Source organism: Camarhynchus parvulus, chromosome 1A (genome assembly GCF_901933205.1).
Source record: "Camarhynchus parvulus chromosome 1A, STF_HiC, whole genome shotgun sequence".
In the NCBI taxonomy this organism is placed as follows: Eukaryota; Metazoa; Chordata; class Aves; order Passeriformes; family Thraupidae; genus Camarhynchus; species Camarhynchus parvulus.
This window is the reverse complement of record NC_044586.1, coordinates 37,232,881-37,377,059: the sequence shown is the minus strand read 5'-3', so window position 1 is coordinate 37,377,059 and position 144,179 is coordinate 37,232,881. Positions and strand designations below refer to the sequence as shown.

General features: G+C 40.8%; 1 protein-coding gene across 3 annotated transcripts; it reads left to right on the top strand.

Annotated features, from left to right (window-relative positions):
- Positions 1-31,607: 31,607 nt before the first annotated feature.
- Positions 31,608-143,953, top strand: HMGA2 (high mobility group AT-hook 2). Of its 3 annotated transcripts, none has more exons than XM_030960531.1 (6): positions 31,608-31,682; positions 32,948-33,102; positions 35,817-35,903; positions 43,828-43,878; positions 120,936-120,968; positions 140,813-143,953. In XM_030960531.1, exons 2-6 carry the CDS (start codon positions 32,992-32,994, stop codon positions 140,858-140,860), a joined length of 330 nt encoding a protein of 109 aa, XP_030816391.1. In that variant the 5' UTR covers positions 31,608-31,682; positions 32,948-32,991; the 3' UTR covers positions 140,861-143,953. The 3 variants fall into 3 exon arrangements, with proteins under 3 accessions (XP_030816391.1, XP_030816389.1, XP_030816390.1); XM_030960529.1 differs by lacking the exon at positions 31,608-31,682 and adding an exon at positions 32,197-32,214 and having other exon boundaries at positions 32,872-33,102; XM_030960530.1 differs by lacking the exon at positions 31,608-31,682 and adding an exon at positions 32,241-32,539.
- Positions 143,954-144,179: the final 226 nt, after the last annotated feature.

Sequence of the window (144,179 nt, the reverse complement as noted above, 5' to 3'; positions counted from 1 at the left end):
TAAATGCGCCTCCCCCACACAGAACTCCCAATATTCAACACCGACTTTTTCCCCGTTTCCTTTCAAAGACCGAGACTGTGCTACTCGCCCTTTAGTTACTTTGTTCTTAAACAACGTGATTCAATTTTGTAATCTGCCCCCCAGCTTTCCTAAGCGAAGCGGGGCGGGGGCTGCATGTTTTCTGAATGGTGGCAAGGAGGAGCATAAGGGACAGCGGTGATCTCTCGCTGCTGTCGAGCTGGCTGCCCCGATCGTGGGAAAGTGGCTGCACGTAAAGCAGCAGATTCTTTGTCCCTGTTGTTCTTCTGTAATCGATCTCACTTCAAGTCGAGGGGTGGAAAACTTCAAAGGCAGATCAGGCTGTTGGAGGTCGGGGCAAGAGCACAATCAGCTCGTAATGCGCCCACTTTGCCTCCGCCCCCTCTTACTCCTCCTCCTGCAGGAGCCGGGGGGTTGGATGGGGTGCGGGTGAGGGGAAGAGCCCTCCGATCTGTAAAGTACGTCCAATCAAGACATAAAGTGCAGACTCTGAATGGAATGAGAGGGAGCGAGGGAAGGAAAAGATTTGTGAGCGTTAGTACACCCAAGTCAAACTTACAGGATCCTGACTGCACTTTTTCTGCCTATCCTGTCTATAGATGGAATAGCGTCTCGCTTTTTTGTTTGTTTATTTGTTTGTTTGTGCCTGTCTAGGTCAATTTTAGGACTGTACGGTTTGGTGCGTAAGTTACTATAGAAGAACAAAAATCTCTTCGCTGCAGCTGAGGGTTGTAGTACAACGCAATCTACTACCGCACGCAGTTTTAGCAGCGGAGGGAGGGGGGAGCACGGCTGGTGCCAATACAAAACACAACCGCGCTGCGGACATCTGCCATTCAGAGCCAGCTGCGGCTGCGACTCCGGTCACATCTGCCAACACGTGTAAAGGACATCTAGGAAGGGATATCCGAAGTCACGGAAATACGCCCTTGCACTGAAGCACGTTACATTAGAATACCCTTTTGATAGACTAGAGAGAGTAAAAAACTTGCCTAGAGTGGTGTATGAAATTTCTTTAAAAAAAAGATATTTGGAATAGGATGTTAGAAAAATGCGCACAATTAAATCTAGATCCACCCCCACACACCTCCCTATCACAATACCTTTAACTTTCGAGTACTGTGAGAAAGTTGAATTTAACCTTTTGAGATCAATGATTTTGTTACTTTGTACTGCTTTCTGATATGCCTTGTGTAAGCATTTAAATACACTTTGATTCAAACATATTATTTTTCTCTCCTAGCTAACTGCTAAATTGGAAATTACAGAATTTGATGGGTAACTTTTTAGTAGAGTTTAGATTCTTCCTCTAGCTCCAATTTGTGCCCATGTCCAGTAGAAAAATACATAAATAACTGCTAACCAGGACTCTCTCGGAGCCTATTTTGGGATTCCCTTGCCATAAAAAAACCCCTTGGTAACACATCACAGTAGCTGAAGCAAGCTATTTTAAATGCTGGGTTGTGGCAGCAACAGGAATTTCAGGTAATCCTGGGGCTGCTGTAGCTTGTGACAGAAACTTGATTAGCCTCAGACAGAGAAGTGAAAACTGCAACTCAGTTTGGCACCTTCAGTATGTTAGGTTTCAGTTCATATATGCTAAGGACAGGGGTTTGGTCATTCTCTGAGTTTTTGAGTAATAGTTTGGGGGTTTTTAATAAGTAATACTATTTTAGCATCCTCCACAGTCATAATAACCCTTCAAATATCTTTCCAGTCACAGTCAGCTTCAAGTATTGCAGTAGTAACACAGCAACATATTATGTGCGGCCACACAGTACAGGTGAAGCTTATGGCAACACCCTGTGCTTGTACGGGGACATTATAACGGTCATTCACACGCAGTTGATTCCAGCCTTTCCGTTATTCACCCTTTATATCAAAATTTTTGGGTTTCTTTCCCAGAATTAATTTTTCGGGGACTATTTCAGAAAAAAAATACCGAGCTCTGTTTAAATACAAAGAAAATTTGAAAACTGGGAAAGCACTTGCTTTACATTGTAACCATATTCTCCACAGGGTTGGCTTTTCAGTGTTGTAGGGTGGAGAGTTAAAAGTAGGAAGGAATCTCATTCAATTAGAAACAAGTATTTTTAGTGAAATAGTTGTGCTTGGTGTGATCATTGAGGCTGGATTTTTATCAAATGAATGGGTTATTTAAAAAAAAATTCCTTACATCCAATTAACCCAGCCCATGTGGGCTAAGAGAACTATCGTTGCATTGTACATTTGCACATGGAATAGGAACCATATTATAGGAATAGGGCTACCATACATCTGACTTTTTTTCCCTTTGGATGACAGCTCTCCTTCCCCTCACCCGCCCTCTGGGTCCCATCTGGATAACCTTTTCATAATTGCACTCTGTGTTTTAAAACCTCTGCCAGAGTGGGAACTGGGGCTTTTTGTTTTGTTTTCTTTTTCCCTCTTTTTTTCTTCTTTCTGCTTTGTTTTGCTACAGGGAGGACGAGGCGAGGGCTTGGCCCTGTGTAGTATCTAATGAGAGTGGTAACAGAGGGGAGAGGCAAGCAAAGCAATAGCAGCAACATGGAGGCACTAAGTGGAACAACTTGATGCTATTCCAAACCTCAGAAAGGAGTTTGGAGTTCGTACTTAGGAGAAAGGTTGCTCTAGGTTCAGAGAAAAAAGAGAATAATGCTAGTGCTTGAAGGAGTTTTGGGTGCCAAGGAAGTCTGGAGTAGTGTTCCACTGGTCAGGGAGGTGTATGGGGAAAGATACAAGAGGTTGGGGTTTGACAACCCTCTCAAACTTACAGTTTGACAATCTTTGAGTCAGGAAAATTTAGGATTATCTCCCTGGGCACTTCTAACAAGGACTTCAGCTTGTGGTAGAGAACACGTTCAGGGCTATTGAACATTTCCCACCATACAGACAGTAGTGGTGGGTGTATCATACAGAACTTCTACAAACACACTGCAGAAACAGGGACAACCTGCCAGTGCTGTGATACTACTAAACCTGCCAGACATAGTCAGTAAGATTTGAAGGGCTGTACAGGGGAATTATGCTCTGCTTCTAGCTCTCTTTCTCCCTCCTTCCATTCCTTCTTTTGTAGACTCTTGCTTACCAGTCAGTCTTTCTGGAAGAGAAGGATTTATTCCTTGGAGACTCCTATGACAAAGGCTGAGGGACCAGGTATGCTGAAGGTGCTCAGAATGGATATTTACACACCTTATACCTCTGTCGACATGCCCAGCTTTCCTGCTCTGGCACTTTGCATAGTGTGGCATAATTTGAGTATAATGGATATTGCAAGATTCCAATAAGATCATGTACATATTTCACCTAATAATTTTAAAGTTCTATCAGCATGTTTGGATACATGCTGAATCATAATTCTGGAAACACCTGTCCTTTGTCTATTTCTCAAGATACACTTAAATCTGAGGCTGAAGTTCCATCAGCATAGGGATTTCCCTCCCCTTTTACATGTTGCTGTTGAATTTGGACATATTCTGTGCTTCTTACCACACTGCTGTCACAGAGGAATTGGTATTTACATTTTGGGAATTGGTATTTCCATTTTGCAGATGTGATACCAAGGTGAAGAGAAGCTCTGAGTAAAGCTTGATGAACGTGCACATTTTGAAATGAAATCTCAGGGTCCCCCAGCTCTAAAATCCCTTCCTGCCTCCCTCTCCTGTCTACATTGAATGCAGATTTACCATGGGATCTGAGCTCTCCATTACCATGGTGTGATACAGCATGATCTCTTCTATCACGTGATAGAGGAGAAGCTGCAGTACAGAACATCATTCCTGAGTTCCCATGCACTCAGCCTTGCACCAAAGTTGTTCAATGCGTGTCTTGTGGATCTTTTCAAGACAGGAATGTCTTTTTTTTTCAGACATGTCCCTACTGTAGGTAATTAGGGCTATAAGGCACTTCTTACCTCAGGTTCTGTGACAGCGGTTGCAGGCAAAGCTGTTTAGTTCTCAGGGAATAAGCTAAACATATTTAGTATAGCTGGTCAAAGAAGTTCAGTGATCCCCTTGAAAGTGACCTTAAAAGACTATTGTTGTCATTTAAAAGTCTCTGGTGTAGCTGGGAAGTGAATCCAGACTTCCTCAGTTTTCCTTCAGTTTGCTAAACATTAGCTCTGCTTCACACTTAGCAATACCACCCATTCTGTTTCCCTCCTCTTTTTTTAATTTAATCTCTCCCTTTAGCACTTTTCTACTCCTTTTACTCTTCATATTCCATTTTCTTTCACTTTTCAACTTCAACTTAAAATGCTCTGTTTAAAAATGTAGGGGCCAGATCCTCAGAGCCAGCCAAACCACACATGGTGCAGGCCCAGGGTATAAGGAGGGGGAAAGTGGCTCTAAGCCATTTTTCATCTCCCTGGATTCTAGGTTGAATTGATGCCAAAGTGGCCCCTGGCATAACTGAGAGCAGGAATGCTCTAAATTACACTAGTTAGAACAGTTCCCAAGGGCCTATCCTATGCCACTTGCTCCTTTCCGCCTTGGCCACCTATGAAGGCCTCCTACACTGCCTTATTTTGTGCAGGGATTTCCTACATCAGGGAATGCCCAGCTGCCCTGTTATGGTACAAAGGTGATAGAGAATCATTCCCTAAGAATTTCCAGAATAAATCAAGCAATTCTGTTAAAGAAAATTACAGAAATAACATAGCATTAGAATTTGTCATCTTAATGACTTTGCTTGAACATCACATTTTTCCTTCAATGTGCGTTTGACAGGGAAAGGCCTTGTTTTGAATTAGTCTGTAAAATCTTTAAGGAGGGCGCTTTTTAGATTGAGTAAAGAATGGTCTGGAGAACAATACCGAAAATGTTTTATACCATTAGAAAAATCGGCACCTTTTTTTTTAATGTAAGAATATTGTATGTTGTTCTAGTCATGCAATTTCCAAAAGGAAATGTCTGTTATGGAGACGTGATAATGGGAAGACTGAAGTGAGACTGGAATGATTGGAACATATCCATCAGAAGGCAAATAAGAGGGGTTATAATAAGAAAAACCCCAAACAATTGTAAATATAATCTCATCTTAGTCTAGGAGCCCTCTTTTGCAAGACCAAATTTCCAGTGAAAGATGGCAAACTGAAAATCAGCTCAAGAAAATATTTTCTTACTCAAGGAGGATAAGACTGTGACACTTGAGACTTCTCCAAAATCTTGAAGTGAAGAATAAAGCAAAATATTCCAAGTGAGATAAACAATCACCTGTTCTAGTTAATGGCTTACAAGATGGATAAATTGAGTAAAGAGTAAAACCCGCTCCTCCATACTTCATTATGATTTATAGTTTAAGACAGATTTTTTAGGGATTAGCATGCAATTTCATGAGGGCAGACTATCCCACAGCTACCTAGAAGGGATTTGTAGCAGCTAAGTGACAGAACCAGTTGACACAACTTCTTGGGCTAGGCAGGTCTCAAGTATAGTTCTGTACTGCTATGGATAAGCAAAAAGAGGGAGGCGTGGAGGGATCCAAATCCTTCTTTGGGCTTACTGAGTGCCTGCACATTATAAACAACTGTAAAGTTGACCACAACAAATATAGTCAGAAATCAATACTGGGACACAGTGGAATGTCAGTTGAAAAATAGGAAGACAGTGTTAGACCTGAACATATCTTCAAAATGTGTGGGAGAGTTTCAGTTTTTGAAGTGGCTGAAGGCTTGAAGTAACCTCTGAATTTTAATTACCAATGAACAATATCTTGCCTTTCTCTTGAAAGTATTGTTCTTCATACCCACATCTTCAATTTTTATGATTGTAAGTTTTCAAAAGGACCGTGGTGTGGTCTGAAGTTGGCAGTTTGAACACAAAGCTTTATTAATGTGCTCTTGTACAAAGCAACTAGAATTTGAGCTAAAAGGTTTGAATTGGCTTTGGAAGGATTAATGTATATTTTGAGCTGCCTCAGCAGGTTCTGACAGCCAGCAGGATGCTGTTACTTGTGCTGTTAATGTATCTTCCACCAGTGTTTTGAGCACTGGGTACCAAAGCTGGGGTTCTGGTGCATACCCTGTGAATGTTTCACTCCCTGGTGAATCAGGAAGGCATACAGCCTCCTCACATGGAAAGAGCACTTGGAAAGTTGATGAATAGAGGTAGTGAAATTTTCCTCCATGTTTTCATGGGATTCCTTTTGTTAAGAAATGGATTTATGGATGGAGATGTGACTTTTGAATTCCCTTTGCTTTCTTACCTCATCTAAGCATTGTGAAGATTTACAGGGTAGGAAATTCCTCTTGGATGTAAGAACTGCTAGTAGGAAAGATTGTCTTTCTGCCTTTCTGTGCACTGCTGCTTTAATTAAAGAGTGTTTCCTGGAAGTCCTAGGAACAGACACAGTAATAGCACATGTGAAGGAATATCTGTGCAGTTAAAAATTACCATGCCAGATGTCTCCTTCTGAGCAAGGAAAGACTTGTCTGACTGAAGGGATCCTCTCCTATACTTCTTTACTCAGAACAAATTACTCAAATCACTTGAGAAATAAAAGATTTCCTTTTTTCTTGTCAAATACAGGAGATCTCACTCTTTGAGTTCTCGAGCTTCCAGTACTGTTGTTTGTTAACAAGTGCAGAATTGCAATTTTTTGGCCAGACTCCTAAAGGGTGTGCTTTGGCAGACAGACCAGATGTCCTTTGAAGAAATTAGAGGTAGATCCCACACATAGGACAACTTTTTCCTTGGTTTCAATTCACAGGAGTGGTCTTGTGACCTCAGGCTTTGTTGCGTTGCATTTTGCTTCACATTGTCAACTTTGAGAAATCAGAAAGATGTTTCCTTGCCTAGTGGATTGATTTTCTAGCTATCAAGCTACAGACAGCACCAGATGGCCAGTGTACCAGCTTCTTGTGGGTTATTGAGTACTCAGTTTTAATTCAGGAAGATTTTATGGACCTGACAAGCTACTTAGAACATGCACATGCTGGAAGTTTAGCAAAATCACACCTACTAAATTTGCCTTCTTTCACAGGGCAGTTTGTGAAGCACTGGAAACACACAGGTAGCATGTTACAGTGTCAAGACACGCGTCTGAACTTACTGCTGCCACTGAACCATAAGAACACTGAGACTTGAATAGCTGCTTTTTTTTTTTTTTTTTTTCAGATAGCTAGATAGCTTAAATGATCATGTGATGGGACTTTCAAATACCAAAGTAATTTTGTCATGCTTTGGGGCAATCTTAAGAAAATTGATAATGTTTGATGACATCTGTACCAAGCTATCTGCACACAGTATGCTAAATCTGCAGTAAGACATGGTCTTACTGGAGACGTCATCCCCCTACACACAATTGAGTCTACAATATATTTGACAAATAGACACAATTCTGATTTTATAAGGGCAGAAATTGAGTCTGTACAATTAGAGCAAAGTCTTGTGGGGTGTCCCTAGCACAATCCAGGAAGAATTTAGATGTAACTTTAACTACAGATTCAGAAAAATGGTGTAAGGTGAGTCTAACTTTCTTGAGAAAAACTGATTTAGAAGGGAAGGCATGAAGTGGTCCAAACTAGAGTTCATTAAATTGAGGCTGATGATATCTCTGAACTGGATTCTTCTTTGGATGTCTAGTTCAGCCGTAGGTATGCAGACAAGGACTATAAAAACGAGTAGGTCTTACAACCAGTACATCACCCAGGTTTATTGCATGTCTCAGAGGGAAATGGAATAGCATTGAGTGAGTTGTCTTCATCTTACAAATTCAAATTCACAAAATGAAATAAAACACTTTGCATTCTAAAATCAAAGTTAGTTATATAGATTGGAGAAGGAAACATTCATTCAGCAGGAGACTCCAATACAATATTTTGATGTGTGTTTACAGCCAGAGCAAGAATGAGATATTAAAGCTTTTACTGAGCAGAATTTTCCCTGAAAGCTGTTATTGACAGTATCAGAATACTCAAATTTTTTATAGACTCCAGACAGGATCACATGATTCATAAGTCTAAAAGTAATGCGATTTTTGGATTGTGTCCTACTGGAAGAAATAACTTTATTCTTTTGACTCTTATGACTTTGAGCAGTCCAACTGGACTGAAAGATGGCAGTGGGAATACTCATGGGACGAGAAAGAGTTGTGATCAGAACCACACAGAGGTGCCACCATTTGCAAGGACTTTGCCCACATCTCACGTTGAAGTATTGCAGATAAGAACTTGAATGCAGTGATAGGTGTACGTGAAAGCTCAAGCAGTATCTTCATGCACTCTTTGACTCGTGCTGGTGTGGTTTGTCCTTTGCCTTTATATGCACCAAATTCAGCCACAACTTTTTTTAGATATAAAGTATTACATGTATTTAGTAGTCAATTTGAAAATATTAGACTTCTCAATTATTATTACATAAAAGGTTTTTGAAGAGGCTAATCACCATTATGGACTGATTTTATAAAACACAAACCAGCTAATTTTCAGCTACAAAACAGCTCCCAAACTACAACTGGCTTCCAACTTTTAAAATGGCCTAACAAATGTTCTTGAAATGTGCTGAGAGCAATTTGTACTTACTAGGGAGTCTGGTGTAAAAATCATATATGTCTGACAGGCAGTTAAACCTCTGTGGGATGGGAGAAAATCCTGTTTTAATGGAATTGCTCGGAAGTATCCTATAGCCCTGCTCTATTCAGTTTTCATACAGCTTTGCTTTGCTTCCTTTTTCCTCGTTCTTCTGAACCCCTAGTGCAAAGACTGCTTCCAGACATTTATCCTCACACTCACTTAGTCTCAAGGGAAATTATGCTTGTGGTTGGTCCACATATATTTCTCATCTAATACCAATTTTCTAACCCTGCACTATCTTCGTCTTCATTGCATCATCCTCAGAAAATTACTGTCCCCCATTTTCTCAATCCATTTATCAGCCTTGATATTCTTCACTAGTCTGTGGGAACCACAATTCCTCCCATAGTGGTGTTGCTTCAGATACACAAGCAGTCTGTATTCCACCCTCATTCAGATTCTGTCCAGATGCATCCACCCTAATCTTTTGCTTATCTAATGCAGGTCCTTTGGGCAAAGTCTGAAATGAGGCTAAGAACTCAATGACTGGAAAGGTGCCAGCATGCCTGCCATTCTGTAGTAATTTATCACAGATTTTACAAATTAAATTTTCCAGCATATAATTATAGAGATGGACAGTATCCATTTATTAGAAGTCCCATGCTCTGGTCTATCAGTTACAGGTGTTGCTGGCTAATGCTATTAAAACATGCACCTGTTGTTGCCATTTTTCATGCTATGCCTTTTCACTAGTAATTCCAGGCCCCTTCTCAGGCCCTTGTGAAATGATACGCAAACAAAGCCACAAGTGGTGCAGTTTAACTTTGCTCCACAGCCTGTGTACAGCTGAATGCTCATGTAGGTTTATTTTCTCTTCTCATTACAGCAACTCTCCTTTTAGCAGCTTTAGAGGGTTGCCTGTTCTTGCTCACTGCTAATCAAATGAAGATTGTGCTTTCAAAAGAAATGAGCAGAATATAAGAGTCAGCATATTCAGGTTTCTCCCAATTTTCTGATGGCTTTGAGGGAATGGCCGTGAAAAACTGAAAGGCCAGAGCTGGAAGGTGGAAGATGCAGAAAGGGTAAAAAAAAGATATTTGGAAAAACTGTTGATTGTGACTTTTCCCATGATTACATGTGTAGACACTGAAAAGAGTGTAATTCCTGACAATGTGGTTATTTTCAAAAAAATTCACAAACTGACCAATTTAGCAATTTTCAAGTAAACATAAAGAAATCTGGAAAAAGGAGACTGACATAATATGTTCTATAAGAAGAAAGCACTATACAAAGTAACTTTTTTCTTTATAATCCTTGGCTGTGAACTGCAGGCTGTTCAGTGCCACGGCACATCTGTACATATGTAGACACTTTGGTATAATCCATGACAAAAATCTTGCAAATGTGCTTGTTGTTTAAGGTTCTATCCTTCCACTAAGATATGTTAAGCAGTTAAAGTGAAGCCACTGATTGTTTATAAGTTTATTGTTGGTGGCTTTTGTGGAACACATTAAGTATATAGATTTCAGAGCTTGATTTTTTTTTCTTTAATTGTATGAAGGTGTCAAGTGGAAGAGTGTGGCTTAAATTAATATGATCTCACTTATTGCCTTTCAAAAGTTTGTCTTGTCGAGGCAGTCTGTTGTCACTGTGGCAAAGTAGGATACACTACAGGTATACAGAGAATATAAACAGAGATTAAGATTCAGTAAATCTAACACACATAGAAAAATATTGCTCTCTGCCTGCTGTAAATTTTACAAAATAGAAAGGGGAGAGATTCTGGGTCTGTAATTTTGGTAAATCCACTATTTTTAGAAGTCTACCACCTGTGGCATCCACTTGAGACAGCTAAAACCACAATCAAGAAAAGAAGCAGCAAAATCAGTAAATATTTTAAATGTGAATGGGTGGCTTCTTTACCTTGACAAGAAGCATTTTTGCTCCTCTAAATCTTCCCAATTGCTTCACATTTTGCTAAATGTTTTTAAGATCTTCATAGGTCCTCATGAAAGTTTTTTAGGGAACTGCATCCGACTTATTTTTTGTCTTAAGAACTGAACCTTAAGGTGCTTATCATCCTCAAAGTCTGCTGAGACCAGGGACTGGTTACTCTTAAGTTCTTGAAAGACTGGGCCCTATAAGCAAACTTCTTTGATTGGTTAAACTGGTGCTCTAGAAGTTGCTGAATTGTCTCCCATTTTGCTTTCTGTCAATGGCCAATTTCAGTACAGGAACACTCTTTACAAATTTGTAGGACCACATTCAGAGCCTTGAAAGAAATGATCTGGTTGCCATGACTGGTAGATTTAATTTTAAAATAATATATCTAGCCAAATAGCTGACAGACTTTCAAAAACATTTGTCCTTTTCCAGCAATGGCTTCTGGTTCAAAAATCTCAGTCATCTGCTTTCGTTTTTATGTATATTGATGTTATTTTTTATTCAGTCAATATTTTTGAGACCATTATTTTAAGAGGAAGTCTGGGTAATTAAAACTATCATGGCTTCATGATCATTAGTGGTGAAACACATCTGTTGACATGAATTTGTTTCTTTTTTCACTATTTCAGCTGCTTCAGAAATGCTGATGCTTTTCTTCTGTGACACCAGTGTAGTAGTCTATTACTGTAGTCTGTTAATAAGGGCTGGCTGAAAAAGTGTCAGATACTAACAATTAAAGTGGGCAAGCCCAACCGAAACCACTAACTGCTGCCTGCTTTTTCTGCTTCTTGGCTTTTTTTCTGGAATATAGAAATTCTCAACTATTTCATCTTCCAAAATATTTTAGTTACAGCACAGGAGCAACTGTAATATGCTGTGCTGTAATTAGAAGTTATATTTCAATATTAATGCAGCACACAGCTTTGAAAAGCAATCTTTTTCATATTAACCTGGCTAGCAATAGTCACCTTGGACTGCTGGGTTTGAAACAGTACTCACTTTCACACTGACTGGTAACAAGTGGTCACTACCTTTTTCTCTGTAGTGGCTGCTATGTAAAAAGAGAGTGTTTTCAACCATTCAGGAATGGGAATGCCTGATTATATGGCCATGTCTACTGCACGGTCTTGTGCCTAAATATTCTGGATAATTTATGCTTCTTTTGGGGAAACATTTCTGGACTAGACCTTTTCTTTAAAACTATGTGAATTAAACTAGTTCAGTTTTGCAAAGTTCATATTGGTTAAGTGATGGGCTTGTCCACATTTCTGTGGTTTTGCTGGCAGGGCTATTACTTAAAAGCAGATCAGAAGAGAAATTATTTTTTTCCTCTGTTATTGAACCTATTAGAGCTTTGGAGACTTGATTTTTATGTTTTATATTCTATAATCAACATATTCCTGGCAGGGAATTATTCTGATGAGATTCTTGGGACACATCTGTGATCTGTCCAAAGAACAAGATGAGCTGGCTGTCAAACTGACTCACCAACCACGCTCATTCTGGACCCTCAAGTCTGCCTGTAAAGGTGACTTCATCAGAAGTACCTCTGCCCCCTGGAGTCTTCAAGCACTCATATTGTCTAGTTTTTCTGCTCTTATGTTCCAGTTTCTGTGTGTGGGGCTGAACATGCTGTAGATAGACTCTATGAATGTTTTGAGCTGCAGGATAGAGAGACAACATCTGGCAGTGTGGGATGATGCTGTGGGTGGATGATGGAACTCTCAATACTTGGTTTGGGGCCTCCTTTTTGCCTTACATCATAAGCATAAGGTGGGTATTTTCACCTTGCTCGGCAGCTAGCAGAGTTACCTGGTTGTACGATAAACCAGACAGGAGGGGTAGCAATTTGGCAGTGCTGACAAGAGAAAGGGCAGAAGGAATGAATTTTGGCTGTGGCCATCCCTTTCACACAAAGCTGGTAAATGTTAACAAACCATTCAGTGTCAGGGAAAAGCAGAAACATGCTGTAACATAGGTCATCTGACAGCTGGCCATATGCTGTGAGCAGTGATTTCACATGGCAAGTATGAATAGACCTGTTTCTGGGAACTATTTGGGAATTCATTGAATTAGAATTGATTAGTAGATTTTATCCTTCTTAAACAGAATGTCCTTTCTTAGCCCTTGCATGTTAATGCTTGAGCTGGTCACTAACTGAGATGGAAGTTCCCCACTGGCTTCAGAAGAAGGGGGGTGGAAAAAATAATGCAGCTTGATGAAACTCCATTTTATGCACTTAAAACTTAGAGTTTTAAGTTCAAGGCTTGTCTGTGTTTGTTTTCCACAGAACCTAGTGACAGTGATTGCCAGGTGCCTTTCTCTAGGGTTTTGAAAGCACATGCATTTTCTCTCCTTTTGTTCCTCAATAGAGAGTGTCTTCTGTGGATGTAGTGGATTTAATTATTTAAGTCTTGTTCACATACTGGTACTTCATAGATGGCTGTTCTTTAAATCTCTGACAGTAACATGATATGTGTTGGGATTCTCAACAGAAGGAATATGCAGACAATATGGTCACTACTGTAACACCCCTTTATTTAAGCTACAATTGCAATTCATAAAATCGTTGCAAAATAATAAAAAAATATGGTTGTAAGATAAATACCATAGATACAGTCCCTAGAAACCACATCTCACTAATTGAGAGCAGATGCAATATTGCAGAAGCCTAGGGAATCTTGCAGTTTATATTCTCCCTCCCTGGCTCCTGCTAGGGGAGCACAATACATTTTGACCAACATATATCCTGGAAAGTTTACATGCAAATTTTTTTCTTAAATATAAACCAAAATGAATTTAAAACATCTTTGAACTCAGAAATGGTGATTAATAGATGCTATTTCCCTATTTCCTTTGTTCACGAAACATTCCCCATACTTTGGGTTGTGCCTTTAAGATTCCCAATTGAATAGGGCATCTGGGAACTCAAGGGAGCACTTGCTTTGCCAAAAATTCACAAGCACAAATAGCAGTGAATTGGGAAATGTATGTCTTTTATCTGGTTCATCTTCTAGTTCAAAGATTTTGTTTGGGCTAGTCTTTCATGTTACTTCTTTATCATTACTTCTGGAAAAAAAAGAAAAAGCATGAAGTCATGCAGTGCTCCCAGAACTCATATCTCTATTGAAACAGGCATTAGAGAAAAGAAATAGTAAGAACCTGGTATTTTTCAGTCCCACTTGTTTAACTGATGAGAGACTATAATATATCCTTAGCCCGAAAATACTCCTGTGTGCATTTTTGTAGACAGAAACCAGGTACTAAGGAACAGAGGAACAAACAGCTTAATAGTCCAGGTGCATAACTTGCACTTTTAAGTCATTCTCTCACCCACGCCCATATAAGCCATTTTATTCTCCTGAAAGCCAAGTCAAATGCACAACCCAATATAACCATTTTAACAGCATCAAAACTGCCTTTGTGTAGCTCTCCTCTTGCTAGCTTTAAGGATTGCCTGAAGCGAATGCAGTTCTCTGGGGGAACTGTCAAGGTTTAGAAACCTTCAAAACAGTTGCCAACCAAACACATTCAATTCCTGCTCAGTCAGCTGATTTGAGATAGATTTTATAGTGTAACTATTTTGAAGAAAAGTGCCGACAACAAGATAGCATCTCCAAGCAGGATACTGCACATCATACAGAATAATGTTAAGGATATGCTTACAGGCTAATCCTTGTTCTGTGTATTGAATTAGCAATTTGGAGTGTGGGCCACACTTTATTTATTTAAAAAATACATTGCTCCTTCTTACAAGATTTTTATAAATCCTGGTAAATTATCTCTCTGGATGGTTCTGGGAGGCACATCACTGCCATTAATTAATTTTTATTTTCTGTGGAGAAACTGAGGCACAGCAGCTGTACCTCTCACCCAAGATCTTCTAGATAATCTGAAAAAGCAAAAGCAAATGAGTCCAGATCCCACTTACTTGAAGCCTCTCTGCTTTCCCTGTTAATATTCGGTCTTGCTCTTTAATATTTCAGATTAGTGTATAGTGTGTAGGAAAAGAGTTCATAATGAGATAGTCTTCCATGGAATTTTTCCAGGGTTCCACCTAGACATGGCATTTTTATTTATATTTTTACAGAAGGACTCTCCCTTCCCTAGACCTCACAAAAGTTTCTCTGATGAAGAGATGGGACAACTTGGGAGGTCTGTGTGAAGAACTACATTTTGCTGGATACACTCCTGCTGTTAGCAAATTGCTCCAATGGGAGAACTAGCCAACTAACTCAGTCAACCTACTAAAATGGATTCCCTATTTTATAGAGATAGATCCTCTCAGAGATCGTCTCAGTTAACTCATCTGTAGGGTTGTAAAAAATGAGAGACAGAGCATCTACTACATAGGGGGAGTAAACAAAAGCTAATGAGAAAGGTTTTGTTTGGTACCAACAAATGTTGGTAATTGCCTGTTTGCTGTTTGCTCTACCTCAGTTTTCATGCTTTCCCCATCTCTGCTCACTGATTCTGATTTTGATTCGGTAAACAGAAACCAGTTCAAAAAGTTCCACAGGGAGCAAAGAAAGAACTCCTTGCAGATTACTGCCAGTATTGTCAATGAGAAAAAAAAGCACATGCAAACCCCACAAAGCATTCTCAGGAGACCCTCATCAGTGTTTGCATTGTACCTGAGTTCTGTGAAATATGAATCCACTGCTCTTCACTGCTACCTGTACAAGTCAGAAACTGCCCAAGCAACTGGAAAACTTGGTCCTAAGTTACAGGCTTTGACTGGATGTTTCCTTCTGTCAGCTTTGGCAGACTGAAAGTATACTGGCTTTTGGAACAGCAAGTTCATCACGGGAGAACCACACTACAGAATTGTATTACTTCTGCTGCTCTCTTCAAAGACAGGTCTCCAGATCTCTCGAAGTTCATTAATATTCTCAGCTGGCTAATTTTGCTCCTGCTAGTTTTCTGGCAGCAGTACTGTTAAGTCAGTGGGTTTCTCACAGTGCTGGATAGCTTTTGAAAGCTGGTCACATTTTTAGAAAGAGCAATGTGTAATTAGAGCTGTGTGGCTTTTTTCCCCTTTATTGTAGCTTGTCAAAGCGACTGATAGGTTGATCGAATCTGAACTCTGAGCTATAAAGGCAAGAAAGCAGGGCACAGATGGGTAATTCATTGGAAGGTCTGTCATATGGGAGATCCAGCTAAGGCATATGACAAGACAGGAACTGTTTATTGTGTCTTTTTACAGGCTGTATGCAGTAGTGAACAATGCTGGGAAGACAAATATGATGCTTACTCTCTCAGTGTAACTGAAGGTTACTAAAATGTGAATGGATTTTGCAATATGACTTAATGTGGTAAACAGCTAGGTAAAGGAACTGATTGCTGCAAGTTTCAGACCATTAACTTAGCAAGCACAAAGAAAGCAACTGTATGGTTACAACCATATATATTCAGTGTAAAACAGTAAACAAAGACTGAGAGCTGTAGAAATACAAACCCTCAACTTGTGAAGCTGAACTTATTCTATTGGAAGTTATCAGTGGTTGATCTAAACAATTAAGCACAGGGAGCATTGTATGCCAGTAAATTGACATGAAGCTTCCTTCTGTTTGGGTTTGTGATCCTTCATCAGGCAATGACCTTCTGGGAGATGGGATTGTACTCTACATCAATATGCATGTTGCTTAGTTACTTTCTGATAATTTTAAAGCCATATTTCCAGCAACATCACTGACATCACTGAAAAATGGCAGCCTACATGCTAGTATATTATTGTTAGCTCTGTAATGAGTACAACTATCCAAGACTGGAGTGGGATAGAAGAAACTAGTCAGTGTTTCATCTCAACAACAAAATAAGAAAGAAAGAAAAAACCACGGTAATTTACTGACTCTTTGCCACAGCTCTGTGGGAAACCCGTATCCTTACATCTAGAATTCATGGAGACACTTTTATTGTGTAGGTTTTTGTTGTCATACTATATTAACTGATCATTGTTTTAATTGTATAAACTCTGCTAGATTGCAAATAAGCTGTAAAATCATACCATGATATATAAGTATATGACAAACAGATATTACATAGTATCATGTCAATTAGTCTTGATTGTTTTGTGAGTCACTCTCTGAAGCCAGTAAGTCCCAGTCTTTTAAATCTATAAGAAAAGACATCAACATCTGTTCTTACACAATTTCTGTGTGCCTAGCAGTGTCCTCTCCCAGTTTCTCACGTGAAAGACTCACTCTGTTGTGTAGGAAAACATCATCTTGTTTTTCATGCACTGATACTTATTACCAGATGAAAACATTCTGCTGTTCTAGAGGTGAATTACTATTATTGTATTTTATTGAGGAGAAAGACTGATGCAGATTGAGAGTTGCATAATAGAATATTATTTTTAAATATACAATAAAATGAGCTTTGGATCAAAATATTGATACTAACTTGCATCATATCAGCTAAGCCTTTTTAGCTCCTATTTGGATAAAAGAATAGGATTTATATAGGTATGTCACTGGCTTGTAACTCAGAAGAAAAGTCTCCATTACAAACCTGTGTAATTTCAGACCTTGCACAGAAAATCCCAAACCAAATAAAATTAAATATCTGCCTATTTGTATCTCAGGTTCCTTGGGTAGACAAAGGAATGCAGCCAGACTCCTGGGATACCCACAACTTGTAGACATGGACAGCTAAGCCAGCACGACTTTGTAAATGCAAGCTGAATGACCTAGTCCTTTCAGGTATGCAGTCACCATTCTGCAAGACCTGAAGAATTTAGGCTAGTGGTTCAGTTTTCAAAATGGTTCACAGATGTAGAAGGTCAGATCCAGTGAGGATTTAGGTGCCTAAAAGTTAATTCTTGCAACACCAGCCTTCTGACATCTGCTCCTTGGCACTTGCTCTGAGCTAGATGCGTAGGCTCCCTCTGCAGTAGGGGAAGAGCTGGCTTTCAAAACAGCTGACAAGTTAAGCTGCTCTAGAAGCTTGGAATTGGCCAGTTGAGAAATTTTAAGGACACAGGTAATACTGGACACCTGCTTCCCAGTGGATCTCATAAAGCCTGTTCCTCTACGAACTGTTTCCATTCACTCTGCATCTGCAGCCTGGCACTTCTTGAAGCAAGTTATCAGCATCCTTTTTTCAGGACCCAGCACAGCTCATTTATCTTCTTAAACAAGGCTCCAGTTCTGCTAGCCTTGCCATGTTGCCTTTGGTATAATGGTTTGAGCACACACCTCAGACACAAAAGACCTGGGTCAATCCCCAGCTCTGCTGGTGGGGTTTCACACCCAAGAGAACTGCCTCCCAGCAGGGCAGTCCAACTGCCAGATTAAAGACTACTGGAATGAGGGAGAAGATGGGCTTTCTGTATTCTTTTTCTAAGGGTTCTGCAATGTGAAAATGTAAATAAGAATCTAAGGTCAAGCATGACTTCATTCTAGTGGTTAAGGAAGTTCCACTCTTAGTTTTTCAGTATAGGTGCTGTGGTCTAGGTAAGGACTACTTGACATTAACTTAGAAATATGAATGGTCTTGACAGACAGGATGACCACTCAGTATTTCTCTCTTCATGCTTTTTTAAAATGATTTACTTAATTTCTAGCCCTGTTAAAGGACAACCCTGTTCATCTGAAAAAGCAAAGTTTATGGCTTTCCCATGGCACAGAAAGAGGTGTCTTGTTTTTTTCAGTTAGATGCAGCTGAGCAGAGCTTTCCAGGGCCACACATCTGTAAGGACAATTAGTTTGTATTTGTAGTGGGTCCATGTCCTTTCCTAAGCTAGGCTAATATGGAACACTGGAATGAGTGAGGCTCCCCAGCACACCAAGTTCATGGTTCTGTGACAGGCTGCAGGATACCTATGGTACTGAAAAGTGCCTAGATCTGAAAGCAGATCAAATGTCAATCTGATCCATATGTGCAAGTTTGAACTGGTGTGTGTATATCCACAGGTACCAAAAAACAATCAGCAAAATTAGACAAAGTTCAAGGATAGATAATTGAACAATAGACTTGTCATCCATCTTTCCATCTGCTGTGATATTCCGGCATGTTAGTGAATTATCTTTTCAGTTCATATTTCTGTCTCTAATTCTATTAGTATAACTCCAAATGGTCTAGAAAGAAATAGAGTGCAAGGAGCCTATAGTTGTCACCATAAACTCACTTTATGTCCCATCAGAATGCACACCTAGTTTCTCTTGGAAACAAAGTTAAAACAACCATGTCCTCTGAGACCAGGCACAAATATCTTCATAAGGGACTTCTACAAGAATATTCTATTTGGTATTCCATGCAAATTTGTAGAAACACTTATCTCAGAGGTCAGATTTCTCAGACTTTTACTCTGTTTTGGTTTCACAGTGCTTGTCAGATAATAATGATAGACATTATAATAAGAAGAACAGCACTGCTCTTCCATTGGGCATAAATCTGAGGCAAATCCATTGGTGTCAGAAGTTTTAGCCTAGATTTAGTTTAGTGTACAGGAGAACAGAATCTGTATCATAAGTCTTATTTTTCTTTTGATATAATCCAGTGTATGCGGAAATAAGAAAGCCATATCAAGCCCCAAATCAAGTTTTTAAAGATATCAGCTTTCTTTTACAATCTGGGTGGCCCTCACCATGTCTGGGAAAACATGAACCCAATGGCCCTAGTAACGCATCACCTGCTTTTTTCCAGACTGCTGTAATCAATTTGTCTTTATCCACCACATTACCAAAAGACACTATTAAAATTCATATCTGTGTGTTCTCCCCAGAGGGTAAACCATCAGAGATCCCCAGGGTTTTGGAGGTTTTGTGGAGATGCAGAAGGCTTTAATTGTGTTTAAAATAAGATCAAGTTTCTTCCCTACAGTAATTTCAGATACTTCTACCAGATTCCTGTAGGGCTATTTTGCACTCTGAAAACTTGATCAATTATCAACCTCACAAATTACATCTTTTGTTTACATTTTTGTAGAACATCAAAGAGTGTTACTTTAAAACAGTGTTCCCAGGCTTAAATAATGATGTTTCAGTTTTTTGCTTAAAGACTTATGATGATCTCTCCTGTAGACCCTGAAATGGTTTCGGCCTGAAGGATCTTACTTGCACTTAGGATTATTTTTAAGATACTCTGTATTCTCTAAGAATTGAATCCTGAGGTTTTGCCTCAGGCAAAACTGTTAAAACAAATGGAGTTCTACCAAAGGAGTAGAAGAGTAAGAATCAAGTTGAAACTTTAAATTTTGGCCCCAAGATATTAACATCTTCTAAACTGTCAGGAGAGGAAGTATTTTTTAATGTAAGGAATTTATTCCACTGTTTTGCTAAAACCTTTGGCAATACAAGTGAAGGAAGGAGACTCATTTTTTCTTGCAGATGCCTCTCTCTGCAAAAGAGATAAGACAGACATGCAAAAGAACATGTCTTTGGGCTACCATTCCTCTGATTGAATTTGAGGCATCTTCTTTCAAAATAATATCTCAGGAACATGAGCAGCATTCCAGAAATAAAAGTGTAAAACTCATTGGAACGGGGAAACACATGTTAATACTGAACCCACAACAAGACCTGTAATGAGGGATCTGCTTTCAGAGCAGAGCTGCCAGTAACTCTGCACCTGTGTCTGTCTACCTGTTTACTACGTTGTACTTGTCCATCATGTCTCAGAGTATTGTTCTGTGGAAATCCATGAGAATACGTGATTGCTGTTTCCAAAAGGCAATTCTTAGTTTTCAAACACTGTAAAATTTTGTAGAGGAAATTAGCACATAAATGTGGTTTGGCTTCTCTTAATATTCCATTTTAATAACTTCCTACATCTCCTTTTTATTACTTTTTGCAACATCATATTTCTTTTATCTAATAAGTGTTTCTTCAGTGTGTATTGTTCTATTGTTTTCAATGTGAAAAAAAAGTACTTTCTATAACTGGAGTTCCTACCCATGAACACTGACCACTTGAATCCCATTTTGCTTCATTCATACTGTTTCCCACACTCTCCTACTCTGTTTACTACAGGGTTCTGTATCTCTCCACCTGCCCTCTAAAGTCTTAAGTGACAGCTAAATTGGGAGCATCCATACACACTGCTCTATGAGTATCTAATTAAGCTTGAACATAGGCCCTGTGGGTGTTGGTTATCCTCTGGTCTTCCTCCTCCTCTTTGCTGGGAACAGTCCCACATTTGACTTTCTCTACCAGACAAACAGAGGAGTTTTGCAGCAAGTTTGGAAGGTGTTCTGAATGACCAGCCAATCATCTGTAATGATTAGATGAAGGGCTACTCTCAAATTTAACCTATTACACCTGAATTAGGTCCAACTTTCTTTCTTTTGGAATATTCATGTAGATCTCCCTTAGCCATTTGTAGGAGCCTAATTATTTTCTAGATTTTGTTCTTTCAAGTATGGTTGAAATTAGTGGATTTTTTCCTTAGAAGGACAGGCTTAATATCATTGCTAGTGGAGTGCCATCCATGTTTTAGGATGTTGTGGAGTTTCTTTGAAAAGCATACAATTCTGAGAAGGTTGTTCTTCCCACAGAACAAAATCAGTTATCAAATCATGACATCAGAATCAAATTATCTTTCCGAAATATCCCTGTATTCTTCTGTCTTCCCCACACTATCCCTCTGTATTGAGATTACAGAGTCCCTGCAAACTTAGTAGAGCCATGCAGCTTGCCCTAAATGTTAATGTAATGCAATACAAATAGCACTTGCCTTCAAAACTAAGATGGTTTCAGTTGATTTCTCTGATGACTGCAGCAGTGGCAGAATGTTGCAAAAACAGTCTGGTGGTCACTTTAGGATCAAAACTCAGATGAATTTCAACTCCTTATTCCATGTTTCATTATTTTCCCTCTTGATTCTACTTTTCAAATCTATACAGATCGATACTGCAAAACAAAATTCAAAGTGTCAATGTATGCAGACTGTTGATGAGACTCTGAAAAGAACTGGAGTATTCTGCATTCTGTCCATCAAAGTACATCATCTCCTTCTTAATTTTAGGCATGTGAGTAACTCCACTGAAAAGAACAGAATTACCTATTCAGCTGGGTCCTGGCCAAAGCACTGAGCCTATGAAGTATTGAATTCTCAGTGAAAATCAGCTGTCTTGGTTGGAGTGAGAGAGATTTTGGAAATAGGAGAGTATTATATTTCATGCAGCTCTGTTATTCCATTATTTAGTTATGCCAATTAATGCATGAATGTTCCATCAATTTTTAATTATTTTTTTTACTTCACACAAAGTTCATGTATTTAGGAAAGTGTTCAAACTGTCAAACAGTATAATTCCAGATAATTATATTCTGTTTTAAAGGACATACACTCTTGCAATAAACCAACATTCAAACATCTGGCATCTAGATTTTTGGGATTTCTTTACATTTTACACTCCAAGAATCCCACTCAATTCAATGGAAGCATCTGTACTGATGTTACTGCACAAATATTACCTTATACATTGTCAGAAATCAAAATACAGTACTACTTCTCTAATTCTAATAAGGATGTATTCTAACCTGTAGTAAATATAAGATACTCTGTTATAAAATAATTGTATAAGAAATTGTGACATTTATGCTTCTATTTATTCTTTCATTACTAGACTGACAGCAGTTTAAACCTTTTGCTTTGAGGATGAAGAAAAAACTCTAATTTTCTGGTTTTAAAATTCAGAGTTCATATTTTTGTGGAGATATTTATCTTTACAGACTATACATTTAGATACTAAAGATTGTGTATGTCGAGTATATTTTACCAGTTCTTGTTTGGAGTGGGTTGCTTTTGCCTATTTTGTAAAATATAAAAAAGTGGACCAAAATCAAGTAAATATATCCTGCAAACACCTTCCCACATTAAAACATTTATCTTTTTCCATAAGTATGGAATATTGTTATTCAGTGGTAGGATAAACAATATTCTGCCTCAGTCTATGTAAAATTTCTGGTGTCCATTTTAACCTATCAGGTAATGTAGAATTTTATTCTACAGATGAGCTGAGAATCAATAAGGCATTACTTGTTATACATATTCAGTCACACAGAAATATACCCAGGAACTGCCACTGGACTTGTGTGTATTAAATTGCTATATGGAAAAGCTATTTTGGATAATGTGAAGAGGATTATATTAAGTCAATATGTGGTTTTTTCCTTCCATCAGTAAATAAAATAGTTAGGTAGAAGGATCCATGGTATTAAGTACTACTTCAAAAGTGCAAGAAAAAGTGTTTGAAAAATATTGTCAGTAAATTCCAAGTTGTCTCATAAGTGGGATAAATGACAGAGTTTTCTGCATTATGGACAAGATCATTTTCTGTGAAAGATTTCTTCAAAGCTAGGCCTGGAGCTAGTCCAGGAGGGCAGTCTGTTCAGGAAAACAAACCTGAAGAAGAGAGAATTATGAAGCATATAACTGATGCACCATCTCTTGCCCTTTCTGCCCATACACTGGAGTCAGTTCCATATCAAAGGAAAAAAAAATCCTAAGGAAAGAAAGTAACTGCTTTTGCTTTGGGAAGTTCTGGAGATTTTAATGCCATTTGCTATTGAAAGCAGAGGAAGGAATGATGCTCCAAGGACAGACTACAAAGTTTGGCCTAATAAATGTGAATGGATATACAGGGCTTGATTGTTCTTTCACACCAATGAAACTCCATGGACTGAAATGAGGCACACTAATTACACAATATACTTCTGTAAATGATTTGTAACTCTGAAGTGAACGATCTGCAATATAACCTAAGGCACAATGTGCATGGGCAGCCTGGCCCCTCAGGCCTGGTGTTAATAGTAACACAGCTTGTCATCATGTGTTTTTAAATTTTTAAATCTAAATAAAATATAACACTGCATGTAATAAGTACTTTAAATGGCAGATGTGTAATAAACATCTCTATTTATGACAGACTTAAGCAGCAAAACATAATGAGGTGTGGGTCTGGTACAAATTTTGCTTCAGGTTCACTTTGTACTTTTAACCACCTTCATTAATTACACAGCTAAGATTGTGCCCTGGAGAACTTTAATTTTCTTGTGATTATATAATGGTCTCTTACTGATATCATTATTCAAAAAAATAAATAAGAGATTAGGAATGTTTTCAGACAGAGCTTTTAAGTATAAAGATTTGTTAAACGTATTTTTACCAAATCTGAGCGACAACTGAAAATATCTAAAGATGTTTCTTTGCCTTAGGTAACCACACAACTTTTCCTCTGTGTTTGCACTACCCTTTCTCATATATATGATTTTTGAATTACTGCCATTACGCTTTTTCTGTATACCAGAAATGTCTTCATCTTCATAATGGCCCTGGAAGATAGGGAATACTCACATCTGTGTTTTCCTGATAGGGCACAGATTTTCATTCTTGCTTGGCGAAGTGGGAGGTAGGTATCCAAATACTTACAAGTTGTGTGTATGTGGTTTGCCCTAGGTCAGGCAAGAATGAACAGGAATTGTCTGCATTTCCTGAGTTCCCAACTGATGCTATAAGCCCTGGACCTTCCTTTGCACTCCATATATGCACGTAGGGGAAATGGACAAAAAGCACCCCAGTTATCAAAGAAGCACAACAGGTTTGAAACATGATGACCGTACACTGTAGGAAACAGGTAATCATCCTCTGGAGCTCCAGCTTTTGTGGCAGGTGAGACAATTTATCAGGCCCACAGCCTATTCCCATAGCCTTCTTCCCTGGGTACAGCTCTGGAGCATGTAAGGAACAGGCTGTGTGTCAGATGAATTGTTCTGGCAGCAGCCACAGCTCCCACCCGGCCCCAGCCTTTGCTGATGGCTGCTTGGCTGCTCTCCCATCGCACGAGGGTTACACGTCTGGGATGTGACAGGAAAATGACCCCTGGGCTGGGAGCAGCTGCCATTGCTGGAAGCACTGGGGTGCAGCCGGCCCTGTCCTGGTTCCTGAGCCATGCAGGGAGCAAAGGGAGTGAGGCACAGGCCGAAGGACTCTCTCTGCTGCTGGGGCTGCAGCTTGCTCCCCGCAGCCCCGTTCGCTGGGGCAGCTCAGAACTGGGTGCAACTTGACTGCGCCGGTGTGCAGGGAAGCCGGAGCAGCTGGAGCCTGGGCATGGAGCTCCTATGCATGGAGCTCCTGCGCATGGAGCTCCTGCATTGTCCTGCTCCCGCTGCAGCCAGTGATACAGCGCACCTGGCTGGAACCACAGGCACCTATGTGTTGTGCAAGGTTTTGGTTAGAAAGACTGCATGTAGTGACCAGCATACGCTGCACCTCTAGATGGGGATGGGTGTCACACAGATGGCAACCCCAAATCTTCAGCTGCTTCTCTGTTGCCACTCCACCGGCCAGTCTGTGTCTTTCTGTTCCATACTAGTTTCCTTCCTCCAGACTTCATTTTGTTGACAAATTTGTTTTGTTCTAGCCATATTATAGTGGTTTTAAGGCTTCAGAGGGCAACATAAGATCTTAAGGGTCTTATTTTTAACACACATTCACAAAATATCCATTAAGTGAGAATGCTGAATTTACCACCTTTTGGAATACGTACTAAGAATTTACTGTAGTGTAAATAATTTACTCCATACTTTGTGAAAGTAAGTATAGTGGAAAATTATATTTAGCCTCTAATTTCTAAACTAAAACAGCAATATTCTTCTCTGGTGTAATATATTTTCCAGTCATGTGATGAAGAGAAGCATTTTTTTCAGCTGAGCTCACTTAAAGTTCAAAGGATAAATATATCACAATGACAAATTGCAAAATGCTATTCATACATTTAGGTAAAAATGGTTCCCTCATTTGTTTGTATTTCACATAAACTGTATTACTGTTATTTCCAAAGAAAATAGAGTACAAAATAATTCTGATTAAAAATACAAGTATTGTTAATGGACCAAAGCAGAAATTTATCTTAGCTTGGGGGGGGGGAATGTAGAAACTAAGTATACTGTCTTTGGGTGAAATTAATTCCAGCAGAAAATGATATCCTAATCTCCAGCCCAGGGCCCTACAAGGGTGGGACAAGAGTGGAGTAGCTAGTGTAGGGTTTTCTGCATCTGTTCTGTTCTGTTCTGGGAGGTTGAGAACCTCTCCACATGGGAAAGAGGTCTGAATTTACAGCACTGACAGGCTGTTTTAAGACTTGTCCACAATGAGAAGCTGAAAGAAATTTGAGAGCAAATTTGCCTCACTCTTGTGACTCCATAGTGCATCTGGGAGGACGCCCAGCCTGCCGTGAGTGTGAACTGGTTTATCTGGTGGGCTGTGATGTAGGGCACGCTTGCTGGGCACAAAATCAGTCCATGCCTGTCTGTTTGCCACTTAAATGCATCGTCTACATGTGGAGTAACAGGCAAGAGTCAGACACCCACTGCAGCAGAGCTACTGATTTCAATTTTGTCCTGGAAGAGGCATTTCTCAGTTACCACCTCCTAACTCTAGCTGTACATTAGGACACTGTGACTTTTTGGAGTGTTTTGGTTAAGGCTTATGGTTTGGCAAATGATGCTTTTCCTGCTTTTCCTTAGATCACTTATTTATCCATATAACCTGCTGATGACCATACAGAGAATGTGCAGGTCTTCAGCGAGCAATGAGCTTTTGTATAATAAGGCAGGACTTTCAGATGCTGCCTTAGTTTTGTCTCCGTGCAGCTTACCATTGACTGACATGTGTGACTCAGGTCAAAGGATCTACACTTAGAATACAAGTAAAAACGAGTAAATGTGACAACAATAAACCTGATCTGTAAATTATATAGCAACAAAAGTTGAATGAGTGATATATTGGTAGAGTATCTATAATAGAGTAACATGTTGGGATCAGAAATACTACTTACCACACATAGAAGGTAATGAACTGGAGGTCTATAATGTCAGTGCTCAATTATTTTTATCACTTTTATGTTATCAGTTCAGAAATCCCTTATGGAATTGGTATACCCTGATTTCTCTTTCCAAGCAATTCTAAACACCCTGTCTTGCTTCCAACACATATGCATGTTCTCTCTTTCTCACACACACACAAAGGATTCTATAACAACAGGACCATTATAGAGAATGATCTAAAACTTGTGGACTGCAGCCAATATTTAGATATGGTATAGTAAATTCTGGAAGGTATAAAAAGGAAATAACTCAACTCATTGCAGAGAAAAATGAGCCAATCTTAAGTAGTTTTAATCACTGAGTTTCATATAAAGCCATAAGCAATATTGCAGGGAAAAGGAAGAGGGGTAAGGGAGAAGAGAAATCCAATTTCACTGGGATTTGGGGTGGGAGTTGTTTAGCATTTTTGTAAGAACCCTTCAGGAGATTAACAAAAACCATTTGAGCAAACATATAAACATGTTTACCAAGATGTATGACAACTGTGATCTGACAGCCTTACCATGCATCCCCACAGCTCTACCAGAAAAGGGTAGTCAGTATGGAGCTGCTCCTTCCTTCCACAGACAGCTGTCACACCTGCTTTGCAGGGAGTTCTGTTACTGTGCCCACTCCCTTTGTCCAAAGGGATCTCTGGGAGCGAGAAACAGCCATCACAGCAGTTATCAGGAATGAAGGAAGAGTGAGCCACTTCCTTTCCCCTTTCTCAAAATACTCAGCTGTATCCAAGTTTCTGCCAAATCAGTTTTGTTCAACATCCCAACACCCTGAGCTAAGCTCTAGTGCTCACCACTACAGCTGGGAGGCTGTGGATTGCATCTCCTCTGGGGCTGCCCCTTTGCCATTTCCCTGGGCGGGTATGTCGAGCCTCTGTAGATATTCACAGGCACATGCAGTTGCCCAGAATTCTGCAAATAGCTGTGCTCTGTATTTGCATAAGATGTCATGCATGAATTGAAACCTGCTTGTCATTAATCAGAGCTAGAGTTTTTCACTGAGCCTAGGTTTCAACATTTTCACACTTGCAAACTGCACTTAAGAAAACCTGACTGCCAACATCTGTCTGATAAATATTGGTTCAAAAGTGTAACAAATGCCAAACAACACTTCCATTTTAGTTAGTGTTAGACATGTATGTAGAAGAAGGATAGAGAGGGGCTTTTTAGAAGTATTAGTCTTACTCAGCAAAGGGCGAAACACCCAATTCACCAGCCTGTTTCATAACGGCTTCCTAAAGTACATGGAAATAAGTGGGACTGATTCTGCCAACTCTGCTTATTCAAAATAGAACTTTACTCACTCAGAAATCAGTTTGAGTCTTCATGGTGCTGCTCTGCACAAAAAAGGCTTTACTTGCTAAGTGGGAAAAAAGCAAAATTCCTAGTGAACTGTAATTCCAGCCATAAATTAAAGAACTGGATCTGCATAAATAAATTAAATCCAAAAACAAATAACAAAGTTTCCACACATGAAAGCACAAATTTTGAATTACTGAGTGTATGAATCAATGAAAAGACACTAACAGAAAACTGACTCTTCCAAAACACTTCTTCAAGTCCAGAGATAGTAAGAGCTAATGAGCAGAGGCATTTCTAAGGGGTGATAGGAACACTAGTTTGCTGAGATGAAGTACTGAGTACTTAATACAGAAATGCAAAAAGTACCTTCTGGTCTGAAAGAAATCCCATTATGAATGGCAACAGCATGGGTGCATAGCTGTTGAGGTGCAGTGGAAGCGTATTTTGGCCCATTAGGTGGCTGTGTTGCATTTTGAAGCAGTTTCTAGGTTGGAGAATTGTTACCAAATAATCCCACGTGGACTGATTCCACTGCAGCTGCACCAGAGTTAGCAACAATGGGAACCTTAGTATAGACAGCTTTCAGTTCCAGCAGCCGTTTTCAGCACTGTATCAGTTAACCCTGCTCTGAGGAGGGTTAATTGACACAGTACTGCAAATGGCTGACTAGATGAAAACTCATATATTATGCCTCCCAACATCTCTAACAATTGTGCAGCTGCATTCGTATTGGCAATGGTGAGAATTTGGAGGAGGGAAGAAATTCCCCAGTGCAGACAAAGCCTGAGAGTGAGCCTTAATATTCATTTCCAGGTCTTTTTTGTCAGTCACAGTCATGCTTCCCTAAAACATTCTCAGAGCCATCTCCAGGTTGCTGATTATGAAGCAACAGCCACTGTTGGTCCCACCAGCTGGATGAAAAGAGTCGAAGAATGGTGATATACCCTGGCCCATCTCATAGATGCACTGAAGGTTCATGTGCCTGCTCCTCTCCTCTCTCTTCTATGCCCACAAGCAGCACATTCTAACAGAACCAGGGAAAATCACAAATTAACTTTTCCCACAAATGTAGACAGTGTTTGCAAGATGTACTTCTCCTGCACTGACTGATTCTCTAGCAGCAGAGTATCAGGATTCCCAGGTCCCTGAGTACCCACTGTAGCCTTTAACTACATAAATATCTTTGGCCTCTCTGGTCGGCCACAGAAGTGGAATACCTATTCAAAATACAACTGTTCAGAGATGGCAGCCTGTAGTCCTGGTAGGCCAAGGCTGTTCCTCAAAGGAGTTTTCTGAGGCAGTGCAGAGCTGTAAGCTTCTTGAAATACAGAGGAAACAGTAAAAAAAAATCTTCTGAATTTTACCGTCTGCTCTCCCATTCCTGGCAAGAGATCTCTTTCAAAGTTAAAAAATTGCTGCTTCCCCTGAGCTAAGGCCTTAAACTTACTAACACTGCCCCTTTTGAGTAGTTTGCACTCCAAGAGAACTAGGGTAGGACCTGCTAGAGTAGAACAGAGGGGTGTCCTGACTCTGCCCTCCTCTGTACACAGTGAGCAGGCATTATAAAGTTGGGGACACACTTCCTAGCACACATTTGGCATCCCAGACCTTCAATAGCAACTTGTAAAAAATAAAGAAGTTCTCTCCTTGTGTAAAAGCACTACTGGCTGAGGCCATCTGAGCTCACAGACTGGTGGAGTTAGTAGTACTTATGTATGGGTCATGTTAGGTTGCTATCTGTAGGTGACATCTCCCTGTGACCATACAGCATGGTTTCTTTTGCATCCCTCGGCTTATGAGAAAGGAAATAGATGAAGAAGTGAGCAAGGGAAGCTATTTATTGCTGCTATTTATAATCTCCAAGGCCTATTTAACGTGTAATTTTCTGTCTTTCTAAAAGATACTTTCCTGCAACCTTGGTTCTGATACAAAATTTTACTGCTGCTATTAGAATGCACAATTTAAAAAATCTCCTCTGGGAAGAGCGGCCAGTTAAACCTCTACCAGCCATCACATTGATTACAGAATAACAAATAGCCTCTTTATAAGTGTTCTGAGTTTGGTAGCAAAATCTGCACATTATTTTTCATTGTCTTCTTAATTTCCTAGGCAATTCCTCTAATTTCTTTGGAAATGCCCTGAGTTTAAGACTCATGGAGACTAGAAATCAGGCCAGATTTTATGTCTATAAATTTCCTATACTATTATGAATGGTTCCAGAAAACAAGAAAATAAAACCACTGATAATTAATACTTCTGTTAATAGACCAAAGCTTAAATCCCAGACCAAAGCTGGTGGAAAGTAGGTCATGTCTACTCCAGTGACTTTGCAGTAGTCCCTTTGATTAATTATAAAGTTGTATTCACTGGTGTTTGCGCTGAATATTGTGCAAATACAGCTATACTGTCAGAGAATGGATTGGAACAGTGGAAAGAACAGCTATCACATCTGTTTTGGGAAAGAACCTGGAAAAAAAATGAAGAGCTGTTTCTGGCTCCTCAGCTTCCATCATTCACTTGAGGAAGTCAGGCTTTCTGGGTTCTGGATGTCATGTTGCTTACCTGGGCTAAGGTACTCTGTATGTAAATGACATAAGAACAAGTACTCAAGTACTTAAGTATCAAGGAACTGATTTATTGTCTAAGCACTCTTGGTTAAGGAGGGAATCAGGAGAGTTTCAAATAAATGAAAGACCCATAGTTGTTTAGATCTTGGATACTGATTCTTATGATGGTGAATCTGTAGTCAGACTGTAGAAAGACCCAAACTCTGTTGTGCTGGGCACAGTGCAAGCATCAAGGCTTTTCTTGTACAGAACAGCTTTCAAACAGTGAGCTTAGGAATACTGATCTCATGTGAAAATTATTTGCTTATGGCTGTATGTAAAAAACTCTTTGAACTATAGCATTTTACTAGAACTGCTCAAGGGAAGACTAGTGGTACAATTAATAGCCCATATAGGATGATTCTGTAGAGACGGATGTTTTGGAGCAACAGGCTTTTAACAGTTGCATGTAACACTTTCTTCCAGATAAATGGACACATGAATATGTTTTAAAGAGACTAATGGATGTTATAAAAGTTATGTGCTGCTGCACTTTAAACCAAAGACTCCATAACCTCCACCTGGAATTCTGATTGCATACAGCAGCTTACTCTTTTGATGTATAGAATAGATGTAGGGCTCTATGGACGTCTTCATGGTGTGATGGGAACCGAATATTTTACAAAGTGCGGTGGCACTACAAGGCTTTTCTGATAGCTGTTAGATTGAACAGGTGGACTGTGTCTATCTCCATAGCTGGTTGCTTTTGGGGATGGGAGTGAAGCAGGCTTTGGGATTCTTGTGATTGGATTAAGAACACTTTGGCAATATTTTCAGCCTTAAGAAGTGTTCTAGGGTTACTCTTTCTTTAGCCCATCTGTCTGCAGTGTACTTTTTCTGTTTCTTAGAAAATAACTCAGCTGTCTCCTCAGCACAGTCCTCGCTGGTCAATGACTGCATGTGTTTGATTGTAGTAACTTTCTGCCTGTTTCCTTATTATTTATCAGTAGACATCAGAATTTATAAGGTGTCAAGAAAATTTGCTGTATTTTGATAGCTTGCACAAGGAGTGTTGCAGCAGTATCTCTGCCCTCTTCAGTATTATATACGATAATGCAACTTTTTCTTCTGAGCGCTCTCCTGCGCTTGTCCAGCCCCGAGTTGGAGAGAAAGGATGTCACCAGACAGTTACTACAGGGGTGGCTGTCAGCCAAAGTGCAAGACCTTGTGGGAGAAGTGGGGCTTGAGGAAATGCCCAAGTTGCACATGAAGCCCAGGTGTGAACATGTTTTTGGGGGACGCACAGGCGGGGGCGGGGGGGAGTCATCACTGGCCAACTCCTTGTGGCCACAGTGGAGGGGCGCCTAGCCATGGCTCGCACGAGAGGGACCGAACACCGGCGGAGAGAGCGGGCTGTGCTGGACATCCTGCCTACGGGCTCTGGGAAGACGCGCAGCCTGCGGCCCCGCCATGCTCGTACGAAGAACAATGTCGGGGCCGGGCTCTCCGCAAGGTCATTCCCCGTGCCGTCACCCTCCCGGCAGGACAGCTCCGACCCGCTGTCGGGTTATACCGCCCACATCTTACCGCGGCGGCGGCCGTCTCGCGAGGCGCCCAGCCCGCGCCGCGATGGCAGCGCCCGCCCGGCGGCCGCACCACCGGCGAGGCAGCGGCGCTGCCGGCGGCCGGAGCGCGGCGGGCGCGTCCCGGGGCGGCCCCGGCCCGGCCGCCTTTGTTCGGCGGGGCGCGCACGTGCAGCGGCCGCGCAGCCCCGCGCGGTGGCGGCGGGCTGGTGCGGGGCGGCGAGCGGCGGGCCCGGCCTGGCCCTTTAAAGCCGCGGCCGGGCCGGTGCGGGACACGTGAGGCGGCGGCGCGCTCTGCCGCCGCTGCCCGGGCTGCCGTGCTGCCGTGCTGCTCGTGTTTTATCTGGCCGACCGCCAGACCCCCCATCGCCGGGTTTTCGCTCTGCCTCCTCCTCTCTCTCTCTCTTTTTTTTTTTTTTTTTTTTTTTCCCTACAGCCCCCTCCTGGTTTTTCCACCCACGGGTAAAGGTGGCTTTTCTTTTCTTTTCCTTCGTTTTTGTTGTTGGTTTTGGGTTTTTTCCCTCCCTTAACCCTCATCCTAGTTTAGTCCGTGGGCAGGACTCGCATAATAATATTTCCAGTCCCAGGAGCTCGCATCACAGACACAAACCCAGGACCGCCCCCCCCTTTTTTTTTTTTTTCCCCTCTCAATCTCCCAAATCGTTTTATTATTATTATTTTTAAATGATCGCTCCTTTTGCGCGCTGCTCCCGCTGCTGCCGAAATCCCCGTCTTCCCAGGGTGCATGCTTCTGGCAAGATTGTGCAGTGTTCTCAGTCCATTTTCAGTGTGTCTTATCTTAATTTGTCCTGATCCGATCTAAGCGCGATAGCCTCCACTTGCTTTCAATTTGTAGGACTTTTTTTCCTCTTCTTGGTTTGCTCCCGACTACCCTCGGACTATTTCCCTCTCTCCTTGCATTTCCAGGGCTGCAATTTACTCTCCCTTTCCTCTTCTTTTTTTTTTTTTTAACCTCTCCTCTTTTGAATTGCTTCATGTTACTAACCATTCCTAAATTGTAAGAGAGATTCATTCCCCCTCCTCTTCCACCACCACCAACACCACTACCACCATCACCTCCTCCTCCTCCTCCTCCCCTTCTCTTCTCCTTTTTGGCAGCACCAGGACGTCCGGTGTGGTGGTGGCAGCGAGCAGCAAAAGCAGCAAGAGCTCGTTTTGATTTCCCCCCTTCAAGGTGCTTTGGAGAGACTGGTTTCAGGCTGAGCAGCAGAAGTCACGATGAGTGCACAAGGTGAGGGACCCGGTCAGCCTTCCACTGCTGCCCAGGAGCAACCTGCAACCGCAGAGCCTCAGAAGAGAGGACGAGGCAGACCCAGGAAACAACCACAAGTCAGTATCGCATAGATACGTAGAGCCGCAGATCTATAGTGTTATAGGCATGTACATGTACGTATTGTGCTGCAAGGAGTCCTGGCGACGGGGCGGGGGGGCTTTGTTGTGCGCTCCTTCCCGGCGAGGTGGTGCAGAGGCGTAGCGAGGGGCTCCGGCGGGCGCCCCGGCGGGGGGACCCCGGAGCCCGGAGCGACGGGGCGCTGCCTGCCCCTGGCTGAACCGCGGAGCCTCCTCGGGACTTTCACTATTGTGCAGGGAGCGAGCTGGGGCTTTTCAATGTAAATGGAGAACATGGAGCAGCGCGGCTCCGACCAACCAGCGCTCGCTGGGTCATTTCGAGCTGATTTTGAAATTGCGAAAGCGAGGAGCACGGATCGGGGCTCTCCTGTCTCCCTCCTCTCCGAGCCCTCGCTATATCTCAATCTGTGTGCGCGCGTGTGTGTGCATGTGTCGGGTCCAACCGGGCGCTGCTGCCGCCTCCGATCTTGACCAGCCCAGCCCCTGAACTGCCCCTAGATGCTGGGGCTGAGGGAGAGGAGAGTGACTAGAAAGTCGCATAGGGTTTTTTTTTCGCCTTTTTCCTCCCCCCCGATTCCCCCCTTCCCCACCTCCCCCCCTCGCCCCCCTCATCGTATGGAGAGAGGTGCCCCCGTTGCCGATGGAGGTGGGGGAGGTAGCCGGAGGGGGCTTGCCCTGTATTTGCAACACCTTTTGCCTTTGCTCCGGCGCTTTCCCAAGGCAGGTCGAGGCGATTGGAATGCTGCCGTGTCTGGACGCGGGGAGCGTAGCCCTGTGCTCCTTTCCACTCACACCCACAGCCTCCACCTGGGCCCCGAAACGGGCGCGCTGGGCTCCCCTTTTTGACTTGCAAGATACGAATTCGCGCTAAGGTCGCTAGATCCGTGTGTTATTCCCACCCCCTTCCCTTCCTTTCCCGAAGTGCCATTGTCGCATCGCCTGGCGCTGCCCAGCCGCGCTCAGCCCCTACCGCCGGGCGAGGGGCCCGGGGGGAGCCCCCGCGCTCTGCAGCCCCTCCGCCGGCGCCGCCGAAGGAGGATTTTGCCTGCGGATGCAACCAATTAATCCCGCAGCTCGGCGGGGGCAGCGCGGAGCCGCCCGCAGCCTTTTCCCTGCCTCCCTCGGAAGTCACGATTGGGAAGCGGGGCTGTCCGTGGAGCTCATTTTAAAGCGAGCGTCCGCGGGCTTTAAACGTGTTTACTTCCCATTCATTTGGCATCAGCCCCACTGCCGCGAGAGCCTTCGAGGGGCTCGAAACACGGAGAGAACTGAGCAGTAGAGCCCCGAGCCGGGGGAAACGCGGCTGCTTTGCTTCCTTCCCCTCCCCCGCCCCGATATGGTCCCGTAAATTTCACAGAAAGTACTTTTTTTGGGAAGCCATAAAAGCAGAGCCCCCCGTTACCTCGCTCTGCCCCTGGTGACACTCACTCCCATCGGTCCAGTGACTGCGGACTCTGTACCCCTTCTGCTTCACCCCCTGATTGCCCTCGACCAGCCCCGGCAGCCAGCACCCACCGACCCTGCCGGCTTGTGCCCGGGCTTTTTCTTTTTTCTTTTTCTTTTTTCTTTTTTTTCTTTTTTCTTTTTTCTTTTTTTTTTTTTTCTTCTTTTTTGTTGTTCTATATTGTGTTTTCTTTTTTTTCCCCTATTTTTTTTCCTCCTGTAGCATTTAAATGTGTGGAAGTGAAAGAAAAATGCGTCTCCTTCAACGTGCTCAGCCCAGATGTGCAGTGCCTGCGGGGCTCGCCACTGAGCTGCAGCACTTGGGGAGTCCCCTTGCCAGCCTCCCTTTAACCTACCTGGGAATTATGAAAGCTGAAGGGCTTTAAACTGGTTTAAGTTAACAAACTGCACTTGATTAGTTCTATTGCATCCTGTAATATGAATGAAATGTATAATATTCAAGACTAGAAGAGTTTTATAATGTTTATGATTCACTGAATAAATATTTGGAATCTGAATTCTTAGTAATTCATGCCCAGTTTTAAGGACTGGTTATTTACTGGCAGGCAAAGAACTAGTTAAGAAAATAGCTAAAATAGTCAGTGTCGACTCACTTTTGAGTTGGGGTTTTGTTTCAAATTTTTCTTTGTCGAGATTTTTGTCTTTTAAGTGTCCTATCAGAACAAACATTTAAATTTGCATGTTAATATGAATCAATTTTCTTTAGAATAGGTGTGAATATAATGCCGACTGCAGAACAACCAAAAAAATTGCCCCCTTGAGAGAGAAGTAGTCTCATCTTACTTTACAATATTCTGGTAGTTAACTTTTTTCCCCCAAAAAAGCTTGTGCTAGAAACTACATGTGATAATTGTATCTTACTATAATGCAATGCAATTGAAATTAAATGTGTAACTGAGTTATTTTTTAAATAACTGCTCTTATATGAGGGAAATCATAATCATCTTTAAAAAATGTGTTTCCTGCTATAACTTATGTGTTAGAATATTCGCACTTTTCCAAGTTTTTCTGTGCAATTGCAAGAGAAGTTAAACTCATTTATTGTGCAAAATATATTTTTTCCTTTACCTGGAGTTGCTAATTTTTTTATGTTGTATTATTAATATTATGTTATTTAATGGCACTGTTAATTCATATGTTTTAAGCAACTTCTCAGTTTAGTTTATCCTTTAGAACATCTGGGTTAGTTGCAGCCTCTTTGCCACAATAGCATGTTTTCCTGTATTTAGGAACCAACTGGTGAACCATCTCCTAAAAGACCAAGAGGAAGACCCAAAGGAAGCAAAAACAAGAGTCCCTCTAAAGCAGCTCAGAAGGTGAGATTATTAAAGAGAAAAAATTAATAATGCTGGTTTTTTTATCAACTGGCAGCAAAAAATCCAGTAATTTAGGTTGTGAAGTGTGGGATTGGAACTCTTTTGATAATGGAAGCTACATAAAGCATGAATTTCACATTTTTAAAATTAGAATTAACATCAAGACCCTAAGTACAGAGCTTATAAGGGCATCTTTTTTAGTAGTCTACAGATTAGTGAAATAACAATTTCATGAGGATCCATGAGATGTCCCGTATCTAGTAAGAAAGTCAATGTTAAGGATATTATTTTCTTCATTAAGATTTTTGTAAGAGGAAGATTAATTTCTTGCCCACTTACAGTTGTTACTACTACAGACCAAATCTGTATATTAAAGCTAAGTGCTTTGTCAAACATAAGTTAATTAGGAGTAAATCCAATTATGTGTTGATGGAAATAAGTGCATATATTGAAATTTACAGCTTTAAAATGTGATGGTAAAGTAAACTTCCAGTTACAGTAAAAGCCTGTTATATCTTGTTTAGTAATCAGTTTCAAAGAGACTTTTACTGGAAGTGCTTTTAGTCTTCTGAACCACTGTTTCTGCATGGTGATGGACCAAACTTTATTCTGGTGGTTCTGATTGCCTTCAGCTACAGGAGAAGCTCCCTGAAGTCACTGCATTTAGTGCATGGATTTTACATCACAAATACAACATGAAAATTTGATTAAATTCTATTTGAATTGGGGAAAGCACCCCATTAAAAAGCTGTGTTATCAAGGCAAATCATGCATACCCTTCTGTAGGAAATATCTTAGTGAAGGCAAATTGTTGTGTATGAGCTTGAAAACAAATATGGGAGATTTGTGTATGTTGTTGGTTCTACAGCAGTTAGCACTAGTTTACAGGTACTGAATCACTAAAGCTTACAAAATCTGGGAGTGAACTGTAGTGCTAAAGTGTATCAGTATCTTTTAAGGAGGTGCGTGACAAAATGTGTGGAAGATATTTGTGTCCTCATGTAATTATGGTTCATTTTTCAGTATGCCTATGGTACTGACCATATTAAGTTTGATAGTTTTCAGTGTTATAAATTACTATAGCAACTACTGATAAATATTAAATCATTAAAAGGTGACTATGGTTTCATGTCTGTTTTGTTTAAAGTGTTTTCAACATTTGTTTGAGGTACTTTTCCAACTGTCTTTAAATTCAAAATTAGTTGGTTTTATTTTTTTTTTTTGCTTTATGGGCTGGAAAAAAAGCAGCATGTTCTGTCAAGAAATCCACGAATTAGTAAAAAATGCTTTACAGGTTTAGTATTAAAAATCTTTCAAAGCCATTTTGCAAGGTAATGTGCTTAAAATGTTGATTTTTTTTTCTTTATACAGTAAAAGCATTCCTCAGATTCATGTTAAAATAGTTTATATGTCACTCTTCAAAAGAGAGGGAGAAGTTTTTTATTAGTCTAGCAAATCCAAATGTGAGCTTTAGTATTTTAAATATTACTCCTAGGAGTGTTGGCTTTCCTAGGAAAACATTTGTAGTAAGATAAAATTTTAAGTAATTTGTAGAAATGTTTTTAAAAGATGCCTCTGAAAGGAGTATTGCCATTATTTCATTTACATAAGTGATTTGGAAATGAGTATAAATAGAAAATAATTTAAAAACATTCATATATGTGTAGGTTTATCAAATCATGAGTTTTCCAGATGATTGTAACATTTTGATTTTCAGAATGAATCAAGTTACTGCTCTAATTAAAGCTTTTGGGTGTTGCTAATGTAAAAAATTGACCAAAGACCACATGTTTCTTTTTGTAATAGAAAAAAACCCTTTGAGGGGTATGTAATTACAAGTCTTACTGGTTTCTAGGTTTATAGATAAAGTAATTTATCTGTTTGATAAATCCTCTAAAACATAAAACACTTATAAAGCCTCACTAGAACGAGACTGGTATCACATATCAAATAAATATTTTAGCCCTTTTTCCAAATTGATAATTAGCCTCTCTAAAATAGATCAGCTTTTCACCACGTATCTCAAAGTATCTTTTAATGTGATATTATTTCCAGTATTTTTTCTAACTGTAATATGGATGGGAATGTTTTGGCACTGTAAGAAAGCTTCATTTGGTGGTGAGGGTATCGCCTCTAAAAGGAGTGAACTATATGTTCAGTTTTGTGGTACACATATTTACACATACATATGCATACATGCGTTCATTAAGACTTGCTCCAGCCTGTCTCAACTCCCAGAAAGAGCACTGGGTATCTTAGCTTAAGCCCCTCTACATGTGAACCTGGGCACTATGCACCCAGCTGGAATGGGCTGGAATTTCTGAAGAATAGTGCGTGCCCTGTGTGTTTCAAAGGGAGCTCATTGAAATGCTTCAGAGTGTTCACAACATGTTAGATAAACGGTGACCAGGAGAACCCACCGAGCAGCCATGAGAAGGCACTCATGATTAATTGATTGGGTGTTCTCTTGCAAAGCATTACACATCACAATTAAAAATGTATTGCACAAACTGGCAGTGAGTTAAAAATACTGCAGAACTGGGGCTTTGTTTCGTTATACGTCAAAAAGGAAATACCCTTAAATCACTTGATGGACAGTTTTCCCTGGAATTGTGGTTGTGTTGTATATTTAAAATTTCTTGGTTCACAGGGTTTTCAAAAAATTTTTGGTTTGGTTTTGTTTGTTTTTTTTTTTTTTTAGCTTTAAGAGCTTGTGTTTGGTCTTAGTAAACTGGCCTTGGGGCATCTGAAAACAAACTGCTTGTTAGGAAATTAGCAATGTGAAACTTGACAATGCATACAAAATGTTGCAAAACTAACTGAACAGCTAATAATGTGGCAATTACTCTAATTTTGGGTAATATACTTCCTTTTTTCCTTAAAGCCTTGCATATCACACATGCCTAAATTTTTATAAACTAGACACAAGAAATAAACTGTGTTTTATAGAAGACCAAACCATTTCTCCATTGTTTAATTTTCGCAAACAGGAGGAACACAATGCGTTACCAAATAGATAAGAAGAGGTAGAGACAAAAAATTGATCACCTTGCACTTGAGTCCCCACAATTAGGTTGTTATTATGCAGTCTGCATCTTTAAGCAAGTTATTCTGTCATTAATTTAAAATATTTTTTTTAAAAATAACAATATGTGAATTTGGTTTTGGGTTTGTTTCTCCCTAAAGCACAGCTATTTTTTTTCAGGAAGATCATAGTGGGGGAATCTTCCTTTTTAATTTCCTGGGTGTTTTGTGGTTGAATTTTATTTGTTTGGTGAGCTCTGTTAGCTCTGTTCCCAGCCCATCACATTTCCCTTTTTAGGGCTTTTTTTTTTTTTTTTTTTTTTTTTTTTTTTTTTTTTAGTTCCTATAGTTTGGCTTGACAAAAATACTGCGTAGGCATAAATATTTTCCTGTTTGGCAGCAGGAAACACATTTATGACATTAGAAAAAAGAGCAGTAGCTACTATATGATTGTCGTTAAAGGAATTGTCAAGGGATGTCCCAGGAATATACAATGGTAAAAATTCTTTAGTAAAATTTACCTTCTGCTAAAATATTTTGAGTTTTGTTGTAGTTATTAGTATAGTGAGATTCACTGAAAATGCCTACAGGGCTTGATGCATCATCCTCTGAAAACTAAAGCTTGTGGTCCTGTGTGTGTGACTACACTTGCTATTGTCTCTACCTTACATGGCCAGGCTGGTATGTAGAAAGGCATGCCCCTGGGTTAAGCAGTCCAAAGGTAAAAGAAAAAAAACCAACAAACCAGAGAAGTGCATGTGATGAGGACTCTGCCCTGAATTGGGTCACAAAAATCTAGTTGGCTTCTCCATGCTCCATTCATTTTCATCAACACCAGTCATTACAAGCTTAAAGGGAAAACAAGATCAAATTTATCAAGTGATTGTTATTGCACTGAAAAAGAGACCTCAAAATCAAGTGTTTTGACCAAGATAGGAAAAGCAGAAGACTGATTTTTGTTTAGCATTAAAAGGGATAAAGCAGGACATGGAAAGTGTGATGTTTTTGTACTTAGTCAATGCCTAAAGTTTTTTTAGGAGTATTTTTTGACTAAATAACTTGTGTGTTTTTTTTGAGAGGGACACATTCCTGGGCTAGGTCTTTTGACTCTGTTTGGCAACAGTGATCTTCCTCCTGAGAGCAATCACTTATTTTACCTGACTTACAGCTCTGACACACTTTATCTGAGATCTCCAGCAGATCATTTTGCAAAGTAGTTAGAGTTCTTCAAATTTGGATTCTGTTGCATTTGAGGTCTTCCTTGACAATACATGGATGCCCAAAGAGCACTTTATAGCCATTCAATTATTTATATTTGTCTTGTCTTGTTCATTGCTTTCGGTAGTACAGCCTTGGTTTCTGGCTGGGTACAGCACATTTTTGCAATAAGGAGGCAGAGATCATGAGCAGTCAAGTCCTGGAGTTGCTGAGAGAAGCTGTTTGGAAGCAGGGTTAGATGGCCCTGTGGTACAGGGCTTAAGTGGATTGCGTGTGTTCCTGGGGACTGTTAGCTCACGTCCAGATAGCAGTGACTGCATTATGATCTTTCTCACCTGTGATAAATAAAAACCACTTCCCAAATAGATCATGCTTTTAAATGTGAGAAAGTGTAGTTCTGTTCCTCAGATGTGACATTGCAAAAATGGTGTGTTCATATTATTGTTTATAAGAAATTTTCTATTTTTAATGAAATACACTTTGTGTTTGATAACATTGCTGACCCTTGTTTAAGCTTTGGTGATTTCATGTTTTAGCTGTAAAAAGCAAGGTCATGCCTCATAGCATAGTAGCACCAAATGTTAAAAACCCCCTGACCAAATACCATCCTGGAGCTCTGTCAGGATTTGCCCCTAGCTTCAGAGGCAATACTTCAATTAAAGCCAAGAGCCAGCAGACTGGAGTGTTTCTGATGGTGCAAAAATCTGTTCAAGAGGAAAGGCAATGTATTAGTGCTTTCATGGAGAAGCAATGGATTACCTTATGCACAGTAAAGCATTTCTTCAAGGCTTCAGTTAAAGGAAAGTCTAATGCTATTGGAGAAAATACAGCACTTGGCTAAAATACAGTATTTTAGCAAAATGCAGGCTGAAAAGAGGGAAGGAGGTGGAGTATTTTTCTGAACTTCATGTATTTATCATTGCCACTGTGCTGCTACTGCTCCTTTTGTTTGTTCTCGAAGTGTTTTGTCTTTCTCTTCTCTTGAAAAGGAGATTAAAACTTCCACTTTGGAGGTTCTTGTCATTCATTTTCTGCAGTTTAATCTGTGAAAACCTTGCTATTTACTTACAGAATCTCTCTATACCAAAACATCACCTTTGGCGTGCTTGGCTGTTTGCTCAGCTCACCTCTGGGAAAGATTCGGTTTTGATAAGAGCTATGGAAATGTTTTTCTTCTGACATGAGGTGGAAGTCATACACTGCAGGAATATAGTGCCTTTCAATCTGCACGGTCCCCAAGCACTTGACAAACCGTTACCCAAACTAGCCAGCAGGAACACTGGCCGCTTCTGACATGGACCTTTGGTGGTGGCAGAGCTCAGCGCTGCTGAGCTGCATGGGAAGCGGCCACCCTGTGTGACAGTTTATGACAGGAAGCAAAGATTAGTTATTCAAAGAAATCTCTCATGTTCATTATAATTTGAAGCTAAAATTTGTGTCAGGTTTGTATGGACTTTAATTATTAGACCAAAGTCTTTTTGTATTCACAAAGTTAATTATTTTTTTGATAGAGTTTTGGAAAAGGATCTTTCCTTCAGATGCAGTAATACACACAAGAAAATAAATAGCCTTAGTGCTCTGATAACATGTCAAGTGTTGATTTGTTAAGACCAGTTATAACTGATTTTTCTTTATAAGATTTATGCCCTGTGTTTCATGAAGTAAACGTAGAAGCAGGGAGCAACAGCTTATCAACACTAAACCATATCTGGTTTTTTGCATCCTTCAGGTTACAAGGTATAAAGAAATTGACTGCTTAAAGAGAACAAAACTCTGAAATAGACAGCTACAGGATATAGTAAACGCACTTTAACAAGTATTCTCTTAAGAGGGTTTCACCTTACATGTAACACCGGTATAAACTATTAAAGCTCAAGTTTACTCTTTTAACAAGTCTGAGTGATAATTTTGCCCTTCAGGAGTGTGAATTTTATTTTTCACAGCTTTCTTATTGTGAGGTATTTATTTCAAAGTAATTGCATTTAACTCACAGGGCAGGTTTTTTGTAGAGATTCCTCCACTAGTTCCTCAGCTCAAGTTCTCTTTTAGAGAGATCCGATTTGCACAGCATTGGGTTACAGTATATGTTACAGTGATTGACCAGCAAGTGATTTATTTAATGGCACAGTTAATTTCTAAGGGCAAATCAAATATACATGCAGTTAACTGGGGGGAAAAACCAAAGGAACACAATTCATGTGTACTAAAAGTCTTCTTTCTTGGGGACCTTGTATCTGGCAAGTCCTGCCCTGACTACAGGTGGTGACAAAATCTTGAGTGGAACAGGATAATTTACCTGGTGAAGTGTATGGATGAACATAGCCTAGCTAGAGAGAGTAACCTGGGATTTTCATTTTAAACTCTGTAAATTTTTTAGTGTACTACATAAGTACTGTTATTAGTGGTAGTATTCACAATGTCAAGCAGTGGAATTAGTGGAAGAACCTATAAAAGGACCCATATTTCCTTTAAGCTGAGCTCCAGGAGCAACTACTGGGCTTACATAAATAAAGCGGTCACTTCTAGGGCCCCTTCCACATTGTTTCCTTAAACCTGGACAGGGAAGGTGTGTTTTGGGCCATGAAAGGTTTACTTATAGTCTAAAGGTGTGCTTTTACGTGGAAAACTTCATGTGAAACGTAGAGAAATTGTTTCCCAGTAAGAACATAGACATGTTCATGGTGATATTTTGTCCTAATTACTTTCATGCATGAACATAATGAGGCTAAAAAATTAATTGTAGCTGCTGTAAACTGCTTTGATCAAACTTGAAACAGGCTGTATTTTTAATTTAGTATCTTCAAGTACTCTTTGATGGCATATGAAACACTAGATTTGATGTTCTTGGAGGTTCCCAGGTTTCCCAATTGCCCTGTGTCCCCACCATCAGCCTGCATGTTGGGTGGCTGGCCAGGGCACCCCAGCTCTGCAGAGGGCCGTGAGCAGCTGGGGCTGTGTGGGCGCACTCCTCCATGGCCTGACACAGCGTGGCTCTGCAGAGGGTTCTGAGCAGCTGGGGCTGTGTGGGCACACTCCTCCATGGCCCTGACACAGCATGGCTCTGCAGAGGGCCATGAGCAGCTGGGGCTGTGTGGGCACACTCCTGCATGGCCTGACACAGCCCCGGCTCTGCAGAGGGTTCTCAGCAGCTGGGGCTGTGTGGGCACACTCCTCCATGGCCTGACACAGGGTGGCTCTGCAGAGGGCCCTGAGCAGCTGGGGCTGTGTGGGCACACTCCTCCATGGCCCTGACACAGCATGGCTCTGCAGAGGGCTCTGAGCAGCTGGGGCTGTGTGGGCACACTCCTCCATGGCCTGACACAGGGTGGCTCTGCAGAGGGCCCTGAGCGGCTGGGGCTGTGTGGGCACACTCCTCATGCCCCTGACACAGCATGGCTCTGCAGAGGGCCCTGAGCGGGGCTGTGTGGGCACACTCCTCCATGGCCCGGACACAGCGTGGATCAGGGCCGGGGACACCCTTGGGTGCAGGTGAGGCGCTGCCTAGGAAATGTCAGAAAAAGCAGCACAGTCACACCGTCTGCCAGAAAACACACAGCTTAGCTGGGGAGCCTGGTGCCACCCAAGAGGTATGATTGTAGCTAATGTTACAGGAAAGGAGTTCCTAGTTACTGAGGCTGTTAAGTAATGCTGAGGTATAAAATATGTTGTGTTTCTTTTACAGAAAGCAGAAGCCACTGGTGAAAAGCGACCTAGAGGCCGGCCCAGAAAATGGGTAGGTAATTCACTTCCAGATTTCTTTGCTGTGTTATAAAATAAAGTCCATTCCTTTAGAGAACAGTAATTTCATTTGTAAGAAAAGCATCTATCTTCTTTGTCTCTTTGTTCTGGTGGATTGACTAAAGGGTTAAGAGAGCAAAGTTGATCACCGCTTCCTACCTTTAGACTCTGGTAGTTTGCTCAAGACACTTTACAATTGAATGTTTGCTTCGAGTGAATATTTATGCCTATCTTATCAGCATGAAAAGAGGCTCAACTCTTCCTTCAAAAGAGAGTAACAATGAGATAACTTGTTCAGTAATTGAGTAACAAAGGTTATAAAGGGGCACTATGGGACCTCAGAGGGGTGATAAGACTCAGAGGTAGGGTGCAGGAGATAAAGTTTAAAAACCAAAATGCTTTTGTTCTACATTGCCTGGAAACATGCATATTTTCCTTAAATCCAGTGAGAAAGAGTGCAGATGAACAGCAGGATACTTGCGCTTAGAACTTAAGTTTTTCCACTCACAGTCATTTTCATGCCTCTTATATTTGTAGTGACTGGTAATATATTTCATTGAAAGTTTCCACGTTTCCTGACCCCATTTAGTCTTTACAAGTGTCTATCAGAAGTGTGTTTTTATTCTTTGGCAATGGAAGTATTTCATTCTTAGGTACTTGAAATTTTGTATCCTCACTGATGTTTACAGCTAATGAGCCTGGTGCACCTCTCATCTGCATGTTTTCCACTTGTGTATGGGCTTTCACATGGGGTGTCGCTGGGAAAATGGGATTGAATATTAGATGATAAAAAGGTGTGGCTGTGTGCTTCATCATAAGTTAACATTTCTGATTTCCTTTTTCCAGTTCCCTTTCCCTGCTCAGCATTTTTCTTTAAACTTCTGTTTCAAATCCACCCCCCCCTCTCAATTTCAAACCCTTATTTCACTCTGTATTCTCTTTCCTCTTGTCAGTCCCGTCATTTCCCCCTCCATTTTGTTCAGTTCTTTTGCATAGCTGTTAAAAGAGTTGTAAAATATGCTTGCAAAAGCTCAAACAGCCCAAGAAGGTACTGAAAACTACAGCTAAGGTTCCCCAGAGTATTAGCCACTAAACACAGGAAAGCTGGCTTTAGCAGTCTCTTTAAGAACTAGTTCTATTGCATTTTCCAGTGAATGTTCCACAGGATATTTCTTTGGAGAAAACAGACCACTGCATACTAGATGAGTGGTTTATACCTGTAGTTTTTAAGTCAGGCACTTTTCAGGTATACGAGGAAGCCTACTGGCATTGAAAAAGTGGCTTTTGGAAAGTATCTATGTTGGTGATCTTCTCATAAGCAACTTGGGGAAGGCAAATGCCAGATGCAGTAAAACGTGGGTCAGTTTTTGTCTGCTTCCTCCCATCTGGCTTGAACCTTGCATATCTGGATGCTGAGTGTTGCTTGCTTGATCCTCACCTTGGGTGCAATCCCTGGGAAACAGCAAAAAATACTTGGTTTATGAGATTAATTAATTTATAACAGTCAAGCCATCCCCTCTGAGTTAGGAATGTGTGACAGGTGAATAGGGGTGGTTGAAGAGTTTGGGGAAAAGGGAAAAGGCATCAACCTGACATACTAAAAAGGTTTTCTCTTCCAAGTACTCATTGTCAGAAACTAAGGTGAGTTTTCAGTGAAAAGGGCTAATACAGCACTTTTGACAGCCTGTAGAATGTTTCCCTTCTGTGTTTGTGTTTTTATGGGGAAGAAAGAATAGGCAGTATCAGTGGAGCTTTCAGTATGGAATGGGCTATTTGTCAAGTCAAGAATCTGATTTTCAGAAATGGGAATTACTGAAATGGGTTGTATGCATTACTTTATTATGAGACCAATACTTTCAAGACTTTCACTCTTTTAAAAAAAAAATTAATGCACATTTTGAAACGCAGTATTACTTTGCTGTTGCACCTGTTGAAAGTGTAGTCTTTTTACTTTGTAATTCTGATAATACAATTGCTTCTCATAATTTTTAGAGTTAATTCTTCAGATCTGCAGCTTGCATTGAGATAATGGCGTATTTGATTCTCATGGTCTGAAGAGTTTGTCCCCCTTCTCTTTTTTCTCTCCAGTTTAAATTGAGTTCATGGGCTCCTTCTAGCTTGTAGTTGAACTCAGGGGAGGAGTCTGCCTGAAAGCAGATGGTACAGCATCATCCTTTTTGTTTAGACCTCCAACATGTAGTCAGAAAATGTCCCATTTTATCATCCATATTTCAGTTTAATCCTTAATGATTATATATTTCCTTAATCCAGTTTATTTATATGTCAGGCCTTACTGATGATGGTTTAGTATCTGTGCAAGTAAGGAGCGTGTAGGGTTTTTTTCTTGGAGAGGGCAGAATTCTACATTTTCATAAGTTTATAACCCTTTTTTTGGGAGTCTAGAGGTTCTGTGTCATATGTTGTTCATCAAATTGTAAAATATTATTTCTGCTGTTTCCTTCAATATGCACATGCAGAGACATACAAGCTAACAGACCACTGTAGAATTCCGGTAGCTGGTCTTTCTGCTGGTTCAAATTAAGTATTTAATGTTTGTGATTCACAGTGTATTTATATATATATTATTTTTTAGAAGAGAAGTAAATCTTTTTTGACTAGTATAAAACTGAGAGGGGGAGGGAGAGCCCAAGTGAAGAGGGCAAGAAGCCCAGTTTATCACAAACATATGAGACATCAGATGATCTTTTTAATGCAATAATGTGTACTTTACAAAGCTGTCAAGGGAAAGAAGACCCTATAGAATAGAAAGTAAAGATTAAACAAAATCTTCTAAAAATAAAATATTCAGCTACATAGAAAAGCTTTTTAAATGTGGAGGGCTAATTGAATGAAAGTCCTGAAGATAACAAGGTCAAGCAGGTGGGAAATGAGCATAGTTGAAATCAGAAACACAGTGCTTGCTGCTGTAAAACTCACCTTCACTGTAGGTTGCTGCACCCGTGTGAACACATTGAAGGCTGTGAGTCTATTACCTATTAACCCTCTTCATGGGGGCCTCAGTACTCCTTAATTTTAGAGGTTTTATTTCACAGACATATTCTAAGCTCCTTGGATGCATCTGCATTAGTGTGTTAGGTCAGATCAAGAGTATGCTTCTGAAATGCAGCTCCTAATTTTCCCCACTTACTGTATGCATTGTGTAGCAGTTCCAGACATCGTTGGTTGGACTCCTTTCAAATGGAACCAAATTGGAAGATACGCTGTAGAAGTGCAGTCTGTTAGACATTCAAGCCACAGGACTAGGCTAAAGTGAAACAAAAACCTCTTGAAAGGTGTGTGGTTTGGACCTTAGGTCCTCAGCACCATCCTGTGGTCCATATTGTAGACATAGCCTTTGATGCTTAAAAAAAGCCTATGAAGCAACCTGGTTTTTATTAGCAGAATTATTTTATGTAGCACAGGCATAAAGTCAAATTCACATTCACAGTAGTCAGTGAAAGGTTTGTCATTAACTTCATCAGGGCCACGTGTTTGCCATTGAAGCCTGGTGCTGTTGCTCATGGTCTCAGAGACTGTTTTGCTCATGGCTTCATGTAGTCCTTTGTAAAGATCAAAGGTTTTTTATATTATTAATTTCATTTGTGTATGCCTTTAATTTGACTGAAAGGAAGGGACTGAAGGTTTATGAGTAGAGCAGAGGACTAAGTAATCAATTGTTTTGCTGTTTGTTCCAAAGAGCTGCATTGGAAAGCCCTGGAAATTCCATAGTCTTCTAGTGCTCTCAGGCATCAGTTTAATGGAGGAATCTGAAATCCAGTTTTGAAGTTGAGGCAGAAAAGGGTATTTGTTTTTAATTTCCATTGTTTCTGTTGAGTCTTTAGGTAGAATTTTTTTTGCATTTCCAAATTGTTTGACTTGAACCATAGACTCCGCATAGAATGGCAGAATTGTTCCAGAGGAACAGTCCAGAGCTTTTTACAGCCTTGAGCAGGACTTTGGTGAGGAGAAGAGATGGCTGATTCCATGCCATGTCACTGTTTTAAAAGATGGATAGATGCAATTCTAGAATTTGCATGATTGTAACAGCAGAAGATGGTTGGTGACCTTCTGAGCAGGGACATGTGGGATGCATGTGAAGCATCTGCTTGCGCATCTCATCACTGAAGCCTAAGTAAGAACTGTGACTTGTTCAGAAAGCTTCCAACAATTTTGTTTGCTTCTAGACAGTATAGAGAGCATATTTCAGTTTGGTAGGAGATAAGAGATTATAAGAAATTAATTTCCTTAAGCAGATTTTTAATCTGATCCTGATTTTTAATCTGATTTTTAGTCATGATCATCTAGACAAGCTGAGAGAGAAGGGGCTGTTCAGCCTGGGGAAGGCTTCAGACAGGCCATAGAGCAGCCTCCCAGTAAGCAGAGAGAGCCACAAGAAAAATGGAGATGGAGTTCTTACAAGGACCTGTAGTGACGGGGCAAGGGGAAATGTCTTTAAACTGGAATAGAGTGGTTTAGGTTGGCTATTAGGAGGAAATTGCTTACTGTGAGGGTGGTGAGACACTGGAACAATTGTTCAGAGAAATGGTGAATGTCCCACCCCTGGGAGTGCTCAAGGCCAAGGTAGATGAGACTTTGAGCAACCTGGTCTAGTGAAAGGTGTCTTAGCCCATGGCAGGGTGTTGGAACTAGGTGATCTTCCAGGTCCCTTCCAACCCAAACAATTTGATGATTATATGATTGATGATTATAGTACTTTTTTAATAAGGGTAGAGTTTCATTTTATACAGGATGCCAATTTAAGCAGTGCCAAACCACATTTTAAAAAAATTACAAAAATGCTTTTTTAGAGTAAATTTTTTCTTCAGATTATTTCCAGTCAATTCTGACATAGCTGAGATACAAAACCTTGAACATGGAATTGGTGAGATTTTTCTATGCCAGCAGTTCCTGTCTCAGGGCAAGATTCCTTGTGCTCATTAAGATTTTGAAAATGAGGTTCTTAATTTTGAAGAAATACATACCAACAAAATCCCGTTGCCTCAGAGGACCTATCAATGTTTTGAGGCTATTTCTTGCCCCTATTAGCTCATTTGGTCAGAGCGTGATGTTAGTAACACCAAGATTGTGGCTTCAATGCCCATACAGACATTCACTTGAACTTGGACCTGATGACCCTTGTGGATCCCTTTCAACTCAAAATATCCTGTGAATATCTGAACACTGAGCCTTCCCACACCTAAGTCAAGTTTCTAAGTCGAGTTTGTGCCTGATAGTGACATACTCTGTGATGTGAAGTCCTTTGACTAGTTTTTCTTCTTATGCAGGCAGTCTTTTTTGTCTCATATGAAGTTATGGTCTAGGAGATGCTTAAATTCATGCAATCTTATTCACTGGGTGATAGAGAGAGAAGAATGTTCTGACATCATAGTCCATCCTGCTCCAAAGAAGGCTTTGTTATAGCAGTGGTGAATTCTCAGCTGGAGATACTAATCTTTTGATGCTATCGAAGACAACTTAGACAATAAAATAAGACATATAATTGGCTGTTAGATAGCAAATGGTTAGTGTGAGACTTCCCCCTCTCTGATGTGGTGCTTACTAGTGTATCCCTAAGCTAGGCTAGAGATTCTGCTGTTAAGAGAAGTTGTTTTTGTTAAAAAAATTAAGTACCACTGGGTCCATTTGGAGCAAGTAATGGCTGAGATAAAATTTATATTTTGTATATTGGATGATGAATGAAAAGGTTACTATTTATGTAATTACAGAAGATAACACAGATAAAAATTCTGTTTCTTGTTCTTGGAAGAATAACATAATTTCAGTTATTTTGATTCTTTACAACTTTTGACTGCTGTATCTGTGGTGTTACCACTTCATGTGAGGCACATAGTGAAAATTTATATAAGCTGCGGTTGCTTTAATCTTCCAAACAACCCTAGCTTCCTTCTGGAGATCATAGGTACTATTTTATAACTCGGTAATATAAAATACCTTCTTTCTTGAACATGTTCTACATCTGTGTGGGCAAGAACGTTACCTGAGAGTGTTCATTGTTGCAGTGATCTAAAGAGCCTGAAGGGCCTTTTATAATTATGAAAAAAGGACTATTGACCTCTCCTTTAAAATTGCTAAACTTAGGAAGTGGATTGAGGACATGAATGAAAAGCCTTAAAATCTTTATACCTATACACTTACTTTCCAGTTCAGATGACCTGTAAAAAGAAATCATCTCTCAAATCATGAACATTTTGAAAAAAAGTGGTGATTGTTAAACTTTTCTCCTCTGACTAACAGATGCTCTTTTTTTTTCTTTTGCCAATTTTTGGTTGTTTGCTTTTTTACTTTTTAATTCAACATTTCAGGAAAGGAATAAAATCATCTTACATGCTTGTACCAAATGCATTAAAAAAATCACTAAAAATACATTCTGTCTCCCTAGTGTTCAGAGAGATATGTGTCTTCATTTCTTTAGACATTTGTCTAAGCAAATGATGTCCTTCCTTGGAATTTCAGAGTTCTGTTCTTTGTTGGTATAAATGGATATGGCAATATTTATTTGAAAGAAACCACAACAGAAAATTTAGCCATGATATTTGTTTGCTAAAATGCATTTATATTAGCAAACTCATTTTCATGACATTTCACTCACTCTCTAATTCACTTCCACTTCTTTTAAGGTATATTAAAAGATATCATCTCAGCTAAAAAAGAATTTAAATTTCATCTTACATTTCAGACTACTTAAAAGAAAATCTTTTGTTCTATTTGCAATCCAAAGAGGAACTTTATCAGGTAAAAAAATGTACCAGGTAAAATTAGAGCATCTCTAGGGAAAGGCAAACTGAAATTCTTTGCAATTCCCTTTTTATGATCTCAGATAACAGGTGTTCAAGAACGTTAAAAATCAGTTTTCCGTTTGGCTGTGTACTTTGGCTTTAGAAGCCCTGCTGCCCATTTTACATACAAGGAAACTGAGTACTGAGGTTGTTTGTGGCAAGATCAGGAGGCATTTTTGTGCCTGCAGTGTTTGAATTCTTAGGGTTTTTTACTAGCACACTTATCAGCAACCATGCATCCAAATATCTGACAGAAAATCAGGTAAAGAAAAGTACAGCCGCTCATTCTTGCTCCTGCATTTCCATTTTCACCATTGAAAATGTTATGAATGCAGAAAGAGAAGCTGGGCCTCACCTCCATTGAAAGTGCACTCCACAAGGTTAATTGCCTTGCCCAAGGAAATCTGTAGGAGAGCCAGGAATAGAACTCGGATTTCCTGGCAGCCTGCCCTGTGCCTTCAGCTCAAGGCCATCCTCCTCCAGTAAAGCTTGCTTGAGCATACATTGGATGAGGCAGGAAAGGAAACATTTCACTTTTCAATCCTGTATTTTAAACCAATAGATGTTTTTACCTGTTTCTATAAATTCAGGTGTGACAATTTCAGTATCTCCAGTATATGTCTACCTGGTGGGTAGTGAGGAGTAGGAGTAAGGTATTTGAAAAGTATATATATCATCCCTCCAGATATTTGAAAGGCATGTAGGTGTGGACCTTAGGGACGTGGCCTAGTGGTGGGCTTGGCAGTGCTGGGTTAATGGTTGAACTTGATGATCTTAGAATTCTTTTCCAACTGAAATGATTCTATGATTCTGTGATTGCATATACAGGACAGAATGAAGAGATTCTGGACTGAAGGGTTTTGAACCAATCCCACATACAAGCCTGAAGGATATTTGATGCATAATGATGATATTTTTTCATCTTTGTACCTTGCTTGATTACTTAGAAGTCCAATACTGATTGATTAAATGACAGACATAGTCACAAAAATGAGGTGTCTGCTTCCTTGAATATCTGGAATATGGTTACTCTCCTTTTGAGCATTAGCCAATCTGAGTCATAGCTGTGGGACAGGGCCATTCCAAGTCACTTCATCTAGAAATAGATGAGTCACCTCATCTATTTCCATTCCCTGTCCTCTTGAAAGATAGTGCTGCAGAAGGAATGAAAACCCATGTTTTAATGTGTGATCCAGAAGAGAAAATTCAGAGTCAAGACTCTTAGGTTCTCTTAAAATTTTTGACTAATTGTGCCTCTCCTTTAACACAATTTAATTTAATTTAATTCTACTTTATACTGCAAGCCCCCATAGTGCAATAGCCCTACAGGAAGATATCAAATTTTTTCTCTGCAAAAAAAGGCCATCTTATAAATGGCACTCAGTCCCTGTGTGGGTGAGTTTACTCCTGTCAATTAAGAGTTACCATAATAATTAAAGGTAGGTAATACTTTCAGCTTTGTCTGCATTCTGTACAGATCCAAGCAGGCAATTTGGATGCCAAAGGAATGCAGGGTTGATCCTCTTCTGGAAAAGTTTGGGGGAGACTGATACTGTGATAATTAATATTTAGAGATTATTTTCAGGTGTTTGAATGAAAGTCATTATATGCTTTTAAGTGCAAGTATTGTTATTTCCTCTTCCTTAATCCTGACTCTAAGCCTCACTTCAAATTACAGTTCAGTGTTACATTTTAGGTATGAGGCTAGATTTTCAACAAGAAGGTGGGCTTCCTCCATTAAATAGCTGCAAAATATCCTCACCAGGAATTGTCTTCTAATTCTGTAGTACACAACACTTAGTGAAGAAAAATATTTTCTTTTTTTCTTTTCTGTTTTGAATTTCTTTTGTGGTAGTTCCCATTTAAAATATAAATGGAGCATAGTTTACAATAGCATTTACAAGTCCCTAAGCGAGATATTCATCGGACTGCAAAGGAAAACCAAAATAAAAGTAGAGGGACAAGACCCTGACATTTGAAAATTGTGGCTTCACAAGCTGAATTGCTTGAATAATCAGATTGGGATATGTAGTTCGATGAATCAAAGGTGCAGTAGTGACACTGCTGCTAGAAGAGGAAGAAATCTTTTCAGGTCCAAGAGAATCCAGATATTTTCAGTCTTGGGGGGAAAATGGGAAACATGGGGGCCTGGGAAGATGACAGTCTGCATGGAAAAGCCATATGTTGAGATGCATGTAATGGTGGAGTGGAGGCTTATAATGCTGACAACACTTTGTTTTGCATTTCTGTGTTGCTCTCTGTTCAGAATGGTTCTGGTTGCACAGAAGATGCTAATTAGCCTTGCTGTTACTCTAGACTGTTTCATAGGATATGATTTCCTTCTTTGCAATACAGTGAGACAAGGAGGCTGCTTCTTGGTTGTTTTGATGTTGCAGTGATTTCATTTCAGGAAGGAAGTCTTGCTTCTGCTCAAGGGCAGCTACCAGCCACCCTGTGCTGATGGGAGGGGAATGTGGATTTATCTCTCAAATGCAGGCATCTCTGGGTTTCATAATTTTTGTTTCATGGCATAACATTGCAGGGAGTCCATTACACCCAAGCTACAGCCTGCGTCACTAGCGTTTTAAGTTCTATCATCCGTTCCCTTCCAGGACAGGCTCCTAGAATATTTAAGAAGTCTATGTATTATCTCCAGAGATATTTAAAAAACATACAGATGTGGTCCTTAGGGACACAGTTTAGGGGTGGACTTGGCAGTACAGGATTAATGGTTGGACTCAAGGATAGAAGTCTTTCCCATCCTAAGTGTTGAAAACTGCCTTAATTAGCACTCAGAAATTGTGTAGCATTTTCTCTGCATGGCATTTCAGCTTCAAGAGAAGGGTTGGAGAGGACTTCTCATCTAGGAGAACACAGGAGCTTGTGGTTGGCACAATTACATGGGAGGTGTGGATGTAAATCTTCATCACATTTCCTAATAGGTAGACCCCCTGTGAATGGTCTTGCTCCCAGATGCTGATGCCCAGGCTGGACCTGAGCACTGTGAACGGCGCTATGCTCTGTCCTGGTAATTCATAGCTCTGAAGGCTTCCAGGGATGGAGCTAGATTTTGGATGGCTGTTGGCTGAAACTTGAAATGGAGTGGAGTTTTAGTGGGGAGGTAAGGCTAACTGCCTTAGATTATCAGTTTTGCACATGTTCACCTAATTAAACATAGAGGGCTTGAAGGTTAGTAAGAAAATACTAGGCAACTGAGGAGCTTCCAGAGATAGCTACAGAGAATAGATGGATCAAACCCCACTCTAGTGAAATCTCCACATGCATATGATGTTATTTGTGTGTTTTATAGCACAGATGCTAGAATTTAGCTGACAACAGCTTGCTGCAGTCTATTTGCATGTGATATTAATTCCTTCTCTTGCCAGTTTAAATGGTATTCCCTGCTATCATTGTAGGTATTGTAGAGTTTCAGGGGTTTTTTTGGCAGCTCAATTATATATTTTTACGAGTGCTATTTCCATAGCAGTTTTAGGAGACTAGTAATGAATAATGTATGTCTTTATTCTGCTTTTTCTTTCCACTTCTTTAAAATAAACTCTGTTTTCAGTTTGTTTTATTCTACTCTGTCAGTCCTGACAGCTGTTGAACTGTGGAACTGCAGAGTCAGGCTTCGGTGCTACTCAGATGATTTAAATAATAGTACTGATAAGTTAAATTTGATTGTGTGTCTGTGTTGGTGTCAGTGGGAATGGCACTTGGTCCGCAGAGGTTGGTTTGCTTTGGTTAAAAGTCACTTGCTAATGGTGGCAGTCTCCATTTTGGAGAATCAAAGATAATGAGTGAATTGGCACAATTTAGGGTTTTTACATCCTGTCTGTTCTGAATAACTGCTGAGAACTTAAAACCAGTCAGACTGGTAGTTTCTGTATGGAGCAGAATTCATGACTTTACCTCCATTTTAACTGTTATCAATTATCCTAATAACAACTGGAGCATTTTACAAGATGCAATAGGAACACATATGTGAGTTTCACTGTTATGATCTTATCAAAATTACATTGTGTTAACATATTGTTGGGGTTTCCTTAGTATTCACAGAGAACCCATTCAGGCTCTGGCTGCTTCTCCTGCTCTGTTTCCTGTTAATGATGCTAAATGCCTGAGAAATCTGCTTGGGGACCCTCCTTCCATGTTCAACTGTTTATTTGGGTTTTGAAAATAACATCTCACACAATTGACAAAGTGTATACAGTACTTGGATCAAAGCATTGAATATGTAGAGGAGACAAGGTGTCTTCTGTCATGGCATGCACTGTTGCATTCATTAATGTTCATTAGCATTCATAAACTATTTGGAGGTGTCCGAGGTGTATGAAGTTTTGAAGGTACTTCTACAAGCTTCCCATTCAAGTCAAGAATGACTATTCAAGCAATTGTTTCATCAAGCTTTACACGTAATTCTCAGTGAGGTACGTAGACTGACAAATGGTCTACCAGTGAGACATGATGCTCCTGGTCTAGTAGATTGAATATGTAGCAAGGAGATGTGTGATAAAATATTAGGTTTGTTGAAGTCAATGGCCAAACTCCTAATGAAATCACTTGCCTGGATTTCAGCCCTTCTCCCTCCCTTCTCCCATCTGCCACTAATGTGGTGCATGACTGTGTCTGCTGCTTGGTTACAAGCTCTATAAATTTTGTGAGTAGCCCTGTTTACATGAAACTCAGGTAATTTGAGGAAGACCATTTGTACATGTTCAATAGAAACTTTATGGTAACTTACATAACAAGCAGTATTTGAGTAAATCTGTGAATACAATAAATTTATTATTAATGTCAGCTAAGTTTTGAGCAGTCACTGCATGAGTAACAGGTGGACTGGACTTGTACAGAGATACATACAGAAGATTTTAATTTTTGCTTTTTTAATTACAAATGAACAGTAATACTTTTTAGAAAGATAACATCTTTCTTCTTTAATAATTTCTGTGAACTATTTGAAAAGTGAAATATGGACAGACCTGTACTGTAACCTTCATCAAATTTTTTAAAGATATATGAAGATGTGATTTTGAAAATGCCTGAATTATCTTGCTTTTTCTGCATGCATAACTTTCATTGAGCTGTGGTCATAGGTAGATACATACTGAGGGCATATTAGTCACTGAAACAAATTCCTTTTAAGGTGAGTCTGTGTAAAGTAGTGTCTCCACTGAAGTGAATCCAATAGCAAGCCTCCAATTTACTTGGTTGAAGTCAGGATTTCTCCCTCCAAAGGCTTGTAAATGGTGATATATAAATTGGAAACCCTTTCTTAGTTATGATAACAAAAAAAACACCTATTGTGGTTTTGAGTAAGGGAAAGAATTTGCCCTTTGATCTGCAGCATATCTTGAGGGAGAAGGTTTTGCACATTGTACTTTGTTCAAACTAGAACAAATCCTTTAGATAAAGGCAATATCCATTGTGCAGAGAACAACAAAGAGAAATTATGCTATGGCTGAAGTTCACACATGAGCACAGAAATGTTTCAAAATTATATTCTTAATAATAATTTTGCTCCAAGCAGAAAGGTGCTTTGTCTTTCACTGCTCATTTCAGGAAGTAGGTCTCAGAACCTTTGCAGGCAAACCAGATGCAACTGCTTTCCAAGGAAGAGGTTGTTAATTCCATTGTGCCAAATCACAAAAAAGGCTATTTACAGGAAAAGTTAGAGTCATCATGATCTTTTTTGCATAATTATAAATCACTGTGGTTTTCTTTGCATGGTTAAAATTTCAAATAATAAAGTATTGTCCCAGAACAAGTTTTGTGCATTGCAAAGCTCTGTATGCCTTTCTTCATGTCCCTGAAACCATTATCTTGAGTGTATAATAAATGAGAAGCAAACTCTTGTGATTTATTTAGCTTTTCCATTTTTTTATGTGCTAGTTTTCCAAAAAGCTTTTAGTGACCTTAAAACCAGAAGATAAAAGTGGAGGTATTCTGTCCTTTTTTCTCACTTCTGTGAGCATTCCAGACTCCTTGGTTTGAGTATAGAAGCATGGGTGAACATAGCTGTATCCATTCTGTGTTTGTCTTCTCTGGGTAAACATTTGAATCCATAGCTTGCCTTTCCTCTACATTCAGGGCTACAAAAATGTCATGGATGGAAGCTTTGAAAAAGTTCTTATTTTGAGTAATTCAAACTTGATCAGGCTGCTGAAAAATTGGAAAAGGCGTTTATTTAATTTAAAAAAAAGTCTGATGGTTAATTTGGAAGATATCTAACAAAATAAGTGTCTAATCCAAGACTAACTATGAGAATATGAGAAATATGAGAAATTGCAGGTAACCTTTAAGAAAATCAAACAGTAAGGAGTAGCAGACAGGCAAAAAGAAGGAACAAAGAGCCCAAGTCTCTATAAGACCTAGAGTAGTGGGGAATTGTCACTTTTGGATTCTTAGATTGAATTTGATCTCACCAGCTGTCTGCTCAGTTGTGTCTGATGTGCTGGTCTCAGAGTTTTCAGTCCAGGATAAGTGAGTTTCTAAGTTACCCATTTCTTATTTGCATGCCTGTCATAGCCCCTCTGCCTCTTGCAGTCTAGGAAACTGAAAGGAAAAATAATTTTTTTCTTTCAGAAGCAAAGGCAGTGTGTAAAGCTCTTTTGTTCACAGCAGTTATGCTCTGTATATCAAGGCTTAGGGTAACTCTCTTAGTACCTGGGTTAGATACAGTTTAGGAGGTTAACAATCCTCTTTTTGGATTCTGTTGCTCAGCCAGATACTTAGGGATCTCCCAGTAACTAGTTCATTATGGTTATCTTGCTTTATTGTAGACAGAAAAGCCAGACCCCAGGGACAAAAGCCTTGTCAGCTTGAGGAGGAGGGCAGAATCATGGGAAGTTTGAAGGCAGTTCAAAATCACTTCATTCCCTTCATATCCTGTCTTAAGCTGTATGTCTGATTTTGCACTTCCAGAGAGTGCAAAGAGTTGGACCCACAGCTTGTGATTTAAACTGCTGCTGACATCAAGATTGAATTTGGGTGGCAACACATCAGCACCATGAATGACTTATGAATAAAACAGAAATTTTAAGGGACATTTTCATACTTGGCTTGAGTGAAAAGTAGAGAATATTATTTGTGCAGATGGAAATGTCCATGCCCACTGAGGTGCAGTGTTGTCTTTGCTAATCTCAGATATATTTGTGTTTGAGTGTGGATTTTCTCCTTTGCACAGTGGTTCTCCTTTAGCCAGTCTGTCAGTGAAGTCATAACCCCACAGCTGACCTCATAGTCTGTAATCATGGAAAGTATTGCAATCTCACAAATACAGTCTCTGAACGATGGGAAAATGAGCTGTAAGACAGGAAGTTGCTGTTTAAAGTTGAACCAATGGCAATTTTCAGAAACAGAGAAAGTAATAAGACAGTTCTGTGGGGCCAAACCGATTTTTGGAGTAGTAGTGCTGAAGGCATTTGAGTTACCCGAGAGAAGAACTTACCCCCTGTGTCTGGAATAACTTGATGGCGAGCATAGAGGAAGTCAATTTATGCTCCAGTTTAATACATTGGAAAGTTTTCCCTTGTCTGAAAGTCTTTCTTTATCTCTGAATTTCCTGGCTTTTGTGGATTTATATTAGATCTTTAATGTTATTTCAGTGTATTTTTTCTGGTGTTTGATATCTTTTGAGTTGTTTTTACAGATATGTATTTAATGAAAGAAAAAGCTGTCTTCCATTAAGGAGGTTGCAAAGCTTTCATGAACACTGAATAGCTACCAAATGCAAGGTGTCTCCTTTTTTCAGATTTGTGGTTGTTACTTGTGTGGCTGAAACATCTATTTCAATAAGAAGATGCAAGTATCTCTTAAAGAACACTTTAGCACCTCTTTTCCAAGGCTAAATATTACTGCAATTTTTACTTTTTTACCAAAGTATTGCCTCACCAACTCTATATGCAGAGTTTTTGTAACCTCTTAAAATTAGTGATCTGCAGTATAAATAGAACATCAATACATTGTGCTTGCCAAACCTTGACAAATAATTATTTGTAAGACACGTGGAAAATGGAATAAGTTACGTATTGTACCTGTATGCAAGTTTCTCACCCTTATTCAGAAGATATCAGAATTCCCTGTCAGTCAGGCTGTGGGGAGTGGAGACTTTTGAGGATGCAAGTGAATGAAGGGTGTTATTTGTGCACAAGCCAAATTCCCAACAGAAACAGAACTTGGTTTTCCCTTGCTTGCATGGTCTCCTGAGTCCACGGCATTTCCCCAATTGTGCCATGGGGTAAGAATAAAAGAGTCAAGGGCTACAAGTTTTGGCAAGGGGAATTCCCATGTAGTGAGGAAAGGAAATCCACCAGAGAAGGGGGTAAGCAGGGGACTTACTCTGTAGAGAGGCTGAGGAATCTCCCTCCTTGAAGAAAGCTTGGGCCAACCTGATCTAACTTCTGATTTAGAAGTCAGCCTAACTTTGAGTAGAAGATTGGATGAGATAAGCACCAGGCACCCTTCAAAACAAAATTTAGATGCTTTTGTGCTATACCTGTCAATGCATTTGAGCCTGTTGTATCTCAAATATTTTAATGACTGAAAATGCCATCAAGGTGTACTTCTTTCTTCACCAGTAGTGAAATGGCAGGTATTTGAGCTTTGACTACTTACAGGTTTTCTTTTGTGGCAGATCAATCCTGGAATTAATTGTAGAATTGCTCCAGCTTTGTTTGCTTTAGCTGCCCATCTCACTCAGTGCTAAGTGAAGGGAGGAGGACTATGAACCTTAATTCTGGAAAGTCCTGGTGAGAGCCAGATGGCAGCCCAATACTGTGTATGCTCTTTGCTTCTGAGAGGAAGAGATTTCTCCTCATTATTAAATGGATTTTTACCCTTGTGCTGAGAATCCGCTGCTCTTTGTTTTAAACAAAGGTGAAAGGCAATTTCATCTGTGTTTCTGATGTGTTACATAGAAGAGCAGAACCAGGGGACATAAATCTATCCAAGCACCCTGTGCTTGTTTTGTGAGCGGTGAGGCAGTGCACATGGCAGAGAGCTGTGCTCCTAGCAGTCTTACAGGAGGCCTGTGAGGGGAAGAACTGGGGGACAGCCCATGGATGGACTGTGAAAATAGGAAAACAGCATGGATCTGTGCCTGCACAGCCTGTACTGATCATGCATATAGCCACAGCCTCCCTCCTCTGCTCTGACCTCATCTGCTACAGCTGACTGAGGGATCTGCCACTCCACTGCTGCAAATGGCTACTGCCAGACTGGGACAGGCAGGTTGCAGTGGTCAGTGATCTGATGGGAAAGGTCCTTCCTCAGGCCCTATCAGGGAAAAGTTTCATCTGAAAGCTTATGTCTGTATTGCCAAGTTGACCCTGCAGCTGGCCACCTGGGCCGTACCCTGTGACTTACTGCACCCGTGTGACTTGCCAAAGAGTGTTCACCAGTCTGAGCACTGGGGTGTTTCATGGCAGAGATGTGTGGGCACCAGTTGCTCTGATGAAAGTTGGAGCAGGTAGACACCACAAGGAGCTGGTTTTAATTTGGTCTGAAGTCCATCAAGGAGCTTATTTTTACTACACGGCGAAATGCATTGTTTTCCAGGGAAAAACATTATGTATCCATAGATTAGCCACAGAATAGTTGTTTTGTTCACTTTTTAGAAAGAGAGGGAAGCATAAGTTTCAGAGTAGTTTGAAATTAAGGTCCTGTGTTGTGTATCTTACCAAAATGTAGCAAATATATTCCTAACCAGATGATTTTCCGAATGTTGCCCCTGAACCAAAAGTCATGAAGAAAAATTCTTCTGTCCCTGGTCTATGTCAGCACTGTGTGAACATATGTCATAGATCAGGTCTGGAGGAAAGTTTTTGTTTCCCTTTTTTTTTATTTCTGTGCATACTTGCAGTAAAACTTTTTTAACAGTTCATCTGTTCAATTTGTTTATTCCCTTCTTGCAGTTTTACTAATCCTTATTTTTTGTGACATCATAATGATTTCCACAGCAACCAGTTGTGAGATTGCAAACAAAGGGTTATGACTTCAGGTGCAGAATGAACAGACAAACTCTTAAGAAACAGGTTTTCAGAGAAATGACCCTATTAATAAAGAATAAGAGGGTTGGGTAAAAATCCCCAGACAGATGAGGTGCAGTACCGACAGAGGTGATTCAAGCTGAACCATTGTTAGGATTTCCTGTGAGACTATAGTATTGTTCAAAGGCCATAAAAACACATGAATCTGCAAGAAATTATTTTTTCATCTCTTTATAAATGCATAGTCAAGTTGCTATTTAAAGCTGCTGTGTTTCTCAGAACAAAGTTACCTCTTGACTTGTGTGTTGTTACAAAAAAACACAAGCCCCCGAGTGATAACTGTTATTGAAAAAGACACCATTGATTCCTCAAGAACTTGGTTGTGAGTGTGATCCATGTTTGGTGAGTTTCTTGCAAAAGCTTCCTCAGATTATCAACAGCAAACATTTCTGTTGAACTTCATTGCATTCACAGTTGGAATGAAGGGACATGGTGAAGGAACTCTACCAGCAGTAATTTTATGCTTGATGATGTCTCCTACATCCAACTTCACTTTTGGATTTACAGCTCTTCTTCCAGTTCTGCTGCTTAGTGGGCCTCATAAACCCCACTTAAAAGAGCAAAGAGTGCTTCTTAGTGTTGAGGACTGTCCCTGTTATGTTCCTACCAAGCAGACAGATTTTAATTCCTCCCCAGTACACTGGAGCTGTTAGTTTAAACAAGACAGGAGATGCCGGAGTGAGCCCATAACAACCAAGTAGTTTCTGGGGCTGTGCTTTTATGTTCATATCTCTGTAGTCCTTGTTCTTCTTCCTGGCTCTGACAGAGATGGAAACCTGTCTGTGTCCATGCTTTGGCCTTGGTTCAGGACTCTCTGCAGAATTCATGGCCTCGGCTCTCTTCAGACAGCTACTTGTCATCCTTCAACCACTTCATCTCCCTGTGGGAGCAATCTTCTCCCTCCAGCCTGTCTCTGGGCATTTTTATCAAAATGTACCTGAAAAGGAATAGCAAGTTTGTGAAGATTGCATTAAATGGGCAGCACATCCTGTGTGGAGCTTTCCTCTCTCCATGCTTTTTCTTCAGCTTCTTCACATATCAGGCCTCAGGACAGGATTCATATTCATTGGTGTGTCAATTAATAAAGTTTCAGTAGGTCTTGCTTTATTTAAATGTGTTTGTGTTCTTCAGGCATCTTTGTCTTACCCTTGTTTCCCTCTTCTGATAACAACAGGAGGGATTTCTGTGTGGGCCACTTGTTCTAACTCTAAATACTTTCCAAATTTCCTTTCCCTTATAGTTTCCCACAGGCACTATTTCTTAGTTTCTCTAAAATACTTCCCCTAGGATTTGTATCTTTTTTCCCCCTAGCATTTCAAAGTTTGGACAGGGATTCTCTGCTTCCTGTAGTTTTAATAATTACATCCTCTGTGCCCAGCCATGGCCTGTTAATGGAGTCATGCGCACTGGGTTTCTTACAGGAATTTTCTGTTTGCTGCTCCCAAGAGCACAGAAAGTCTTCTCACAACTGGTATTGGAGTAAGAATAACAAATGATTTGGGCTTTTCCTGAGTAGTAGAAGTGGCTGGGAGGGGCTGCTAAATTTTGATTTCTCCATCCTGAGGAAACATCCAGTGTAGGTTTATTCTTCATTTTGATGAGACGAGATGAGAACAGTCATTCTGGCGAGTGGGATGTATTGTGCATAACATTAAAATCATATTTCTTGTGTAAACCTTACAGGTTTTTGTCAAGATGATACCTTTTCTCTTTTGAACAGTAAGACATTTTTGGTAGCTTTGTCCCCAGTACAGTTTCTTCATGTGCTTGACAATTAAGTTTATTTAAAGGTGAATGTACTGATTGTTCCCGACATACTGACAGCTTTCGGGGATGTGGAGTATTTTCAGTTTGTTAGGGTGATATTCAATTAACTAGGATAGATTTTCGGAGATTAATTTCTTTCCTCAATGAGTAGTGAGTCAAGATGAGAGGTGATCAGCCATCCCGTGAACTATCTCTGTCGTCTGAATATAAAGCCATACCATGAAGAAATGAGATTAGTTGTTCTATTCTTCTTCCCCCTGTTGCCTGTCATGTTTTCCTTTTTGTCTTCTGGGCCAGGTGTTCCAGCCTGATGCAGGTTGCTGTAGGCCTCTCTTTGCAGTTCTCTTTCAGTTAAGTAAATCTGATGTATGGGAATGGTGCTCCTAGAAATATTTACCCTAGTAAATACCCTGCTTTCCCTGGGCCTTGTAGACAAAAGAGGAAATCCTTCCACTTTGGGAGGAAAGGCACAAACATCAACAGTTGGTGTTTGCTGAGGTTTTTGTATGCTAGAAAGAACAAAGTGGATAAAAAAACCCCTATGCATTTATCAGATACCTGGAAAATCCACAGTTGTTGGTGGATAAATGCAAATACACACTCTTCGCATTCCTGGTCCAGAAGCACTCTGAAATCCTGCGGCAGTTCTTGTGAAGTCACCCACCTTCATGCACACTGAGCCATATTTCAGTCGTGCTGTGGGTGGTTATTTTAGTCTCAGTTTCACAGTAACTGTACCTGGAATGATTACACCATCAACAATGTGAAACATCTTAATGCAAACGGCAGCAATGGGGGCAGTAGGCTGGAATCTTCCATACCTCCACCTGCACTGCAGCCCTGGCTGCACATCGGGGCTTCCCACAGCTGGGAGTACTTAACTCACAGCCTCCAAGTAAGTAGCTTCTATTTGATTTTGAGCACCAGAATATCTCTGCTAAAATAGAAACTGAATTTCCTGAAGCTTGTGGAGCTAGGATTGGAGACAAACACATTCGCTAGGAGGTCTAAGTGTTAAAAAAATTGAGATGAGTCTCATGTTCTGGGTTTGATTTTTTTTTTTTTTTCTCGCCTTATCTGATTTTCTTTCTTCAATGGGTATTTTATTCCATTAGCCTTGGGGAGGAAGACCTGCAGAGACTGATGGGAATGTGTTTTAGTTTTCATTTTTCATTCAGTTAAATATTCTTCAAATGTTACATATGTAAAACAGCCATGGCTGAGAGTGCCCTATAGTATATTTATGTAACTTGCAAAAATACTTAAGGGCCCTCAGTCTTTTTGTGACACCTGAATAATGCCTTTGTTTGAAGAAGTCTGGAGGTTATGAGTGGCTGTGGTGAGGAGTTGGGTAAGAGTCAGTCAGATCTGATTTGGTCAGAATGAAGTGGCGAATGAGCAGTCAGAAAGAGATACCCTTTGTGTGAATTGGATGCCATCTGAGAAAGAACAGATTGACCAGTGTGTAGCTTGAGAGGTTTTTTGAAGTGCATGTATTTGAGCAACTTTTATACATACAGGAACACTCAGACATTCAAACCAAAGAAGTTCCGAGGCAAACACTTTTTAATATTGACAATAGAAAATATTAATATAACAGAAATAGAAAATATTAAATTATGCATAAAATTAAATTTTATTGTATACAAATAGAAAATACTAAATAATATAGAAAATAATATTGCAGTTAAAACATTCCAGTTTAATGTTTTTAAGAACAAAAAACTGAAAATTCAGCTTATATTTGGAAAAAGATCCCCAATAAAAAACTTAAAATGTGACCATACATTATTTGCCAAAGCTGAAAAAATATGTGAACATTTACAACAGTCAAGGTCAGTTGGTTTTGTCTCCTCCTGATGTCCCTTTCCTCACAATCAGAACTTTTGTGACCTTTCTTGTAGAGACTTTGGAGTAGTGACCCCTAATACTAAAACCATTTTTTTCCGTAAGTTACTTTTCATTACAGCTCTGACAGACATCAGTAGGGAGAAAATGTTAACCTCTCCAATTAAATCACTTGGTTCTTTTTCTCTTTTTAATGGTGATATTTTGCTTTCTGTCATTTGAATTGTGATTTTTACTTCATCCTCAAATAGCTTAGCTTTGAATCTGAGGTGTGTACAGGGATATCATTTAAAAAGAGCTGGCCAAGCTTCTGACTCTGTTTCATCTGATGGATCATGTTTTGTCTGTTGGTGCCCAGCTGTGTGGGAAGCGTGCTCAGGTCTGGAGAATGAGTTTTCTGTGGGTTAAGTTCAACCTACTGGTTGTGAGAAAGGCATCGTTGTTTTGTACCTAGTGATAGCAAAGATACTTGATTTCATATTTATTACCAAAAAAGGAGTCCATCTTGCTCCGGAAATCTTACACAACCAAAAAGCATTGATCAATGATTATTTCTGGGTCTGTAGTCACCAAAATGTTGTTTTTCTGAATAGAAAATGATGTGAAATAAATCCTTAAATTATGAAATAAATAAAACAGAATGTTATGTACAAAGTACATTAAATGCATTGAATGCTCTAAGAGCAATATTTAATGATTTTGCAGACAATTCCACTCTCCCTGCGTGCCAGCTCGGGCTGCATTTAATGTGGCATGTCCTACATGTGGTATTCAGCTCCCTGTGACTTTTCCATTTAGCTCACTGATATATGCACTGGTTTTCTTGAAGTTCTTAGGAAAAGGAAGCTTTTCAGCAACTAATCTCTTTCAGGAAAATAATGATAGTGTAGCACTTTACAAAACAAATATGAAAAGTAAATGTTTGGCAGGGTTAGTGAGAAGAGTTAAGGTTAGGTAGATAATAAAAATTGAACAATACCGTCTTTTACTTGTTTCCATACTTATAGTACTAATTGCTGCCTCACTTTTATTTTAAAAGTTGGAAGTTGATACTCTGCTTTAAAAGGCATGAAATTATCTTACCAAGTGAATGAGCAATGATACACTTTCCAGAATACTTGTTAAAGAGTCATTTCCTAGTACCACAAACTGAGGAAGTAATTTGAAATGAGTAACTAGTCGATTTAATAAGTCAGCTAATGTAGTCTTGAAAGGAATGGAAATAATTTAATATCAGACTAAAATATTTGATAAAGAACCTATTGTACCTTCATCTGTCAGGCTTGAATCAAGTATTTAAAATCTGTGGAAGTGTTTTCTATGACTTTAGTGTGGTTAATCAGATTTTTGCAAATATATCAAACAATTAGATTGGTTGATCCTTTACAGTGTGGTTCTTACAGGAGATTATGTAGATAGATAGTAATTTTGACCTTTATTAACACTGACATCTGTGGTGGTCAGTGGAGATTTGTGAATAGTCATGAGGCGCTGATGTAAAATTGTCAGTTTGCTATTACTACGGAATGTCTCCTTCGTACTAGAATGCAGTTAGCAGAGCTGAACAGTAAAAGCTGTTTGTTCAGCCAAAGTCCCAAACTTTGATTTTAATATGTTTGACAAGGTCTTTCACAAGAAAACCATTTCCCTTCAGGCAGACTTCCAAGCGGTTTTTTTGTCTGTTTTTAAACAGCATTTGTAGGTCAGACAGAAGTACTGCCAAGCTATCTTAGCCTGTTGCAATTATAATCACCTCCTTCACACAGTAGTAACAGAATTGTATGTCTTTAAAATATTTTTTAGCTATTAAAAATGAGTATAACAACAGAAATAGATGGACTTGTAGTAGTGAGTCATAAAATTAATGCAGAAACCCCCCAATGGACATGTAGTTGCTTTTCAGTACTTCCTTTTCAGTGATTTTTTTGCAGTTCTTTCCCAGACAGGACTTTTGCACATGCTAAATAAGCAGGCCTGAAAATTGACTTTCATTGGAAAATCATTAATGATGGATTATAGCAGAAATTGGTACAGCTATACAGTTTAATTTGCTTCTTTGGTATTTTTTTTCTACAAGAACTACAAAAAATAGAAAAATACATTCTTTTAAAGTATAATGTATATTACAGTAGCAAAGATACAATGGTTTATTTGTTTCACTAGCTTTGCAGGTTTCTTCCTTTTGCTGCTATCGGTATTTTTTTTAACATCAATGGAATTCATGGTGCAAAGATTTTTGTAATTAAAGTTGGCGTTTTTTTCATCAGGGGCTTGAGAGTCAATATGCAGAACAGTATCTGGAAAGCTTTTTTGCCTTTTGCTACCTGTCAGTTGCTCCCCTAGAAGCGTGCCGGGTTGCTGTGTTGATGCTGCCACAGGTGCAGTCCCACAGGTCCTCAGTCGAGGAAGGCATCTACAGCACTGTCTTGGCTCTGCCTGAGGCTCTCCTGGTGCTGCCGCTGGGGCTTTTCACAGATGTGAAGCCAGATGGCTCCTGCAACCACAGATCCTCCTTACTCTTACTCTTTCTCAGGTTTGTGATGTCCCAGAGGGTCAATCCGGCTGGCTGTGTGACATTCTTATCAGGTGCTTTATGAAAGAAAATGGACATATAAGAGTTTGTAAACATAAAGATGCCATAGCTTATGGAGGCCTAAGTAAAATAATGAATGTCTACCGTATTTCCCTGCTTCAGTTTCTCCTTAGATTTATGGGGAAAGAGAATGTAAGAAGTCTGTTGTGTCCTTTCTGGTGCTTCTGTTCTCTTCTGATCATAGTTACTTTCTTTTTGTTAGTGAATTTCTAACTGCCTCAGCCAGTTCAGCAGTGAGACTTCCCCCTGCTAGGAAAGCATGCTTCTCTTTCCTGCTAAAGCCTCCTGTTTGTGTGAGACCTGTCCCTGATTCCCTTACCTTCTTATTTTTAAGAGCTTTTCCCAACACTTAGTTTCTTTGTTACGTTTCTTCTTCAGATCTGTGTTTCTTCTCAGAAACTGGGAAAAAATCTGACTGAGGAGAAGTAAAGTAAGAAAGAACATCTGACAGTGATTATGGACTGGTCTGAAAAGTCCATGGACAGTAGAACTAAGCATGCACAAAAAGAAAAGAGGTGAACAGCAATGTGCTTTCAGAGAAAGAGGCTGAAAGGATAGACAAAGAAAGAGTTGTCCTCTTAGTTCAAAACCAGAGGAAAGTGTGTAGAAGTAATCAGTGTAATACTTGGGGTTCCAGAGGCTGTTTCCTCTGTCTCTTTGATTAGGAGACTGAGCCCCTGGGTATGAAGATGGGATGGTAAAATAGGATTGAGTGGGAAAGATTTAGTGTGAGAAGGATGAGAAGACAAAATGCAGCGGTAGCATAGAAAAGGCATCACAGAAAGAAAAAGAGGAAAAAAAGGTGGATGAAAAGGAAAGAGGAAACAGACACTAAGGAAAAATGGAAAGAAAGATAGACTGTAATCTACTGTACAACATCAAAGAAAGGAAAAGTGGAGCAAAGCCAGAAGGGATAAGAAAAGGCAAGAGATTACATTGCATTATACAAAAATGTATTAGAAAATCATTGGGCTTTCCTACAATCAGGGTACTAGATGAGGTGAGGAGTCTTCCATAGTGCAAATTCTTGTTTTGTGACACTCAAGGAAGCAGAATGAGGAAGGGAAGCTCAAAGAGGGATGGATTAAATTGCAATTTGAGAGGCATTAAAAGGCAAAATTCTAGAAGAAGCCTTACAGTTTATGAGTAAAACTCACACAATTCTTGTGTTTGTACTTGTACATTTGAATGGAGATTCAGTGAAGCTATCCACTGTTTAAGATTATTTGTGTGGGAAGCTGTACTGAGCAATCCTGAAGACAATGCTCACAGCCTGACCAGGAGCTCAGTGTGGTCAGCAGAGCTGTCCCACTGTATGTTGGCTTGTTTCCAGAGCCTCTGACCACTCAGCCCAAAAGGCAAATGCAGAATTTTGCCATTTCAATTTGGCAAGTGTTTCTGAAGCAAAGGAAGTAGTCATGAGCATGTTTTGCCCACTGACCCGCCCTCTGACTAAATTGTTGGTGTAGGAGGAGAGCTCTATATAAGAGCAATGAGGCAGAATATTTCTGCTATTAGTGTCCCTGGTTAAGGGGCAAAGGAAATAACTCAGAACTTGTTCAAGCATCGTCACCCAGCAAGCCACACATGAGTATCACTCAGGGAGTGTTCAGATGGCATTCCTATCTTACGTACTCAAGAGTGCAACATACTTCTGTCCCTTAATAATGCCAGCTAGAAAGGCTGACTAAGAGTCTAGATATTATTTTCCAGTTTTAATTTGTTTCCTTCCCTTTCAATAGAGATGGGTTGATTCTTAATAATGTGTTTGACCCTAATGGATACCAGATAAGCAACAATTGTAAGCAAGTTTAGGTCTTTATAACTAATCAACAGTTGCTAAAATGCTGGCATTCCTTGACCATATCTGGTATGCTATGAGTTTCTACCATCATTTGATCAGTAAGTTACTCTTCGTGGTCTTTTCTGAAAGAAGACTGTATCTGTGTTTTCGCATACAAGCCCTCCACCCACTTGTGCCATATGTTCCATTTAAAGTTCCAGGACAGGAAGTATAGTAGAGATACCCCTCACTTTCACATCTAATTACGATTAAGTGCTTTACATTGAGTCAGACTTTCAGTTTTGCAGTTCCAGTATTTCACAGATGAGACTTTGTGTTAACGAAATTAAAGAGATCTTTGCCTCTGTATTCAAGTGTTGATTCTGTAATTTCCTTTCATTACTATCCAAGGCAAAACCAGGCAAAATGCCTTTTGTTTTTTGTGGATTTTTATTCCTATGGAAATATTTGTAGACATGGTTTAATGTTTTAAAATAATCTAGATGTCAGTGTTACTCTGACCTTCTGTGGGCAAAGGTGTTAAGTTATGAGCAGAAGCCAGGTTGTAAGTGAGTAGAGGTAGAGAAGGATTTGCATAAGATTTCTTAGCTGCAGCAAGCTGCAATACCTCTGATAAGGTGTTAAATTTTATACTAATTGAGGATTCCAGCATGGTGCACTCATTATTTAAAAACAGGGTTGGTTTTCATGTTTTGGGATTTTTTAAAAGTTGGAATAAATAATCAGAAAACCGAAGAGCAGCAATGCTGAGGACTACCAGAATTGTAGTAGGTGCTACTGGCAGGGTCATTAGTCAGTTCCCATAACCAAACCTCATTTTTTTTAGGAGTCCCGATGTCAGTGCAAGGCATTATGTCATGTGCAGCCCAAATATCCTATAGAAGGAAGACTGTAACAGAGTGTCTATATATCTGACATATATGACTATATTTGTCTATCTTGCATGCTCTTTGCTTTTTGGTTTTTAATCTACAGAATATAAAGACCTGACAGTGATAGGCCAGACCTTATGATGCTGTTGAAATTGCCAGGAGTTTAAAGGGAGTAACTCAGAGTAGCATTTGTCCCAGACTCTTTGTCTTCAAACCTCATGGACTTAGAAGTGGAGGCTACCCATTTATTCACAGTTTTACATGCAAGAGACACCATGCAGTGAAGAACAAATAGGCAAACAGATCTGAGGTGCATTTGCCTGGCTTTGTTTTTTTAGTCCATAGTTTTGAAAAGGCCAAACCTAAAGTAATATTTATCATCACATAACATTTACAGCTTCATTAAACATAGCCAGTAGCTAACAATTATGAACCTACTAGCCTTTGCCACTTTGGATATGATACCTCCAGTTTTATTTTAGTACTGCTGAGGATGCTTTTATCTAGAATTAAAAACACATTTCTTGTATATTTTTAAAAATGGCCTTCCTTTTTATTTTCCTCCAAATTCACTTCAGGAAATAATTGTGTTTGCCATTTATGGCACTTAGAACATGAAGTACCTGATCACATCTACAAATTAGACAATTAAACATATAAGAACTGGAAAATGAACCCCTGAAATAATCCTCACAGGTATTCCTGAAAGCAGGATTCCAACCAAAGAATTTACTAGGTCATAGTCTTTCAGTTACAGCAAAAAGCCCAAAGACACTAAATTAATTTTCTTGCAAAACAGTTATTGCCAAAGTTTTTGCTAGGTGAATGATGATACAAATATTTGACTATTATAGAAAAGCAGTGACCTAAAATAGTGGTTAATAGTATTGACAAAAACTACAGTTGTTTAGAAAATAGATATCTTAATGTAACTAATGGTATTAATTAAAGATGATGGATAAATGGCTTCTGAAATAGTATTTTGCAGGGAAATAAAAATTTGATCATGGCTAGAAAAATTGCAGATTGTTCCACACTGCTTCACTTGTTGAAGGGTAGATTTAATTACAGGCTCTAGAGACTTTTCTCTGAAATCCTCAAAAATGTGTACTTGCATAAAGAAATAGTGTCCTCAAGGAGCTGAATTTGATGCCATGGATTCATTTAATGGGAGGCAGTCAACCAGTGTTTAAAGCCCAGCAATACTCAGTCACTCTTCATTTGGTCTGTATGTGAATGCACAATTCCAGAGCAAGGAGCATTTTATTTGTCCTTTGGAAAAGGAACCTCAAATTCTCTTATGTAAAAAGACCATATATAAAATTCATACAGTCATAGTTATACTGGGCAAAGATGTCCTACCAAATCATCCCTTTCTTCTACTTCACTGTGATTTCTCCATTGTCATATCTGAGTTCCTAAGTAGGTACAACATAACACTGAGGTTAAAAGGAAGGGTCAGTAGGGTGAAGTGACTTTCACTCAGCAAGAAGACTGCTTACAGACATCTTAAGTGTTCCAAGTATGTATATACCAGCCATCAGAATTACTTTAGAAGCATTATGAAGAGGTTACCATTTTTAAGGAGAAGCAGTAAGCTTTTCTTGGAAAGGAATTGTGTGTCACAAACCTGTTGGAATTCTCTGAAATAAAACTAGTAACTATGTGGCTCAGGATGGTTCAATCAATGTGATGTGTCTTGTTTTCCAAAGTAGTTAATGTCAGTGCTATTCATGGAGTGCCTTAAAGGAATTAAGTGGTCAGGGAATGAGAGAGAAGGTCCTGTCCTGGGGTATTTTGCCAGTGGAGGAGAGATACCTTTATATTTCTAACAGGACTTGTGATGGGATCTATGCTGCTCAAAATTATTGATATTGAAACAAATTCTGGAAAGTTAGGCATTGGTGATGCTAAAAAAATTAGTTAATACTTAAGTAGGTGGTGAGCAGATGAAGAAGGAGCTCCTGGTACTGAAAGGCCTGGCAGTGCAATGGCAGGCAGTGCTTTGTGTTGTGTTCAAGGGGATGAGAAGCAGCTCTGGCTTTGCAAAGGGGAGCCCTGAGGCAGCTATTGCCAAACAGGAAAGAGAACTTCGAGTCATGATGAGTAGTTCTTACAAAATGTCAGTTTTGTGATGGCACTGGTCAGAAGAAGGAATAAAATATTAATCATGGTTACAAAAGGGAAAGAGGACAAAATGTCATCTATACTTATGGCATGGATAACTCAGTGGCCCACTTAGATTTTAATGGATTTGAATACTCCATATAATAATGAGTCTGAAGAAGTGCAGATGAACGTTAGATTGTTCAAAGGTACAGACTGATTTCCCCACAAGGGGAGACAAGCAGACTGGGTCTTCTCAACTGAAAATAGGAGAGAAACTAAGAAGAAATAGGACCTAGACCTGTACATCTAATTAATTCTGTACAGAACATGAATGAAAAATAATTATTTTTCATTTTCTGAAATATAACAGCTAGAAGACCAACATAAATTATTTAGGTAAAACAAGCAAAAAGAAGATTTTTTTCAAACACCTTTAAATTGTTGAGCTCATTATCATAGAGTTCCTCATGTCAAGTGTGTAAAGCGGCTTACAAATCTGTTAGACAAATTAAAAGAAAAAATAAGATACAGAAGAAGGATTTTTACAGACCTTGTACAGAAAGTGTTTTTAAACTCAGTGGACTTAATGCCATCTCCCACTTTAAAAATGCAGGAAATATCATTCCATATTTGCCACGTGTTTTTTCCTCAGCAGCCATTATTAGCTGCAGTCTGAGTCGGCACCACTCTAGAAATAGATTTCTATTGTGACTCACTGCTCTTAAGGTCTTAATTTTTAGTTCAGTATGCTTCTATATTATAGTTAATATTTAAATAATAAGAAATTTCAGGTGAAATAGTATTTCTAACATATCCTACAGTAAAGAATATGTGTTTTGATGGCTATAAAGTATCTGGGACTCCCATATTGGAGTTTTATCTCCCAACTTTGATATCTTTTTACATGACACAAATCAAGATTATAATTTCTGTTATATGCAGAGAAACTTTAGTTGTTTCTGTGTGCTTTCTGTCTGTTCTTTATCTGCTTTAGATGTGCCAGTATATAGTAGTGTGCTGCTGGAGAAGTTTTCTGAGCACTGAATGGAAATGTTAGTATTTTTAATGAACATGAGTACTGGATGGTTTATCCTTTAACAGCACATCTTCAATTCCATAGCAATGTATCTATAGGATTATCCTACATAATTATGCACCCATGTATCTGTGAGAGAGAACAACCCTTACTTAGCACACTGCAAATAAGTTCTGCAGGTGAAAAGCTTTTTGTATTAATACTCAAACATTTCCAAATGTTGAGTGTTAGATAAAAATAATAAAGTGTACTTACTACATTGAAAGACTTGTGGACATGCTGAATTTCAGGTAGTGTTTCAGTAGAAATTACACTAGGATTCACTGAGTTTCATCCCAATAGCATGAGATGTGGTGTAATAAATACAGGCATAGCAAGAAAATACCTACTGCACTGCTGTCTTTTATGGTTGGACTCAATGATCTTAAAGTTTTTTTCCAACCTAAATGATTCTGTGACTTCATTCTTCCTCTCACAAAAGCAAACAAACAAAAAATCAAAAACCCACCCCAAAACCAATGTGTGGGTACCCAGGCAGATGGGGTGGAGAGATGTCTCTGGGATATCTTTCCTCCAGGGTTTACAGGGAAGGCAGCAGCAACTTCCCTTGCAGAGGCTAAATCCTGCTGGCATCAGGGATGGCAGGAAAGGGTTGCTTAGAGCATGTTCTGCAGTAGGGCACAGTTACTGTCCCTGCCTGATAGGAAGGTTGGGGTTTTTTTTTCTTTTTTCTCTGGTTTTTGTCAGTGGAAAGTTGCATGAATTAGAGATGTTTTCTAACATAGTCTACCAGGCCCTTTATGCCATATAGCATTTGAAAACATAGTCTTTACCTACTGCAGTAAAGTCTGAGCACTTCTATAAGGGCTTGTGACCTAAACTGGAATAGATACAAGGTGGTAATATCTCTTTCTATAGTAAGCAAAAAATATGTTCACTGTTTTGCTCAGAGGAGTATAGAAAGTCTTAAGTACAACAAGGAACAGCATTGAAATCCATCAGTCCTGCTACCTACAGGGTCCTTCTTCCTGCATCAACTTCTGCATCATAATCATGATATCTTTTGAAGAGTGGTTTGTGAAACTGAGCACATGCAAAGGTAGATTTATGTAGTATTTTACGGAGGTTCCAGATAATGTTGGGGGAGCAGTTGCACATTTTTCAAAATATGTTTATAATCAGGTTAACTCAAGACATAAAAACATTGCCAAACACTGCAGTGCCTACCTATATCATGTTCATGTAGCTCAATGGTGGTTTAATTTCCCCATTTTTTTCCTCTTTGAAGAATGGCTGATGTTTAGTGGACTTAAAAATCTATCAAGTGCCCAAATCTGCCCCAAGTTCTTTGCAGAGACAATGTGATGACAGTGATTTCATTTTCACCACAAAATTCTACTCCAATTCCAGTTTAGGTCCAGTTACTGCAGCTGTTAGAAGGGAAACCAGATCCTTCATGCTTCTGTCTCCTTGGCTGAAGGGGACAGCTTAACAGCAGGAAGACTGTGTTACATTTGACAGATCTTGCATTTCCCAAAAGAACTGGAATGTTGTGATGAGCAATTTAGACAAGCTCAGGGCAAAGGTGTGTTGCTGCAAAACTAATTTAGCTTTGCTTAAAAAGCAAAGTAACCATAAACAAAAATTAATTGTCAGATTATGTACTCTTCATGCTTAAAACTTGAAAACTCTGGTAACTCGGTGAAACAGTCACAGGGTGTATATTTTTTTCTGGTTAATCCCTGTAGACCTATAAAGAGATCAAGACAAAACCTGCATACCTGTCCACCTTTTTACCTTATCTGCCCTGCCTTCTGCAGATTGAACTTTTGGGGAAGCAAGGGGTCCCAAGGAAAGGTTGCAGTTGAGCAGATATTTTACAGAGATGGACAGAGAGACTTGGTGTGTGGCGATTCCAGTGCAGCTGTTTCCAAAATGTGCTGTGCTCTGTACAGTCACAAGAAAGGGTTGTGATCAACAAGCCAGAGGAGAAAGACACAAAAGGAATCAGTCAGCCCCAGGTTTCAAGCCATTGCTATATAGTTTATGCCATGTTTGGGCAAAGTTATGTGACTGACACAAGGAAGTTGAGACAGCAACAGGCTTCTTCCTTCAGCGGTGTGCTGAAAGGGCATCCTGGATTTTTAGGATGCCCGAGTTCACACTATCATTGGAAAAGCATCACAGCTCCATTGAGTTGTAAAGGGCAAAGTCAAGGTGACTTTGCATGTGTTGCATGACCTCAGACAAACAGGAATTATTACTAACCCAAACTTCTGGAGGTGGAGAGTGAATTTCAGGTGATGAATCTAACAGAACAGTGCTCTTTGGCTAGGAGGGAAGATGATTGTGGGTAGGATGCATTTAGGGAATCTGACAAATCAGTAGTGGCACAGAGAAAGGGAAATGTTTATTCATTCTTGTGGTAGCAGAACTATGAGTCATTCAATGAAAGTAGTACCTAATAGGGCTGAAAGAAACAAAAAAAGATGGTGTATCATATAAGGCATATTGAAACACATTATGTTGCAGAAACGAAAAGTTTTTATGGAAATTCAAAGATTAGTTGGATAGGTTCAAAGAATGTGATTTTTGTCTTGGGCTATTCAATACCACAGCTTAGGTTCAGGAAGTCCCAGAGCCATAAATATTTGAAAACTGAGGTACTATTATGGGAAATACCACTATGTGCTCGTCTTACTCATATGCTCTTCCCTACCTTGCCTCCATTTCAGAAGGGATACTGGCCTTGATAGTGTAACAGAAATGCCCATTCTCATCTTTTTAAGAAAGAGGTAGTGGAGAAAAAATAGTATTTGAGATCCAAACTATGATGCGGACATTTTACTAGTGACAGGATACTAGTAACCAACTAAACAAGGCATTACTGTAACTGGGAGGATCAAGTATACCATATTACCCGCCACTCATTTTCATTATGAGAGACCTTTGCAGCCCTGCTCCAACTGTTTGGAAGCTCTGTGAGGTCCCTGAGCTCCAGGCGCTTGGTACAGTCAGTTGTCAGTGAAGGAGGTCCATCTGAGAGCAGAGTGATTTCAAACTGGCAGCAAGCAGGATTCCATTATTCATCCCCCTTCCTCTCAGATGAAAGTGCTTATTTGGGTCACATGGAAAATTAGTTTCTCCCTTAACAAATGCCACAAAATGAGCACATGATAAACTGCATACCAAATTTTGTTAAATGTTACTTTGGAGTTGTAATTTTGCTAGGTGGTCAGTTGACCTTTTTTGACACCATTTCAGAAGGGGAAAGTGGCAATTACCCATACTGCATCTTTTGTTTATAATAAAAGTGTGCATTCATTTGCTATGCAAATATTTATTTAAGTGAGATGCTGCAGCAGAATATGCCCATGTTAGGTGCAGGAGGTAATGTTTGTGATAGGAGGTTACTTATTACAATTCAACCCCAGCCTATGACATCTGCTTTTTTGTCATTTGGAGCCTTTCTTGAGCTGGGAGGTTTGTGCCAAGCTGAGAGTAGAGGATGTCAAAGAGATCTCTGCTTGTAATATGTGTTAAGACGTTGTGCAGTTGACGTGAAATGGATTAACATACTGTCTGTTAGCTAAAATGCCCTCCGTGTTCTTCAAGCTAGATATAGAAAAAGAAGGGATTTAATGGAAAGCTGGAGCTAACTTCAGGGGAGTTTAGACTCTTTTTGTCTTTATGTGGTGTAGATTAACAATTAAGTTAGGTCTGAATTACAGCTAAAAGACAAAAGGGAATTGAGTACCATACAATTATATATTTTACTTGAGAGGGCTCTATGTTTTTGTAATTTCCATTTAGCTGGGCTAGCAGGCTGTAGAGCAAATAGACAAACTGAAGGAATATAAAATATAAATGTATAGGGATAATGTACAAACTATGTTCCTTGGTTATTCTCTTCTTTGCCCTTTAGTTGTAATTTCTCTTAAAACATCAAAAGCTCTCCTGTATAAACCCTATAAATGTCATTTTGAAAGGTACCTTGGTGCCTTTTGTATGTAATTTCTGTACAGAAGTTCTTCTCAAAAAGAGCATATTCGCCAGTCTTCATGAGAATGGGTGAAAATCATAGGAGACCTAAAAGGGGAGCTGTGTTTATATTTACCTTCAGGATTTTAAACTTTGCCTTTAGAAATAATTTAATGGTGATGTATTTTAACATTTTCATATATGCATTTGGCTCCAGCATCTGTGGGTTTAAGAAACTCACCAGGTACCAGGTACTGACCAAGTGCAGGACCCATTACGGAATTTAGTGCACCAGTCATTCAAGGTGGCAGCTCTCAACTGTTCCTCTATCAGCCTTCATTGCCACCTTCCCTCCTCTTCAGCACCCTGTACACTCCCAGCCAGAACTGTTGCCTTCATAACCTACCTTGCTGGCACAGTAGCACAACCTTTCCTCTCTTCCTCCATTCTCTGCCTCTTACCAAGTCCCACCAAGGTAGCACAGAGCTCAGCCTGATCACAAAAGGAAATGAGCTTGAGCTCTGTGCCATGTCTCACCCCTGTTGTTGCTGCACCTCATCCATCAGAAATGCTACGTTTCTGGAATGACGATGTTGATTGGCATCATCCAGCAGCATTCTTATTCATGAGTATTTCCAGGCTTAGATCTGTGCCTACAAGTACTACTCCAGTCAGTGCAAATGGCAAGGTGAATGTCAGAAGGGAACACTTCCCATTCTACTGGAATCATTTTTACATGGGAATCTCTGAAGAGGACATTTTCCTGACCCATACAATATGGTATGCAGCAGACTGCAGTAGATCCAAATAAGCCATATCAACCCAGCATATAAATTACTTGCTTGAATGCTTTGGTATGTTGTACAAAATATGAATTTACAGCAGGGATCTTTTTTTAGGGGGTGAGGGGAACATATGTGTGCATAGTTAAAAAAACCTACTTCTTCAGATATGTGCAAGTCCGTCTGTTGAAGGTGGAAGACAAAGTCCTGCTTCAACCAAAGGCATTTTAAGAAGTGAGCAGTAGGCAGGAGCCATACACAGTGCCACTCTCCCCATTTGTTAGGAAAAATGTAGTACTCCAGAGCCATACTAAGATTTCTCAGTACAGAATTGTCACAGTGTTTTCAATACTCTGCAGCCCATTTGCTGATGCATTATCAGTTACTTGCACAAGTAGTAAAAGTTCATCTGAAGAACATCGTGCTTCATTAGGCAGATACGTTTCTTCATCCTTACTGTGTTTCTTATTCACGAGATGGCAAGTACAGCCAAATTAGACCTAGCAAATCCAGCCAAGTCTGGTTGCCATAGGCTAATAGCAGGAGATAGAGTGGTGCTTTGTTTTCTGAGGATACATAGGCAAGACAGGGATGCACAGATATAGTGTACCTGCTGCAGCTGGCATCCCAATGGTATGTATATGGTGGGGCAGGGTGTAGATGAGGTAGGTGATGGAGCAGGAGCAGTACTTGAATGCAGGAGAGTTTGCCAAACAGTGCATCTCCTGAGCTGAGGTGATGTAAAATAGCAAAAATCCATCTGTGATGAAGACACTGTCTGCATCAGTGAGGCTCCACATCACGGTCATGTTGAGGAGCTGCAGGCAGACAGCACTCAGCTATATAAACATGAAAAATTTTGTTGGTGCTACACCTGGGGCAGACAGATAAGGCACAGGGTTGAGGAGGTATGACAAATCCACACTGCCAAGTTGTAAGCTTCTATTTTGTTCTGCCTTGGGTGAGAACAGTGGTGCAGGATTGTTGCCAGTGGGGTGCCTGGGCTCAGGCAGGTGGATTCCCCTCTGCAGTCAGTCTGAGTTCCTTCCACACTGAGCTGACCCCATGAAGAACATGAGGTCAAGAAAAGGGTCCACAGTATAAGCCATTTTATACATTTTATACAACTGTTAGTTCTTTTGGTGATTGTTTTGATGTTACAACCTTAGTGATACATACATCAGAAAGTTTTATGGAAAATTATGGATGGCTGTATCAGAAAGTTTGCTCCCTATGACCAGATCTATGTTCCTCTACATACCAGCAGTAGCATCCAGGCTCTTCCAGAGAACTAGCCAGTGCATGCTTCCTGCACTGCTGAGCAGCTCCTGCACATGCAGTGTGCCTGCATGGGGGCTGGGAGCTGCATCTGTGCAGTAGGAATGCACAGGCAAAACCAAACTAAGGAGCTCCTAACTCACAGCAAGGCTGGGCACACTTTGTGGCAGTCAGTGGCTGTAAAGAGCTCATGTGTGGGCTGAGCAGCTTAGACACTTGCTTGCCATTGTGTCTGGGCTGTGAGTTTTCACAATCATGTGTGTAATCTATATGAAACAATTGTAATTTTTTCAGTTTATTTGGTGTCGGGCATCATGTGAATTCTGGTGAGAAGGCATGTTGTTCAAGGAAGGAGCAGAGACATCTGAATCCTTGCACACCCAGAGTATGCATCTCCTAAACTGCCTTTTTATGACTGAATTTGTTGGTCATTCCTCTTTTATTTTCCCAGTCAGACTAGTTGACTAGGAGATCAGTGTTTCTTTGTAAAAATGGAAGATATATACTAAAAAGCAACCAGGTAACTTCAGGGTTTTTTTACAAAGCATTAGTATGATCTTAAGAAAGCCAAACAATTATTTCTGAATGTAGTTTTAAAAAAAATTTGCTCCCTGGCTGACAGCTGTGTGCACCAAGTTGTGTTCAGTGAGACAATTGTAAACTTGCATATAGGGGTTTATAATGGAAACTGCAGCTCTGCCTTCAGCAAGGCTGTGTAGACACACCACTGTAATTTCGATTTGATTCAATGTTCAATCAGTTATTCCTGGTAGTAAAAGCAAAGGGCATGAGGCATTTTAGCATTACATGTACTACTAATATCCAGGATACTTGGCAGGTGAATATCTGAAAGGGAGAACTAGAAATAGAGGCTCTAAGCTGTTTGAATTCCCTCCTTGCACCATGTTTGTGAAGTGATTTATTGGAGTTACAGCCTACAGACCATACATCACCTTCCTGGTTGGCTTTGTTGGCACCTTGTCACATTCTTTTGGGCTTGAGGAATTCATTGTTCTTGTTTGAACTGATAAGAACAAAAAAGGATTTTCTGCGGAGACCTTGGGAAAGGCAGAGGGGGAGGAATGTTGACATGAAACAGCAGGGCTGCACTTTCCCAAGCCTTTCAGCCGGCCCAGCAGCCTGCATTCTTCCCTGGCTGAGGAGCCCGGGTGGAGGTGTGATAAGCACCATTTCCTTGCTGCTACTGCCCAAAAGCATAGCCCTGGGGTAGGATTCCAAGCTGCTGCTGCCCGAAAATGTGGCCCTGGGGTAGGAACTCTTCAAAGTGAATCTCTCATAGCAGCAGGAGGTCAGATTGCCAGTATGAATGTGTAGCAAAGAGTGTTGCTTAATATCACAGAATCACAGAATGGGTCAGGTTGGAAGGAACCACAGTGGGCCATGTGCTCCGACCTCCCTGCTAATTTGTTATTATTATTACAAGGAGAGCTGATATTATTTCAAGGACAGCCTCTGTAGCGCTTTCTTTTATCCTCTCAACAGGATAGCTTTAGGAGGCTTCCTACAGCTGTACCTGGAAGGTGTAATACAAGCACAGCACTCCTCTATGCACATAGCAGGACCAAAGCTTTGGAGCAGATGATTATCTGCTCTGGAAGAATTCTGGGTTTAATTGGTACTTCTGTATCTCCCTGCTCATCAGTACCAATATAGTTCATACTGGCACATCCTTGTAAGTCTCAAGCCCTTGTGGTGACATTTTGTGCTTTCAGGATGAGTAAGGAAACAAATCTTTTTCATAATGTTGAGGAAATTTGAAAGAAACCAACAAAAGTTAAGCTAGAATTTTCATTCAGGATAGTGACCCCAGGACAGTGATGAGATACTGTGTTTGTGACGGTGCTTGTTCAAAGCCTGTTAGAAGCAAAGCAATGCTCTCAATAACCACATGTTCTACCTTCAAGGAATGGTTCTGGAACCAAGAACTCAGTTCACCTTCCTAAGTGAACCATTGAAGGATAAAGTGGAGGAAGAAGGATCAGGGTGGTATATTTCCCAAATGGCACACACACAGTAAGGTGAATTTTGGAGGACTGACTTTTCCTGGAGCAGGTCCCAGTGGAGGACTACAAAAATGATTAAGGGACTGAAGCGTCTGTCTTAGGAGGATAGGATGAGGGAGCTGGTCCTGTTCAGCCGTGAGAAGAGAAAGCTGAGGGGGGTCCTCATCAGTGTCTATAAGTATCTGAAGTGAGAGAGTCAAGGTGATGGAGCCAGGCTCTTCTCAGTGGGTCTGAACCATCGGACAAGAGACAACAGGCAGAAACTGATGCACAGAAGTTCCAGCTGAACATGAGAAAGAACTTCACTGTGCAGGTGACTGAGCACTGGAACATACTGTCCTTGATGGAGATATTCAAGAACTGTCTGGAGGCAGTCCTGTGCAGTATGCTTTTCTTGAGCAGGGAGGCTGGATCAGATGACCCACTGTGGTCCCTTCCAGCCTCACCCATACTGTAAATTCTGTTATAGCTTAAAAATTAAGGCTGAGTTAACGATGCTTTTCAGAAAATACAGTTTGTGTGATATGTTGGATGCTCTGTGGGGTTTTTTTCAGTTAAGAGCAGCCTTGTGTCTCAGCAGACCTAGCAGTCTGCCTCTGCACGTCTTTATGTGAACGCAAAGCCTAAAGAGATGAGTTATAATTTAAACTAGCTTCTGTCACCCAAGGAGGCAGCTCTCACTAGTCAGGGCACTGTGGGGAGCACTGAGTATGAGCATCCCCACCAGTGCTGCTCTCACAGGAGAGTGGGGGAGAAATGAAGCACCACAGGGAGAGAGAGCAGGTTGATCTTGACAGGACAGAAGGGAAAGAGTAAAGTGGTGAGGGATGTTGAAGTGGCAATGGCAGAAAGCCAAGATCATGTGATAGGCAAAAAAGCAGTGACAAGGTGTCCTGGTCAGAAGCAGATTGGGAAGCATCAATATACAGTGCAAAGGCTGCCTGCCCAGCTTCAAGTCCTCAGTCCAGATAGTGTACTTTGTGTGCTTTAGTTTTCATCATAGGTAAAATAGGAATGGTAACTCCATAACCTTTCACTTTATGAAATATTTTGGCAGCTTTAGATGAAAAGCTAAACATTTGTTTTACTAGCACATGGGATATAGGAAAACCTTTCTATCTGGGAAAGCCTTCTTCTAGGGGTACAGATCAGTTCCTTTGGGGTTGGATAGGTAAGGCCATCATCTACCTGTTGCTTAGACCACAGCAATGAAATCTGTAATTTAACATTCAGTACCTTTTATTGCCTAAGAGGGGTTTGCATTTTGACTTTATTAGCAGTAGTGGCTATACAGAGATTATACACAAGGATAAAATACAAGAGGTGTAAATGGAGAAGTGCCAGATGTGGCTGTGTATATGTGTAAGCCTGTCTTTGTAATACATGAAGCAGCTTTATACAGGACAAAGATAGAGACAAGCTTGTTGAGTTTTTTAAGTCAGTAATGGCAGGTCTAATAAAAAAGTCTTTTTCTGCCTGCAAATCCTGCCTTGCTCATAATTTGAGCTGGTCACGTTCACCATGCATTTGAAACACAGGTGCTCTTCTCTTGACTGCCTGGTATCTTCTTGATGTCATTTGAACAGGTGAATCCATTTAACAATGGTTACCAGAGTATTTGACACTAATTTGAAGGTCGATGGAGTTTGTGGTGCAAATGCTCCCTTGCACTGGGGCTTACAGTGCAAAATGCTGCAAGGATTGCATCTCTGATTTCACTTGAGTATTCCTCCTGAAGTGGAGGCTGCTGGCTCAGGCAGTGCCTTTGTAGGTGTTCTTAACGATTTTCTCTTCAGATGACCCCACACTGTCATCTTTTTCTCCAAGTCCAGCTCCTCTGACATTCACATTGGCAAGCTTGCCAGCTTTGAGCTTTGCCTTTTCCCCACCTTGGAAGCTGCCCTGCCTTGCAGCGCTGAGCTCACTGACAGTGTATCACTGCTCTCTGCTGGAGAAGCACTCAGCTGGGCCGGGCCTCTCTGGGTCTCCAGCTGTTTTCAGGAATGCAGGTGTGATGGCCAAATCGATAACCTCTGAGCCTTCAAGGGCAAACTTAACATACAGCTTATTCCTGCTCCTCCTACAGAACAGTTTAGGGTCTCTGTTATATATACAGGCTGGAGACAAGAGTTTTCAGAAAGATGAGAGAGATAAATAGGGTGATACTAGGTGAACACAAACATCTGTGGTCACACAGACTCTCTCCTTGGGAGTGCAGTATAACAGATACTGGTGTCATTTTCACAGGTTTCTGCTCTAGCCTGGAGTATAATTCCCAGTTGTATGTGCATATAATGATCCATCTGTGAAATGTTTCTTCAGGTCAGATGGAATGACCAGTTAGGAGAGTGTTTTTCTACTCAAGGGGCACAGTAAGCATGAGGTCCTAAGAGTTCATGTTGAAAGAGACTCGTTTTGGTCATCTTAATCCAGTTTTGGTAGCTGCGGAAGTTATTCTGGCTGTTGCATTGAGGCATTTTTCAAAGACACAGGACAATGATCAGATCTTCCCCACAAAATGAGAATTATTTGAAATAGTGCCTCCCATTTGAGCCCACACACGTACACATCTATATCATGTACATGCACACATGATACATTTTCTAATTTCATATACTTTTGTAGCTCTGGCATCTTTCTTGCTGGAAAACCACTCAAGCATAAATTATAAAAACGCAGCTTTACAACAGCTTTAAAGTGCTTTTATATTCTGCAGCATTCCATATGAATTATTGCTGTGCTGTCAAAGAAAACAAAAACATTTGGGAAGGACTGTTTATTTTACAGTGGTTGACCAAAAGTATGCTAGTGGTTATAAAAAAATGTAGACAGCTAACAATGGGAGGTGCCATTGCTGATTCTGTAACCCATTCACAAACTGATTTTAGATCACCAGAGATAGAACTAGGGACTTCCCACAGGAAAACACACACACTTCTAAGCCACTCAAGTTATGAAAAAAAAACACACCACTCTCCCCTCTGTCAGTCCACCCTGACTGTTCTTCCCCGCCTGCCCACATAGCCAAGCAAAAAGCATGGGATTTCTATATGTGTAGTGAGGCCTTTTTTCAGCCAACTGTTTCTTTGGAGTGGTTTCCACTACAACAAAGTAGTAGTAGAGATGTGTATTTGAATTTGTCTTGTCTTTCAGAGAAACCTTTTTATTAAGGTGGTACCACTTCCTGTGCTTTAGGGTACCATTTCCTATGATTAGACTCCCTGTGTGTTGAGCTCCCCAGCAAATTATTGCATGCAAGTTGGAGGTAAGTTGGAGTCTGTAAGATACTTTGCTTCTTGTTAGAAATAAGGCATGTGATTCCAGCCTGCTCATACTAGAAAGTGAGTGGTAGAACAGAAGGCAGCCCAAAGGGTAGCCAAGGAGACTGCCATATGAGTGGCTGCCCTGTGAGGAATGACTGGGTAAGCTTAGACTCTTCAGCCTGGAAGAGATTTAAAAGAGTCTACAAAGTCATGAGAGGCATGAAGAGTTCTGGTAGGGATTGTCTCTTGACTAGTTTTTCTAAAACTGGAGTGAGTGGAATCAAATAAAATCAGCAGTAGCCTGTTCCAGAAAAAGCAGAGAGTCCCTGAATTGGGGACTTTTCCTTTGCTTAGTCCCAGTGTAATGTTGGGGTGGATAGAGAATCCTTTAAAGCGAACAGTAGTAGTCATAGTCATAGTCATGGTCATAAGAATAATAACAATCATAATCTTAAGAAAAGTTTATTAAAAAAAAAAACAACCCTGCAAGTATTTCTTGCAAAGTGGTTAAAAATTCAACCTTGGTCTGCATTACTTTTTAGCTACCGATATCCTGCAGGACACTAAAAAAGAGAATGAAAGAGAAAGAGAAAGAAAACTGTTAAAATAGTATTGTCCACCCTCTACCCTACTCTGTACAAGTTCCATGCAGTTGCTAATTAAGATCTGGTGATGAAGAAAGGATGTGAATCCTAGTGAACCTGCCTTTCATAAATGTGCAGGGATTACTTTGTCACTACTGTTGACACATTTCCTTTCCCTGCAGGGGCACACCCTTCCCCATGCATTTCTGCAGTGCATGTAAGTTGGTCTGAATAGTCCTCCAGTCATGCCTCTTATATGGAATTTTTTTGGAAAATTGAGGTGGGGACTGTCTGCGAGCTCACTAGCAGTTGATCAGTCCTTTAGCCCTCTATTTATTACCCTAGTAAATCAAAAGTGCCAGAGGCTGTACAGTATTACCTTGCATGGCTACATAATTAAAACTATCTTCCTGGACCAGAGGGGAATAAGCATGCAAAAGCCTGCTGCTGTTTGCCAAAAGGAACCTTAGTCAATGGGAGAGAGAGAGAAATGTTTTGTGCTTGGTCTTTTTGCTGCTTCTATTAGAATCATGCACTGCTATTTCTATCTGTTTTGCCAATTGGCATCAATCCACCTTTTCTATTCATGCTCAAACAGCCAGGAACACTATGGCAGGAGAGGAAGCCCCTTCTCATATGTTGCTGACTGAGCTGCCAATGGCTTGTATTTGTAGTGGATCCAGCAACAAAACAAAGAACAAAGCAACCCATCACATCAGCTGTGTGTGCTAACGAATAGATTCATTGGATAATTTTGGAGCAGATTCCCAGACCTTCCCTTCCACTTCAGTTGAAGCAAAGGCATTACATTTATTGAATGCCCAAAGCAAAAGTGGCATATGTTTCACTACACTTGAATAGCTATTTTGTTAGACAAAAAAACCCACACAACAAAACAAACAAACAAACAAACAAAAAAAACACCACAAGGAAAACCCTGAGGTGCTTACTACTCAAATGTAGGTGGAGATGAATGAACTTAATCTGAACAGATCAAGTTGATTAGATGGTTTAATTGAGCTTTGGTACAGTAGAAAACTAGATATGTCTTCTGACCAGGAAATGGTAAACCATCTTATAAACAGCCTGTCATGAGAGAATCTTAGTCATTGACTTGCATGTGCAAACGGCATATACACTTATGTGTCTCATGCCAAGTTACAGCCTCAACAGAAATAGTTTTATAGGGACTGAATAATAGTTGGGAGAAATAGAGGGGGTAGGGAAGCAAGAAAAACAGCCAAGTAATTGAAAACATCCTCCAGAGATGTAGCCAAGAAATGACATTTGGGATGCTGAATGTGAGCTGGCAAGATGAATACAATTCCTACCACAAAGACTTTTTGTCAAGGTAGTCATCATTTTGGGATTGGTTGATTTGACAGGATACACTTGCTGATAGAAAAAGCCTTGTCCTAGCCTTCCCCATTGGTAGTGGGGTTTACTGATGCTGGAACTGAATTCTTCTCTGGGTGTCTCACTGAAAAATGATCTTTCAGGTTTTTTTCCACCCACTCATTCTGAACTACCGAATTATGTGATCACCATGGGAGTCAAAGTATACCCACAGTGCTGTACCCTGTGCTAGCCCTGTAGAAACACTGACAAGCTTTAGTTCACAGACTCAGATCAGTCTATTATGTTTTCAAGCAGCTTGCTATTAAGAATGATAGAAGGGAATATGTTTAACATAAATAGTATGATCTTGTTGTGGTTGGACACTTTTATTTCCAGAATTTATTGGTACCTACAAATACTGCTTTCTCTCATTAAGACAGAGGTAACACTGGGGTTTTTTCCAGCTTTATGAAAACTCTAGAATAGTATAAAGTAATGTAGTCAGGGAAAGTTAATAGTCATTTATTTAAAATGAAATGACCCACATTTTGAATAGTTTCCTTTTCTTCTGAATTCACTGATATTTTTGTTCTTGGTCCTCTGGACCATTCATTGGGGAAGTACTTCTTACAGAAGTGAAAAATGAAGTATCTTCTGCATGTACCATATTTCTGATGTGTAAATCCTTTGGGCATTATATAAAGGAGAATGCTGTTGTTCCATATAGGAAATTAAGCATCAGAAAGTGAATTGGTGGCGTATCCCCATGCTACATTCCCTGCCTGGCATAAACTTTGCTGTTTCTGTTGCCTATAAGTATGTTTCAGGAGTTTATGTCTTGTTTTAAAACACATACTGTATTTTCCTATTGTTTGCAAGAAAAACAATGCATTTTGAAAAGTTTTATCCCTTTGCTGGGAGATTATTGTGAAGGCGTTTCAGAAACCAGCGGCACATTTTGTCAGAGATTGTCCCTTTTCTTATGTGCTGAGCCAGCGGTTTCTGCCTCGGCTCCGTACTAAGGAGTACTTTGAAAATGGAAAATCTAGTCAATGGGCTGCTCATGTTACAGAAAAAGAGCAAGAGTTGACCCCAGGCGTTTCACGTGTTCTTATTCAGTATCTTTTCTCTGCAAAGCCAGTTGGAGCCGTGATCATTTCTGTGTGTTATTTCATAGAGAAAACTCAGCAAAGGAGTGGAAGCTGGGGTTGATTTTGCCTGTTGGCTGACCTGCGGTAGCCAGCCACATGTGTGCGGTTGGCTTGCTGCAGATGGAAGGCAAATGGCATCACTTAAACTGCTATCAGTGGGCCAACATGTGATCAGTAACTTGACTGTGTGCCTGCAGTTCCTGTTTTGAACTGACCCAGAGGCAGTCTGCTGGTAGTAAAAACCTACCTGAGAAACATTTGTCAGGGCAAGTTTAAGATAGGGATATGTGATGTGGGTTTTAAATTTAATTTGAAAGATTATGGTATGGGAACAGGCTTAGAAAAAATGGGATTGTTAGCAAAGCTGCAGTGACTGGGGAAGGTGGACATTCACTTATGGGATGTCCCCAAGCCAAGGGTATCTGGGTGTGGGAACACTGCATACACAGAACAAAACACTCGAGCTCTGAGATTCCAGAATTTAATATCCCTTGGTGTGCTTTTCCTTCCTTGCTTTTATGGACAATGAACAAACCTGGGAGAATAATATAAGTCTAGATTTACTGTACAGATTTTAAATCTCATATTCTTTATGGCACAAGGTAGGCTGTAAAAGTTCAAGGTTTCAGCTCTGTGTAAATCAGTGTAGTGCCATCAAAAAGATTGAGACAGTTCTTGTATGTAAAAATCAGGGCAGAATAATTTGGAAAAAAAAACCCAACCTAATTCAGCATTACTGAACTAGATACATTTTCATTACTTAAAGCAAGTAAAACCATCCAAAATTAGCAAATCTTTTCCTGTAGCTGAACATTCATCTTGATAATTTTCCAGTCATGTAGGAGCAAGCTGGTAGTCTGTAAGGCTCAGTGGAAATGCTTTCAGTTGTGCCATAAACCCTTTACGGTCCTGAATCTCCAGTTTTGCTCATATGCCTGGTGTTCCAGGCTGTCACTGTCTTTCTTCATATGAAAAGGAAATATTTTCTCTAAGATGGGCATTGATTTTTGCACTGGTAGATAATACCACCACATTATCTGAAAGGCACTGAAAGGCTGGGTTCTTTTGTCCAAAAGCTCTGCATTAAGGAGTACATGGAGGTTTTTTTGTTGGTTTTTTTTTTTTTTTTGGTTGGTTTTTTTTTTTTTTACCAGGAGTATTCACTGTATTCTTTTTGCTGTAGTTACTCAATAGCAGCTAGTGGATACATTCAGCTGATGATGACTTGGGAGTGCTGTGTGCTACCTTTTTTTTCTTTGCTTAGAACCCTATTTCAGGATTGTATTGTATTGTACCCTTACTGCAGTTCCGGGATGCGTTCTGCATAGAATCAATGCCAGTAGCAAAAACCCTAGAGAAGGGCACAGAACCTCTCATTCATCTCTGCAGCTGAGGTAAAAACCTTTGTTAAAAGCATAAGTTTTTCAGCTGGTGGCTAGCCAGCTCAGGTGAGGCTGTGAGAGATGCTCTTGTACCTTGCTGAGGAGGCTTGCTGTTCTTGAAGATACCCTCAACTCTCAGTGACAGGGTTGACAGCTTTTGGAAATGAAGGAAAAACTGTCTGTGGATCTGCAAGTTTTTTGTACATGTCTGCTGCTTGTTGAAGCATCCAGAAGCTCATGCACTTTACTTGGAGCATGCCCTCCCTCCTTCACAAGCAGAGTGTATTTATTCTTGTCTCATCTGTAAGCATGAACTTGGTGCACATAATAGCATTACAAGATAGCCTCTTTTCTCTCCTCTAGCAGAGTGAAATGATATGACCTATGTGCTCACGTTCATTGGACTCGTCTCAGATCATACCTTTCTTCCCACTCTCCCATTCACTGTAGACTGGGTCCTGATGGTACAGAAAAATAGCTCACAATAGAGTTAGGCAGCCTCACAGTGCTGCCTGGTTTAAAGCAGTGCTGTACTGATGGCTTCAGGATGGACTGATGAAGAATGTGTCTCTGGGTGGGTGAGAGGATGTGCAGCTTGGCCACCTCACAGTGCTGTGCACGTTGGAGTGTCCAGCCAGCTTCACACATCTCTATTTCTCTCCCTTCATTTCAACCTCTTCCTTGCTCCTTTTCTCCTTCTTGATTTACTCCACCATCTATTTATTTAGCTAGTCCTATGACTACAGGTTTTCTAACTCTAGCTGCTCTTGCTTGTGTCCTCACAGGAGAAAGAGGAAGAGAGGGAGGGAGGGAGGGAGTCCCGTCTCTCCCGCTGACACTCGCCTCCCAGGTCTTGGCTAGAGGACAGCCACTGCTGGCAGCAGTCTGGGGGGAACTCACAGTGGTAGCAGAAGAAAAGAATTTGGCAGGGAGGTGAACCACATGATTGTGATTCATCCCACACTCTTGAAATGTGGCAGGAGGGGTAGGAAAGGCTTCGTGTGCCAGCACTGAGAGCAGAGATATTCACATTCAAACATCACATTCTTTTTATAGTAAGGCATGTCTCATAGGAAAAATATTGAACTTGGCCTTCCAGGATGAAGAAAATAGGCCTAACTGTGGTTTTACTGTTTGAGTCACTCACTTAATCAGTTACTGGTTGCATGTAGGAAGCCTTCTATTAGGCTGACTTGGAAAAATTGTTTTTCATTAATTAATAGTGACACTGAGCTGTTTTTCAGTTTGCTCAAAACTGCTTTCATTTGTAGGCTCCTTTATGCAAAAACACTCCTAAATATACCATGGTTCAGAATAGTAATCACCTTAATTCACTCACTTGATACAGCTGCCTTCTAGATAAGGCTCTAGTTTTTATCAGGATTTAGAAGTTTGCTGGAGAGGTGAACAAAGTTGTATGGGAATCGTGATGACTTGTGGACCTGATTTTTCTACCTTTCCTCATATGGGATAGCCTCTTAGCCCTGGGTTGCATGTGTGTCCCATTCACATACCACGTAGGAATGAAAGCAACAGAAGATGTCATTTAACGTGCATGGAAGTGCAGGGTGCTGGTTTGAAGACCATGTAATAATAAATCAGTTCCAGTACAGCTTAAAAATTCTGGCTTTCATTTTGTAAGCCACATTTCTGTGAAAAGCCAGCATAACAAGACCATCTCCTTAGCCTTATTTTGGCCCAGCTCCTCTCTCCAGCAGGAGGTGGTTACAAATGCAGCTGTGGAAGTGCAGTTCAGCTGAGGAGCACCACTCTGCACAGTCCCACACACTTGCGAGGCCCACATTGGCTTAAAGGGTGATTGCTTCCCATGCACCATAAATCTGCGTTTGCATCCAAAAATGTGCAGGCCACAGTGTATGGAAGTTCCTTTTCCTCTGTGAGTGTGTTTATGACACATTTATATTGATGGCAGCAGTGTACACAGCCACAAATGTCTATTATATTCAAGCTCTCCTAACTCAGTCCCTGTTTCCTGCTGAAGGTGAGACAAGGTCCTATATGAATGAAGGGTGAAATTACAGCTCAACTTTCTAATTGTATTAGTACAGGAGAACTTTTAAGAAATAGAGTAAGACCTTTTGTGTTCGGAGCTACCCCTGCCCTCTCTTTACCAGTTCACTTTATGTTAAGTTCACATTTTTTCCCCCTACAAAAAACCAGTAAATGTGTGCCTATATATCTCCCTATGTTTACGAAGGATATTTGAAAGGAAGGTCAGAAGTGCTTTGATTCTTGAAAAAAGCCAGCCAGTTTCAGCTACACAGAACTTTCAAAGTGTATACAAAAACACAAATGCTGGTAACTGTTATTTCAGGCCTCAGGCTTAGACATGATAAATTAACACTGTCCAGATTTCATTTTGGAAGCAGTGCCTACTCCTGCACAGACATTCATATCCTGATGAACTCCGGGGCAGCTCAGAGGGGCAGTCACCACATCCTCTGTCTGACCCTGATGGTGACTGCTTCCTCCTGCCTCCCACACTGGGCTGAGCAGATGAGTCTGGGTGTGAACACCAGCCACAGCTATGAAAGCCAAGCCAAATGTCAAGTTCAGCTCTGTGAGAGTATTATAGGACCAGATACTTCTTCATCTCATCCTCCTTCCCCTCTGCCTTCTCCCTGTTTCCCTGTGACAGAAGAGGAAGAAAATTCTGATGTTTACAGTAAGGGTTTCAGAGGTTCCCAGTGCATTTTAGGAGTGGTACCACTGTCTTTGAGGTTTTGAAGAACCCTACTGTGAAGCTGCTCTGATAAACCATAGTCGTCTCCATGGTCTCATATCAATTCAACACCACTGTTTTAAATGGAATAATTCCTTTTCAATTCTAAGTCTAAATTGGGAACCAGGAGACAATGCTGAGCTGTAATCAGAAAGAGGCAGTAACATCTTGCCCATTCCACTCTCCTCTGTAAACATTTCTTGTTTTTGTTTGTTGGACAAACATCCTTTCTATTCAACTTGTTGTGGGCTCTGGTTGCTTTGCCAAAAGTCTGGAGGAGAAGCATGGACATGAGCAGAACTTAACTCCTGAAAGAGTTTATCAAAGAAACTGAATCAGTCCCAGAAATCATGGGGCACAAAAACGCCTCCAGGGTGCCTATCCACTTCTCTTTTCACCTGCACCAGCTTCTGAATCTAGGCTGGTCATTTATTTCTTGCTTCAATTCTTTTTTCACTAGAGGATTTAATGGCTTATGACTTAATAGTTGTTTGCAGTGGTAAATTGCTCCACCTTTGATTGACAGGAGAGTTCAAAATCTTCTGAACCAAATCCCCTCTTTAAACAGCCCAGCTCTAGTAGAAATCACTGGCATGTTATTGTCTGTGTTTGCCATGATTCACCCATCAGCCACCTCATGCAGGGTGGTTTCACATTGTTCCTGCCCGAGCCTCTGTCACCTCTTGTGCCAGAGCTTGTGCTTCTGGCTGAGCTGGGGCATCTGAGTAGTCAAGGTGTCTGCACAGGTTTTAACGCAGGTTTTTTGGGCTGACATATTACTGCAAACATCTCTCTGTGCCTTTAGCTTCCTAACATGTCTTTAAATGCCCTGTGAGTGTGTATTTTCCCAAAGACACAGAGGAAGTCTATGGTAGAGAAGGAGCTTGTCCCAGGGGGAGGGACACTGACTATGCAGAACAATGAGCAGATCTCCATGTCCTCATTCATGGACTTTTTGAAGGGAGCTCAAATCACCAGCTAGTAAAAGGAACATGTGTGAGATGATGTCACCCTGCCTTCAGAGGAAGAGCCCAGGGCTTCATACTGCTCTGTCACAGCGTGACAAGTCAGGCTTCTAGTGACAGTAATTTACCCTACTAGCCTGGATTTTAATGGATTATGGCTGAAGTTGTTACAGTCCATTTGGTGGAAAACAAACAATCAAATAAACAGACAAACAGATCTGTAGTTTTAGGAGGCTACTTTAAAATGTCAGCCATCTGCTAGGCAGAGGCTCAATAAATCAAGGTTGCAGGAGGAGGTTAGTGCGCACACGTGTGCGCCTGTGTTCTGCAGGCTTTGCATACTTCTCCAATGACCAGTTTTCTAAGTTGATACTTATTTTGCAGAAGATGCTTGTAGGATTTACGCAGCTGGTGGCAATTAGAGGACTATGCTGGGGAGATTATCTCTCAATCTGTTTCTTTTTTCTCTATAGCCAGCTGTCTAACCTTGGAAGGTGCTGAATAGCTGCACTTCCCATTACATTTAATTTTCACTGTAGGTGTTGTATACCTTTGCTAGAGGAATGATATATCTTCAGATCTGTTGTTTCACTCAGTGTCTTCATTAAGGCTGTGTCTGGGGTGGGGTGGATGGAACAACCCTTCCAGGCTGTCTACTTTTAAGCCAGTTTTGTTCCCAGGCCCCATTCTCAGAGCAGTTCACCCATGACAGCAGTATAGTGTCCTACTCTGAGGAGTCCCATTGAAGAAAACAGGCCAGCATGAATGAGGGTGAGAGACTCCAGCACTCCTTTCCTATGGATAAGGAAATACTGTTCCAAGTTTCCAGTCACTTACAGAGGCAGTGTTCCCACTGATGCTGAGGTAGGCTAGAGCCCCTAACCAGCTCCCTTGGGGGGATATTCAGGAGAGAGCAGAATCTAGGGTTAGCAAAAAGCTTTGGTTGCTTTCATTCAGTAAAAAACAAATGAGAAGAACTCTTCTAACATGACTGCTTTTTTTTTTTTTACACATGACTGCAGAATGTGGTGGTGCTGTGCACAGCCTGGCTTGGTTTGTACACCCAGGTCTTTATCCCTTCACTGCCACTGCACTGCCATATGGATATAAACTCCCTTGGACCAGCAAAAGGTCATTTAAAACAAAGAGGAAAATGAGCAGCATTTGCAGAGCAATAGAGGAAACACCTTTGCAAACAATTTGCTCTCATTTTGAAAACGTTAGAGTATTGGCCTCCAAAGTTGCAAATAATACTTTTGTTAGATTTCAGATGCACACACACAAACAAATGCAGCATACATAGCACACTTCCATCTGCATGAATATTACTCCCTCCTCCACCATCACAGCAAATTCTTTAATGCAGGACATAAAATAAGAGCAGTTTACAATGTTTATGAGGAAGAATTTTGTGTTTAAGTGCACATTGTGGGGGGAAAAAAGGCATTAAGATTGTTCAGAGCATAGGAAGTAAGGAGGGAGGAAATTGTGTTTGTTGAATGTGTTTGTGTGAGGATTACATGCAGTTTATGCAATTCAAGATTTCAGAAGCAGATAAGGTCTTTAAAATCAGCCATAAAATTTGTATCTGATTTTTCACACCAAAGAAATAACAAAAAATGGTTTTGTTTTCTCTGGAGGAAAACAGGCTGAAGGAGGCATAGGGCCAAATTCTGATCTCACTTTCACTGGTGTTCAGTAAAATTGTTGGAAATATGCTGGATTTACACTGATGTAAGTGAGATTAGAACCTTGCCAGTGGCAGACAGAATGTTGTCTCTGTACATCTAGTATGGTTTGGGGCTATTTTAATACAAAAATTTTGTTGCTGTAATATAGTTGAAAAGGTCATGGTGAGCAAATACAGACAAATGTTATATAACAATTTGCAGCTTTAATATAATTTTGCTGATATTTGGCGGAGTTCTTCGGATCACTGTATAATTTTGCTGGTTTAAATGTGTTTCTTATGAGCAAGTTATTAACTTAAGAGAAGTAAAAGTTATCCACCGGGTGAGTCTGAAATGAATCAACACCCACATGTCATATCCCTTTCATTTGCTAAGTGGATGCTTGTCTTGTCTGATCTTGTGGATTTAATTTCTGCCAGGATGTGTTTATACTCTTAAAATGAATCTATCCAAGCAAATCTTTCATTCCACAGCACAGTCTGAGCTGCCCCTGCATAGCTTATAGGTGATTCATATTTGTTTGGCACAGACATGGGACATCCCACAAGACGAGATGAATCAGAGAGGAGGCCTCAATGTACCTTCTCCACTGACTGTAGGCCCATTCTGCTGTTTGGGTGCATTTATTCTATTTTACAGGCTAAATCTGAGGTCAGATGCTGTACTGCTGTAAGCCTGGCAGAGATCCTTTTATTGCAGTGGATCTGTAGCAATTTGCACTGGCTGGGAATTTGGACCCTAAAAGCTTGTGTCAACAAAAGCTTCAACTGGGGAAAAAGCGGTAGAAAAAACTAAGTGAAGCTGTTGCTGCCCAAAGACTTTTCTATTATGTAACCCTAAAGTAGTAGTGTTTCGAGTGTAGCCCATTTGGTCATCCTAAACAGAATTAGTACAGTTGGGAAAAGGGGGGAGGTGTGAATGTTTCAAGGAGGTCTTTGAACGTTTCTTCAAATGCTCATTGCATCTAAGATCCCATTTTTTGTGTGCCTTTATTTGCTCCAGAATACCACTGGACTGCCAACAAAGGAGGGCTTGTCCTCCCAGGAATTTTCTGCATTCCTCTCTGGAGTAGGCATTTTTCTCAGCTACAAAGGCCCTTTGGCAAATTCCCTCTAATCATTGGATTTACCCTGGGCTCTGATAGGTGCCATTCATGAACTTGGTCTGCTGTTTGATGGGGCTGAAGCATTAATGGGATCTTTTCATGGTAAACAAAACAGAGTAACATTACTGGAGGAATCACAAAGCTGCTCTTGTAGGGCAGTATGGTTCTTTCTCCCTCCATTCTCTCTCTGTTCCACTCTGTTCTCCATTTTCCTTTCATTTTTTTCCTTATCATTTCCTTACTTTTATGAACATGCATTCTTTTTTTGTCTGTGGGACCATTTTTAGTGCCAGATCTTCCCAGATCTCTTTACCTCAGGAGACAGTGTGCTAGCTCACTGCCTGTGCTTGGCCCCAGGAGGTACAATAAACCCATACAAACAGCCAGCTTTAGCAGCTTGGTGTTTTCTCTGAGGGTCTTATGCACCATCAGAGCAGAGGCATCCATAGATCCTAAATCCCATCTTCACTTCTGTGGGTTTCATTCCCATCAATGGGTTTCACTTCCATCAATGGATGAGCAGTGTTCAAATGAGGGGAGGGAAAACAAATTGTAGAAGGACTCACTTTTGTATTGAAATAAAAGCCAAAGTTGCCTTTGCTTTTGAAGTCCATTTGTAGTGGTGATTTTGTAGTCTTTTAGACAACATACGTGCAGGTTGTCACTTCTAAAATGTGCTGTACTGTCCTAGAAATGGGTATGTTGTAAAAAGCAACGTACGCAGAGGTGATACAACAGCTTAAAAAAAAAGTCAGCAACCAAAAATAAAGCAGAGCTGCATCTTTGTTTTGAAGCTGTTTCTGTTCTTCTTTGTGGAGTGATGAGACCCAATAAAATCTAAACAATACGCTACTCTTTCTACCACCATTCCTTTCACTGAAATATCTCACATGCCTTCTGATGAAGTATCACACTTGGGTTTGGGTGAGCTCCTCTTGAGAAAATAAAAATTGCAAGAATTTTCTTTAAAAAACCCTTTCATTTTAAATTTCTGAGTTTGAAAAATGCTACATTTCCAATTATCAGTTTTAAAACAAGTAATTTTCACATTCACCACTTAAGTTGTTAAATCATCTGTATTTAAAGCTGATAATGAATCGGGTGAACATAAACAGCTGGTTTTGTTTCAGAATTTACTCAAGTTGCCCAGTCTGTTTTCAGAAAAAATATTTTTTGCTGGAATCTTCTTCCCTAAAAGAGGGAGGAATTAAATTGAAGGGAAATGACCACATTTTCTTTCATGTGCTGCATGGAACTTCTCACACTTATATCCTGCTGAACAGCACTGTGTTTGCGAAGTGTTGGCAGGGGAAAGTTGAATGTACTGTGAGTGTATGAGAGAGCTTCCTTAGACTTAGGTCAACCAGCTACATGTGAAGGCATTGCAGTCAGTAATTTGTCCAGGTACCCTGGAGATCCTCCTGATAAGATCCTTAACCTTAAGCACCTGAGGGAATTGCTTAGGTTGAAGGAAACATAAGATATTTGCTGTAATTTGGCCTAGTTATAGCTCGTGTGAGGAAATTTCTCTAAGTCTTCCTTTGCTCCTCCCTCAGTCCATCTGGTTATCTATGTATCCATCTCCTTGCAAAACTATCAGGGAAGGCAGGGCTTTTCTGATGTATTTGGGAGACAAGAAAGGCTGCTGATCTGACAGGCACTGGAATGGAAAGCCCCCATAGATGCAGCTGACAGCTCTGAAGGTAGAATGAAGGTGGATGAGACTACAAGGTTGCCTCTTTGGCAGATTAAGGGAAAAACAGGCTGAGAACGATTATGGTGCTTGGTAAGCTAACCAGGCTGGGTAGCCTGGATACCTAGTAGGACACCTGCCCTGGTCATGCCACAGCCAGGACCTGTTGGGTGTGTTTCACTATCTTCTGAGGGCTGTGTTTTCAAGGGCATCACACCTGTTAGTGTGTGCTTGTGGGAGTTTGGCAGCTAAAGAGAGTTGGGGACCCAAGGCATTGGCTTGACAAAAATTCAGTCTCCTCAAGTGTAAGGAGACAGAAGATACGAATGGCCTCAAGGCCCCAGAGCCCCTCAGCTCTTCCATATCAACTTCCAAACCTGAAGTACAGGATGTTTTATTAACAGTTGCTATAACTATGAACACTTATTTGGCGCCAGTCACTGTGGTGTCCAAGGACCCTCGTGCATTTTAGTGAATTAATTAAACATTTAATGCCCACGGTGGGAGATTCAGCTGCGGGCCATGGGAACTCAGAGTTGCATGGTTTGAGTGGGACGCGTGATTAAAGGATGCATAGTCATAATTCCAGTTGTGCACTGACAACTTTATTTTGTGTTTGTTCTCTTTTTAAATTCACCTTCCAAAACACTCATTGCCAAAAATACCATAGGGATAATGAAATAATGTGAAAGTAACGTTATGTTCAAAATTGCATGTTTCATACCTCCTGAGAATAACTTGAATGGTATAGCAATTAGAGCTACCTTTAAATAATGGAGTCTTTTTTTCTCAAAGTCTATTGGTAAAAATTAGCTTTGCTCTCCTCAAAGAACTAGTGCTATAAAATGCCAATCATGGTTTAATTGTGATTCGGTATGTTAATTCCGTGTGACAGTCTAAAGGTCTTTGAAGTCTCCTTGATTGGGTCTAATAATCTGGGGGTTTTATAGTGTTGAACTTTAAGAAATAGGCCTGCAGATAAACTGATGCAGGAGAATGTAGTTGTGAGGTCACAGTTAACAGTGATTGAAGGTGAAGTCCTTCTAGTGTTCACTTAAAGACTAGAGTCATGAAGGGGTCACTCTAGAGATCAGTTTTCAACAAGCTCGCATTTTCTGCAGATCTATTTTCTGTGTATTTGAACCAAAAAAGGGTAAGAATAAGTCTTTGAAAACTGTGCTGACTCAAGTAAAATGCTTCCTTCCTAATCAAATATAGGAAATTCTGACTTGAGGAGAGGGAAGGCTGTGTCTGTTTGGGCCAGTTGGCCTCTTTGAGCTCAGTGAAAAAAGGTGATGGACCTTTGTTTCTGCTGGATGGAGTGAACTAGTAGATAAAGGTCTGCTGAAGGTCTTCTCCATAGAAAAACTCTTGAGTGATCTGATTCCTCCAGGTGAAAAAAAAACTTGAAGGACAGTATGTGGGAGGTGAGATTTACACTGAGGAAAACCTGGCATTATAGAAAGAGCACAATGGCAATTTTCTCCTTAGATCTCAGTGATGCTAAAGGGTTGAGGTGTTCTTCAAGGGAGGAATAAATGACAGCATACATAGGTGCTTGTTTTGGACTTCATTCGAAGTTAAGAAAACAAAAGACATGCAACACTTATTTCCCCCCAAAAAGGTGTTCCTTACTGCTCATTTCTTCCTTCCTGCCCATGGCTGCTGCACAGCTGGGCTGTGAGCTGCCCTATCCCACATTGCCGTGAGTTCACAGCACCACCTCTCCCTTTGGTTGCAGAGGTGTAGTTCGTGAGCTATACCAACTGAAAGTAAAGAGATGTTCTCCTGAAGGTGTTCTCTCTGTGTTACGCATGGGGCCATGGTTACAACTATAGCAAAATTTGAGACGCACTGGTGTGGGTTTCAGCTTGGTTAAGAGTTTACTGGAGCTGGTTTGAAATTTCCGGAGTTTTTTGTTTGTTTTTTTCTTCCAGAAGTACTAAATTGTTGAATCAAAAATTCCTAAGATGAAAGGTCCATGTCAAGAAATTTCCCATGTCAATTAAAACCAATGGAATGAGAAATTCCAGTTGATTAATTGAATTGTGGGGGGTTTTTTCATGAACACATTATGTTTTACTTTTAAAGGACTTCTACTAAACTTTTCTTCCTTAGTCTTTGAAATAACAGTTGCTGCATCAAGCAACTTCCACTTCTCTGATCTTTAGCCTGACAATTGTCAGATTGCAAGGCAAATTCACTCCAGCTTCATTTCAGCTGCACGTCCTCTATCTGGGTTATTCTGGAGGAACCAGAGCTGGACCTGGAAAGCTCTTTGGTTATCTTTCTAGTCTCTTAACTTCAGGAGCTGTCTTTTCAGCTCCAGCTGCTTGGCAGGCAAGCCAGTGTGATGGCCAGGAAAGAGCCATGGTATTGTTAATATCATGGTGACTGTTGCAGATGTACCTTATGCAAAAATCATGCAACTTGTCAAGTCCATTTCAGTGTTTAGGAGGAAACAGTCTGAAAAGCTCTCACAAAGCAAGGAAAAATGTTCTTCTTGTGCTAACTTCTGTATAAGATCTTCCAGAAAGATAGTATAGCTTCTTGTACAGAGTTGTAATAACCTCATAAAACTGACAAGAGGTTCATTCTTCACCTTCTGCCAGAGGACCAAAATTTGGCTCCTCACCCTTTGTGTTTTCAGTTCCCATGTTCACATGAGGTATACATGAAGAATTAAGGCAATTGATCATAGGAACAGCTTGCTTAGGGGATGTGGTGAATTCTTCAAGACTTGCAGTCTTTAAATCACAGCTGGATGTTTCTCTAAAAGATATGCAATATTTCAACCTGAAATTATGATGTTGATGCAAGAATTGCTGGGAAAAGCTCTGTGACTTGTGCTGTGGAAAAGGTCAGAGTAGGTAGTGGCAATGGTACTTTCTGGTCTTACTGGTGTCTCTTGGGTGGGTTTGGGGATTTGTTAATCACTACGACACGTACGCTGCCTCAGTTCTGTTTTGTGCAGTTTAGTGTTACTATTTGTCTTGGTTTGGAAAGACAGGAGTCTGCTAAGGAAGGCAGGAGCCTCCCCTGAAATTGAGAATGTAAACCCTCCCCACCCCTCCGAATTGCTACAATTTTAAATTAAGGGGCTCTCAGGCAAAGATATGGGAGCAGGCAATAACAGTTCTTTAATAGGGAAGAAATAAAAAGGATAAAATAAACAATACAGTCCACTGGAACAACACTGACAGAGTCAGAACCCAACCTGACAACCTGTTGGTCAGGGTGTTGGTGGCAGTCCGATTGAAAATGTGGCTGCAGTCCTCTGAAGTATCAGGTGTGGTTCTGTTGGAGCAAGGGGAATCTGTAGAGAAGGATGTAGTCTTCCTCTGAAGATCCAGGAGGAAAAGGCAGCTGCTGTTCCTCTGGGGAATCTCATGGAGAACAAAACTGAACTGCAATTTCAGAATCTCAGAGTATATGGGGCAGCAGTGCTTGGCTCCTCCCTCTGGGCGGAGCATCTCACAATGGGATGTTATAGTTCTTATCAGTCATGCAGTGACATTCAATAGTCTGTTATCAGCGGAGGTCCCCTCCCGAGGAAGGTGTGAATGTGGTCATTCAAAGAGAGAGATAAGGCAAACTGCTCACTTGACAAGGTAATCAGCCATACAGATGGTAATGGAAAACATCTTGCATGCAATCTTCAACACTATTATTACCAAAACCCAGTAAAAATAAAAAACTCCTTGACGCCAATGTAGTATTAAGAATCAGGCATTCTTTATTTGGCCGGAGGCACCTGGCAGCACCATGAAGACTGTTCACATTGCTGTAGCAGCAAAAATTACCTGAAAGCAAAGCTTCTTCCTTTCCAGAGCTGCATACAGGCAAGAGCTGATTGCCTGCATACAGAGAAGGTGGGGTTAGTGGAGGCAAGAGGCCAAGTCATCCAAGCTGGCCATTGCTGGTGGAGGACCCCACGTAGTTAAGCTGTAGGAAGATGAGGAAGATGTTCCCATTGAGCTCCAGCTGTGCTGATGGAAGAGGTCACTGCCCTGGCTGCTCGGCACAGCCTCCCAGCCAGAGGTTACTGACCTTGCCCAGCTGCAGCCAGGTGCTGTCTGTGGGCGCCTCCTAATGTGCTCCAAGCAAAATCAGCTGGATTAGTTCAGTCAGTGTAAATGGTTGATTGGAGCAGGCCTGGCCACTTTTGTCCGAAGTGGTGGGAGGATGTTCCACAACACACACTGGTGGCAGAGCACTGGGAGTGGCAGCTCTTGCATTCTCAGCTGGAAGCAGTGCTGTCCTGCAGGAAAAGGATGCATGTCCTCAGATTCAAAGCTGGCTCTCACTTTCCCTCTCCACTACTCACTTCCCACCTTGGAGACTGTTTCATCAGGAACAGATGATTAAGTTTCTTTTATTCCATATCTAATTATCCTGTAGCATGAGGTCTTTTGTTGCCATATTTGCTCACACTCAGCCCCTACCTGAATTCCAAAGTAATTTTCTTGACTGCACTGCTACCATATCGAGCCCAGATTACAGGCAGATCCTTTTGAGAAAGATTAGTTTTAGTTACTCATCTAGGAAACAGAAGTTCACATCCTGTGAGTTGTACTAGCCTTGTTTTTCCTGCTCATTTCTGTTACTACTCTGCCACTACTGCAAAAATCTGTTTAAGTTTGTGAGCTCCTGGCAAGCAATAGTTGCATTATCAGCCCTGTCAAGTTATCAGTGAACCTATAAAGCAGTGTCTTTTCATGAACCCCTATGCCTTGCAGCCTCAGTCTTTGCAGTCAGCACAGATGAAAGAGATTGCTGGGGCTGGCATCAGTACAGACTTGTGCTGAGACTGGCCTCATTTAGTGCAAGTTTATTACCTGTGGAGTTTAAAAAGGATGTTCAGTGTAGCATGTCCGACAGGCAGGAAGCAAACTAAGGCTTGATTTTTAACTCTGGTTAATATCCAAGTATTTTGTTTTACAGGAACTGCTAATTTTTGTTTAATCTTTTCAACAGCTACTGAGCCAAAGGCAGCTGTAGTCATAACCTCAGTAAAGAGGCTAAGATCTTGTGTAGCCAGCAGGGGTATTCTGGGTTTAAAGGAGTATAATCTGGTCAAATGAAGAGGCAGTCTGGTCTAGTGTTGGTAATTTCTGTTCATTTGAAGAAGGTGCATTGGTTTATAAATTCTGCCATTGCGTGGGAGGAATTTGAGGATAGCAGTGGAACTGACAGCAGGCAGTCCACACTGGTTTAATTTTATTCTGAGCATAATGTTAGTTGGCATGTGATGAGATCAGAGTTTCTATATAGATGTTAGCTGAATTTATTAATCCTGCTGGTATCCTTTTGGTAGCAGTCCTGTCAATGTTTCTGTTATAAACTTTGTTTATTAGTAATAACTCAGCCATAAAAGTTCTCTCTAGATTGAAATGTAGGGAGCAAGTTCTCAGCTGAGATCCAAGAACATTTCTCTTTTCCCTAAATTTTGAAGGAAGTTGTTTTGGCTAGGATTTTGTTAGAATAAGATAAAAGGATTTGGGGCATATTTTACATTTCTTTCACTAAAATACAAGCAAACATTCTATAGGCAATCATATTCTTTACTGTTTTTATATATAACAAAAGTAAGGAAACAGACAGTAAAAAGATGTTGTGTAGAATTTGACTAGCTCTCCACATGTGAAAATATGACATAATTCCCCATCTCCTCAGCGAAGGGATTCTGTTTTACAGTTGGCAATGACTGTATTGTTACTGGCCTGGTTTCATCTCGGATGCAGTTAATTTTCTTCTAGTAGCTGGTACAGTGCTGTCTTTTTCAATTTAGTATAAGAATAATGTTGATAACATACTAGTGTTCTAGTAGTTTCTGAGTAGTGCCTGCCTCAAGTCAAGGACTTTCCAGCTTTCCACACTCTGCCAGTGAGGAGGTGCACAAGAAGCCAGAGGGAGCATGGCCAGGACAGCTGACCTGAACTGGTCAAAGGGGTATTCCATACCACAGAGTGTCTTGTTCAGTATATAGGGTGGGGGGAATTTGGACAAGCAGGGCTGATCACTGCTGGGGGACTGGCTGGGCACTGGTCAGTGGGTGCTGAGAAACTGCTCTCTGCATCACTTGTCTGTTTGGTGGAGGTTTATTTCTCTTTGTTGTCCCCCTTTTCATCACAATTATTATTACAAAGTTATTTTTATTGATGATATTGTTATTGTTATTATTCTCTTCCTATCTCAACCCATGGGGTTTACCTTCTTTCTGATTCTCCACCCCATTCCACTGGGATTAGTATGTGTGAGGGAATGGCAGTGTGGTACTTAATTTCTGACGGGTTAAACCACAAGTTGCACTCTTCAGGTAACATGTAGGCATCTCCTTATTAAAAAAAATAAAATACATGTACAATACATTTTTAGATCATGGATTCACAAATCTAATGTCTTGTATATAGTAGTCCACACCAGAGAAGGATGCAAGCATTCTCCTTATAGTCATTAACACAGGAAGCCTGCAAGGGAAGATTCAGTCCAGTTTATGGGCCTGTAGTGCTTGTCAGATGTCTTGAAAAACAAGGATGAAGATGTCAAATGACACTTGTTTGTCTCCATTCTCCTTTAGTTTCTATAGCTACTTTGGATATTTTGATGCAAATAAATGACCCGCAGACCACTGTAGCTGTAGGGCATTTGGGGGCTGCAGTGGTGACATGGTCTAAACCCTGGAACACAGCAATATTTGTGAACAAACAAATCTGAGGGTTTAATATGAGGTAACCTCCTCTTTGCTTAGGTGATGAGAGAATAAAAGCAGGACTGCCAGGGGGCCAAGTGTCCCTCCATGGACCTTGTTGAAAGCCAAAATATGTAGGGATTGAGAAAGATACAGGTTTTAGGAATGGAAGCACAGAGGTGAGTTGTTACATCAGAGTATGAAACTTTGTTAGCTTCTGACAAGGAATATTTCTGTTGAAATATTCTCATCAGAAAATAGAGTTTCAGGTGCAAATTAAATTTTGAGCTGAAACTACTTGGTCACTTAGAAGACATTTTCTTCATGGAAAAACCCAAGATGTAATACTATATAGTCCATGATGGGCTAATATATCAATAATCATCTTTCCTTTGAAAAGGTGATGTTATCTCTCCTTCAGTGAAAAGAAGTGTCTGTGGGAAGTGTGTGTGGAGCAAGGGGAGGAGACAGAGGTGCATGTGAATTTTCCAACTGGATTGAACTACCCAAGACCTGAACCAAATCCAAATTTTTCAGTGGTGTACTGAGATACAGAGCACTAACCTGTTCACACGTTTGAGATGGAGGGCAGGAAGGAGGCACTCACAGAGATACCACACTCATGTGAACCTTGCAGACCAACTGTGGAACTGGTGTAAATTGGTCTGGCTCCAGTGACCTGGAGCTATGCTAAGTATGCATTAGGGGTTGGGGTGCATTCAAGCATGTCTTGCTTTGTTTGCATTCATTCAGAAATTGTGCCAGTATCCAAAACATGACATGAGCATATGTGTTAGGATTTAAAAATATAAATCTGGCTGATTTTAGATGTGCTGGGTTTTTTTTCCTTTGTGTTAGTTATTTATGACACTGGAAAGTAGAAATTAGCATGGATCCCAAGGAAGTGTTTGATCTAAAATAAGGGAAATTCCTTTAAAGGGGAATTTTTTCAGGGGCTGATTGTTATTTATTTTATTAAGCACATAAGGGTTGTTTGGATTTGTGTTCTGCCTATAATTCCTGTGTTTGGAGCAGAGCTGGTGGGAAAATGGTACCAGCAATTTATGAAAGGTGATACTGTGTCAACAGATAGGCAATGGGTTAGGACATGTGACAGTAATCTTCCATGGCATTCAGAGCATTCAGACCATATGCTTTAAAGCATCAGCAAAATACATGTCAGAACCACTTCCTCTCCATGCCCTGCTCCCCAGGACCACAGTGGGGGGACACCAAGGAGTGGAGCTGGGGCGCTGCTTTGCAGTCCTCAGCACTGGGGTGCTCTCTAGAAAGGAAATGGGCTGGAGGAGGGTGGAGGGGAACTGCAGGGCCTTCTCCCAAATGAATGAATCAATGAAATTCAGACATGTGAGTAGGTGAATGGACAGGCCAGCAGCCGTGTGACATTAGCAGGACCTGCTGGGCTGCTGTGAGGTTTGCTCATGAATATTTAGTGCCTGTTTTTTGGAGGGTTTTCTGCAGTGAACTCATGGGAAAAAATGGCAGAAGCATTGTCTATTGTTTCTACCCCTGCTTTTCTGCACTGTCCTGGTTTTCATCTATAGGTTGTAAGAGGCTTTTAGAAACATGGTATGTCTTAGTGTATATATTTTGCAGAGATAATAAATGCTAAAGAATTTTAGAGAAATCTTTTTGTCTTTGGAGGCTAGCATTAGATTATTTTTCAACTCAGTAAAGCTCCTTGTCAAGACGTCCCATCTCCACCTGCTGCTTTTGCTCAGTGAATGCAGGGGTTGCAAGCACAAACTCAAGTAAAAAAATTCAAGAGAATAATTTGGTATCCCCAACAACATACAGCCTGGGGGATCGTGGGAAACCTTCTTTGTACCTCTTAGGCTCAGTCTGGAAAACTGAAAGTTCAGACAGGAGGAAGCACCTCAAACCACAAATAAACTGTTCTATCCATTTGAAGGTAATTGGCCAAAACCTGGTATTTTTACTGAGGCAGAACTCTCACTGAAGTCGTTAGCTGGTTTGTCTGAGGAAGGGCAGAAGGTCTTGCTCTGGTGTTATATATTAGGACCAGCATTTCTGAACCTCCCACTGGTGGTTCTCATCTGCCCAAAAACCAGACTTCTTGGGAAGGGAGCAACAGTGGAGTCCTGTGTGGAGGCTATAAAATGGTCTACATTCTGTATTAATATTGATTTTGCAATCATAAAAGGAACATAAATGTTTTAAAATTAAACAATTTTCTGTTTAAATATCAAACATTGGGATTTCTCTTCTCCTGATTTTTAAATAAGCCCTGCAATCTAGTCAGCTAGTTTACAGTCATTTCTTGCCATGTCTTCTAGGCAGCTTTTTAGTAGCACACAAGCTTCCAGGCAGGAGAGGGTACCAAATAACTAATTGTATTCACAAGGGTTGTTTTCAAATGTGCATCACTGTTCATTCCTGTTGAGAGGTGTTCCTCACCTTTTGAACTTTCTGACTGGCAGCCCAGGTCATCCAAAGTGTCACACAGATTGATATTTCTGAGTTCAGCCCAGCACAGAGGGCAGTTACCCACTCAGGCCTCCTTGAAAGTTCAGTGACAGCTTCCGTAATTGAATAAGAGGTGACTCCATGTTTTATAAGCATCTCTCAACACAGTCATAAGTTTTATCAGTATGAAGTTTTAAGAGACAGCCCTTGTACAAACAACCTCTGAGTCAGTGCCAGCTCACAGCTCACTTCTGCCAGCAAGACCTCACCACTGACACTGGCTGCTGAATCCAAATACATGGGGAGGACTCCCTGGGAGGGGGGACTTCTCAGCTGGTTTGTGATAGTCCCCATATCTGGAAAAGGAAATGGTGACTTTATGCCTCTTTATATTTTTCTCTTCTTGGGCAAGAGGAGCAAACCAATCTCATGCAAGTTTGGAAAACTTTGGAGCTGCTTGTGCCAGTGCCTCATTGGCAGCTTGGACCTGCCGGTGTAGTGGCAGCTTTCAGTCTTGCCCGTGCACCGTGGCAGAGGAGCCTGGATTACCTCTGGCACTGTGTAACACCAAGCTCCCCAGCAGCTGGATGGCTTGGCCACGACAGTGCAGCTCCCCAGCATGAGTGGGGTTGGTCAGTTGATGCAGGGAAGCTGGTGGTGACTGCGCTCCTGCCTACTTTGTGCCTCGTCTGTGTCCTTCTGTGCAACCATCTAAAAGAAAGTTTCCTTTCAACCAGCCAGTAATACTCGCTGCCCTCCCTCAGCAGTCTCCAGTGCTGCTGCTTGAAATAGAGATATGTCATGAAACACTCATCATACAAAAAATTGCTTCAAGGCATTCCTCCTAGAAGTGAATTCTCTGGGATATATTTGGTCAGCTGAGAAGAAGCAAACTGTGCAAGAAAGTTCCCACAGTCACGCTTCCTCCTGAACCATGGAGCAGGATTTGGACAGACCTCCAAAAATAAAGCCATTTTTAGGGATATTTCTGCAGTTGCCTCTTGCTCCCTGTTAGGTGTGTCTATGCATGGTGGGGCAATCACCTTGGAAGAAGTGATGGGCAGTTGTGCAAAAGCCTCTGCCACCGACATGTCAAGCAGCGCATGATTCCTGACACGTGCACAAAGGGATGGAACATGCAGCCTCACCACTCACTACCCCAGCTGTGGCTCCTCAAAGCAGTTGCTGCTGTGCTCTGCTGGGCATGGCTCTTCCCCACCAGTATAAGCTTGGGAGGAGAAAACGAAATAGCCAAACATAAGTTTGATGTGGTGGGAGGAAGGTTACTAAAGCTGAATGTACTCCATATTGTGTCGAAGTGGATCAGGAATGTGTAGGATTGCAGCTTCCCTCTAACAGGTCTCCTCCTTCATGCCCAGCTTCATGGCTATGCTGAGAATTCTAAGGGAATGGAATTGCTGGGGTTTGTATTGGTGGTCACCTCAAAATGCCTGTCTGGGAGAAAAAGTGCAGAAAGGCTGAAGTTTTTTTGGGGGTACTTGCTACAGCTGTTGTAAATGTGGCAAGTCTTGCAAGTATCTAACTGGGGGCCTTTCCTTCCCCCGCTGATGGTCCCAAAATACTGCATTCTCACACGCAGTGAATAAAAGGGTAGATGGAAGATGTCAAACTCCCTGCAGAAACCATCAAGGTTGCTCAAGCATCCTGTATTCCTCCAGAGGAATAATTCCTTGCCTGTATCTGCCAGCACATTTTTCAGTGCTGTTTGTAGAGGAGAGAAAGAGGCAGCAACCCCACTACAAAGGAGGGCTGGCAAAGCAGGCGTAGACTGATGGAACAGCTGAATTGCTCTCATACTCCAGAGGAGGTGACAGGGAGGGCTGGCTGTGAGGCACACATCTTTCAGCAGTGAGTTGTTTGTCTTCTCACTCTTGATTGTTAATGACCATGAAAAGCTAGTGGGAGGCCAGCCATGACACTCGTTCTCTCTCTTGCTTTTAGGGATCCAAAGACTTTGGGATAATGAAATAAATGTTAGGTTGTCAGTCCAAAATAATAACACTTTACAAAATGAAAATGCAAATTTTCTGCAATATCCCTGAATAGCAGGTGGTATTTCCTGAGGTATTGTTTCTGACCTACAGGGGAATTGATATTATGAACTGACTGAGGAAAATGATTATGGTATCAAGCTCCAGCCATTAAAATAAAACAATGAGAGTATAGTAAACTAAATAAAGGAACAGGCAAAAGAAGGCTTGGATTTTGTGTATTTGTTGCTGGGTTTTTTTCCTAATGCTGTAGGCACTGCGTTGTGGTTAAGATGCAGAAATCCTCTTTTTACAGAAGAGGCAGCAGCAGAACAGAAAGAGGAGAAAATGTTTAAATTCAATTGCTTTTAAGGACATAAGCAGATAATATGTAATCATTGATAGCATTAGTATTATTAAAGAAGTAAAAATAGCTGGGTGTTGAATTAACTAGTACTTCTCTATGTCTAGCAAGCAAGACATTTACTCAAGCTGCTAACATGAGATCAGGAACAAACAAGCCTGTATTTCTGCTAACTAGATTTTTCTTTGAAAATAGGACAATCTGTTACTGTCAGTCAAAAATCACAGTTTGGTTTCTAATTTCCTATAAAGGAGACAATCTATTAGGTTTGCTGGTCTGCACTTCATGCAGTGTCATTTGTATCTCATTTGAGTGAAATCCATTTAAAATGATCTTATATACGTAATGTTTCCTCAAGTGTGTTCAAAACCAGCACCTACCTAAAGCAAAGACTGATAACTGATTTAAAATTTATTCTGAACATGCATTGCCTACATGCATATTCCTACATTATATACAATTTTATAGCTGAAAGATATATATATTGACTCACATTGCAGACCTCCTAGATTTATTTTCTTCTACTGCCACAGCCCTACGCTCTCTGCATGGAGCTACTCATGATACCAGCCCAATGTATTTGAGCTCGGTCCACTTCTCTAAGATTGTTCAAATAAATTTGAGATTTCTAGTTTTGTGCATCTGGTCTTGGTGGATTTTGTGTCAACTTCTTCAGTTTTTCTTGCTCGGAACTTACTGTTTGATTTCTCTGCAACACTCCTGTGTGGGTGTTCCTGCAGAATGGAAGCAGTGCGCTGTTTTCTCTGTACACCAGGGATGTGAATGGGGATGTATGTGTCCTCTGGGCTGTCAGATTATATAGGCTAACTGAGAAGCAAAGTAAATACCCCCAGGGATCCCTAGCTGCTGTGCTGGGACGCTCTTTTTATTTCTGATTCACTTAGAAAGAATGATTTTGTATGGTACTCAAGAAAGCATGGTACTCAGCACTCCCAGGTATTACTGGCCAGTGCTACAAGCCATGGTGTAAAATTTTAAGTGGGGTTTTCTAGCGGAGGGTAGGTTAATCTAAAGCTCCCTCGGCTGGATCTTCCTTACCAAAATTCTCAACAGTGCAAAATTATCCTGCATTATTTTTTCTGAAGGCCCTTTTCACTGTGCCTTACCTTCAAGGATGTGTAGATTCTGCTCTTAATCAGACAGGTGATCTGATGTCCGTCAGTTAGTCCAAGCACAGACATCATCATGTCATGGGATAAGCATGGATGTGAAAGGTTTGTCATCATGTATTAAGTCATAGTTAGAGCTGAGCCTCTAACTATGGTTAGAGGTCCCTCTGCGAGGGACCATTCAACCAATCCCAACCCAAGAGTTGGGCCCATCACACTTAGGATGGGAGAGGGAGGACACTGATGCTTCTAAGAGACATATGGAACTTACTTATTGGGTAGGTTGTCCCTGAGATAAAGAATATTTATTAATAATATCCCAATGTGGAGGTCTGATGAGAGTTCTGGCTTTCTTGTCAGTCTGGAAGTTGTCTGAAACTGTGATGATACATCTGGAAGACTCATGAAATCATCTGGTTTGGGCTTGCAAACCAATTTACAGTCAGCAAAGCACTGTCTTTTCAGTAGAGAATAATTTTTTTTTAAATAACCCCCCCCAGTATTTGTTAAGTAAAATAGAGCTAGACTATATCACTTTCATGAGCTATTTATTTGCTTATCTGTGAAAGAAAAAACTGCAATAGAGGACAATTCCACAGTTCAGAATGAGGAAAATAACCACAGATTGCAAAAGGCACATGTCAGCAAGGGCAGGCAGAAATTAGAGTGAAAAAATGTGGCTGAAAAGGCCACACATTTATGATGTAAATGCATCTAAATTAGCCCCAAAGACAGTCGTTCCTGAGATGAAAGGCAAAATGGCATGGGCAACTCCTTATCCCATCACTGTCTCCCACCCTTTTTAAGTGCTTGTATAATAAACAGTGAATATCCTGACTGTCCTGTTGCCAGCGCCTCCAGCCAAAAAGCTGAAGCAGACCCTCTTTTGCACAGACTGCTGTGCTGAGAGATGGCTGAAGTTCTTCAGGAAGAGCACATTCTCCTGTGGATCCTTCTGTCATCGGCCTTGTGGCTGGAGTAGAATCCTTTCCTCTCCAGAGCAGTACAGTCCCACGGCCTTTGCATTTCTGTTGACCCGTTTTGTGATCTGAGAAGACAAAGCTCTACCATAAAGCCTACAAAAATGCATCTGATCCTAAAATCTGAACAACCCACTGGTACCTAAGAAGATTCTTTCTAACCAAACTTCCCAGTTGCTCTCTTAAAAACACCACAAAACCCTCAAAATATGTCAGTAATGCACACGCTTTCAGAGCATGGAAGAAGCCAAAACTATGACAACAATACAGCCATCTAGTGAGCTTGGTGGACAAAAAGAAATATGAACTATGTGTTTCTGTTTTTCCTCTCAGTTCCTTGCACATAAATGGCAGTGCAGAGAACTTGTTCCCATTTGTGTGTAAGCAGAGAAGGTGGTATGTGTTTGGTCCCACTCTTTCTTGCCATCTTTCCTTGCCACTTTTCATTCCTTCTTCTCATCCCTTTACATCTTTCCTGCTGACCACCAGCAGAAGGACCTTGCTCCACACCATTGCCCTTACCTGTCAAAATCTAGAGTATCAGAGTATCTTTGGCCACATTGCTGCCGATGCTAGAATAATCTTGCAGCTGCTGGTAAGCAATCTGGTGCTGGTATAATATCTGATCTCACCAAGGTGGATTATGTTCAGCTGCAAAACAAGCTCCTATCTACCCAGCACACCTAATTCCCAGAAAGGGTATGCCTCTCTGTGCCAACTACAGCAGCATTTGGAGGCCAGCTCTCCTCCTCCTTCTTTCATCCAACAATCTGCTTTCACCTCTGCTGCCAGGACCACCTAGCCACAATACTACCAACAATTTTTGGCATGTCCCAAACCACAGAGGTTCAAAGCACAATAAAATGTAACTCATTGGAAGATGGAAGCATTTAGCTCTTTCAGTAGACTCTGGAATTTAGCAGAAGGGCAGAATTTAGCCAAGGAGAGAATTTAGCTATGTTTTTTGCAGCATGAAAAATTAGGTTTTGTCACTTCAGCAACAGAAGCAACAAATTACAGGAGAGTTTTCAGGAACTGAGAATCAATATTCATCAGTCGTATTCTCTGAAACGACCTGCATTTGCTAAAATGTTCACAAGCCCTCCCTAGCAGCCCTAACATATAAAAGCAGGCTGCTCTCCAAGTGGCAGCTGATGGAGCTCTGTGAGTGAGGAAGCCACGTTAAGCTTTACAAGGGAGTGGGGCTATAGCAGGGTGCTCCAGGCGCTGCATTCTTGATGTGGTGTCAGGTTTCAGTACTATTATGAAAAAATCTGCAGGGGATTTGCGTGCATACCTTACACACATACCTTTGATGTTCACATTGTTAGATCCAAGCAACAAATAGGATTTTTAGGTCACATGTAGCTTCCTAAAGGCTGTTAAATAACTATGGCTAGACAGTCAGGTCTAGCCATAGTTAGTCCTGCAAAAGGTCTGTCCTGCAAAATTACAGTCAAATTCTTATCTCCTACATTGGGTTAAATTCAGAGTCTGATCATGGATGTAAATAGAAAAACTCCAAAATTACACCAGGATTATAAAGAATCTCTGTCTTCCTCCCTCTCTTCCCCCTTTTTCATTGTCTTTCTGATCAAGGGAAGCATATGTACTCGAACACTATTCATATTTCTGCTGCTGTTGAGAGGCTGACAATAGGATATCAGCAATAGGATAGATGTTGAGTTTGCCATCATTTAGTAAATGGGTTCTGACTATATTTTAAAAAAAGATGTTTGCTACTGTCTTTTAAAATACATTATAGTGTTGCCTGGATTTCATAATGATGCATGTGATGAAATTGCTGTAATTAATTGCTGAAATTGCTGAAATTAATGAGTAAAATCACACCAGAAATGCAATGGAATGGTGGGGTTTTTTTCTGCTTTGCAAGATGGACCTAGGAATCATTCCTTTGGACATAATGAATGTAATTTCCATTTAAAAATAAGAATATGAATTGAGTTCAGTATTTAACATACCACACACCAGAATGATCCCAAAATATATAAAGCCAGGAAGTGGATTAATTGCAGCAACTCGCCACCAAGCCCCTGGTATATTTCAAGTACGTGGAAAATGTATTTCTATTTTGGACACTGACTTCTTTATGAAATGATGCCAGAATGTTGGCAGTCTGCTTGGACTCTGACAGACACTCTTAGCTGCATCAGTGTCCTGAAGGCAGTAATAATTACCAAATCTATTTGATAGACAGACAGCTATCAGACATCTGTATATCCCAGACACACAAAAACGTCCCCAGCCAGCCATGTGGCTACCAGTGAATCTGCTCAGACAAAGAAATTCAAGAGAAATGCCTCAGGCCAGATCCTCAGCTGCAGAAAATCAGCCAGGCACAGGCGATTCGCCTTCCTTGCCCTGCGTGCTTTTCTTTGGAGGAAAACCCTGCCCAAGCCGTCAGAGGGCAATGGGAGGTCAGGCAGGCAATGGGTTGAATGGGAAGGGGAAGCTCCTGCAGGAGCTGAGGGCTGTGCCTGGGGCTGACCACGGAAGTTCTGAACAAGATGCTTTATATCCCTGAAGGACTAGAAATGGCTGTGCAAAATGGCTGCCTAAAATCCCTTGTATCCTTACCCTAGTTTGTGCAGGTGAGGGGGCAGATAGCTCTTCCTACCAGTTCCCAGTGCTGTGTCTGTTCTCCGTGAGCTGAACAGTGCCTGAACACAGGCAGCTTCCAGCACTGCCCTACAGTTGTCTGTGCTGTGCAGCTGGGAGCTTGCTTTCCTTCACCATCTTGTCCTCTGCCATGTGACAGGTGTTGTTAAGGAAGCAGCACAACCCAGGATTCTTCCTTCTAGGCAGTCTGGAGGAAAGGTGGCATAGATACAAGCCAGTCAGAGGTCCTAGACTGGGTTGCTTTCTCCTGTTGGTGAAGTCTGAAGGTTTTCTGGGCTGATTGCAGTCTGTTGCACCTGCCTTCCCACAGCGCCCACTCTGATGCTGTCCTGCTCTGGCTGAGATGTGTCTCACTAAAGCAAGAAGCACAAATCTCTGGAGGCAGCAGTTCTTGTAGTATGCAGCCAAACTGAAGAGACATGCCACAGACTGCCACTGGGAAATACCCAAGGGAGGTCACAGACTGCTTGGCTCAAGTCTCACAGCCTTCAAGGTAGCTTGAATGGCTGCCTGTCCAGAGTGGTGAAGGTGCCCAAGAGCCAAGGGCAGTGCGTACTGTATTTTCATCAGCATTCTCCTTCTTGAGGAGAAGCACAGGTCCAGGCTGTGGCATGGCCATTGCATCATCGCCATGGTGGAGGTGCATAGCCAGGGACAGAGTTACCACCTGATACTGCTGGGACACTGCTGTAGTCCCAGGTCTACCCAGTGGAGCAATTTACCTTTTGTTTTCAATCACTGCCACTTCTGTTCTTTGACCATTCCTGTTTCTAGGCTTGGACCTGTTGTTAGCAGAAGCTTTCATAGGCCTGGAAATTTTTGATTGATTGTTTGTATCTAAGCCTACATTGTGGAAAATGGGCTGCACATATTTCAGGTTTCTAAATGACAGAAGGACACTGTTACTGAATGAGTTGATGTCTTTGTGACCTTAAAATTGAGAAGAGTGAACATCAGCAGCCATAAAGGGAAACGTTACCTGACAACAGTTACATTTTGAGCAAAACCACTGGAGTTCAGAGTTCACTTTCCAAACAGCAGTGGATTTTGCAGCAGGTTGGCTTGTTTGGGACTTCCCTATGCTATTTATTCTGTAACTTCGCTGGAGATCAATGCAAAAGTCAAGAGTATTCAGGAGCTCCTGGCAGTCAGGTCCAGAGTTGAGTCCACTGCTGACAGTCCTGCAGTTCTGATAAGCTCCATGCAGTGGTTCCAGTGGGAATGACTTCTGCAGCAGAAAGTGCCCTGGGGTTTTGGTCCGTATGGCAGGAGGTGCCTGGGCAAGAAGAGAGAGAAGACTCTAAAACCAAAGTACTAAAACCAAACCAAACTCTAAAACCAGATTGTAATGTGAAACAGTGCTTTCCACCTCTAGGTCATCAATTCAAATCTAGCCTGTTTGGCAGTGACCAAAAATGATTTCCACATGGGCCAAGAAAAACGCATGGTGAACACAGGAGTTGCTGTATCCAAACAGACAAGATAGTCTGGAGATGAACAGTTGCACAATAGTTATTTGTCTGGACAGGTCTGCAAGGTATAAAGCTAAGCCATTTCCTATCAGTTTATCCCTGAATAATGAGGGCTTGGTTTCTTTGCAAATAACTTATAATTTATTTCTGTCTACTAAAATGTAAGATTTTTTTCTTTGGGCTATAGCTAAGAATGACTGAAACCTCCCCTCTGGTTTTCTCAATAGTCTGTCTGTGTAGGGAGTTATAAATAGACACATATGACGTTTGCCAGACAAAAGAGACAGCTCATGTTTCCTTAGGTGTATATCAAGGAAAACCTTGATCAATGCTGAACTGTGTGCTAGAATTATTCTGAGACAGAAAACACTTCTTAATATTTTAGCAGCAAAATGCACAGGGTGCCAAACTAAACTTAAGCAAAATGCATCAGGAAAGCTTATCAAGTGTGTGACAGATGATAATGAAGTAACAGGGAAACCCCACAGAGCAGCAGTGACTCCGAAGAAGAGCAGTCAGCAACAGAAGATATTTCAGCTGACGAGTTGTATTGCTTTTCAATAAGAACACAAATTTAAACTTTGTTTATTGTCTTGAAACACAGATACAAGGTCCATTAAATGGATATTTCATAAGCTGCACTGCCCTAAATATTTTATGGAAATGTAACTAATACTGGCTATCATTATAAAGCTTAGAAGCATCTATGAAGAACACTGAACTAACTGCTGCTGTGCTTTGAATTTTGATTATATCCTTGATAAAATCACTGGAATATTGTTGTGCTTGAACTAACAGTTCAGCTAGCAGATGAATAAAAATGATGGATTTTCCCTTCCTGTTGTAACCATTAAATTTGTACTTGTTGAGATCTGTAATGGTGGGAGTAAGGTTGGATCAAAGCAACTGAGAAATAACGGATTATATGAGCATAAAAGAAAACAGAATTGGATTTTTAAATACATTTCTTTCACTGTTTTATTCCTCCCAGAACATAAAACCATTCCAAACGAGTGGTTTACGGATATTTTGTAGTGAAGGTAGCTTTCTGTAAACAAAATATATGAAATCCTAACCTTGATGAAGTCAGTTTCTTGACTTCCATTGGATGTATACATGCATAACTGGGTATATGTGCCACTGCCTGAATTTTAGGACTACCAAAAGAGTAATTTGAAGCAGTGTGCTTTGAATTTGCCAAATTAAATACAAATTTTTATGCCAGTAAAATAACTATTAAAAGTCACTCTGTGTACTTGGAAAACTTTGAAAAGTTGGGGGAAAGCTCTCTGCTTTCCCCAACAAGTGGAAAAAAAATACTCTTTATCATCGACTAACTGATGCAGTTTCTGACATGTTGCAGACTTTTCCAGCATCAGTCAGGGAAAGTCAGTTTAAAAGCTAATAAATATTTTTGCAATTATTTGACTTTGTATTAAAAACTCAGAGGAGTGCCAAGTAGGATAGAAAATAAAGAATAGTTTCACAGATTTTGCCAGAATTCTCCACAGATTACTATTAGCCTCATTTATGAGACTGCACAGAGAGCTGTGAAATCTCCTTTGAACTCTAAGGGCCAGATGGTTTTGCTGTTAGATTCTAATGACCCACAGCAGTGTGCATACACAGACACTATGGTTGCCAGTTGACTGCAAGCATGTGAGGGAGGCAGGAGGATTCATGACCTGTACTTCCAAAACACAAGTCCCCTCACTGCTGATGGGATAAAAAAGCAGTTCTGCTACTGCCTCAAAAGGGAGATTATTCCTAAAACAAGCCATGAGCATACCTGGACCTGAGGAGTGAATGGCAGGCACATCGTCCCATGCAATTTCAGGAAGATTTCTGCTGATGATCAGGAGGCTGCAAGTGGCTTTTGCTGGAAGGTGAGGGTTTCCTGGCAGTCTGTGTGGGCCACTGGTCCCAGCACTGTATCATTCTGTGCTGGAAGAGGAGAGAAAGGCTGGGCTCAAACCAATTAAAGCTGTAGGGCAGAATGGTAGTTACTCTACTGTCATATGGAACTGTTTGTAAGACATGATTTATTTTGGATTATATTGGTTTCAACTGGTATAATATGAACTTCCTGATTTTTCAAGGGTATGTAGACAAAAAGACCAAATATGGTTTTACTCATCTTTTAATTTAGAGCTACAAGTGTTTGGATGACCTATGAAATTATTTTAATGATCTCTGCACAACAGAGAGCTGTCAGCACTATAATTGTCATCCTAACTGGGTATTAGTTTCCATCATGGCCATTTAGTCTCCCCAGCAGAGCTACCTCCATGCAAATCTCTTATCTGTGTCAAGCTGTTGGAAAAAAACAAAGAGTCACTGTTGCCAAGAAGGCATCAATCAGACATCTTCATAACACTCAGTTTGTAGAGGAAGACACAAACAGAAAATCTAAGAGCACTGTGTGTGTGCAGCTTGCCCTTGGAGCTTCAGGCATAGCAGCCAGGGGATGATTTGAATTCAAACCAATGTTTTTATTTCTGATCATTAAAAATGTGTTCCAGCATTGCTCTTACTAGTTGATAAAGATTTACCCTTAACTTTCCATTTTCCTTCCTTAGCTTTGTGACACTAGGAAAAATCACAGGGTAAGAAGTACTTCTGTGAATGATAAGTGTGACAAATTGAATTTGATACAACGTTAGACTGCTGGTACAAGATGAATATGAACTCATCACATGAGACTGCTGACTGCTCTTTTGTTCTCATGTAGAAAGCAAAGAAATTGTTTGACCAGCATGAGCTGTAAGGATATATGTATGATATTGACATAAAGCAAATCAACAGAATTTGAAAATAAGAAAACAAAATGAGGAATGTGTGACTGAGGAGGAGTGGAAGAAGTGTAGAAGATAAACAGTTGGGCTTTTCACATTCAAAACTTACAGCAAAGATAAAACCATCAAAATTTTGTGTATTCTCCTTTTCAGGCATTTTGTGGGGTTTTTCCTATTCAAAGTTAGGAATATTATCCTCAAGTTTTAAATTATTGTCTTCTGCCTTAGCTCATATACTCAGTATTTTAAGCACGGCAAAAGAAATACTGCTGCATTTTGGACTTGTTCTTTTTTGGTAGACATTTAAATGACCTTGTCATAGGATTTTTCCAGCACTGTAGCTTGTTCTTTCTGTCTCATACATATTTAAAAAAGATATCTAGTGTTGACTTGTACTTGCATATGATGTAAAAAACCCTGAAGTTTGCTTTCGAGTGTATGGAACATCAGCTGGTGCCCATGCAGTGTACAATAGCTGTTTTTCAAACTTAGGATAAAAATGAAATGTGAAAGCACTGTGTTGTACTAATCTCCTCTTAAGATGGCTAACATAAGTGAGAGAGCCTCTGACAGCGTAGAAGTTCTGCCATCTTACTCTGCAGGCTCCAAGCAGGGACAATAGATCATAATTCAGGGCTCTCCTTTCTTGCTTACAACTTTTTTTTTGCCCCAGAGCACCTATTTAAAGCCTCTTGTCCATGGCTATCTTACAGTTCCTGTCTTTTCCATAACCAAGGCAGATTGTCTTTCTTTCCAGATAATTGAACATGCAGATGCAACACTTGTGAATCAGAGGTGTCACTTTCAAAGCCCTGAAAAGATCTTTTAATGCAGTAAACAGAACGTTTAGCAAGTTGAAGCATTAGTATCTACAGTGTGTCAAAATGGTTCCAAAGGCATCGCATCCACAACAGTTAAAGAAATTAAAGAGGTACTTAGAAAATTTCTTGTTATTCCTGAGCACCTCAGTTCTTCTGGTCAGGGTACTCTGAATCACAGGCACTAGTCCTCAGAAGACTGGACCTTACAGGATTTATATGTCCAGCCACATTCCCACTCAGCCAGGCTGAAGCATGAAAAGCAGTGCCTTTGAGAATTGGCACTTGCAGTGATTCAGCTGCCACAAGCCGAAGCCCTCAAAGTGACATGAGTGGGCACGGCTCCCAGTGTGTCAGTGTGTGTGCCACTGCCACTGGCTGAGGGACTGAGCCCTGCTCCTGGGCTTCCATAGCTAAACCTCTTCCATTTAAGGCAGCAAGCATAACATACGCTGAGCTCCAGATCCCAAGCCCAGGGAAACCTAGCCGGCAGTGAGCAAGCCCTGCCAAGGAGCTCTCGACATGAGGCACTAGGATAGCAAAGGTCTTGAATGATTAAAATTCTTGAAAGCCTTGGTCAGTATCACAGACAGTTTCCACTGGGCAAAGTACAATATTTTCCCTCTGCTTTTTATGAATGGCTGGATAGGGTTGTGCTGGAGTCAGAGTTCCCTGTGGAAGCCATTCATAAAAATAGCAAAACAAAACAAACACATGTAAAAAAAGCTTTAAAGGTCCAGTCCAAAGCCACTGGGTGCCAGAGGCTGGGAAAACATGCTGGCAGCTCAAGCCCCAGATATCACTGAAAGTATTCAAGGGGCTTTTTGGTGGTCTGAAAAGTATGAACTGCTGTGTAGAAGGGCAGCTGGTAGAATTACTGTGACACATACTAGGCAGAAAGCCAGAGCTGGCCTTGTTTCAGACATTGTCTTTCCTCTCATTGAAGTGTCAGGACCTAATTCATGGAAAATATGGTGAGTTGGCAGCTCTTTCAGAAGATTTCATTGAGTTACAGTGAGTGAGAGTCACATGAACATAGAGTGCACAGCCAAAAATCTATGGGGCTTTCTGAGCTGGAGAAAACAGTCAGCCTCTAAAAATGTCTGTGGATTTCATGTGGTTTGGGAGTAGACACATGTACAGGTGTAATCAACAGGCAAAAGGAAAGAAAAGAAAGTGAAAAAATTGACAGATTACAGAAGAGCTCAGTGAGTTCTATAATTATGAGAGATTCCTTTAAAACAAATCATTCCTTTGTCCAAGAGCAGCAAATGTCCATTAATGAGTTCAGGTCCTGCAGTCCACCTGGAGAAGGCATCAATAAAATGTGTGCCTTGATAATAGTTTCTCCATTGCAAGGGAATTTAATGGAAAAGGAAAGGGTCCACCCTGAAGTTTAAAGACAGACCCAGTCATCAGATAGTTTTTCTTTCCTCTCATATTTATTTGAGAGTAGAACTTGGAGACTGTTATATACAAAAATATAACAGCAGTAGGATTCTACTGATTTAGAAAAAGACTGAAAATAAACGAAGCATCTCTTGTAGTGGGCAGCCAAATTTAATCAGTTACATTTAATTTACACTTTCATTGATCCTTCCTACTGAAATATTCCTCTGAAAGGCCAGTTACACTAAACTGCTTATTCAGAAATATTCCAGTTATTTCCTACTACACTGTCGTGAAAATTAGGTTTTTGGCTGTGCAGAGGGATGGCATGTTGGCTTCTGCCCAAGAAAGGCACTAAAATCATGGCTGGGATTAGGAAAAAGCAGGAAGGAAGGGCAAGAAGAAAATCATTGGGTGCAATTCATAGACTTTAAAAGCAGAATGTCCGGGGGAGGGAGGGAGGCAGGCAGCAACTTTGTCCCACTGAAGAAAAGCCTTTTTGTTGTTTCTGTGTCGGGATTTCATCCTTTATCTGTGGTCTTATTGTTCCATGCTGCTTCCAGCCCCCACAAGGGTCATCTCATCATCTGGGCAATGCTGGTGTATTTTAAGCATGTCTGTATTTGTTCCTTAATTGGTACTCCTCTTCTCCTGGGTGGGGATGAAGCACACTGGCACCTTGGTGTGTCTCCTGACTCATGGGAGGACCGTGTTTCCCAGTCCTGGATGGGACCAGCCAGGAGAGAGACTTGCTGAGGATCCATGGTGGTGCCACCAGGTCCTGCGTAGGCAGGTGGACGCACCCACCCTGGCCAATGATGGTCATCCCTGTAATCACATGAATAGGCTTGCAACGATCAGCACAGCATCAGCTTCATGCAGCTGAAAGTCTCAAACCAGAACTCACAAGGGCTGGAACCACTGTCCATCCCAGTCTCCTTGGTTTTGGCAAGGGTGGCTTTGGTCAAGTGGGAAGCCGTGGCTCAGGAATGGGGTTATGTGTCCTTCACCTGTCTGCCTGAACTTTGACCCTGCCCGTGATGAATAGGGAGGGCTCCCCCACAGCAGGACACTCCGCTCACAGCTGAGAATGTTGTAAGAGAGCAGCAGCAGTGGAGACAACAAAATCCAATTATAAAATCAGGTCACTCTCATGGTCTCATAAGTTAAGGCAACAGTACCGTAGAAGAGCCGAAAGATGTAACATGCTAAATTAAATTTCACTTTGGTTTTAATTGTACAAGCTTAACATACTCCTCTTCATCCACACTAACGTGAACTACTTCAGAGCAAAGTTGTAGATAGGTATAGAAGAGGCTGAATGTGAGAGCTGGCATGTTCATCTCTCCATTTCTGACTGTGGGCTTTTTCTGTGTTTTATTTCTATTGCTGAAAATATTTTTCCTAGCACTCATAAAATCACAGTTAAGTGTTTTCACTTAATTTTGTTTCTCACTGTGCCTTTGTTTTACTTTTCAGCCTCAACAAGTGGTTCAAAAGAAGCCTGCTCAGGTAAGAAAAACTAATTTAAATTATTTAGACTACTTTAAGTGAAATAATTTTTCAATTGGCCTCTTCTACTGTAAAGAAAGAAGGCAAATGTATCAATTGTATGAGCTGGGGGACAGCTGCTGGCTTGCTGGGCACAACCACCAGAACAAGTCATGTGGTAGCCCTGGAAAGAGAGAAGGAAGCAGGGAACAGTGCCTGCTCAGAATTGTCCTCCTTCTGCATTGGTCACCTTGCAGTGATAATGCAGACACACATGCTCACTTCTGTGGTGTGAGTCCAGCATGCAATAAATATCTCTCTGTGTCCTGAATGTGAATAGGTGGGAACTGCATTGCAGCAAGAAGGGGCATATGCATGAAACCCATCTCTCTGCTTTTCTTAGTGTTGCATATAGGCAAAGCCTTATAAAATAAGAGTCTTCGTGAAATCATGGCTCAGGCCTGCTACTTAGGCTGAGTAGAGGGGAACCGTGGGAGAGTGACTCAGCTGGAATAGGGGTAGAGAGATGTGAGAGACATGAGAGACATGCAGGGTGATGGCCACATGTCCACATCGTGGTGTATGGTGGTTGGTGGCCTTGGGCTTGTTGTACCTTAAAACTATGCAAACCGGTAACCCGCTAGCTGCTTAAAAAGGCCTTGGTTTTGCAATAAAGCAGCTCTCCTTTGCACTGCCTGGGGACTCTGCATTGCTGTACATCGTCACACTAAAGGACTCTGTAAATCCACAAAATATAGTAGGCTGAACTTGGTAACCAGATTGGATCCGTCATAAAGACTTAACACATTGGAACTTTTTGTGTTGGGTAGTATTATTCTTTTTTAACACTTTGAAAAAGATGCAAGCCACAAGGTGTCATGAAATCAGTCAAACGCTGCAGTTAAAATCAACTTCATTTTCTTCTCCCAGCTTGCCCAGTGTTAAAACCCCCAAGAACCTAACTCTAACACTTTGTTGTATGTACACCAGCAGAGAAAAACCTCTGGGCATGGGAGTAAGTCCATGACTGCTGAGCAGAGTCCATGGGCTGTGCTGCTGTACCTCCATGTACATGAATGATAGCTTAGTCAAGAGCATAAAGGGTCCATTGCTCTTCTTCCAGGAAAGAGGTCTACTTTTAGAAAGGAATAATACTTCAATTTTTCCACCTTATGGTTCTAATACATTATTATACAGTGTACATTGTCATAATATCAACTGCAGTCTGAATTAGGAACTGTTGCATACAAAACAGAAAACATCCTAGCTATGAGTTGAAGGGGTAAAATGATGTAACTCTCCAAAGCATGTGCAGGAATCAGATTTCTACAAAAGAAATCAATACAGTTGTAGCAATGATGAATCCATAGCACAGCTAGTAATGTCTCTGAATGGTGCAGGTGACACAGAGGATGAATGTAGCAGTACTTTCAAGTAAGGTTAAGTTTTGTGAGGAGAGGTGATGTCTTTTGTTAGGCCAGCTTATGCTAAAAACAGCCTAAGTCCCACTGTGCGTGATCTGACTACACCACACAATTCACAACACACCAAGCTCTTCTAATAGAAGAGATTTCCTCTCCATGTCTTGCTTATATCCTTCAAATGTTACTGCTACAATCGAGCTATTCCTACTACAACATGGTAGTAAACCTGCTGGTGGGCACAAAGCTGGCTCTCTCTTTTGTGGCACCTGAGTGACAGGGAGGCTAAGCCCTGCTGCAGAGAGGAGACAAATCCAGGAGGCAGAGACTCCCGGGCAGCTGCTAATGTTGCCTTTTCCTGTGGTATGCATCAGAGCTCAGTCCCACTGAGGTCAGCAGGAAGAAGGGGTCTAGAGCTGATGGCAGAACCCATTGCTGCCAAGGGCCTTGTGGTGCTGCCAGGTTTCCAAGCTGCCCAGGCACTGACTCCTGCAAGTGCTTTGTTTCTGTAATAACCATGTGTAACCCTGGATGCAAGAGAGGAAGAAAGATCTGGGATTGAAGCTGGGCTGGGGTGTAGGAGGACAAAGAGGGGACCTGGACTCTGTTGTTTTGTAGCAGAACAAAGTAATGACAGATTTAATTGATGGTCAAATGATGTAGGCATTTGAACTGAAGCACTAGCATTCCCCATATGGATTTTCCTGACTGGTTGCTGAAGCAGTGATTCTGGTAGGGATGCTGAAGCGTGTGTCAACCAGCTGGATGCCACTGCTGCTGCAGCGGTGCCTCAGCAGCGTCTCTGTAGGCAGAGACAGAGAGTGGGACAAAGAAAATGAAGCCTTTTGACATTCCCATTAGTAATGGAAGTGTTTGTGCCGAAAGTGAGGAGCCACAGAAGAATACATGAAAGGAGAGAGAAGGCTGTTTAGATCTCTTCAGTTACCACAACTCAATAGTGAAAGAACACCTTAAATTATTTATATGCCATGTTTTTACACGGACAACATTTCTGTTTTTAATCTTTTGACAAAGGGATGTTCAGTGGAATCACTGAACTTGTCTTCAGCCCTTCCTGGTTTTAACAGGCCGCACTCTCACACTTGCAGTACCACACCATTGCAGTTCTGCTGTTATGGGTGCATGGCAAAGAACAAAAATTTATCACTGTGAGCAAATGCTCAGGACTGTGTCTTCCTGAGGCTGAAAGAAGGAGAGGTTAAACAGTGTAATTCCTGGGATGATCAAGAACTTCATGCTGCTGGGTTTCACTCAGGTCTGGTTGCCTTTCTCTGATTTCTTTTTATAGTACCTAATTTCCCTTGAAAGTAGGGAGGTTCAGAGTCTGAATTAACAACAAGAACATGAGCTCATGCAGGCTTTCTAATCTGAGCTGTCTAAGGAAATAGTGATAAATTATATAAACATGGGGACTACATGGAAGTTCATGGAGGATAATGTAAATCTTATACTACATTCAGAGGAATCTCTTCCTTTTCCATCTGTTTCCTTCAAAATATCCTCCCAGATGGCTTTACCATGTGGCAGTCTGGATTAAGTTAGAAATGTATACTTTCTTCATTGGTGGGGACTGTTAGAGGTTACAGTCAAGAACTGCTGGTTGATGGTGAGCCTTCCTTGGTAAAAGCGGCAGAAATTCCTGCTCACACTTGGTCCCTGAGTGGTCTCCTGTGCTTTGAATTTCATGTGTATTCTGAAAGATTTCTTATGAGTGTTAGTTGCTGCTAGCAAGTATGTCTCTTGGGTTTGTGTCGCTTTTAAAAGTACAGAAGCAGTAAGACCAGATAAAATTCTCATTTTGCAAATAACAGCTCTGTTCCTATTACCATTTCCCAGATTTTAAGCATCATACAGGGCACTGCCATGCTCTAAATCTCTTCATGGATATCAGCTGTCCAGTTTAGGACCATACAGATGTTTATGTAAACTTCTGCAATATCTTTAAACTTTGCCAGAGCTCTGAGGATTTACCATCACACAGAGAATAAATAGCAGCAGTAAAACCCACTGGAAACCTACACACCCATGTCATTAATACGAAGCTTTGAATACAGTGGTCTGTTCACATCTTTCTGATGATCACTGATGCATACTCTCACACTTCCTTAGGGAAATGAAGAAAAGAGCCAGAATTACTGAGTGACTTTGGTAAATTTAGCACTTTCAGGTAGATATTTGCCTGAACCTCAAAACAAGACTCTTTGAAATCTGCTCTGTCTCTAAAGAGTGTACAGCTGGATCTTACAGTCATGACATAGTAATATTTTTACTGAGGTGTGCAAATACACAGTCCAAACAGAAATTTCTTCATTTCCTCATTTTTAAGCAATTCGTAGCAGCTGTTGACTCAGCCATTACTCTAAAGTAATATGAAGGAAATAGATGTTCTTAGGAAAACACAATGAAAGCAATCAAAATTTTCTGGAAACGGGACATGTTTATTTTTTATCATTTCTGCAGAGAAGACATATAATGAACATAGAACAGCCCTTTGAAAATTTTATTATCTCTCTTAAAATCTCAAATCCTTGGAAATCCTTTGTATCTGAGTCTGAAAGACAGCATACCGCTCAGAAAGATAGTGTGTAGATCAGAATAAAAGTGTGTCAGCCAGAAGAGTACACGTAAAGTATACATAGAACAGTGTACACAAGAAATTGTACAGAAAACGTACACCAAAAGAACAAGTACAGCATACTTCCCTACCTAATGCTAAATGTAGTAGATTTTTTAAAACAACGTCCAAAAAAATCAAATCCAACAAGAATAAACACTAAAAAGTGTAGTCTTATTTCTTACAGGAAAGAAGATCTGGATTTCCTACATTTTTTTCTGCTACTCATTTCTCAATGTCAGTATCAGTAAAGTTATGCATGTGAATCATTTTATATATATATATATATATATGTATATACACCTCAGGTTGCATCTATTGCATACTCAGTGTAGGACACAGTAAATGCTAGAAGCATCACGCAGGCTCTGCAGCCCAGGAGCTACGCCTGTGGGTCACACATGCGTGTGCAGCCACAGAGTTGCAGACTGTGAACCTGGGGCCCGTGGTGGTTGTGTGGCAGGGCCAACGTGCTGGTAGACCCTGGCCAGTAGGACCAGGGAGCACATACCTCATCACTTTACTGTGCCATGCAATAAATCTGCACCCGCTTCAGGCCTTCTGTGTATCTGCTAGCCACCATATGTGAATTCATCCTTTTCCCTTCTGGGAAATGGCAGACAGAAATGTGGTAGGAATACTCCAGAAATCCACTTTCTCAGGTTGAAAACAAGCTTCCAGTGTCACAGACAGGATGGCACCAAGCAGGTGCACATACACATCTGAGAGAGTGAGTGCCATTGCCCAAGGCCACCCTGTGTCCTGTGAACCCAGAAATGCTGCAGTCTGAGCCTTGAATGTAGAAATACTGAATAATCTCTGCCCTGGAAGTTGACCTAGTGCCCTGGGGTTTCATTGCTCTTTCCACTGCATTCAGCAAGCTACCTTGTGTGTCATGGACTTTTTTTGTGTTTATTTATATGGAGTCAGAAAGTTCCCAGGGAAACTCCCAGAAAGTCATATCCTGGAGAGGTAAAGCTTTCTTTTCCAATAACATGTGTAATTTTGTACTTTAGCACAGAATAAATGTGTATGTGTTACACAGGCCACTCTGGAACATCCTCTAATGTATGGTAAGCTCTTGGTACCATGTGAACACATGCTGAGCAAACATGTATCGTGGCTTATGGGAAATAAGGAGAGTCTCTAGCTTTCTTCATGGATGCAGTAGATGGAATTTCATTGAGGGTACTGGGCTTAACATCCTTACTTTCTTTCTCTTTTCAAGGGAAAATGGTGGAAACTGGTGTGGTTTCCAAAGGAAAACATATTCAGTCTCCCTTTTTCTTTTATAAGGGGTTTATTGTGACAGGAAGACACTGAATAATTTGTCTGATGACTTAAAAAAAAAACCAAAAAACAGCTGGTTTTTGAAACAAAATAAGAAAAATAATCTGCTTCAATGAACAGATGAAGTACTAACCTGGCTAAAGAATGATGGCTAGAAAGGGAGGTCAGGTATAGCTGAAAGAAAATATTTTCTTACTTACTTGACATAACTTCTGAATAGACTCTGAATAATGTAATTCAATGATGCTATGCCTGAATACCTGAATCAGTGTAAGACTGAGGCAGCTAAGGTTTTAAATATTTATTATTGTCATTTACTACATAGCTATGATAGAGTAACATTTTTGAGATGACTACTTCCAGAAATTTGGCTGTAAATAAATAAAACAAATTGATTGGATTAAATCAATGGATTAAAAAACTCTTCAAGACAGGACTATATTTAGGTATTCAGTCACTTTTAAAGACTCAAAAATTGGAAATACCTCAGCAGCAGTCCCATTTCCTATCCTAGCAAGCTCTCCAGGCTGCCAGGAGAGAAGTGCTGCTCCCTAAACCTGAGACACAGTGCAGCTCAGGATTTGAAGGTCAAAGAGCCTGAGTGATCAAGCAGGAGAAGCATGATTTGATTTGATTGAGTCCACAGATCTGTTAAATTCAGATGCGTAATTCTGACAGTAGATGCTGACTGAGTTTTACATCCCTTTGCTTGATGCACCGGTGGTCCACAAGGCAGGCTAGGGTGGCTGTCACTGTGTCCCATGCAGTGCCTAAGGAACAGAGGTGCCCAGTCAGCACTGTGCCAGGACAGCACAGCTCCCTTTGAAACCTCTATTTCTGAGAACTGTGCTGTGTGAGTTCCATTTTGGGCAAGTGTCACAGTGCCTTGATTCCCCTTCCACTAAAACTGAGGGGCTGATGCTCCCTTCTTGCATAAGGGAGTGGTCAACGTGCATGCATTTATAATCTGATGTGACAAAAAAGGAATCAGATTTAACAAGATATTTTTTTACTTCCTGGCTTGTGAGGGACTGTCTCGGGGGTTCAGTCTTGCCTGCTGCAGTGTGCCACTTGAAGATGTCATGTCCTTGTCAGCCAGTTTATGAGTCAATCAAAGAGCAGGAGTGCTGTGACTTAGTTCAACATAAGAGGAGCCTTCATCTCTGAACAAGAACAATAATGGATTCCTGACAGCTCAAACACACAACATTTCCCTGAGGCAAACTCTAGGGCAGGAGGCAGCTTTCTGAATGAAGCACTGGTCACGCATTTGCCCATTCAACACAGATACACTTTCAGGTTCCTGCTTATTTTTCAGTCTGCTGGGCGAGACCTGACCCTAAAAGCAGGGATGTAAAACTTCAGGGACTACAGCTGTTGAGCCACTCCTTGCACAGCACAGGGAGTGGGTGTTGCAGTTGCTGGTGGAAGGCTAGAGTATGCAGGGGTGAGCTAAAAGATTTCCCTAAGCCAGCAACACTCCTCTTCAACCTCTCCCTACCTCTTCCCTCCCCACTCCTTGCTTGTGGAAGAAGACTGAGGTGGTCAGGCAACATCTGTGGGCAGGGTGGCTGTGTGTTTGACCCCGCAGCTGTGGCCACAAAAGGTGTTTAGGGAGGTTCAGAACTTGTCTCTGATTTGACACAAACTGAAGTCTCACTAATAGTAGCCAGGAGAGAAGGGCTTGTGGTGTGTACTTGGGAAACATTGTTGAGGGGCATAGCTGGGCAGTGTTTAAAAAAGTGCCAGTCAGGAGTAAATTAAACAGTGCTACTTTTGCATACACATGCTGCATATTTTGGCTGAGATTTTCAAGAGCAGCAAGAGTCAGTGCTGCTAACACTTGGGTATCTTACTTCATACATGTGAGACATACAGGATTCTCAGCAGCACATGGCTACTCCCTGAAAATAAGGATTATTTTAAGATATTTCCTGTCTGATACTCAGAAAGCTGAAACTACCAGCATGATCACTCTGTGGACTTACAGTAATAAAAATAATCAAAATGCTAATTAGCAAAGATGAGGAGCAGAAGGCTGCAGAGGAGGAAAATGCTGTTTCGTGAGAGCTTGGTTCCTGAGCTTCTCAGAAAGGGCTCTGCATTTTCAATGGTCTGCATTGTTGTTGCTCCTCCACATCCAGGTGAAGCCACTGAAAGATGCTCTATTCCCTGACTTAAATATTACTACAGATACTTCAGGATTGTATCCGTGCTCATTTGTTGCGCTGAAAAACATGGGAAACAAACCTATGTAACCATTCTTGGAAATTGCTCTATCTTTGCTTTTCCAATTCAGCATATAAATTCTGCTGCAAATTTTATTTTAAAGATTAAGTATGCTGTGATGCTATGTAATAAGGTAAGCACAAATAGAATCAAAGTTAAGGTCAATGAAAATATAGTTTTTGTCTGTTAAATAATTTGCTCAGATAAATAGTTACAGTCTTCACCTATTAGCATAAATAAATAAAACAGCATAAAACATAATAAAGTTTGGCTAGGAAAAGGAGCAGTATACTCAGCCCTTATTAACATATTTAAACATGTTATGGAAAGAAGCAATAAGAAGACAATTTTTTTTTTCTGGATAAATACCAGGGAAACCTGCTATTTTGTGAATTTAGTTCCTTGAAATCAAGGAACCCCAGGGTGACATCTGGCATCCCTGGGCAGTCCCTCCGCTTGTGGCACCTGTGCCAGACATTAAGGCCAGGATGGACAGGCTGAGCCTATGAGCTAGCCTCCTCCCTTGCAGTTTAGAGAGGACAACTCAGGTGAAGGATTCATAATCAGTGTGAAACAATTGTGATAGACACTTTAAAACCATTTTTCCTGGTGGAGCTTCTATTCTATATCATTTCTGTTGATGCTCTCACTGTACTGTTCTGTAGTGCTGAGATGGAGTGAAGCAGCTCAGACGACAAACACAGTCATGACAGGCTGGGTGCAGTCTGGGGGCACATTCAGAGCTCATGGTCATTGATTGCTCCTTGGATATTGTAGGCCATGTGACTGCTGTGACAGTAGACAGTAAGAAGTATAGGAGTATCACAGCCTCATGTTAGATCATGCAGTGAGAATTATGGTCCTAGGCACTTCATGTTGAAGGCTACAGAAGTATGTAGGTGGTTTTCAGACATCAACACTTTGCGAAACAGTGCATGAAGGATCTAAATCTTTGCGCAGTCTAGTGTTTGTGAGCATCTTGAGTTCATCCTTACAGGACCTAAACAAATAAATTTTCCTTTCTCACACTGAGGAAGGAAAAAGCCCTTAATAACCACTGCCTGACTGTTGGGCATTGTAGCAGTCAGCAGTCACATTACCATAGCAAACTGTCTCTCTTTTCATTGGGATCCCAATACAAGGAATTTTAAATTTTTTATGAAGTCTGCTCCAGCAGATGGTGAGCATCAGTGTGATGAAGTTCTGGTGTTGATCCCACTGTAAAGCATTTCTGGAAATTCCAGAATGTTTTCAGAAAACATTGGCTGAAATCTCTCTTTAGAAATGACTAATGATTATATTAGAGAGGGATATAATATTGCCAGTGTAGTTTTTGCTTTTCCTCTGCTCTGTCAATGTAGTCACATTATTCAGGGCTGATCTCTGATCTCAGGTTTGAAGAGTTACTTGCCACACAACAACCATGGGAAAAGAGAAGGGGAGAAATAAATGAATCACCCACATTATGCTTGAATTCAGATCTCAGATTTCCCACATCCTGGTATTTAATTTCTCACAGAGTTACCAATGGTTGATCTCACGACAGGATTAGTGGGAAGAAAAATGAGAGCTCCATTGAAACCAGACTTGAGTCTGGAAGGAAAGAACATGTGAGCTCTAGGACCCCGGAGATACCAGATTCAGGGTAGTGAATGGCTTCCACCCCCTCCCCTACCCTGATTCTCGGGCTTATTTTGAAGCAAATTCTGGAAACTGAATTCAGAACAGCAAAGACACAGTGACGGTAAGTTAGGGGGCTCACACATCGCTTCAATAGTGTCCTGAGAACTGTGTTATATAGTGAGGCATTAACTATAATTTATGTTAGTGTTTTTTTTATGTTTAGAAAGGAGAATAGATTAACATTGAAGTATAAATTGCAGTAAATCTGTCTCAGTTGTAAAATAAACATGTTTTGAACATACATTTCCATCAGGATACCTTCTCTGATTTGATTATAGAATGTATATGTGTTCAATTGGAAAATAAATTCCCATAAAAGATTCTATAATCAAAAGGAAATCATCAGTATCTACTAAATTTGAGACCCTCAGTCACTTTGAATCAGGTTATCTTGATTTGAGAAATAAAGAGCTTTGTCCTGTGGATCGCTGCATAGACTGATCTAGAAAAGTTGTGTTGTTGCTCAGTGCTGAGGAGGCCAAACTTTCTCACACTTCCCACCAGATTCAGAGTGTGAGATATTCAAGAAGTTGAAAAAACCTTTAAATGCATCACTCTAAATCCTTTAGGAGTTGAACATATTAGGACAACCAGAAGAGTTTGTCATTAAACTATAACTACCCTTTTTGGATTACCTGGTATTTGTAGATTTATTGGCAAGGTGGCTTAAATTAGGGATATATTTTTAGCCTGCAGCATTACATAATAAAATAGCAGCTGAATTCTTGCAGTAAAAAAGGGAAGGGACGGGGGAAGTTTATTAAAACCAACATGAACCTCTCTGATTTTGCTTTTTTGTCTGCACGAAGAGGTGCTTCATGGTTACACAATCAGTAAAGTTTGCAAGAGAAGCATTTCCATTGCCCCATTGTGCTCAGGAGCTGTCGCCTGCCTTTCACTGCAGACCTGCTGTTTAGTCTGAAACTGAAAATTAAACCCAGAACCTCAGCTCTCTAAGTTAAATACTCTGCATTGCTGGAAGCACGCAGCCTTGCCAGTGTCTGTGTGGCAAAATCCATGATCAAAATCTTCAGACATTTTTAAAGCATTTTACAACTCTGTTAAGCTTTAATGTTTTTGTTTTGATTCGGTTAGGGTTTTTTTGGTTTTTGGTTTTGTTTTTTGTTTTGGTATGTTGTAGTTGTTGTTGTTAAACATCATTTTCTAAATTATACTAGAAAGTCTCATGTGAACTGTGCTGAACCAGCTCAGGGAACCTGGCTCACTATCTTTAAGAAATATGTTTCTCATTTTGGAGGGCTTTTCTGAGAATGGCCAGGGTAAGGTAGAGCCCTGTATGTTAAACTCACTCCTTCAGAAACAAAAAAGCAAGGGATGAGAAAAGCCAGGGGAGACGGGGGAGAACGAGGATGGTGGTGGCCAAGCCCACGCGCCCTGCGCAGCCGAGGCTTCACAGGCAGTGTGGCAAGGGCCGCTAAGCCCCGGGCCTGGCGCTCGTAAAAATGTCACCAGTGCACTTCCACTGTGAAAGGCGCTTTTATCTCCCCTTCCCACAGCCCCTTTCCAGAGGGTACGTGGGCCTGGGCCTGGCGGCTGCTGCTTGGCCTCCCCGCATGGCTGGACCCTAATGAGGTGTATGCGGCTCTTGGCTGCAAGTTTTCAATCTCTTTCTTATTACTTCAAAGCTGCTGCTCCGAGGTTCAGACAAGTTTGATCACTTGGCAAAATCTCTCAGCTGGGATTCAAAAGGGAAGATGCTTTATTTTATTATTTATTGCTGTAGATAAATAGCTCTTCCCAAGCTACTCTTGTCAGTGGCTTCGTGGTCAGAGCCGCAATGTTTTTTTAAATGATAAAGGAATGAAGGTGAACAACTTTTGGCAGTTGCTTCCTGTCTGTAACAAGTGGTTGTTTTTAGGGGGAGAAAAAAAAAAGAGAATAGAAATATAACAGGCCTTACTTTATTTTCCTCTTCATGCTTTATATTTGGTGGGGGAGGAGGGAGGAGTAAAAGGTAAATGATGTGGGTTTGACCTCCATTTCAAAGCCTCTCAAAGTAGTGCTTCCGTACCCCATTCTGGGAGACCGTTGCTGTAATCCTTCCTCTGCCACTCAGCATAAAATATGCAGAGAAACTGGTGCTGTTTCAAGTATTTCAAGGGCTCAAGGGGAAGGCAGATTTGCTCAGGTTTACCTCTGTGGGCTCCAGTATCCTTTTGGGCTTTTCTGTCTCCAGTGCCACAAGAAAGCAGAGCTAACACAGTCACCCACAGCATTTCAGTGAACTAGGCAAGTCTAAGGATTTTGAAGGTTGGCATCCATCTTCTTTCATCTAATTATGGACACAAATATTAGTGATTGGAGACTATTATTAGAGCCTCTGCTTGCCTTATGCTCCAGTCTGGATTTTGGCTGTGAATGCAGAGCAGTTTACCATTCCTCCAGTTTACAGCGTCCACAAGAGGTTTGTAAGAGCAGCTTCTCAAAGTTGGGGTCAGTCCAGCTCAGTTGTATATGTTTCTAACAGCACCGCTGCCTTCTTTTTCTTAATATTTTATTTCCTTCCCACCAGAAATGTTTATATATTGTAGGGTTGAAGCTCTCCAAGACAAAATACATCTCTGTCAGTGTTGCATAGCACCCGCAATTGCTTCAAGCACCATTTTCACTTTAGGTCTGTGCTTTGCAGACTTTAAATGGTGTTTCCTGTAAAATTATTCTGACCAGTACTGAGATTTTGCTGAAGATTTTCAGTCTCCTTTTAATCATATGGGGAACAGATTTTTTCAAAGTGTTTTGACCTGCTTGGGTCAAAAAGGCACTTGCTGTAGTCAGATGCCAAAACGCGTTTAAGAAATCTGGCCTGACGTAACTTAGACAGCTGAGTCTCAATTTCAAAAGGCTTCAGCCACACAGGCTTTGGCACTGAGTGACTTGCTGCCTTGCAGGAACCTCATTGCTGAGTTAATTTCAGGGCTGCTTTATAATCCGTGGTAAAGTTGGGCACCTGAAGTTGAGGTTCATTCAAGATCATCTGTAAGAGAAATTGAGAGGCAGAACCAAAGGCAGGTACATTTAGGTTTTAACTAAATGTCAGTCAGACTAATTCCTGTTTCTGGAAGTTCTCAGTGTGAGCCCCCCTGGATTTAAAACTCCAGTGTCAGATAACCCCTTTCTCTCAAAGTAACCAGAGAGATTCCTTATCGCTCCATTATATCAAACAGTTGTCCTAGTGGGAGATAAGCTAGGAGATGGAGAAATGGTTTTTATTCCCCCTTAATCTAACAGGAAGAATAGACTTGAATCTATATTTTAAGTAAGCTGTTCTAACTTAAAGAGGAATGTCCTTTCCTGTCCTGTCCTGTTCTGTGGGAATCCTCCTAAGCAATGGCTTGGTCCCTTCCAGTTATCTAAACCTGTTGCTTAAGGACCAAAACTTGGCCAAGCCTGGCAAGATACTTCCTCCAGCAGAGGAATGGGATCTGTAGAAGTGGTTTCTGTGTGTGTAAGGATGGTTAACTCTCTCTGACCTCTACCAGCTGAGTCCCAGCACAGCCCCATCAACTTCACTCAGCTGCCTCAGCTAGTCCACTTCCTCCAACAGCTGGGGATGTGCATTATCCAGTAATCCCCATGAGCAGCCTTTTTGCTAGTCAAGCAGTGCTATCCCAGCCTTAAAAGGAGAGGACACACTTAATTTGCCTACTAACTATGCAGCTAAAGAACCACAGGCTGGTGACCTGCAGGAGAGAGTCAGGTTTTGGCTTTATTTTCTCTACTCCTTTTCTGTCTTTCACAGAATAATTGATTATTTATATAAAAGTGGACTGATTTTAACAGAAGAAAGATGCATCTTCCATACACAAAAGTTTATGGGGGAGCCTTCTTCCTAGAAGGTAGAAACCCATATTGAATACCTACTTCAAATCAGAGAGCATGGGGATTTCAAAACAAGTCCATGTATGAATTTCCAATCCAGTGCTATTGCGTACATGTATGCAATTTTAAGAAAATTAAAAAGTCCTATTTTTGCTATCTGTTATACATTGCCTTCCCAAGTGTGAAAACTTTGAGGACATCACTAGGTCAAATTGATCTTTGGGATACCTTTATACCCTTAGACTGCTCCCAAGAATATTGGGTAGCTCTGCACATGCCCACCAGCAAGCACTTGGGCATTGGGAAAGTTAAGCAGCAGCTCAGCAAGGCTGCTTGCTGTTATCTCAGTATTGCTATGCCATCATGCTATGGCCAAATCTGTGCTCTTTTGAAGGCCAGCATCTTTACATAACAAAGTGGGCTATTAGCGGCTAGGTCAATAGGAGCTTACACATTTAAAGCAAGAATGTTGGTTTCCAGTCCCTGCATCTCAACCCCAAGCTGCATCTCTCTATTTGTCTCTTTGTTTATATTTAATGTCATTAAAGTACTGAAAGTTGTACTTCCTTGGGGGGGAACCTGCCTGCTCACTGCTCCCAGGGCTGTCCCATGACTTAGTCAATGATTGCCAAAACAGTGGTAGGAGAAGGCAGGGAGTCTCAGAACTTCTCTGCAGCTAGTGTTTTTGACTGTCCTGTTCGGCAGCAAGCTAAAGAATTTGTGCTCCTTCTAGCATGCTAGCAGCTGCAGTGCACAGCAATTGCTTGGTTGTGGTCTGGTTGACTTACATGTGTTTAGAGACAGAGTTTCTGTACTGAAATAATTCCTTAAAATAATTTTTCAATCCAGCAGTTGGAAGGGGTGTATGGCCTTTTCTGTATATGGTCACGGTGATCTGTTCTGCACTAATAAAGCCTTTCATTGTGATGTGTGAAGTATACCTGCAACAATTTGAGTTCTGAATCCAGCTTCTGGAGTTAAACTTTGCCTTACTGCTGAGTGACACCTGTCACTGAGCTTGCTAGTGTGCTTTGCAGAGAATGCAGAGTTCGAAGCAGCAGATCCCACCCTAAGCTTCACACAGAGCAAACCTGCTCTGAGTGTCTGTTAGTGCTGTAAGAATTTCTAAAGCAGTTTGGTGCTTTGGCTGTGGAGCAATAGGGATGGCACTGTCTCAGCTGGGCACAGTCGGGCCCTCGCCTCTGCTCTAGAAGCCATCTATTCCTATCCCTATATTTCAGGGACTCCTCTGAAAATATTAGCTTGCATGCCAGGGGATTTCAGACATGTTAACAGCAGACAATGGTCCACAGTTTGCAAGTTGCTCTTGTCAGCAGTTCTTTTTGACATATCTATTCAAGCATACCCTCTTGGGCTTAGAAAGCAGCCAGCAAAATCTGTGCCAATAGCTAATACTTCATTATAAAATAAAAGCTGTAGCAAATTCAGAGGCTCCATATGCAGCATTACTGTGATCCTGCAGTTCATTTCAAAATGGGTTTTAGTTTTTTTAATCTGCAGGTCAGAAATTCATGAGCAGAAGGTGAAAAAAGTGAATTGCCAGTGAGTTTCATGGGGCCAGGACATTTAACCTTGAAGTTTTGTCCAGAGTATTAGAACAGAACAAACATTTTTACAAAAATGCCACAGTTACCTTGCTACAGGTGGGGAAATGCTCCTCCCAACAATTATTTCATCATCAAGTTTTGCTTTTATCAGTTTTTGGGTGTCCACCAAAAAAAGATTGCAGAGGACATACATTGACCAAACTAAGTATGACTGTTCTTCAGGCCACTAGGATGCTACTGGCTGCTTGTAATTTCAGGAAAAAATAGCCTGCACCAGCCAAATGTGGATCATCAAATAGAGGTCTTGGGCAGCAGGTAGAGTTACATTTCACCTGCACAGGATATTGTGGGAAAGAAGTCTCTTGGGATCAGGGGGTGACTTTGATCTGAAAAGACATTGACATTTAAATACGATTGTTTGTGGCACAGCTCCATTCTGGATGGACCTGCCTCTGAGGTTTAGCAATGAATAACCGAGTTATAGAATCATTTGTGTTGGAAGGGAGCTCTGGAGATCATCCAGTCCAACCCCCCTTCCAAGGCAGGGTAACCTAGAGCAGGTGACACAGGAACATGTCGAGGTGGGGTTTGAAAGTCTCCAGAGAGGGAGACCCCATATCCTCCTTGGGCAGCCTGTTCCAGTGCTCTGCCACCGTCAATGTGATGAAGTTTTTTCTCATGTTGAGGTGGAACTTATTGTTGTTTAGTTTATGGCCATTCCTCTGAGTCCTGGGCACCACTGAAAAGAGTCCAGCACCAGTTTGTTTTTCCGCAGCGCTGAGACTCCCAAAGCAGAGATTCAACTTCATAGTTCTGGAGCGGGTTCGTGGGTCCACACATCTTGACACAGTTGCTCTGTGCAGGTGTTCCAGGGGATCACAGGGATCCACACAAAGGAGGGCATGACACAGGAGACCAGCACCTTTCTGGCTTATCTTACCAGATGAGATATCCAGGGCATCTAAAACAGCATCAGGTGCTGTCTTCAGGCAACCAGATCCCACTGAAGTTGTCATATTTCAAAATTCTGTGTTGGCTAGCCTAAATAAACCTACTGGCTGCAGACAGCACTTCTAACTGAAACCTGCTGTCCTACCTTCTGTTCCTTTTTTGTTACCTTCACCAGTTAAATCAGGGCTAACAACAGTGATCCCAGTCCCCTGCAGAGTAGCCCTTCTGAGGGCAGATACCTGCTGTGAGTCATTGCAAAGTTTGTCCTTTCTCTCCTGTGCGAGGCCAGCCTCAGTGAGAGATGAAGGTCCAGGCTAGTGTCCACATCTGCCACTGCCTCGCCAGTGATGCCCCTCAGGAAAAGGCTCCTTTATGAGCTTTGGAGAAAGCCACCTTGCAGCTCTGTTTTGGGAGAGACACCAGCTCCCTATCACTCCCTGTCTGACGGGGCAGTTACAGCAGATAAGGGTGGATATGGCTCAGTGTGCTGCCTTTGTCATACAACATCCTGCAGCAGCTCAGGACAAACATACCCATACATGGGACCTGTGGATGACCAAGTGTGCCAAGTGAAACTGCCTCTGCAGCTGGTCCCTGTGCCAATCAGCCCCTGCAGATACATGTATGGGGATGTACACATGGATGCATGGGAAGTCACCTGGGATATTGTCGTAGCAGCAGGAGTAAAGCCTGAGCTATGGATATGAGTACTCACCCTGTTCTTTGAGTATTTGTCCTATGCTCCCTGAGCTCTTCATGGCTGTGGCATCCCTGTTGGCGAGATCCAGCCTGGTTTGAAGCTTTCTCAGGTTTCTCTTTGCAGTCTGCTGGCCCAACTTCTCACTAGTTTGCTGCACCAGAAAACAAATAACCTGGGAAGTAACCATTCAAGGCAAAACTGGGTCGATGCACATTTATGGTCAATTCACACATGTCACCATTCTGCCTCCACAACTAAAGTGAATGCACATAAGTGAGAACACCCTCAATTAAAGCTGCCATGTAACCCAAAACTTTTGCTTCTTTGCTGAGTGCATCCTGTGATGGTGTTGCTGAATTTATGTTCTGCATGGCTATCACACTTTGAGTGACTTGGATTTCTAATGTCTGCTCTAATGACCATGCTTTCCTTCTTAATTTGTTCCCTTCTCTTCAAATTTATTGGAAGCACTTACAAAGTATTTAATTCCTGCCCCAGTTCCTCCTTCAACTTTTACTCAGGGACTATGACAGATGGCTGTGCCATCGACCTTGGGAGGTCTGTGAGGACTTGCAAGTGCCTGGAGGGTGCTTGGTTCTGGTAAGCATCCTTCCCCTGAGGTGTCCAGTGCCCTGACAGTGCCAGCACTTCAGTGAATCTCTGGCTGAAGTGACTCAGCACAGAGCCGGTTTTCAACTTCCAAAGGTTACACGGTTTTCAAAATGCCTGCCTACCCTCCATCTTTTGGGAAGTGTGTGTGCAGGGGTGGCAGGTGCTGTAGTGGCAGAGGTTGGGTTGAAGATCCCAGCTGCACAACCTTCTGATATTTGCAACCAGTTTTTCACAAGTGCAAAAAGTCCCTCTCTGTTCCTGCATTATACATCTGTACTCGGTCTTTCAGAACCTCTACTCACTTCTTCCTTTAGGTTCCTCCCTTCATATATGTCTGATTTGTAGTATCCCTTTGTTTGAATTGTAAGCACTTCAGATCATCATTGTCTTGACAAGAAGTTTGCCAATGATAGATTGGCTTAAAACACTCATCTGCAACAGAGGCATCGTAGGCTTTTGCAAGGAATGAACAATCTGATTCCTTTGAAAAGCTTTTCTTAATGAAAAAAGTATTCCCCAACAGTGATGTGATTTTTAAGTTTGTCAGTCTCAAATATTTTTTAATAATTAGCTTATTATTTACATATTTGGGGGGGAGGGGGTTAGCTTGATCTTTAGTTTCTCATCCTTCCCAGTACTACAGGGAAGGTGTAGTAGCTTCTCTCTGCAGGTGAGAGAAGCTTCCTTCATTACATGAACACATATAAGTGTATGAAGGAAGAGATTCTCATTTATTTTCTTGGTCACTGCAGCAAGGGTTACTAGGGAAAAAAACACTGTGAGATTCATAGTAAAAATCACTAGAGTGGACAACTTTTTAACTAAAAAGAGGTCTCTTGTGGCCACCCTGGCTGAGCTTTGAAGTATGTCCTTTCACATACTTTGCCTCTCCCCCCATCCTTCTTACTTTGTGATCGGAAGTCTACCTTCATGGAAAAATGATTTCATCAGGTTTCAGTAGCCTCCTGACAAGCCAAGCATAAAACAAAGAGAGCTGCCGCTCTGCACCCACACGTGTGCTGCCGTCTTCCAGGAAATGATAATCAGAGGCTGACCACAGCACTGTAAGAAATTAAACATGTGATCATCATCAAATACCAAAACACGTCTACCTGTATTATGTTAAGAGCACAGAACCCACAGTAGTAATTTTTTAACTGAAATACTTGGCTTGGAGGCAAAACTGGGGTTTGCCACAATCATTCTGAGTTCTGAATTACCAAGGCTCAAACCGACGTATTTTGCTGTGTTTCTCCACATGCAGCCCGAATTAGCCCTCCAGTAGGTGCCTGAAAATACCATTTTTCTTCTTGACTGAAATGTTGTAACAGTCCTGCTCTGCACAGAAGATAAGCAGGAAGAATGCATTATGCATTAATGGGATTTGATGGAGTGTGAGCTCAGTTTCCCCAGTGCCACCAGAGACAGAGTAAAATTTGCTTGATCGTTTCATGTGTTGAGAATCGTTTTTGTTCCAGTGCTGTGAATACAACCCAGCTACAAGTGGACAGTAGTTGTTGTGAGGAAAAAATTGTTCATCTGTATGATAGATCAGTGTCATCTGGAATATAAGAATTGAAAATTCAAGGTCACAGGGCAGCTGACACTTGATTTTGCTCTCTCTGCTCTATCCACAGCTTTGATCATGCTACATCTTTCTTTGTGCCTGGTACTCAAGAGAGTACCCCAGGGTCATGGCCTGTTTCCTTGTCAAGAGGTATAAACCTACTGGCCTCAATATCTGAGGCCCAAGCTTTAGCAGGGCTGGGGGCATGAAGGAAGAGGGGGGGAGCATTTCCTTCATGCTTTTCACTTTTCCCACATAACCCAAAGCAGACTAAACAAAACCAGTGTGAAATCTCATGGCTTGATGCTGCTATGGTTATATTTTTTAAGCTGTCATCCATTCATTTATAGTTATGTTTATTCCCTGGATTTACAGCTTTCTTTTGGCCTTTTCTTGCAGGGAGGTGCAGGGGGAGGTCAAAACCTTTTGAAAGGGGATTGCAGTCAGCAGTGGCCTATGATTAAAGCGCTGTGTTTTTCCTTGATGCCGCTCCTCTGCAGCAGTGTCACACATGGTAGCATTTAGGAGCCCTTCACAGCTGAGGTGTTTCAAACACTAATGAATGGAAGTTTGGTCGTATAAGGCGGGCAAGCTTTAAGGCAAGCTTTGCTGAATGGTGTACTGTAGTGGCCTGGGAAAGGAAGAGAGTTATAAATTGTGTCAGTTAGCCACCCAGACAAAATGAAGCCATGTGGAAAATCAAATCTATTAAAGTATGAAGACTGTTATAAGCTGTTTTAAGCTGGTCATTCTTCAGAGGTCTCAGTTGGCTGAGGGGGTGAATTCCTCTACTTCCTAGATCTTTTTCACGTGCTGTCTTAGGCAATGATGTTCAGTGTTTGATAAAAAACAGCTTTTCATTGACAGCCACTTTTATTAGAAATGTTAGTTGCCCCCAGTTCACCACCCATGTCCTGAAAGGTACTGAACATTTGTTTAAAAAGCAGAATAAGAACATCACATTTGGGCAGTCTTGCTGAAGGCAAACATGAAGCAGCACTAGGGCCAATGAGGAGGAGAAGGCTTCCCAGAGCAGCTGCTTAGAATTGGATATGTGCTCAAAATGCTTTCCATTTTCTTGCTGCCAATGTCTGCTGGCCATAAGAGGCCTGTGACAAAGCATGGCACAGAATGCTTTTTCTTGACATCTCCTGGAGTAGAAGAAAAGCCTGGCAAGGCAAGGTGGGGGGATCAGAGAGCAGGGTACCTTCCCTTCCTCCCCAGGGTGGTTTCTTGAGACATCACAGGAACTGTAAAGGGCATTTTATTAGCTCAAGAGGTAATTGTCAGCTGTGTGAGGGACAGCTGAACTGGCAGCCTAAGATGCCTGGTCACCACGGTATTTATCCTTCCTATTTGTGTTTTCTAGGAAGAGACTGAAGAAACGTCCTCACAAGAATCTGCAGAAGAAGACTAGGAGATCACACCATGCAATTTCTACCTCATCAGCAGTTGGGTCTTTTGAAGGGAGAAGACACTGCCTTGACCACTTACTTTCTATTGCCATGGTCTTTCCACTTTTGCCTGGGGGAAAAAAAAATCACATAACCTTTAAAAGGATTTGACTAATCATCTTCTTTGTAATCCCTTCACAGTCCCAGGTCTAGTGAAAAACTGCTGTAACACAAAGGGGACACAGATTAACGATGCAACTTTTAATTACTGTTTTCTTTTTTCCTAACCTACTAATAGTTTGTTTGAGCTGCTAAGTAAGGGCGACTGGGTCAAGAAGAGCTCCAAATCAGGTTTATGTCATTCACTGCACTGCGTATAAACAAGAAACTTGTAACATAGTCATTGTAATGGGCATTGAAATAGGAAAGGCTGGGTGTGTAACACTCATGCCTTGCAACACTTCCAGCAACCCACTCCCTACTTAGTGAACTCCCTGTTTTAGAACACCAAAGATAGGGGATAGATACTATTCTTTTTCTTTTGTAACCTTCTTGTAGACTTGTACTTGATTTTTTTTTTTTGTTAAGACTATTATTTAGGGAAAAAAATGAAAGCTGATTTTTCATTTCATTCAGCTGGTAATCAGAAGAAAGAATTCAACATGAAAAGGTACTTTCATTTTGCAAAAGGGAAGAAAGACAAAGATACGTTGTATAGTTTTAGATACAAACATATCAGCACAAGCAGTAGTTAACCAAATGAGCAGTCCTTATCATCTGGATAATAGGGAGCCAAGGAGTTGGCTTTCTTAGAGCCAGGAGTTTTCTATGGAAACAAAAATGACTGACACCACTCTTATGCTATTAGTGAGTAAGTTTTATTGATAAAAGTCTTTAAAAACATACAGAAAGGTACCTAGAAATTAATCATAAATTTATCTGAAGAAAAATAATCCAGATTTTTGCTTAGTTTCTACTAATTCCACTTGCCCTGTACCAGTATTTTGAAAGAATTGAATCTTTCGTCATTACTCATCAGTCACAATGTAAGAATGAACACCATGTACCTCAGCTAAGCTCGTGCATTACATTAAGCAATGTATTTTGACATAGGATGGTTCACTGAGCACCTCTGTGCCAGTGGCATTTCTCCATCTTTTAATTCAGAGCAGCACTTTTAGCATCAGATGCAATATTACCCCACTATTCAATACTACCTCTGATTTTTACAAATAACTCAACAGACTGATAAATACATGCTGCTATACACATTCAATGCAGGAAATTTTTACTGGGTAGATAATCATGAGTATCTGCATTTTCCCCTTATTTCTATTTCAACCTTTTTTGCAGTTAAGGAGACAATGTCTTTTTTGTGTTTCAGCATGACTATGTGTTTTTCTTTCACTTGGTTTTGTTTGATTTTTTTCTTTTTTTTGTGTGGGTTTTTGGTTTTGGTTTTGTTTCATTTTATTTTATGTACTTACTCTATTCTCTGCTAGACTTCTGTGTAATGTACTGTTAACTTGAATATATTTTTGTATTGAATTGCTGATAGGTTTGTGAGGATAATTTTCTTCAAGGACACTACATGACAGAAAAAATTTAGCTGTAAAGTTTAAATATTACTGTCCAAGTTTGTACCTCAAATGAATTGTTTAAAGAAATGGACTAATTGATTGACAAAGACCTACCTCCAGACTTTAAATGGAATGAACTTGTTACTTTCAGCATCAGTTTTGAGACGTTTGAAACAGTTAGGACTGCAACTAATCCCTAATTCAAAATTATTTTTGTAAAATAACTTGTGGAAAATGAACACATTTTAAATTACTTTCGTATTAAAAATTTTTAAAAAATGAACAAAAAAACCTTCAAAGAAACTTGAAGCTTTGTAGGTGGGAAGCAACAAGCTCAGCTTTTGCATAATGCAATCACAAATATGTGTTTTTTAAAAAAAATTAGTAGATTGTAAGAAAATACTTGACAAGTATTTTCATGTATTTTTCACAAATGTGATTTTGTAATATGTTTCAGCCAGATTTATTTTAAATGCTTCTTATGTAGAGGTTTTTTATTCTCTCCTCTCTCACTTTTGTTGTTCTTTCTCTCTCTCTCCCCCACCTCCAATTTCATTTTCTCTATTTCTGTTTTATTTCCCTTTTCCTCTCTTTCCTAGTCAGTACTTCATACCATTGTATTAATAATTGGGCCAGGGGTAGTTTCTCAGGAAGGCGTCTGTTGGTATGGCTTTAGCGTGGAGCCAAGTGCAGTTAAGGATAAGGACTCACTGGCTTCTCCCAAGAGGCAGTGTCAAGAAACACGGACCTCCACAAAACACTGCGCGGGGTTCAGTGGCGGGAATTGCTGGGAAAGAGCTGGTTGGAATATTGGAACTAGACGTGATAATATCGAGTGAAAGAGAAATAATCCTAGCTATAAGTAGCTCTAACAGGCCAAATCCAGTGTCATTTGAAGGCAGTAATAGGAATTTTGCTGACTTCAAAGGGCATCAAATCAAGCCTTAGCAAGTCCCTTTTGGGGTCTGAGGGGTTTTGTTGCATTTTTTAAAGCCACGGTATTCAGTGGATGACACAGAAATAATTGCTCTCTGTGTGTCACTCTTCAACCTCTGAGAGACTTACCACTCTGATGAACTGAATCTTACAATTTTCTATATATTGTAGTACAATCAAAACACATTACTACCTCTTAGGGCCTACTATACCTCATTTTTTCAGACGGAAAAACTGCATGTGGCCATTGAGTCAGTGAGAACATCATAAAATTTTTTTATATATATAGTTTATTTTTGTGGGAGATAAATTTTATACGACTGTTCTTTGCTGTCATTGGTCACTGCTAACTATGACTGGACATGTAACTCTTCTACCATTTCTGCAAGAGAGGTGTGTTTGCAGGAAAAAAAATTGCTTCGAGATGTTGAACTACAGTTTACTTTTCCTTTTGAGTGTCTTCTAACTTTTTGCTTTGTTCTTCATGTAGAGTTGCTGTCTATGATTGTACTTCAAATCGCTTGCTTGTTGAAAATGTTCCTTTAATGGTTTATCACAGTCTGTTCAGCACAATAAACATAATAGCCTCTGTGATCCCCATGTTGCTTGATTCCTAGACTTTGTCACAGTTCCATAAAATGGGTAATAAATTTTGGTCATGATGATCAAATTTGTAAAATCTTTTCATGCAAGTAGTCTTTTTTTTGGTCCCAGGACCACAGGCATGTGCTTGAGAAGTTGATTTGCTGTTAGGGGCCCCAGGAGTGGGCACTTAGCAGAACTATACATATTACGAGGCTCCCCAAAAGGTGACACACCCATTCCT

What these genes read in the sequence shown, in the direction of transcription:
- HMGA2 (XM_030960531.1), top strand. Translation starts at nt 32,992, where the DNA reads ATGAGTGCACAAGGTGAGGGACCCGGTCAGCCTTCCACTGCTGCCCAG. An exon ending in CCTCTAAAGCAGCTCAGAAG is followed by an intron (nt 35,904 to 43,827) that starts GTGAGATTATTA and finishes TTTCTTTTACAG; the next exon opens with AAAGCAGAAGCCACTGGTGA. An exon ending in TTCAAAAGAAGCCTGCTCAG is followed by an intron (nt 120,969 to 140,812) that starts GTAAGAAAAACT and finishes TGTGTTTTCTAG; the next exon opens with GAAGAGACTGAAGAAACGTC.